Here is a 144,179-nt window from a genome sequence, read left to right on the forward strand (position 1 = left end):
TGGCCAGAGCGACCATAGAATCCTGAAATAAACACTTTATTTCTGGATCTGTAGTGGGAAGACATCACTAGATAGTCCAAGGAAAAAAATATTGATGTTTAATGTTGCCATTGAGAAAAGCAACATTTCTACTGGCATTGGGAACCTCTGGCCCTCATCTACTCAAAGTGAATGAGGAGTACCTAGCATGATATTTGAAACATCAAGGCCATGCATCAGCAGCATACCAAAGCCCTTCATAACCATCTCACAAACTACTCTGCCAACCTTCCTGTCAGCCTCTCTTTCCCCCATCTATGCAGGAATCTGATTTCATCTCCAGCCTCATTATCAACAGGGCCCACAACAGTGGAAGCAAGTAAATGTTTATCCCGAGGAACTGTTTAAGAAGAAGAAATGTATCGGATTAGAAATATTGATACAATCATTTTTTAGGATGCATTATTGTAATATAGAAGACAAAATATGTAATAAAGAAGACTTGTACTTTCCTGTAGTTATGATGGAACATATTAACTATCAGTAAGAATAGCATAAAGAATTAACATTGTCTTCAACTTTCATTACTGTTTGAGCTGTGATAGGGTGAGAGTTGTAACTCAGCAATTAACTGCAGTTTTCCAGGGTGAGGAAAGAAAAATAAACACCTATTGCTCCTATTCTAACTCATTATTTGTGTGTCTGTTAGAAACATGGTTGTAGAATAGAATTAGGCCCAGATAATATAACATCACTGCCTGCTCTTGCCCTATGATGGACATTATTTCCCCCACAATTATATTTGTGTATTTATTTTATTTTTTTCTGCACAGTCTACTTTCTTTTAGAAATTCTATATGTAATCTATATACAATTTGAGTACATGTGCCTGTGATGCTGCTGTAAGATATTCATTGTAAGTGTACCTCATTATACTTATTGACAATAAATTTGACATGGACTTGACTTTATTCGACAAAATGGTTTGTTTTTATGTTAAAATGTCATTTTTAATATTAAAACATCATAAATGCAATCATGCTTCATTTGTTTAAATTGAGAACATTTATAAAAAATACTCATGGTTTTGGTACTAGGTCCCAGAAATGGAACAAAAATTATTCAATTGACCACAGTTGTCATCCAATCTACAACCTTTGGTAATCCCTAAATTACTGACCTCTAATTTATGATTTAATTTACATCGCAGTGTTCGCTTCTTGGCACCCAGCGTTGTTGCGAAATTATCGCTCGGTTTGTGCTGAGGTAACTTCTACCCGGGCACAAACATGATGCACTGAATTTCATCCATCTCCTCAGGCAATTCTCATACGTATTCTATTATCTTGGACTGATCTTTATCGTGCTTGGAACCACCACCTTCACCTTTGTTACCTTTGCATTATCCGCTCACAGCTTCCTCATTCTCACCAAGAACCACGTACCGGGGCAGGACACCCGACCCACTCTTGCACCTATCTTTGATTTAAACGTAAGACAGACACAAAACAGCTGGAGTAACTCAGCGGGACAGGCAGCATCTCTGGAGAGAAGGAAAAGGTAGGTAGGTGACGATTTGGGTCGAGACCCTTCTTCAGATTTAAACTTGCCTGCTCCTTTAAAACCAGGAAGGCGCAGACACGAGAGTTGCAGGCGCTGGAATCGGGAGCAAAAGATAATTTAATTTTTTAATTTTTAAAGGGAGTAAAGTTTCCGGGAGCATGATAGAGATGCGACCATCCACTGAGGGAGGGCGGGTGAGTGAGTGGGAAAACCTGTTCGGGGGCGGGAGTGGATGGTGTGAGGCTCGGCGGGAGCGTGTGTGTGAGAGACAGAGGGGGGCTGGAGACTCCCGCTCCGTACTCCGGGCTGTGGGAGCGGCCGGCGGTGCTGGTGTTTACCTGAGCGGCGAGCGGTGTCTCTGCCTCGGAGGAGGAGGAGGAGGAGGGGGAGCGGCGGCGGCGGCGGCGATAACAACAGTGACAGCGGGCGGGCGGGGGTCAGCGGCGGAGGCCGGAGTCTCTGCTGGCGTCGCCGAGGGTCAAGCGGCGGCGGGCGTTAATGAAAATCAGCTCCGATTTGTGCCTCAGAGCCGGGTGAGTCTCGCCTTCCGGAGACGCGACGGTTGGCTGCTGCTGTTCTCGAACCTTCGCTGGCAGCACAGGGGCAGCAAACGACCCCCCCCCCCCCCCCCGGGCACCGCCAGCCACCACTCCCCGGCTCAGCCCCGGGCTGCTGCTCACCCCAGCAGCGCCACACGGAGGCAGCCTCTGCCAGCCCGCCATGTGCGGCCCAGCCGAGGGGAGGAGAGGGGTGGGGGAGGAAGGGGCCGCGGATGACTGGCACGGCGCTCATCTTGTTCACTTTCTTGTGCACCAGAGGCCCACGTTGTCCCCCTGACAACAGCTGGGCTCTTGCTGCAGGTTGTGGCCGTGGCCCTTGTGCAGCCCCTGTGGGGGGTGAAGTAAGGTCAATGACCCGAAAGATTAATCATTCATCCCTCCAAATGTGACAGACTTTCTGCAAATTCCCGTTTTTTTCTGTGTTGATTACCACCATCTCCTTTACAACCCATCCCGTGATTTACTGTAGTTGTTTGGTGAAATGATGTTGTCGCCAGGCCTAAGATTTTGTGAAATATTTTGATAAAAGAGGAAGTATTCTGGGTTTTTTTAAATGTGGGATGAATATTGATTGGCAAAACACTATTGTTTAGGTTAAATCTGACCCTCTCTTTGGTTACTTCAAAATGCATATAAATCGGAAAGGTAACCCAAATACGAGCACAGTTTTGAATTTGTGCAGGAATTGAGAGCATATTTTGAGTATTGTACAATTGGAACATGGCCATTAAGTGTAGGAAAAGATAAAGTGACGATTGATCAGAAGAGTATCAATGAAAATGGGTTTAAAATGTTTGAACATTTACATACAGTAGAGATTAAGGAGTTTAAAACTTATTCAAGGACTGTAATAAGTGGAACTGTTGAGATGATACTGAAAGATGGCTGCTTCATTGCAATAAATGTACGCCATGACCTTCTGGTGGCTAGGAGAGAGTGGAAAGCATGATCATGAGGGCTATTGGAATATAGCAGCATTTGTCTGTTAAGGCAGATGTTAAAAAAAATAAATTGGATAATTAGAATGGGAGACTGAATGGATAAGGGGCAGAAATCATTGGCTATATTTAAGAGGGAGTTAGATGTGGCCCTTGTGGCTAAAGGGATCAGGGGGTATGGAGAGAAGGCTGGTACAGGATACTGAGTTGGATGATCAGCCATGATCATGTTGAATGGCGGTGCAGGCTCGAAGGGCCCAATGGCCTACTCCTGCACCTATTTTCTATGTTTCTATGTTGTGTGACAGTTCCATAATCCACAATGAACTATTCCAGAGACAATGTTCTGGCCCTATCATTGATTTTAGGTCTAAACCCTCTGCTAGGACTTATCATGCAGGATGTTGACATGAAATATGAATCATCACTTAGCCTCCGCAGATCCTGCTTGACCTGCTCAATTCCTCCAGCAGTTTTTGTTTTTTTTGCTGCAGGAAGTGCAACTCTCACTCAATGCTATGCCTACAGTATGTATAAATGGAAAAGCAGCTGCCGGAAACTATCTTAATAGTTTTGAGCCAGTCTTCTGCCAGTCTTGCCCTTCTCTGTACATTAGTGTAAAAACAGATAATCAGAAGCTTAACCAGATTTATGTATTTGTTTCTCGGACTCAAGCATGGTAGTAATGGCAGTAATGATGTGTTGTATCATCACTCCTACATAGATATTAGAGGTTTTGTAAGTTGTTAATGAAATGCTGCAAGGAAATGTTTAAAATACATTAATAGTGGGATTATCTAAATAACCTGAGAGCCATTTAATTGTAGTCGGAAATTATTTGTTATAAGAACTATTTCAACAAGAGTTTAAGCATTTTTTTAAACTGTTTTGCCGTGTTTTCTTGCCAGTTACAACGTAGAACAATGATATAAATGAATATAAATGGGCATCGTGGTGGCACAGCTGTTGGAACCACTGCCTCACAGCGCCAGAGACTCGAGTTTGATCCTGACCACGGGTGCTATCTCTGTAGAGCTTGCATGTTCTCCCTGTGACCGCGGGGGCTTTCTCCACGTGCTCCAGTTTCCTCTCACGCTCCAAAGACATAAAGGTTTGTCGGTTAATTGGCCGCTGTAAAATTGCCCCTGGTGGATGAGAATATGGGATAACATCGAAACGGGTGATCAATGGTCGGCATAGATCCGATGAGCCAAAGGGCCTGTTGTCCAACTCTAAACTAAACTCTAAACTAAAATATTCAGTTTTTATGACGTCAAAAAAAAAAAATTATATTTGTTTTCATCATCAGATCCAGGTTATCTTAAAACAGCCAGTCAATTTTCATTGCATTAATGTTATCCAGTATGGGTGGTCTCCACGTTACAGCTGTTTGTATAATGTAAATTTGTTCTTGCAGCATTCACAGATCACTATGCAAAAATTAGAGATAAAGAATCATATTTGATCTGGTGCAATTTACGTAACAGAAAAATGTAAATGAATAAACACATTTATTTTTTCTTCTCCCTAAAAAATAATTGTCCTTTGTAAGCTTTCAATGCAAGGAAAATGAGAATTAAAACCGAATTGCAAATATTAAAAATTAATAAAATTTCATATATAAAATGTTCCTTTCGCAAATCTGCGTGCAGTGTGATTTTAATTGTACTCCCTCTTTTTGATGAGACACAAAAAGGGGGCACTTTCATGCTTACAGTTACAGTGTAAGCTCTTCAACAAGTATTCTAGTATAAAAGCGAAAATGCTTGCAAATGAAGTTAGGTATGCCTTTCTTTAATTGATGCTTTTTCCATTAGCCCCTCGATTTGCATCAATGGATTCCTGCCCTAGGTTTCCATTTCCCTTTGTCATTTTTAACATGATTTTAAACCAACAGCTTGTGTACTTGAGTACAGCACAGAAACAGGCCGATGATCCCTATTGGATCATGCTTCTATGGATGTTTTGCTCATATAATTATCACCCCACCTTTTTTCCTCTTATTTTCTCTGTCAGCTGTCCATCACTACTTAGCTTTGACATTTCAGATTTGTCATAATGTGGAAGAAGATTATATTTTTTGATTATTCTGAAACATAGATTCAAAATGTTTCTGAGGGATTGAAGTGCTATTTTTATTAGATACATTTAGCGAAGATGCGATTTGATCTGTTTTTGTTACTTTACTCATTATTTATGACATGGATTTGCATAGTCAGGTTTTATTGGGGGGGGGGGGCGGGGGTACAGTGTGATGCACATCAGTGTAGTCTGGCAATACACTGAAAGACTTGCTTATATGTTTTCCCATTAACATCCCTGGGACAATCTCGAAACCCCCTAATTTTTTTTTGAAGCATAGTACGTATTGATTGGGCAGACTTGCACTGGCAAAGGGTTTTGCGTTTGTAACTTGGAGTCATAAAGTAATCAACATCAGCCATCAGGCTATTAAACCTGGCTCGGACAAAACTCTGATTATTACCAACCACTTTCTGTTATTTGCACTATCAGTTTATTTATTCATGTGTGTATATATTATATCATGGTATATGGACACATTTATCTGTTTTGTAGTAAATGCCTACTATTTTCTGTGTGCTTAAGCAAAGCAAGAATTTCATTGTCCCTACACAGGGACACATGACAATAAAACTAACTTGAACCTTGAACAAGGAAACAGATCCTTCGGGCCCATCAACACTAATTATCCCACCTGCCCCGCATTTGGACCATATCCTCTAAGCCTTTCCTCCCCATGTACCGGTCCAGATGTCTTTTAAAATATTGTTATGTATCTGCCTCACTACCTATTGTAGCAGCTCGTTCCATAAACCCATCACACTCTGTGTGGAAAACGTTACCCCTTAGGTTCCAATTAAATCTTTCCCCTCTCACCTTAAACCGATGTCCTCTGGTTCTTGAATCTCCCGTTCTAGGTAAAAGATTGTGCGGTCACCTTATCTATTCCTCTCATGATCTTGTACTCCTCAATAAGATCACCTCTCATCCTCTAGAGCTCCAAGGAGTAAAGTCCTAGCCTGACCATCCTCTCCCTATCATTTCGTGGAGATGAACCCTCGGGTTTCTGGTTACATCCTCGTAAATCTTCTCTGCAACATCATCCTTCCTATAGCCGGGTGACCAAATCTGACAACTGTCCAAATCCAGGCACTCCAACATTTTGTTCAATGTTACGTTACATCCCAACTCCTATACTCAATACGGTGACCGATGAAGGCAATTGTACCACTAGCCTTGTTGATAACCACGCCGATCTGTGATGCCACTTTCAAGAAACTATGTATCTGCACTCCAACATCCCTCTGTGAGATATCATGAAAATAGACTACGGAGGTGGATTATTGTGAATATAGGATAGCGAGATTATGTGAAAAGTAAGATTAAGGGAGGGCAGAGTGAGCAGGGAGAATTAAGATGATCTCAGCATAGGAGCGCCGCAAGACTGCGTACTCTCTCTACTCTCTCTACAACAACGAATGCACCTCCACCGTCACCTCTGTCAAGCTTCTCAAGTTTGCGGACGACACAACCCTGATTGGACTCATCCAGGATGGGGAGGAATCTGCCTCCAAACAGGAAGTGTCACAGCTGGTTTCCTGGTGCCGTCGCAACAACCTAGAGCTCAATGCTCTTATGACAGTGGAATTGATTGTAGACTTTAGGAGAGCTCCCCCTCCCCTCACCCCACTCACCATCAACAACACCACAGTCACATCTGTGGAGTCTTTTAAGTTCCTGGGAACCATCATCTCCAAGGACCTTAAGTGGGGGGCTTACCGTCGACTCCACAGTCAAAGAGGCACAACAGAGGATGTACTTCCTACGGCAGCTGAGGAAGCACAATCTGCCAGGCAACGATGGTCTAATTCTACACGGACCATCGTAGAGACTGTTCTCACCTTCTCCATCATGGTCTGGTTTGGCTCAGCCATCAAGCACGACACCTGGAGGCTGCAGCGAATCGTCCGATCAGCAGAGAAGGTTATTGGCTGCAACCTTCCCTCCATTGATTAACTGCACACTGCAAGGGCCAGGAAGCGAGCGGGCAAGATTATCTCTGACCCCTCTCACCCTGGCCACAAACTCTTTGAATCACTTCCCTCTGGAAGGCGACTCCGGACTGTCAAAGCTGCCACAGCCAGACATAAACACAATTTTTATCCACGAATAGTTGCTTTACTCAACAGCCAAAAATCTGTAGCCTCCCTTTGATCTGGTACTTTGTTGGTTCACAATGCTTGATCAATGGTGTTTTATCATTAATGTTTTATTATTATTATTAATGTTTAGTGTTTCCCGAGTCATTTGTAACTGTCACTGTATGTCATGTTGTTACTTGTGGGCAGAGCACCAAGGCAAATTCCTTATTTGGCCATGTGAATACTTGGCCAATAAACGTACTTACTAATGTAGATAGCACGCAGCCAAAATTCTAAGTTTAAAACCTTTTTTAAGCATTATACTTCTTACGCAAATGGAGTAACCACTATCTCTGGGAGAATGCCAAGCTGCATCAAATCTCCAAAGAAATTGATTCGATAAATTATATTTGAAACAACCTTGATCTGGTTTCACAATGCAGAAAATAAATATTAAGCTTTCACTGAAATGAGTTTTCCAACCAGCATAAAGTTTTCAATAAGCAAACTAATATACCCATGAAGGACACATAATTCATCCACCATCTATCACTTTTTTCCCTAAAAATGTAGTGACGCCAACTATCAGCCAATTAGTTAAAAGTGATGACCATGATCTATGACTATGATATGGTGTGCCTAGACTCAAAGCAATGTGGATTTTACAGTAATAACAGTTTCAAATCAATCCCACTGTAGGATTGATAAGGAAAGTCGCCCAATTGTTTCATTTCTGGCCTTAAATGATGGTGTTACTGAAAGCCTGAAATAGTGGTGCCATTATATAGTTGAGAACTTCTTAACATGGAAGTGTCAGCATAAATACGTCTTGGGTCTTGCACTCTTTAATTGGACGATTGATCATTTCAGTTCAGTCTGCTATATTCAGAAATTCCAATCATCAATTAAACATTCCTTTTTTCTATTTTTTATCACTCCAACAAATAAAAGTCCCAACACTTTACCTTTAAACACGTGTGTGTGTGTGTGTGTGTATTCTATGCAGCTACTGTATGCACAGATTGAATTTGAAAACTTTCTCAACCTTTTACATGGATAAAGGAAGCTAACTCCCAAAGTGTGTAGCTTTCAAAAGCATATATATTTGTTCTATTTACAATGTCACTGTGGCAATTATACTCACCTTCAGCGGCTTGCAAATTAATTGACTTATGGTTTGGATCTTGCTTGCTTTATAAAAAAAACTTTGAATATTGCTTTAGGATAAAGGCTTTGATTTGAAAGACATTTGGATATAAAGATGGTGAGGATTTGGAAGGCTGATGGCCAAATGGAGGTGATGGGACTAGTCCATTGTGCAAACTTGGTTTGTATGGATAAAGTGGGCTGAAGGGCCTATTTCCATGCTGTACAGCTCTCTTTGATGAGTAGAGGAATGGCAAACATGTTACTTAACTTAATTGGTCAGCAAATCCAGAAATGTGTTGATGCAGTAGAGAGGTTAAAAACCCATGACAATTGTCCATCATGTACTGGGCTCTCACCCATTGGCTCCTTTTGTGTCAAAATATTAAAATTTAGCCCTCTGTTGGATATCTGTTTTCTGAAGTTCTAATGATTAAACATGTTTAGTTTTGGAAATAGTCTTTGTGTGGGCAAATGTAAATTAGATATGGTGTTCAAGTCTCTATTATGACAGCTCTTCACGCATAGGTGCACAACTGCTTCCTGTGTGCCAGTCCAGTTATCCTCTCTGACTTGGCCGAGTTTGAGTTTATTTTATTTCAAGGCATTTGCAAAGTATATTTATAACTTAATTTATAAAAGCATTGCTAATTAATGTTGCCAAATCAAGTTGGGCGCAGAACTGATTTCATCCCATTACTTGGCTCGGTGCATGCTAGTCTATCTATTAACCATCACCAATGCAAAACCCCCTATTAAAACCCTTTCCTAGCTCGTTGCATCGGATAAGAAGTGCAAATAACACTACAAATGGATTTTACGTACACTAATTGATGTTCTCTTGTATATTGCTGTGACTTGACCTCCAATTTGTCCACCAATCTTCAACATGTATTTGAAATGATCTCCACCACCAAGTCCCATAGATCTATTTAGTAATTAATAAATGTAACTGAAGTTATCAAACATCACATTTTCTCTATTTATAACATTTCACCTTTTTGTAATTTTAAGACATTGTGCATCCCAATTTTTAAATGGAAGGAGCAAGCACAATAGCTGAAACTGATAGCGAATAACAATGGTGATGCATGCACTTGCTATTAAGAGCAGAAATCCAGAACCTCATCTGAGTATTTCACCACTTTTCCAATGTAGCAGCCTTTATCGGTATAATTAGCCATGAGAAGTCAACTAACGATAACATGAAACTATTTACACTAATCTCAATGTATTTTGAAATGAAACACTGAAAATATTATGACTTGTTGAATGAGCTGTAATTTAGTTTGTCGTGAAATACTAACTATAATTAGTTCATAGTAATCTTGGTTTCGCTATATAGTCTAAATTTACCTGTATTGATTTTACACACAACACCCCAAATAAAAAAGCGAAAACAGGTGTATAGAAATGTTTGCAAAGTAATTAAAAAGAAATAACTGAGATATCACATTTACATAACTATTCAGACCCTTTACTCAGTAGTTTGTTGAGGCACCTTTGGCAGCGATTACAGCCTCAAGTCTTCTTGGGTATGATAGAAACATAGAAACATAGAAATTAGGTGCAGGAGTAGGCCATTCGGCCCTTCGAGCCTGCACCGCCATTCAATATGATCATGGCTGATCATCCAACTCAGTATCCCGTACCTGCCTTCTCTCCATACCCTCTGATCCCCTTAGCCACAAGGGCCACATCTAACTCCCTCTTAAATATAGCCAATGAACTGGCCTCGACTACCTTCTGTGGCTATTAATGACTATGATATAGTTGGGATCACGGAGACATGGCTCCAGGGTGACCAAGGCTGGGAGCTGAACATCCAGGGATATTCAATATTCAGGAGGGATAGAGAGAAAGGAAAAGGAGGTGGGGTAGCGTTGCTGATTAGAGAGGAGATTAACGCAATGGAAAGGAAGGACATTAGTTTGCAGGATGTGGAATCGGTATGGGTAGAGCTGCGAAACACTAAGGGGCAGAAAACGCTGGTGGGTGTTGTGTACAGGCCACCTAACAGTAGTAGTGAAGTTGGAGATGGTATCAAACAGGAAATTAGAAATGCGTGCGACAAAGGCAAAACCGTTATAATGGGTGACTTCAATCTACATATAGATTGGGTGAATCAAATTGGCAGGGGTGCTGAGGAAGAGGATTTTTTGGAATGTATGCGGGATAGTTATCGAAATCAACATGTAGAGGAACCAACGAGAGAGCAGGCTATTTTAGACTGGGTATTGAGTAATGAGGAAGGGTTAGTTAGCAGTCTTGTTGTACGTGCCCCCTTGGGCAAGAGTGACCATAATATGGTTGAGTTCTTCATTAGGATGGAGAGTGACATTGTTAATTCAGAAACAATGGTTCTGAACTTAAAGAAAGGTAACTTTGAGGGTGTGAGACGTGAATTGGCCAAGATTGACTGGCAATTAATTCTAAAAGGGTTGACGGTGGATATGCAATGGAAGACATTTAAAGACTGCATGGATGAACTACAAAAATTGTTCATCCCAGTTGGCAAAAGAATAAATCAGGGAAGGTAGTGCATCCGTGGATAACAAGGGAAATCAGGGATAGTATCAAAGCGAAGGATGATGCGTACAAATTAGCCAGAAAAAGCAGCATACCGGAGGACTGGGAGAAATTCAGAGACCAGCAGAGGAGGACAAAGGGCTTAATTAGGAAAGGAAAATAGATTATGAAAGAAAACTGGCAGGGAACATAAAAACTGACTGCAAAAGTTTTTATAGATATGTGAAAAGAAAGAGATTAGTTAAAACAAATGTAGGTCCCTTGCAGTCAGAAACGGGTGAGTTGATCATGGGGAACAAGGATATGGCGGACCAATTGAATAACTACTTTGGTTCTGTCTTCACTAAGGAAGACATAAATAATCTGCCGGAAATAGCAGGGGACCGCGGGTCAAAGGAGTTGGAGGAATTGAGTGAAATCCAGGTTAGCCGGGAAGTGGTGTTGGGTAAATTAAATGGATTAAAGGCCGATAAATCCCCAGGGCCAGATAGGCTGCATCCCAGAGTACTTAAGGAAGTAGCTCCAGAAATAGTGGATGCATTAGTAATAATCTTTCAAAACTCTTTAGATTCTGGAGTAGTTCCTGAGGATTGGTGGGTAGCAAACGTAACCCCACTTTTTAAGAAGGGAGGGAGAGAGAAAACGGGGAATTACAGACCAGTTAGTCTAACATCGGTAGTGGGGAAACTGCTAGAGTCAGTTATTAAAGATGGGATAGCAGCACATTTGGAAAGTGGTGAAATCATTGGACAAAGTCAGCATGGATTTACAAAAGGTAAATCATGTCTGACGAATCTTATAGAATTTTTCGAGGATGTAACTAGTAGCGTGGATAGGGGAGAACCAGTGGATGTGGTGTATCTGGACTTCCAGAAGGCTTTCGACAAGGTCCCACATAAGAGATTAGTTTACAAACTTAAAGCACACGGCATTGGGGGTTCAGTATTGATGTGGATAGAGAACTGGCTGGCAAACAGGAAGCAAAGAGTAGGAGTAAACGGGTCCTTTTTCACAATGGCAGGCAGTGACTAGTGGGGTACCGCAAGGCTCAGTGCTGGGACCCCAGCTATTTACAATATATATTAATGATCTGGATGAGGGAATTGAAGGCAATATCTCCAAGTTTGCGGATGACACTAAGCTGGGGGGCAGTGTTAGCTGTGAGGAGGATGCTAGGAGACTGCAAGGTGACTTGGATAGGCTGGGTGAGTGGGCAAATGTTTGGCAGATGCAGTATAATGTGGATAAATGTGAGGTTATCCATTTTGGTGGCAAAAACACGAAAGCAGACTATTATCTAAATGGTGGCCGACTAGGAAAAGGGGAGATGCAGCGAGACCTGGGTGTCATGGTACACCAGTCATTGAAAGTGGGCATGCAGGTGCAGCAGGCAGTGAAGAAAGCGAATGGTATGTTAGCTTTCATAGCAAAAGGATTTGAGTATAGGAGCAGGGAGGTTCTACTGCAGGGTCTTGGTGAGACCACACCTGGAGTATTGCGTACAGTTTTGGTCTCCAAATCTGAGGAAGGACATTATTGCCATAGAGGGAGTGCAGAGAAGGTTCACCAGACTGATTCCTGGGATGTCAGGACTGTCTTATGAAGAAAGACTGGATAGACTTGGTTTATACTCTCTAGAATTTAGGAGATTGAGAGGGGATCTTATAGAAACTTACAAAATTCTTAAGGGGTTGGACAGGCTAGATGCAGGAAGATTGCTCCCGATGTTGGGGAAGTCCAGGACAAGGGGTCACAGCTTAAGGATAAGGGGGAAATCCTTTAAAACCGAGATGAGAAGAACTTTTTTCACACAGAGAGTAGTGAATCTCTGGAACTCCCTGCCACAGTGATGCTTGGCACACCTGTATTTGGGTAATTTCTCCCATTCTTCTCTGAAGATCCTCTCAAGCTCTGTCAGGTTGGATGGCGAGCTTCAATGCACAGCTATTTTCAGGTCCCTCCAGAGATGTTCAAGTCCAGGCTCTGGCTGGGCCACTCAAGGACATTCACAGATTTGTCATGAAGCCACTCCTGCATTGCCTTGACTGTGTGCTTAGGGTCGTTGTCCTGTTCGAAGGTGAACCTCCGCCCCAGTCTGAGGTCCGGAACGCTCTGGAGCAGGTTTTCATCAAAGATCTCTCTGTACTTTGCTCCGTTCATCTTTCCCTCGATCCTGACTAGTCTCCCAATTCCTGTTGCTGACAAACATCCCCACAGCATGATGCTGCCACCACCATGCTTCACCGTAGGTATGGTATTGGCCAGGTGATAAGCGGTGCCTGGTTTCCTCCAGACGTGACACTTGGCATTCAGGCCAAATGTTCAATCTTGGTTTCATCAGACCAGAGAATCTTGTTTCTCATGGTCTGAGAGTCCTTTAGGTGCCTTTTCGCAAATTCCAAGCAGGCTGTCATGTGCCTTTTACAGAGGAGTAGCTTCCATCTGACCACTCTACCATAAAGGCCTGATTGGTAGAGTGCTGCAGATATAGTTGTCCTTCTGGAAAGTTCTCCCATCTCCACAGAGGAACTCTGGACCTCTGTCAGAGTAACCATCGAGTTCTTGGACACCTCCTTGACCAAGGCCATTCTCCCCCGATTGCTCAATTTGGCCGGAAGCCAGCTCTATAAAGAGTCCTGGTGGTTCCAAAGTTCTTCCATTTAAGAATGACGGAGGCCACTGTGCTCTTCGGGACCTGCAATGCTGCAGAAATTGTTTTATACCCTTCCCCAGATCTGTGTCTCGACACAATCCTGTCTACGGACAATTCCTTCCTCTTCCTCTTCCTCTTCCTCTTCCTGGCTTGGTGTTTGCTCTGACATGCACTGTCAACTGTGGGACCTTATATGGACAGGTGTGTGCCTTTCCAAATCATGACCAATCAATTTAATTTACCACTGGTGAACTCCAATCAAGTTGTAGAAACATTTCAAGGATAATTAATGGGAACAGGATGAACCTAAGCTCAATTTGGAGTATCATAGCAAAGAGTCTGAATACTTATGTAAATTTGATATTTTATTATTTCTTTTTAATTACGTTGCAAAAATTTCTAAACACCTGTTTTCACTTCTTCATTCTGGGGTATTGTGTGTAGATTGATGATAAATAAAAGATTTAATCAATTTTAAAATAAAGCTGTAACGTAACAAAATGTGGAAAAGTGAACGGGTCTGAATAATTTCTGAATGCACTGTACACACACCAAGCAATTTGGTAGGCAAATTTACATTGGCCTTATTAAAGGAAAATATGAAGATATGAATAAAGGTGTCTTGGTATATGTATACAGGTGCACAACCTTTTATCCGAAAGCCTTGGGACCAGACACTTTTCGTAATTCGGAATTTGTCGGCCTTCGGAATGGAAATTTTTTAGCGTAGATTTTAATAGCTGGCTCAGTGGTAGAGTGCTCGGCTCATATCCGCAAGGTCGCGAGTTTGCGCCTTGATCCCGGCAGTTCCTCGGTCGCGAGTTTGAGTCTTCAATGTATTTTTTCTTGCAGAATAAATGTCTGTATGAAATGCAGTGTGTTGAATGAATTCCTGAATTTGTAAATGTGACCGCAGCATTGAATCACCTCTCGCTACATGCCCTTAGGCGGCCAAAGGCGACATTTTCACACTCATATCCGTGTGCAGCAGAGGCGACGTGCGTTTGGCGCCAAACGTGAGCTTTGGTGTGCAGACGACATCCTGGAAAAAATGTCCGGTTTCTTCCAGGTAGGCGATATACCCTCCCGGGCAATATACCCACCACTTCTCTTTTATGAAGGGGATTTAGTTCCCCTTTCTTCCAGGACCGACCGGAGGTTCCGCTGTCACCTCTGCGGGCCACCCTCGGTGAACGTCCTGTCTCCCTGTCCCTGGGATAGTAGGGGGCGATCAAACAGCACAATACCCCCCTCCCCCTCCAATTCCAGAGGAATCCGCTCCCCGATGGGCCGCTACGGCGACAAGTGGCAGTTCGCCCACAGCCCGAGCTGCGCGACCCCAAGAACAAGACGTACCTTGCACACCATCAGCTTCTGACCATACGGGGAGCTTGTTCCTCTGGAGTTGGAGCGGGGCTGGGCTGGAGTTGCTGATCTGGGATCTCCGTGCTTGCAGTGGGCCTGGGGGTCGGTGTCCCGATGAGGGGGCACAGCTCGGGCTGTGGGCGAACTGCCACTTGTCGCCGTAGCGGCCCATCGGGGAGCGCCTTCTGGTGGTCCTGATGCCTCCGGCCAGTTTGCAGTTTTCCTCTGGAGTTGGAACGGGGCTGGGCTGCTGCTGGCTGTGGGTCTCTGGGATCTCCGTGCTTGCAGTGGGCCTGGGGTCGGTGTCTCGTTGGTCCTGACGTCTCCAGTGACTGGCATCGCCGACGTGAAGACAGTGCAAAGCCCCCGCGCCAGTGCAATGAGCAGGGAGCTGGAGGGGGGAGGGAAGGGGTCACACACATGGCCGGGAAGCAGAGGGGTGTAGGTGGGGTGAATTTGAAGGGAGCGACAATCTGCTGCTGCCTGCCCGCTGAGTTAAAAAGTTCCCACGCAAGACTCACGATACACTGTATATCGTGAGTCTACCGTGGGAACTTTTTAACTCAGCGGGCAGGCAGCAGCATATTGTCAATTATTAACCCTCCCGCGCAATATACCCTCACCTTCTCTTTTATGAATGGGGATTTAGTTCCCCTTTCTTCGAGGACCGACCGGAGGTTCCGCTGTCACCTCTGTGGGCCGCCCTTGGTGAACGTTTTCAAGGACCTTTCTTCAAGGACCGAAAAAATGGCCGCTATTCGGAGGTTTTCGTTATTTGGATCTTCGGATAAAAGGTTGTGCACCTGTATGTTCTTGTTGGGACTGCAAATGGGGTATTGTTAGAGTTTTTGTGCTTGCCTTGCCTAAGAAAGGATGAACTTGCCCTGCAGGAAATGTAATGAAGGTTGACCAGACTGGTCCGTGGGATGAAGGCTTCGCCATATATGGAGAGATTAATTATTCGCAGAGTTCAGGAAAATTAGAGATGAGAGACTATTTTGAAACTTACAGAATGTAACCGACCGGATGATGGGCAGATCTTTCTGACTGAAATATTAGGTACCAAGGTGTCTAAGACTTGCAGTTAAGCGCAGGTCATGTATGACTTGCATGAATGTGGTGAATCTTTGAAATCCTGGTGGGATCTGTCGCTGTGTTCACGCAAAAATGTAATTGATTAATTTGTAGGTTTTAAGAGTGTCAAGGGATGGATGTGCAGGAAAACAAAACTCTATGTTAGTAGATGAGTCATGATCATGAGGAATGCCAGAGCATGTTTACAGCACCAGATGACATTCCTCTGCGCATAATTCCAATGATAACTAAACTCAATTCATTCAAAATACAGATTAGAAATCAAGTTCTGCCCTACTCATTGCATCTATTCCTCTGGTATACTTGCTGTCCTTACACAAGATCTAATCAGACACAGATACAGAGGGTAGATTCACCAACACAATTGATGCAGAATTACAGGATGCTTGCTCTCTGTTACCCGAGTCCAAGATGAATGGAACATTGGAGGACAGTTGGCATTTAGGACTCGTGTTTGCTAGGAAATCTCAAACTTGTCCCTCGAGCCACATGCTACCATAGATGAAATGAAATCTGCTGAAACAGCAACACTTGAGTGGCGTTGAAATTCCTTTAAATATTGCTTTATTTTCTTTCTCGGAGAGTTGGTGTTATGTTGGATTGACGTGTAGCTACTGTGTAATTGCAATGTTTATCAATTTCATACAATTGAAAACAACTGACAACATTGCAATTTTGTGCAATGTTGCCAAGGGTAATTGTGTATAAACAGGATTATTTTCTTGAGTTAATCAATTGGGGAAACAGTGAAATAGTAAAGAGATCTGTACAATGAGTGCTTCTTTTTGCGTATGGCGTGCAACTTGTTCTGTGTTGATCTTCTGTTTGTGCACGGCAGGTTGATTGCATTCGTCGAAACAGGGTGGACCACGTGAAGGTTGCAATCTCCCACCCCAATGAGTGCTTAAGATGCTGGTTAACTGATCCAAAATGGCAAATTTTAAAAATATTTGAACTGGAATCATTTTGTTATGCTATATTTTTCAAATAGCAAATTAGTTCAAATATAATCTTCATTAAATGTCTCGTGTAAACTTTAGAGTTTTGTTATTTTATATTTGGATCTGAATGTTTTTAGCATTCAGATGGATAAAAGTAGCACTTGGATTTTCATGCCTATCCTTTGTTAAAATGCCAAAATTGACCATTAGCTCTGTCACATTTATCGCTGTTTGGTGCAGAAGCTTTAATAAACATCAACCCTTTGTTTTTATGCAGGGAGAGCAAATAATAAATGTGGGTTAAAGACGAATTACAAAAGGAAAGGTTGGGTAATGATAATTGAAGAGAAAAGTCAATGCCTCCAAGCACTTATATTTATGTTTTTATTTGTGGCTTTTTGCTAATTATACTTCTGACTGGATTTCTGGTAGTCATGTTTAAAAGGCCATAGGGGAGGTATGGGGGAGGGGTGTGTGTAGGGGAGTGGGTGTAGGGCAGGAGGAGGTATGTAGGAGGGTGGTGTGTGGGCTCAGCGGCTCCGGCTCCGACCGCACTCACCGGCTGCAGGTCCCAGCTCCGGGCTCACTCGTCGGCTCCAAGACCCGCGCCCGTCGCACTCAGTGGCTCCCAGCCCCAGCTGTACTCATCGACACCTGGCTCCTCGTGGTGGTCGCCGCCCCTGCCCGCGAACACAGCAGCCCCCGCCCGCGAACACAGCAGCCCGCAAACACGGGGAGGGGTGTGGGAAGGGGGGAGGGGGTCGCAGCAGACGTAGCTTACCCTGCACCTTCAGCTTTTGGCCTGATGTACAGCCGGCCCCACTCAGACTTCACTCAGAGGCTTCCGGTTCAACTTGGTCTCTGCCCGCATGCAGCTCATAGACTCATCCCCGCCTCCGAGACTTTATTCTCCGCGGGTGCTGGAAGAGTTGTTACCTTCATGGTGACTGTCAGGCGAGAAGACCAATCTGCTGATCTCACGATTTTTTAAACATTCATAACTTTTTTATTATTTCACCGATCGGAAAAAAACTTGGGGGGGGGGGGTGGAGGAGAGGAGGACAGTGAGTATAAGATGGTGAAAAAATCATAGCGATATAGGGTAGCGTTTTTGTATTTACAACGTAGTCAGGAAGTGGTCAAGATGAGACTTTTAGTAATAGTTTAGATGTTATTGCTGGTGTGATATGTGAAAAACAAAACCTGTTAAGATAATAAGGGTGTAAAAGTAGTTTGGGTTCAGGCTATAATGATTGGCTATAATGACTTATGTGGAATTATTACCCAACTGTGCTGTAGAGCAGAAGGCTCCCTTCCAAGGTGAGAAGGAGGGGTGAAACATTGGACTGTTGCAGGAGGTTCAGAGCGAGGTTGGATGGGCTGGATGAGGCAGGAAATGGTTGTAGGAGAGACAATAGACAATAGGTGCAGGAGTAGGCCATTTGGCCCTTCGAGCCAGCACCGCCATTCAATGTGATCATGGCTGATCATCCCAATCAGTACCCCATTCTGTTTATATCCCTTTATATAAAGGGATATACTTGCATTGGAGGCAAGAGAAAAATATTCAAGAGGCTAATTCCTGGGACAAGTGAGCTGGACTAATGTCAGTGGCTGAAGAACACATTTCTACATGCTTTGGCATTGAAAAGAATGAGAAGTGATTTTATTGAAACATGCAAGATCCTATCACTACAGTCAAGATGTTTCCATAGGTGGGGAGATTGAAATGAGGGGTTGAAGTTGCATGATTTGAGGATGATCGTTTAAAAGTGAGGTGCAGAGCAGCTTGCTGAGAGTTGTGAATCTCTGAATTATCTGTCCTGGAGGTCTATGGAAGCAAAATCATTGTGGGTATTTGAAGAAGAAGTAGACAAGCAAAGATTAGCGAATTGGGGGCAGTAGGAAACTGGCACAGGTGAGAAGAAGATACCTGGGCAGAGCAGCCTTGATTATATTGAATGGTGGGGCAGTCTTGAGGGCTGTGGGTTCCACTCTTTCTTAGTTTTTTCTGTACTACACTAGATGTACCAGAAATCAAGATGTCAACCTATTGAAACTACCCGTACTGGATCAGATGCTGTTGATACTTAAACAATACGGCCAATTAGCTGCACCTCTGGCTACGTTTTTAGACTGCAGCTATATTGCTTGGATCCAAACTGCTCAGATTTGTTATCATCACAAGAAGGTGGACAAATCCAGTTTGTTAACTTCTGTCACATTAGTCTATTTTGTCTTTTCAGAAAAGTGATAAAAGATATTGTCAATTGTGCTATCAAATGACAATTAATTTCTGCTCTTATGCTGAGTTTGGATCTTTTGGCTCCAGATCAATGGTCCGAATAAAGATGGCTGCCACGCCAACAGTCTGTCTGTCGGTTCCTTCTTTGTGTCTGTTTTGTATTTGTTAAATGTATGTTTTTTAGTGTTCTTTAGCTTGTTTTATGTGGGAGGGGGGGGGAAGTTAGGGGAAACTTTTTCTAATCTATCCTCAACGGAAATGTGGCCTAAAGTCGTGGAGATGGCGGCCTTTGCTGGAGATTGACCGGGAGCTCCATCGCGGGAGCCTGCGGGACTTTAACATCGCGGAGCCCGCGGTCTCTGGTTAGAGACCGACATCGGGGACTTTAAGCTGCAGGTTTGATTGCCCCGATGCGGGAGTTTCGATTGCCCCGACCGCGGGAGAATAAAGAGGAAGGAGATTGGACCTTATTGCCTTCCATCACAGTGAGGAACGTGGGGAATCCGCTGTGGTGGATGTTTATGTTAACTTTGATGTAGTTGTGTATCTTGTTGCTTTGTTTTTAGTTTGACTACGGTAATTCGAATTTCACTGTACCTTAATTGGTACATGTGACAATAAACTGACCTTGATGTTCAAACCCTTGAAATGAATTGAGTGCTTGTTCTTCGCACGCTAATAGATACTAAATGATAATGCATTGCGGAGCCCTCAGTGTAATAAGATAATGGGAATCGCAGGTAAAACTATCAGATCTTATTTGAGCAAAAAGGCTCAGAGGTTATATATCCCTTGACAAGTTTCTCGTATCCTGACTCATCAAAGTCCTTGCACTTTCAAGAAAGCTGAACTGCTTCCATGGGCAAGGAGCATTTAGGACCAAATAAATCTACTTGGTATGTCATGAATCCATCATCTTAAAGCTTCACTGCCACCATAGTGGATCATTTCCTGTGTGCACCATCAACAAAATGGCCTGTTTGGAAAAAATGCTCTGGCACCTACCACGCCAATGGAAGGGCGAGTGTGGCAGGAATTTGAGAACTACCGGTGAACTCGCTGAAGTCTGCTCAGCAGCTCACAGATGGTTGTCGTCATTAACAGTACAGGGAGGATTTCTTTGGCCCACGGTGGAGTTGGTTCAGGGAGGTGTTTGACATCACCTTCTCTAGGGCACATCTAGAAGGGCAGTGCATCCTGCTCTTGTCCGGTCGCACACAACCCTGACATTTTTTTTAATGCAAAAAATTGCAATGGACTGATAAGCACAGTGCACATAGGGGGTGCCTTTTTAAGAAAGGAGGTGGTTTTTGAAAATACTGAAAGGTATGTTTAAAAGATTCTCCATCAAAATCAAAACCCAATTGATAGTAATTAACTTTTTACATCTGAATATAAAACTATTCTTATTTTGGATTTTGCTAAGTTATTTCTCATTAGATTTTACAGTGGAGTATAAATGAGAAGTATTGGAACCCATTGTTAGCAACTGATAGGAGATTACGCATTCATAATGTGTGAATGTACATCCGGTTAATAAAACTGCATGTGGTTTTATCTCGAGCTACTGTATTTTGCATACCTTCTTAATTATTTGTCTTCTGAGTTGAAATCGTATTGGCGTTGTGATGCTTGTTTTGTTTCCACATGATTGACAATTTTCATTTGATTTTAGGATAAGGTGCAATTAGAGCAAATGAGTTATCTACTTTCTCTGTGAATTTCTTTGATAATAGGCAGTGCAGTGACAGCAAAACAAGTTCTGGGTAGCTCAGAATTATACACTGGTGGAGATGTGGTGATGTTGAGTGCCGTGTTTTGTAATAGACAATAAACCACAGGTTTCTCGGTAATCGACGAGTCATCAGTTTTGAATACTGTCAAGATTGCCTCTGCTTCACGTGCACATCTATTAATCTCTCAGATCTTCCTGCTTGTTCTTCATTGAATAGTGTGTGTGCTGATAACTGAACAGTGCTTGGGAATATTTTGTAAGTATGTTTTCCTTTTTATCAGGAACAACGTTCATCATGTTAAAGTGAAAGAAAAGAACTCTGTATTGAACATGCTAAAACGATTGGACAAAATAAGATTTAGAGGACAGAAGAGGGATGAAATACTCGATCTTGTAGAATCTCCCAATGCATCAGACAATGAATGTGGTGATGAAATTCCAACAAAGCCTGCTCGGTGTCCTCTAAAAGATTCAGAGGAACTAAAGGATTCTGTAAGTATCCATTTATTTTAAAGTGACCTAACTTATTCCCTTTGGTTATTATTTATTCATATACAGATAAGACAGTAACCCAAGTTAGAATGCATGGGCCTTTGTTGCCCGTTTTCCATTGCTTGTAGTCCTTGTCCAGCCTGATATTCTACAATTAATTCAGTCTACTTTACGTGAATGAAGTTGTGCTGATGCTTGAATACATGATCAGAAAAGAAACATAACTCTGAACTTTTAAGACTTGGAGCTTTTAAATAGAAATTCAGGATTGAATTATGGTTTTACTATTCTTATAAAGGTTATAAAGTTTTACAGCATGGAAACAGACCCTTTGGCCTAATTCATTCATGCCGACTGCGGTTCCTACCTGAGCTGATCCCATTTCTCTGCATTTGGCTCGTACTCCTCTATCCGATTCAGATTCAGATTCAACTTTAATTGTCATTGTGCAGTGTACAGTACAGAGACAACGAAATGCAGTTAGCATCTCCCTGGAAGAGCGACATAGAATATGAGCAATAAATAAATCTATTTACATGCATACAGTCATGTCATAGTGTTTTTCCTGATGGGAGGAGTGTCCGGGGGGGGGGGGGGGGGGGGGTGATTGGCAGTCACCGAGGTACAGTGTTGAGTAGTGTAACAGCCGCAGGGAAGAAGCTGTTCCTGGACCTGCTGGTCTGGCAACGGAGAGACCTGTAGCGCCTCCCGGTGGTAGGAGGGTAAACAGTCCATGGTTGGGGTGAGAGCAGTCCTTGGCAATGCTGAGCGCCCTTCGCAGACAACGCTTGCTTTGGACAGACTCAATGGGGGGGAGCGAGGAACCGGTGATGCGTTGGGCAATTTTCACCATCCTCTGCAATGCTTTCCGGTCGGAGACAGAGCAGTTGCTGTACAGTTGGTAAGGATGCTCTCGATGGTGCAGCGGTAGAAGTTCACCAGAATCTGAGGAGACAGATGGACCTTCTTCAGTCTCCTCAGGAAGAAGAGACGCTGGTGAGCCTTCTTGACCAGAGTTGAGGTATTGTGGGTCCAAGAGAGGTCATCGGAGATGTTGACCCCCAGGAATCTAATGCTGGAAACACGTTCCACCTCCGTCCCGTTAATGTGGATGGGGGTGAGCGTGCCGCCCCTAGACTTTCTGAAGTCTACAATGAGCTCCTTGGTCTTCTTGGAGTTAAGGGCCAGGTTGTTGTCAGCACACCATGCTGCTAGGAGCTGGACCTCCTCCCTATAGGCCGACTCATCGTTGTTGCTGATGAGGCCAATCACCGTTGTATCATCTGCATACTTGATGATGGTGTTAGTACCATGTACAGGTGTGCAGTCATAGTTGAAGAGGGAGTAGAGGAGGGGGCTCAGCACACAGCCCTGTGGAACGCCGGTGTTCAGGGTGAGGGTTGAAGAGGTGTCTAATCTAACAGACTGGGGTCTGTTGGTTAGAAAGTCCAGTATCCAGTTGCAGAGGGAGGGGTCGATGCCCAGGTCACCGAGCTTGGTGATCAGTTTAGAGGGTATAATGGTGTTGAATGCTGAGCTGTAATCGATGAACAGCATTCTTACGTAAGTGTCTCTGTTGTCGAGGTGGGAGAGGGCGGAGTGAAGTGCCGTTGAGATGGCATCCTCCTTACTCCTGTTCTTGCGGTAGACAAACTGATAGGGATCCAATGTCGGGGGTAGGCAGCCTTTGAGGTGTGCCAGGACCAGCCTCTCGAAGCACTTGGTGATGATGGGAGTAAGTGCAACTGGGCGGAAGTCGTTGAGGCTTGCCGCAGTGGAGTGTTTTGGCACCGGCACGATGGAGGTGGTTTTAAGGCACGTGGGGACAACTGCTTGGGCAAGTGACAGGTTGAAGATGTCAGTCCAGACGTCTGTCAGCTGCGCAGCACAGGCCCTGAGGACGCGCCCGGGGATGCCGTCAGGGCCAGCAGCCTTACGTGCATTAGTCCTACTCAGTGCCACGTACACGTAGTAGGGGGTGAGTGTGAGGGGTTGGTGATCGGCAGGGAGCACATCCTTGATGGCTATCTCTAGACTGTCCCTGTCGAAGCGGCCATAAAAGTGGTTAAGCTCCTCAAGGAAGGAGGCGTTGCTGGATGTGGGGGTGGTGTTGGTGGGTCTATAGTCCGTGATGGCCTGGATGCCTTGCCACATGCATCAGGGGTCGGAGTTGTTGTTGAAGTGCTCCTCAATCCTGAGCTTATGGCAGTGCTTGGCCTTCTTGATGCCCCTCTTCAGGTTAGCCCTGGATGAACTTTAGGTTCGGGCATCGCCTGACCTGAAAGCGGTGTCCCGTGCTTTCAGCAGTAGCCTGACCTCGCTGTTCATCCATGGCTTCTGATTCGGGAATATGGTCACCCGTTTGAGGGAGGTGACACTGTTGATGGCAGAGTTTATAAAGTCCAGAACATATAGGAATCAATGTCCGTGTGGGAGTCAAGGGTGGCCTGGGCTGCAAACGCCTTCCAGTCAGTGTTTCCAAAACACTGCTGAAATGTGGAGTCCGCCTCCTCTGACCAGACTTTAACTGTCCTCACAGTTGGTTCAACCCGTCTGATGAGTGGGGAGTACTTTGGGAACAGGAACAGTGAGAGGTGATCAGACTGACCAAGGTGGGGGAGGGGGACGGCTTTGTAAGCTTCAGCCATGTTAGTGTAGACTTTGTCCAGTGTCTTGTCTTCTCTAGTGGCGAAGGAGACATGTTGGTGGAATTTGGGGAGTACAGTCTTCAGGTTGGAGTGATTGAAGTCGCCCGCAACAATGAAGGCTGCCTCGGGGTTGTGAGTCTTGTTTGCTAATGGCAGTATGCAGCTCTTTCATTGCAAGCTTGGCATTAGCATCAGGAGGAATATAGGCTGCAGTCACAACAGTGGAGGTGAACTCTCTGGGCAGATAGAACGGTCTACATCTAACCAAGAGGAACTCTAGGTTAGCTGAGTAGTGACTCTCGATGATGGTGGTGTCCGTGCACCATGCTTTATTTACATATATGCATAGACCCCCACCTCTGGTCTTACCAGAGTCTGTTGTTCTGTTCGCTCGGAGTAAATGACGCCCCGTTAGCTGGATGGCACTATCAGGAACGTCGATGTTGAGCCAAGTTTCTGTGAAGATCAGGATCTTGCAGTCTTTGATCCAGTTGTGGGAGGTGATCCTTAGCCGGAGTTCGTCCATTTTGTTTGCCAGTGAGTGCACGTTAGCGAGGAAAAGGCTAGGAATCGCTAGCCTGTGTGGGGCTAGCTCTAACCTGGCCTTTAACCCACCTCTGCGTCCCCGGCGGTGCTTTCGTACGCGTCGCCGTCTGTTGGTGCTTCCGGTCGGCCGAGCTGGCTTGGTGTGCGCTGGTGTTCTGCCGCTCCGTTGCTCCGTGGCTCCGCTGGCGGTCTCCAGCCCCACGGCTCTGCTGGCGTTCTCCAGCCCCGCAGCTCCGGTGCTCCGCTGCTCTGACGAGCTCAGGAGCGAGACGGAGATCGCCCAGAAAGTTGTTGCAGCCGCAGGAACCGAAGTCCAGAAGTTCCTGTCGGCTGTACGAAAGGGATACAAGACTGCTCCGTGTGAGCAGCCTTGAGACAGGTAGGGGAATTGTCGCTATTTCTCGAATTCTTGGGAGACACGGGGCGTCGCGATGTGCCCGCGCCGCCGCCATTTTCAACCTTACCTCTAAACCAACTCTAAACCTTACCTCTCCATGTACCTGTCTAAAAGTCTTCTAAATGTTCTAATTGTATGCCCCTCTCCAACTTCCTCTGCAGAACTTTCCATATACCCAGCACCTTCTCTGTTCAAAAATTACCCCTCAGGTCCCCTTTAAATCTCATCTTATATCTATACGTGAATATCTAAGTGCTGGAGAAACTCAATGGGTCAGGTAGGGAAATGGAGGGAAATGGGCAGATGGCGTTTCGGGTCAGGCCCCTTCTTCAGACTGGTGGAGTAGAGGGGAGGAAGCTGGTAAAAAGAGGTTGGCCAAAACTGTTAAGTAATATGTGGATACAGATGAGGATGGGTGATTGGTAGGTGGGTGGAAATAAAGACTAGAGGTGAAATTGAGACAAAAGGGTGCAAAAATAAATCAATCTAATCTTGCTGAAACAATTGGATAGAAGAGAGATGAGATATTCAATCTAGTAGAAATTGCCAATGCATATAATGTGGTGACGAAGGCATAATGTTGCCCTAGAAAGGGTATGCACTGAGCATGAAGGTATCCAGGTTTGGAGTAAGGACAAAATGTTAAAGTTGGATACTGGAAATCTGGAAATGCTTAGCAGGTCAGGCCGCATCTGTTTAATAGGTTTACATGTCTGATATGCAGATATTTAAAAACGTATTCAGGTTTTATAATTAAAAGAGACATTAAAATTTAAAAACATTAATTTCAGTAATACAAGTGTACAAGTTAAAAAGTACTGAACTTGACTTTTTCCATCTAATTTACTGGATGTGTAATTCCATTCCATTGCTACTGCTGTTACCAGTTCTGTGTAGTGTAATATTGGAGAGGCGAATTCCCCATTGTAATACAGTGCTATTTCAAATTGATTAGGCTGCCCTGCACTCTACAGGACTCCATTTCCAATCTAGCAATGGAATGGAGTGACATATGTATTTTTCATTAGGCAAGTCTTGGACATGCAGCAAGACTGCGTAATTCCGTGACTTGCTGACCTCGGAATGGCTGAATGCCAGCGGTTCTCTTTGAAGCGACAGTTTAATTTGCCACATTTCTAATCTCTCCAGTTTGTAACCCCAGGGAGAGCAAGAATTTCAATATCTCTAATTGTCATTTATATATTGGGAGGCTTCAGGATAGATGAAAAATAATACAAATGCAATATACTCTGGAAGCTGGAAATCTGAAATTGCCACAGAAAATACTGAAGAAACAAAGAACTGCAGATGGTGGTTAATACAAAAAAGAACACAAACTGCTGGAGTAACTCAGCGGGTCAGGCAGCATCTCTAAAGAACATGGTGACGTTTCGGATAGAGACCCTTCTTCAGATACTGGAGTCTCATGAGGCAGCACTTTTAGAAAGGGCAAATCATTTCCAGTTTGGATTTTTTTTTAAACCTGCGTTAATTCAAGAAAATATCAACATTTAGTGCCCTTCAAAGGCACTTGGGCCTGGGGTGTGTTAATTTTTGTGTCAAACCTTGTCAAACCATGTATTTCTGAAATACAAATTAAAATTGATTCTCCCATACAAAAATCTCCTGACTGTTCAATATAAAAATCACACAAGAAATCTACGCAAAAGCATTATTGCCTGAATGAGTGTGATCAAGGTGAACTGGTCAGTCAGAATAAAGCTAGGCTTCGTTTTTGATAGTGTAAAAGATGATTTGGTTTGTTTCCTGTTTTTAAGAGTATGTTGATCTTTACCAATTGGTTAGCTTTAATTTGAAGAATTTTTTCCTTCTGGTAAAATAGTGTGGGTGAAAGTGCTACTGGCTGCTGGATAAGATCCATAATGATCCTTGAACGGAAGATTTTGGTGTTGATTTTATCAAGATGAAAAGTATAAATACCTTCTGTGCTCTGTGGTTGCTTATGATGAATACTAATGACTCGTTTTGAAAATAGTACAATGACAGAAATATTTGAAAATGAATCTTTGGCCTGTGTGCCAAATTTGGCACCTTAGTAGATTTCTTAGGAACTGCAGCATTCCTTAACTGTAATGGCGAGTTCTCACGGTGCGACCTGAAGCAAGATGTCACCCGAGTGAAGTGGTCGTGGTCCAGCACGAGTTCCGCACGATAAAGTGTTCCCACGATAAAGAGTTCCCACGGTACTCGGCAATTCTGTCATTTGTGCGACTGACTTGTCCGTCTCCCGATCTTTCCCGTTAATCGTGAATGAACATCGTGGACTGTAGTGTAGTTAATCACGTGGCACAAATGATGTCACTTTTTTTTCACACGCTATATAAATATCCTCCGTTCGTAGAATTGTCTCATTTGCAGACATGCCTATACAAAGTTGGTTCGAGTACAGGCTGGTTGTTATTTTCATTGACGTGCTGTATGCATTAGCGCAACATGAGCATCGAAAACGCTTGCGTGAAGGCAGAAGGGTGAGATTAATTAAAAAGATAATTAAGAGGAAGTCTCACTGGGTTAAGCCCATGTTTCAACGGAGACCTCAATTAGGACAATATGAGCAACTGCTTAATGTGCTGTGCGAAGAGGATAAAAGTGCATTCAAAAACTTTGTCAGAATTTCACCCGAGCTCTTTAATGAGTTAAAGAATAATTTGGGACCTCTGCTGAAGAAGACTGACACTGTAATGAGAAAGGCACTGGAACCAGGGTTGCGCATAGCAATCACCCTCCGCTACTTGGCCTCAGGCGATTCTTATAAAAGTCTGTCTTACAACTTTCTTGTCGCCACCAACAGCATCTGTGGTATTGTCAGAGAAACCTGTGAGGCGATCATCCAATTTTATTCAGCTGAAGTGATGGAATGCCCCAGTACACCAGATGCGTGGAAGAAAGTTGCACTGGGGTTTGAAAACAGGTGGAACTTTGCTCACACATGTGGGGCTTTGGATGGCAAGCATGTGGCAATTCGTAAACCACCCGGAGGTGGCTCAAATTATTTCAATTACAAGAAATTCCACTCAATTGTACTCATGGCGGTGGTTGATTATAACTACAACTTCCTGTATGTGGATGTGGGCACACCTGGAAGTGTTGGTGATGGCCGGATTTGGAAAGAAACCTGGCTTGGAAATAAAATGGAAGGTGGAACAGCAGGCATGCCTGATCCAGAACCACTGTCAGGAGAAGACAGCCCGGACATCCCATATGCGATGGTTGCTGACGAAGCCTTTGCATTACGGCCCTGGATTATGAAGCCATATCCACAGAGGAATCTAACTAGGGAACAGAGGATCTTCAATTACAGGCTGTCAAGGGCCAGGAGGGTAGTAGAAAATTCTTTTGGCATCTTGGCAAACAGATTTAGATGCTTGCTCAAGACAATGGAGCAGAAGCCCAAGAATGTGGAGAGTATAGTATATGCAGCATGTGTTCTGCACAACCTGATCCGAATGAGAGGTGCAGCTGCTGGATCAGCAACATCCATCCAGGACGGTGACCTAGTGGACAGTGACACGGGAAGTAACACTAGGTGCTTGGAGAAGTGGTGCGAACAAGTTGAAAATGGTCTCACTGCAGCGTTTGAAAGGTAACTCGGGCATATCCTGTGTGAAAGAGCAAAGAAACCATCTCTGCGCTTACTACAATTCACAATTGGGGAGTGTGCCGTGGCAGGACAGCATTATTGATGGGTAGCCGACCATGGGAACACTACTGCATGTTATAAGCTGACTTCCTAGTGTTGTCCTCTGAAAAGTGCTTCCTCTAAGATGTCCGTCCGCAAAACCTGCCGTTTAGAACATTGCATTGTCCCTTTAAATGCCTGAGTTGACGCTTGTTGCGGAGGTTGATGGATATAATGTGTTTTAAATCATCTGGCGTGCCTCATTTGTTGTATTTCGTGTTTGCGAGGCCCTTTTACAGACAAATGTTTTGTGTGATGCATCTCCTCTCAATATGTGACAGAAGTCGTCTTCTTATATTTTCAAATAGGAATAAAGACTTTGTATCACATTTACCGTGCTGATTGTCTTATTTTATTTTCTACCAAGAGGTGAAGAACACGTTTAAAAAGCTGGACATTTCAGTGTCCTGCACACTCAGAAATGTTAATGAGTCAAAATGTGAGAATATCACCTCCATTAAGGTCTTTTGTGTTTCAGCATGAGAGGGATTATAACATTAGAGACATTCGTCTTGTAGTGATGTATTAATGACGATTTGCAGACATCAAGCTGATAGTAAAAGATAAGTTTATTTTAAACAAGCAATGGCAATGACAATCAAAATGCAGAGGTAAAAGCTTTATCACACTTCAGGATATAATAAAATGTGTAGCCACCAACAAAAAGAAAATGCACAAGAGTAAAGGGCACATATATTAACATACAGACATTTACAAAGGACTACAGATGTAACACCAAATGGTGAGTGGCCAACAAATTAAATAAACGAAAACTCAAACTGTCATTTGAAACACCACAAAAAAAATCTACACACACAGATTTTTCACAGCTTCCGAGGGTTAACTGGAGTAGTTGACGTCAGCGCAGCCTGCTGCACTTTCTTGAAAAGGACTTTTTGCACGGACCTCTCCGTAAACAACAGGCAAAGGTGTATTTCGAGCAGGCTGCAGCTCTGCAAACATCAGAGGTGATGTTGAGTGTCTCTAGAAGGAAATTAAGAGGTTACATGTCAAAAATTTCTCACGGACCTTACAATTGCGGGACCTTTCATTAAAGTACCCTTTGAAGATCAGAGTTCTTATTTTGAATCTCATTAACACAACTCATGAATAAGTTGTTGTCCATATGCGCATGGTAATGTTTATTTTTAAATTTATATTGCACAAAACACAATAGTTTACCTGTTCAGCACGGAATGGTGGATGTCCCCCCATTGCACGGGGCAGTCCATAGGGCCTGTCTGTGTACTTTAGAATCACAGAGTTATGTATTAGTCAATGTAAAAAAAAAACACACATTATGAATCAAGTTAGGGAAGCGCACATTTCTTTGTTAATACCTGGTCATAGAAGTGAGGCTGGCGAGGTTGAGGAACCAGTGGACGCTGCGCCTCAGGTGCACGTGCTTCCATTAACTGCACAGACAACACCAGACATTAAAACTATGTTGCTTTATGATGTGAGCAGAGACGCTGAATTAAGGGAATAAATTTAGGAATTTATCTATACCTTGTTATTTCTATAAGTCATCGCCCCATTTATCATAAGCCATGCTAAATCCCATTGACCATCACTTATTTCATCTTCGATCATTGAGTGACAGAAGTCGAATGTCCTGTGCATGAAGCCCATTGGTGTCATGCGTCCTTCCTGCAACAATCTCGAGCAGTCTCGAATACTTTTATGGAGCTGGAAATTCAGAGCGCAAATATAATAATCAGCAAAATGCTGGGTGGGTGCATTGTCCAATAAGCATCAAGTTTATATACTCACACTACTAATGCTGTCTACACCTGTCCCTTCTTCAGCACCTCTGGGTGTGGTGAGGTCGATGCTAGCACTGTGCCTACTGCGGTGCTGTTGGCTGGTGGATGGGCTCGGTGTGGAAGTCCCTTCCAGAGGATCATCCAACGCCTGTTCAATTATGTGTTTTTCCTGTAGGAATTACATGAAGTCATTTACACATGGTGTCCAGAGCCTCAAGACCTCAAATATCTTTTGTAATAAAATTACCTTGGGTGCGCTAGTCCTGGTCACTGCACGCACAATATGCCCTGATAGGAAACGCCACCTCTCCTCTATCCACCTATTCCTCTCTGTCTGTCTGTTTCCAGCTGACCCTGATCTTGTCCCAAGTGCGGTGATTTTCCCGTACATGGTCCTCTGGGTAGCGAACCATTGCAAAAGTTGGTCATCTGCAGATGGTGGAGTAGAGTGGAGGAAGCTGGTAAAAAGAGGTTGGAACTGTTAAGTAATATGTGGATCAGATGAATGGGTGATTGGTAGGTGGGTGGAAATAAAGACTAGAGGTGAAATTGAGACAAAAGGGTGCAAAAATAAATCAATCTAATCTTCTGCAATTGGATAGAAGAGAGATGAGATATTTCTAGTAGAAATTGCCTTATTGTGGTGACGAAGCATAATGTTGCCCTAGAAAGGGTGCACTGAGCATGAAGGCCTTTTAAGGACAAGAAGTTGGATACTGAAAAATGCTTAGCAGGTCAGGCCGCATCTGTTTAATAGTTTATGTCTGATATGCAGATATTGTATTCAGGTTTTAAATAAAAGAGACATTAAAATTTAAAAACATTAATTTCAGTAATACAAGTGTACAAGTTAAAAAGTACTGAACTTGACTTTTTCCATCTAATTTACTGGATGTGTAATTCCATTCCATTGCTACTGCTGTTACCAGTTCTGTGTAGTGTAATATTGGAGAGGCGAATTCCCCATTGTAATACAGTGCTATTTCAAATTGATTAGGCTGCCCTGCACTCTACAGGACTCCATTTCCAATCTAGCAATGGAATGGAGTGACATATGTATTTTTCATTAGGCAAGTCTTGGACATGCAGCAAGACTGCGTAATTCCGTGACTTGCTGACCTCGGAATGGCTGAATGCCAGCGGTTCTCTTTGAAGCGACAGTTTAATTTGCCACATTTCTAATCTCTCCAGTTTGTAACCCCAGGGAGAGCAAGAATTTCAATATCTCTAATTGTCATTTATATATTGGGAGGCTTCAGGATAGATGAAAAATAATACAAATGCAATATACTCTGGAAGCTGGAAATCTGAAATTGCCACAGAAAATACTGAAGAAACAAAGAACTGCAGATGGTGGTTAATACAAAAAAGAACACAAACTGCTGGAGTAACTCAGCGGGTCAGGCAGCATCTCTAAAGAACATGGTGACGTTTCGGATAGAGACCCTTCTTCAGATACTGGAGTCTCATGAGGCAGCACTTTTAGAAAGGGCAAATCATTTCCAGTTTGGATTTTTTTTTAAACCTGCGTTAATTCAAGAAAATATCAACATTTAGTGCCCTTCAAAGGCACTTGGGCCTGGGGTGTGTTAATTTTTGTGTCAAACCTTGTCAAACCATGTATTTCTGAAATACAAATTAAAATTGATTCTCCCATACAAAAATCTCCCGACTGTTCAATATAAAAATCACACAAGAAATCTACGCAAAAGCATTATTGCCTGAATGAGTGTGATCAAGGTGAACTGGTCAGTCAGAATAAAGCTAGGCTTCGTTTTTGATAGTGTAAAAGATGATTTGGTTTGTTTCCTGTTTTTAAGAGTATGTTGATCTTTACCAATTGGTTAGCTTTAATTTGAAGAATTTTTTCCTTCTGGTAAAATAGTGTGGGTGAAAGTGCTACTGGCTGCTGGATAAGATCCATAATGATCCTTGAACGGAAGATTTTGGTGTTGATTTTATCAAGATGAAAAGTATAAATACCTTCTGTGCTCTGTGGTTGCTTATGATGAATACTAATGACTCGTTTTGAAAATAGTACAATGACAGAAATATTGAAAATGAATCTTTGGCCTGAGTGCCAAATTTGGCACCTTAGTAGATTTCTTAGGAACTGCAGCATTCCTTAACTGTAAAGGAACCCCGTGAAGTAACTCTTGTAACATATGCTGCCTCATTCAAACATAATGTTGCCATTAAGGAAGAGATTGAGGAATGACAGGAGGCTGATATTTTAAATTGAATAATCAGTCCTGATGCAGGGTCTCGACCAGAAACTTCGACTATTCCTTTCTTCTTTCTGCCTCCACAAAGATGATGCTAACCTGCAGAGTTTAGCCGGCTTAGCCTCCTAGCAGTTTCATTTTCTATTAAATGTAATTGATATATCTACAACTGTTTACAGATTAAGGGCCTTGAAATGTTCAACCCAATCAACATTTTTTCCTAAATGTACATTTAACTCAGCAGGTCAGGCAGCATATCTGGAGAAAAGGAATAGGTGATGTTTTTGGTCGGAACCCAGCAGTTTTATTTTCGATTAAATGGAATTGATATATCTACAACTATTCACGCATTAAGGGCCTTGAAATGTTCAACCCAATCAACATTTTTTCCTAAATGTACATTAGTAAGTTGACCAACATTTTGTTTGTATTACTTGATTTAAGATTCAGTTCTGAAATACGTCATCAGACCATCGGGCAGCATTTATTTTCCCATGTAAGAGTGAAAAAATGTGATTTTATCGATAAGAAACATGTATTACATTATTGATACATTATAATGAGACTATATATCGTGATACATTAGTATCAGTATATATAAATATATATATGAAATACTGATACATTATAAAGAGACTTAATACAAAAATAGAATGTAAATCGACAAAAATGAACTCTCAAACACATCAGCGGAGCTGTAGGAGTGAGAGACAAAGTGTGAGAGAATGCAGATGAGCCAAGTATTAGCTCATCTTGCTGGCAGGATGTGTCAGGTGTCAATTTCTCTTTGAGGAGATCCAAGGCCTGCCTGCCTCTTTCCATTGAGTAATTATCTGCAGCAGAAGATCGTTTTGAGTGCATTCTCTTCATTGAGGAGCTGTACTTCTCTGTACCGTGTATGGGTCATTCATAATAAACGGCTCTATTCCCTTCTCAATCTCTGATGTCATTCATCAAAATAGGTGCACACGGGTTTCCTTCATCTGGAAGTTCTACTATTTTGGTACTGTAAACATCGTCATGACCATCTGAAGATGGGCCTTGACCTGAAACGTCACCCATTTCTTCTCTTCAGAGATGCTGCCTGTCCTGCTGAGTTACTCCAGCTTTTTGTGTCTATCTCATGAGCATAATGTTATTCCAGCTCTTGTAATTTCTTATTCATTAGATTGCATCTATGAGACGGCATTAACTCTGACCCAATGGCAGTATCAATGTGATCCGTCTTGCTTCTATGGTAAGGTGGATGATATCACCGCTGATCACTTTGTGGGCAGGTGCTATTGACCTGCACGAGTAGGTAGATGCTCCTGCCCCCACGAGTCAGGCCGAGACCCTTCTTCAGACTGGTTAGGGATAAAGGAAACGAGAGATATAGGCAGTGATATGGAGAGATAAAGTACAATGAATGAAAGATATGCAAAAAAGTTACAATGATAAAGGAAAGAGGCCATTGTCAGCTGTTTGTAGGGTGAAAATGAGAAGGTAGTGTGACTTGGGTGGGGGTGGGATAGCGAGAGGGAATGCGACTTGGGTGGGGGAGGGATAGAGAGAGAGAGAGAGAGAGAGAGAGAGAGGGAATGCCGGGGCTACCTGAAGTGAGATAAATCAATATTCATACCACTGGGCTGTAAGCTGCCCAAGCGAAATATGAAATGCTGTTCCTCCAATTTGTGTTTAGCCTCACTCTGACAATTAAGGAGACCGAGGGCAGAAAGGTCTGTGTATGAATGGGAGGGAGATTTAAAGTGTCCAGCAACCGGGATATCAGGTAGGTTCAGGCGGGCTGAATCCAATTCTCCTTCCCATGTCTTTGAATGTGTTGGGATATTCCTGAGCACTCTGCTTATCTGCACTTCACCACTGATACAAATGTGGTGCATGTTACTGCAGTATTTAAATCTGAAGAACAATCCCTGAATGATTGTGAAGAAAATTGTCATTGATCCCTAGTCCTCCATTTGCTGCAGGAAGATAACACTGGTCCTGGCTTTGTCTGTGATTGTAAACTAGCTTAAAGACATGTGGAGGTGTGTTAGATCTGTATAATTGTTTTTACCAAACTCTTTGAAGGAGCTAACTTGTTTGTCAACTTGCATTAATTGCCATCTAACCTCCACCTGGTGCTTACCCCGTTGATTAAGTTATTTTTTGGTTTTGTTTCTCCCATGGGTGGCAGTCTGCATTATTTTTCTGTTTCATAGAACATAGCTGTGTGACTGCGGCTTAGGATCTGCTCAGTGACATTTACAGGTCAACTAAAGTTTCACGGGTCAGCTGTGAACCACTTGTAAATACGACTAAATAACAAATTGGCCAAGCAGCAACGGTGTAATATACTTTCATTGGCCGAGCAAATCTATCCCTGTGAAAGGTTTGGTAAGCTGCTGAACTGTCAAGCTAGTACATTTTGATTTTTGTTTGTTCTTTATAATAAAATCTGCATAAGAACATACCCCAGTCAAATTCATAAATCTACTTTCAGGAACAGAACAACACAAAGTTCTAGGTTTCTCACTGAGATTGGAAAGACTCGAAACAACCCGTCTCTATTTTCCGTGGAATAACTAGCAATTGAAAATGGCCATTGTTTCACTTGATCAAAATATATATTCAAGAGTTTAAGAAGGAACATCGAAGGTAGACAAAAATGCTGGAGAAATTCAGTGGGTGAGGCAGCATCTATGAAGCGAAGGAAATAGGCGACGTTTCGGGTCGAGACCCTTCTGAAGGGTCTCGATCCGAAACGTCACCTATTTCCTTCGCTTCAAAATTATATTCAGTTCTCTTTCAGTCTCATTGGAAATTACTGTCAAATCTATACCAGTTAGCCTGAGGATTTATGCATTTGCGTTCTAACATAGTTTGATAGCTGTACTTTGGTCCCAGTGCTTTCATGAAGTTTAGTTTAGTTTACAGATACAGGCTCTTCGACCCACCGAGTCTGCACCAACCAGCGATCCCTGCACACTAACGCTATCCTTCACACACTAGGGACAATTTACATTTATACCAAGCCAATTAACGTACAAACCTGTACGTTTGTGGAGTGTGGGAGGAAACCGAAGATCTCGGACAAAAGCCACGGGGAGAACGAACAAACTCCGTTCAGACAGCACCCGAAGTCAGGATCGAACACGGGTCTCTCATGCTGTAAGGCAGCAACTCTACCGTTACGCCACCATGCTGCCAAGTTTCTGTGAGAGAAAAACCGTGAGTTGCACAGAATTTGCTTCAAGGGGAAATATCTTTCCATATATACTTGTGGGATTCTTCACACAACTATGTATTTTCAATGACACGCATTTCTCATCCATCAATGCATGTGTGGTGGCACGCTCTCCTGACATTTGGCATCTGTAGTACATTTTCTCGTCGTGAGATACATGGCACAGCACAGAAGCTGGTCCTTTGGCCCACGATGTCCATGCCGAACATGATGCCAAGTTAAACTAAACTCCTCTGCCTACATGTGATCCATATCCCTCCATTCCCATCATATTCAATCCCACTGTCATCCTCGTCTGCTACCATTCCTAGCAGCACGTTCCAGGCATCCACTACTCTTTGTGTTTAAAACAAAACATGCCCCATACATGTCCTTTAAACATTGCCCTTCTCACCAAATAGCCGTGCCCTCTAGTCTTTGACATTTTATCGTGGGGGGAAAAGGGTTCTGACTGTCTACCCAATCTGTGTCTCATAATTTTATACTTCTATCAGGTCTCCTTTATGCTTCCAAGCACCAAAGAAAATAAGATCTTCCTCTTTTTACAAAGTTACCATAACTTGTTGACTATTGGCACAACCTGTGGGTTCAGGTCATGGGGTTGCTTGGTAATATTGAAGAATATTTAAGTAAGTTCAGCGCCACTATAATCCTTTGAGCCATCTGCACGTTCACTATCATTGCTTACATAAAATCATCATTCAGTAAGAGAGCCTGATGGTAGCAGGCTGCCTCTGGCAGCATTGATTGCTGGTTGATGTCAGACTCCATAAAGTAGGTTGAGTAACTTTATTTGACCTCATGATGTGACATCTGGATTGTCCTCGAACATCTGGGCTCACTGACCCATCCTGTGAACATTCAAGTGAATGTTATTTGAATAATGGACAAATATCATGCAAGGAAAGAACTTCATATTCTTGAAACACATCATAAAGTGAAAATGGCCTATGTCCTTTTTTCCTTTAAAGTGACATCTTCACTAACACCTCCGATTCATATTGGTTAAGCTAGGTTAGGGACAGATGAATGAAATGTATGAGCGGACTAGACTAAGTCAAAGTCAATGGGTTTCACTTAGCATGAATTTCCCTGTGGCAGCTAAACAGCTGACTCTGTTCTTGTCTCTGTGGTACAGATGTTGTTTAGGATGCCTGTGATGAGCTTGTATCCTTGATTAGCATTTTTAAATAACAAGGCGCCAACTTGTGTTCATGTAGTCTGGAGGTGCAGACTTGGGTGTAATACTGTGGAAAGTAGTTGGATGACTAAAGGCCACAAGACAGGTCCAGACCTCTTGCAAGTGGACAGTAGTTCAATTACCCCAATGTCAACTGTATACTCTACTAATAGGGCAAATTATGGTGTGTGCATTGGTTGCACAATTGGCGTCTGATCTTCAAGCAGTTAGTCTAGACAGACAAATTAATCTTAACCTTATCGTTGGCTCTCTAATGGCAGCTGTTGTCAGACTCTGCCTGCTGCTGGTTCAGAATTAGCAGAACTTGGGAGGTTTCAGATGGGATGTAGTGACCGGATGTGGCCAAGGACTAAGTGCTGGGAAATGGAATTAGTACCTGATGGTTGGCATGGACTTGATGGGTCAAGGGGCTGTTTCTGTGCTGCATGATGCATTGAATTGATTCTGTGCGAAACATGCTTCTTCAGCTTTGTGTTACTTCGACATTGCTGATGCCTAGCAAGAACAAACTATGTCCAAGGTGGGAGTGAGGTTATCGTGCATCTGCACCCATTCTGGAAAGAATGTGGATGTGCATTTCACCATGCTTCTGGTCATCTCAATGAGCTGGTCTGAACCCTCCTCAGAGTTCCTATCCAAGAGTCATACTTTCTCTCGCTCCCACTGGGGGTTTAACCGACCTCTGAGTCAGCCGTACTAACTGGACTTAACCTCTTTAGATCCATGACCGAAGTCGTCTTCCTATGTTACCTGATCATGACCCCACTGAGTCCCAGTAATTTAATCCATTCCCTTCTGGTGCCAGTATCTGATATGGTGCCTCTGAGGGATGGATACACCGGTGTAATGGTGTGCTGCTTGTTTGCAGATGCTACTACCATCTCTTCTCATGGTTAAGCTGACTGTAGGCACAAGCTACAGCTCAGGGCTTTTCCCTGCACTTTATTAAAACCTCAAAGGAATATATGTTTGGTAGTGCTTGCACCAATGTTGACATGCAAATATTATATCTCATCACAAGCTTACTCAATAAGTGCAATGAGAACAGTTGCAGTGTACTTGCAATAACTGCATATTTGTACATTATTGACCTGGTTATGTTTGAAACCATTTGTTCATTGCCATCATCTCGATGTTGATGATCCTGCATTAAATATTAATATGTTTGCTGGAATTTTGTTTTTCCAACAAAGTCATTGGTCACCTCTGATTATCCAAGGTTCTGAAAGTGTGGCTGATTGCTAACATTAACTACATATTGTGAAGAAACCATGGTGAACTGACGCTCCCCTTTTCAAAGACATTAACTCAGTGTGCCGAGATGGACTCACCTCCAGGTGAGACCCCATATACCCTTTCCTGACAGTTTGTGCCTGCAATTGATAACAGTTATTAGGTGATACTGTGACCTTGTTGGTTAAAGGGCCTGTCCCACTTAGGTGACTTTTTAGGCGAGTGCAGGAGACTCTACGCTTGCCTCATGATCATCACATGTTCGCTGGTGGTCTCTGGTGAGTCTCCTTCATGGTCACGAGGAGTTCCCGCATTCTGGGAACTAGTCTCGGCCTCAGTATGGTGGCCGCACATTTTTCAACATGTTGAAAATTTTTCTGTGACCAAAAATTGGTCCCCATGGAGAAAATCAATAATCCTGTAGTCGTAGGTATAGTTGTAGTGGGGTCGCCATGTCGTTGTAGGTAGTCGAGGTACTTGTAGGTAGTTTTAGTTAATCGCCTTTGCTGACCAGGCATTTTCATTGGCTCATTGGGGAAATAAAACGTAAGCACAGGTTTTCAGAACCAAGGATAACCGACCGGTAATGTTAAATGCCCGCCAAACTTCATAGCTGTGTATCTCTAGCTTATTAAAAGATGTCTGGCTTCTTAAAAGTATCTCCACTCTTTCTCTCCCCCCCCCACCCTCCTTTAAAGGACTTACCGTACACTGTGCTAGCCGTCTTAACCTTCCTGTTCATCGCGGTGTGTGCCTGTATCACCTTGGCTTTGCACTCTGTGAATTTCAGACAGGGCTTCCCCCACTTTCCCTGGCCCCCGCCTTTTGTGTGTGTGTGTGTGCCGCGAAGAGAAAGTAATCACACCCCTTCACTTTTTCCACATTTCGTTATTTTACAGCCTTATTCTTTTTTTTTGATCATCAATCTACACACAATACCCCATAATAAAAAAGTGAAAAGAGGTCTTTACAAATTTTTGCAAAGTAATTAAAAATAAATAACATAAATATCACATAAGTATTCAGACCCTTTACTCAGTACTTTGTTGAGGCACCTTTGGCTGCGATTACAGCTCAAGTCTTCTCGGGCAGACCTGTATTTGGGTAATTTCTCCCATTCTTCTCTGCAGAGCCTCAAGCTCTGTCAGGTTGGATGGGGAGCGCCGATGCACAGTTATTTTCAGGTCCCTCCAGAGATATTTGATCGGGTTCAAGTCCGGGCTCTGGCTGGGCCACTCAAGGACATTCACAGACTTGTCACGAAGCTACTCCTGCATTGTCTTGGCTGTGTGCTTTGGCTCGTTGTCCTGTTGGAAAGTGAACCTCCGCCCCAGTCTGAGGTCCGGAATGCTCTGGAGCAGGTTTTAATCAAGGATCTCTCTGTAGTTTGCTCCGTTCATCTTTCCCTCGATCCTGACTAGTCTCCCAGTTCCTGCCGCTGAAAAACATCCCCACAGCATAATGCTGCCACCACTGTTAAACTGAGTTCTTTTGTCAATCTAAAGTCAACTTGACTCAAACGCTTGTAGCTGTTGAAAACGGTTCTTTATTCAGCTGAGACTAGTCTCTGTACCTTCCAACACATCTGGGGCAGGTCCAGACAATTAGTGACTTTGATACAAACTCATGGCATTTATGTAGGTATTAGACGTTTCTGATACAGAGAGTATGACAAACTAGTAACCAATCATCTGAGTCCTTCTGGTGATTTACAACAGCAGTCACATGATCCCCCCTTCTCTGGCCTCATTTTACAACCTTCGTTTGCCTGTGGTTTAACTTTGTTTAGAATTATTTTATTTCAACAAAGCAAAACCCCAGTCGGCTCAATTATCAAAGACCACTCCTCAAAATATAAGATACACACATATAATACAATGATCACACAAGTCATACAAACAAACACATTTTCCATACCAAGAAAGATATTTCTATAAATCTAAACAAAGTCTAATGTTTACAATCCTACTTAGACACAATACATTTCATAAATGGTTTCACTACAATTTTACACAATTTAAAATACTATTACCTATGTATTAAAAACATTAATTATATGAGTTTGCCGAATTAAAGGGGGTCACAGTTTAAGGATACGGGGGGAAATCTTTTAGGACCGAGATGAGGAAAACATTTTTCACACAGAGAGTGGTGAATCTCTGGAACTCTCTGCCACAGAAGGTAGTTGAGGCCAGTTCATTGGCTATATTTAAGAGGGAGTTAGATGTGGCCCTTGTGGCTAAAGGGATCAGGGGGTATGGAGAGAAGGCAGGTACAGGATACTGAGTTGGATGATCAGCCATGATCATATTGAATGGCGGTGCAGGCTCGAAGGGCCGAATGGCCTACTCCTGCACCTATTTTCTATGTTTCTATGTTACACAGTTTCTAAGTTAATTTCAAAACCCACACACACCTCCCAACTCCAAGCATACATGGGTTTTAAATCTGTCAACTTAATTGATAAGTGTTTGGTGCCAGGATACAGCTTCATTCTTAACTTACAGCCTCCCCTTTTCCTGCTATCTCTGGGAGATCGATTTTCAATCTCTCTGCAAGGCCTTTAACAATATTACAGAACACAGGATAAATTTACAACTTCAGACCATTACCTCAAAAGTACAGCTTCTCGATCCCTTATCTCAACCTCATTATAATTTAACATAGCCAAACCTAACCACATAATCTATTATCTCTCAGCCTTGAATTCTGTCTCGAACTCAGCATAAACAGCCATCATTTCATCTTTATGTCACATTCAGAGCTCAGTAATGTGCCATAGAGAAAAGAGCAGATGACCTCTGGCCTAAGAAGAGGCCTTATTCAGTAATCCATTCTTCAACACAAAATTATATAAAATATAATTTCCTCCAGCGTCATAATTGCCTCAAATCAATAAACTAAGCTATGCAGATTCAGATTAGCGTTTCTATGTTTTGATTCATCTGTTGCTTGTGTGTGTTTATTTCAGATTCAGATTCAATTTTAATTTAATTGTCATTGTCAGTGTACAGTACAGAGACAACGAAATGCATTATTTCTTTAGGAGACATGTGTTTCTGAAAAGCTTAAGCTTTTCTCTAGCAAATTACCTAGCTTATATAAAAGTCACCATCCGAACGGTTTTATTATATACTATTTCCTCACCACCATGCTTCAGCCTGGTATTGTCAGGCAATGAGCGGTGCCTGGTTTCCTCCAGACATGATGCTTGACATTCAGGCATCAGACCAGGGAATCTTGTTTCTCATGGTCTGAGAGTCCTTTAGGTGCCTTTTGGCAAACTCCAAGCGGGCTGTCATGTGCCTTTTACTGAGGAGTGGCTTCTGTCTGGCCATTCTACCATAAAGGCCAGATTGGTGGAGTGCTGCAGATACAGTTCTTCTGGAAGGTTCTCCCATCTCTACAGAGGAACTCTGGACCTCTGTCATAGAGCCCTGACCAAGGCCCTTCTCCCCCAATTGCTCAGTTTGGCCAGGCGGCCATTTCTATGAAGAGTCTTGGTGGTCGAAGAATGTCGGAGGCCACTGTGCTCTTCGGGACTTGCATGCTGCAGAGATTGTTTTGTACCCTACCCCAGAGCTGTGTCTCGACACATTCCTGTCTCTGACGTCTACGGACAATTCCTTCGTCTTCATGGCTTGGTTTTTGCACTGTCATGCAACTGTGGGACCTTATATAGACAGGTGTGTGCCTTTCCAAATCATGTCCATTCAATTGTATTTACTACTGGTGGACTCCAATCAAGTTGTAGAAACATCTCAAGGATAAGCAATGAAAACAGGATGAACCTAAGCTCAATTTTGAGTGTCAAAGCAAAGGGTCTGAATACTTGTGTAAATGTGATGTTTCAGTTATTTCTTTAATTACTTTGCAAAAAATTCTAAACACCTGTTTTCTCTTCTTCATTCTGGGTATTGTGTGTAGATTTATTATATAAAGCAAGAATTTAATCCATTTTAAAATAAGGCTGTAACGTAATAAAGTGTGGAAAAAGTGAAGGGATCTGAATACTTTCTGAATGCAATGTAAGCCTTTGGCCCACCGAGTCCATGCCAACCATATTTACGCTATGTTTACAAGCAGTGTTGTTTACACTATTCACACCATTTTATACCCTTCTAACTCTTATTATTCATCAACACATTAGAACAAATTACAAATGTCAATTAACAATGATTATACTTATTTTTGGGTGTGGCAGCAAACAGCAACACTTGGAGGAAACCCACATAGTTATAGGTGAGGCTCAAACTCCACACAGATAACATCGGAGGTCAGGCTTAAAGCAGGGTGCTGGACCAATGAGGCAGTGGCTTGGTAAAAGGCAATTAAACTTGACCAATTTGTATGGTTAAGGAGATAAAAGCTTGCACAGGGATGATAGCCATTTGGTATTTCTAATTCAAGTAGCATCGTCAAACAATTTAAAAAATATATATTTAAAGACGTGATTACTGAGGAGAAGGTGCTTGGGAAGCTGAAAGACCTGAAGGTGGATAAAATCACCTGGCCCAGATGGACTACACCCTAGGGTTCAGAACGAAATAGCTGTTGAGATTGTGGAGGCATTAGTAGTGATCTTTGAAGAATCACTAGAGCCAGGAATGGTCCCAGAGGACCGGAAGATCATAAATGTATCTTAATTGTTTAAAGGGGGTGTCCCACTTGGGCGACCTAATTGGCGAGTTTAGAAGAGTTTGAAAAAATGACATGTTGAAGGCCTCCTTCGACTATGTAGAAGACCTCCTTCGACTATGTTGAAGACCAGCTTTGACGAGTGACGACTAGCTATGACTAACTTCGGGAAAATAGGACACCGAATAGTGGAGAGTGGAGAGTGAAGACGACCTCCTTCGACCTCCCTTCGACTATGATGAAGACTATCTTCGACCTTTGACTGCCCTCAATTACCTACGACTAACACGCCGACCTACTACAACCTACGACGGCTAAACCTACGAGTAAAAAAAGTATTGATTTTTTCCATGGCGACCTTTTTTTACTCGCGTGCATTTTTTAACATATTGAAAAAACACCACGACCTAGCTGAGGCTTTGAGTACGCGGAGACCACTCTCGCGCATGAAGGAGAGTTACGAAGACCACCTACGACCTCGTGTCGACCATACTGCGAGTATGAGTCGAGGGCAAACTCGCCAGAACTCGTGCATTAGGTCGCCCAAGTGGGACAGACCCTTAAGAAGGGAGCAAGGAAAATAAATGATAGGCCCACTGGTCTTACTTCTATGGTTGGTAACATTTTAGTGTCCATTATTCAGGATGAGGTTTTGGAGTACTTGGAAGCACGTGATAGTATAGGCTGAAATCAGCATGGTTTTGTGAAAGGGTAATCTTGCCCGACAAATCTGTTGGAATTCTTTGTGAAAGTAAATAGCAGGATAGACAAGGGACAGTTAGTGGATGTTGTTTACTTGGATTTTCAGAAGGCCTTTGATAAGGTGCCACATGTGTGGCTTCTAAACGAGATAGGAGCCCATGGTATTAGAGGCAAGGTATTAGCATGGATAGAAGATTGGTGGACTGGCAGAAGGCGAACAGTTGGAATAAAGGGTGCCTTTTCTGATTGCCTGCTGGTGACATCTCATGTTCACGGGGTTGGTGTTAGCCTCGCTACTTTTCACGTCGTATGTTAATGGCCTGGATGATGGAATTCATGGCTTTGTGGCCATGTTTGCAGGTGACACGAAGATAGGTGCAGGGGAAGGTAGTGTTGAGGAAGCAGGGAGTCTACAGAAGGACCTGGACAGGTTGGGAGAGTGGGCAAAGATGTGGAAAAAGGTATACAGCGTAGCACAGTACGGTCATGCACTTTGGTAGAAGGAATAAAAGCATAGACTACTTTCTAAATAGGGAGAGGATTCTGAAATCGGAGGTGCAAAAGGACTTAGGAGTGCTGATGCAGGATTCCCAAAAGGTTAATTTGCAGGTTGAAGAAGGCAAGGGGACTAGAATATAAAAACAAGGATGTAATACTGAGGCTTTATTGTGAGTAGATTTGGACCCCATATTTGTGGAAGCATGTGGTGGCATTGGAGATGGTCCAGAGAAGGTTTAGGAGAATGATCCTGGTGATGTTTGGGTGAACGTACGAAGAGCATTTGATGGCTCTGGGCCTATACTCGCTGGAGTTCAGAAAGATGATGGGGGAATCCCACTGAAACCTACCGGATAATGAAAAGCTTAAATAGAATGGATGTTTCCAGTAATGGGAGAGTCTATGATCAGAGGGCACAACCTCCATAAAAGGACATACTTTTAGAATGGAGATGAGGAGGAATTTCTTTAGCCAAAGGCTGGTGTATCTGTGGAATTCATTACCACAGACCGTTGTGGTGGCAAAGGTATTGGGTATTTTTAGAGCAGGGTTTGATAGGTTTTTGATTAGTAAGTGCGTCAAAGATGATGGGGAGAAGGGATATGGACTAAACGCAGGCTGGTGGGACTAGTGTAGCTGGGACATGTTGGCCAGTGTGGGAAAGCTGAGCCAAATGGCCCGTTTCCACGCTGTATCACCCTATTACTCTAGGACTTTAAGGCAGGAGAATGGGATTGGGTGGGTAAAATATGTCATGATTGAATAGATGCCATGACAGACTCAATGGGTTGAATGGTTTAATTCTGCTCTTTTGACTTATGGTAACAATTCAGTAGAAAAGTATTTGATTTTATAAACTGTAATGATGTAAATTAAAGTTCTAATTCTTGTGTTTTGAACCCTTCCATACTTCATCCTCTCGGGATTTCTATGGGCTGCTGCTTACATGTGATTCACTAGCAAATGGCTTGGTTTCACTTTCTTTTACGCGCAACTCAAACTTTTTAAGTTAAATGCTGCAAGGTGATTAAAATCTCTGGAATTGTATCCAGGCAGAAAATTGAGGGGCAAAGCTACTGAAAAGTATAGGTCTACAGGTAACGCCAGGGTTCCATTCTGGATAATTATTTGTAACCCAAACATGTCAGAAATGTGGCCATGAACAGAGTTTCCACACAGCAGGAGGTGCCAGCAGAGGTGGGTTGTCCCATAGCAAAGGGTAGTCTCAAGGAGCATTTTAAGTCTCGTTTTGTCATTCTGCTGATATTAACAAATTTAGCGTGAGCTTATCTTGGGCTAATAATGAGACCACACCTGAAGTATTGTGTACAGTTTTGGTCTCCAAATCTGAGGAAAGACATTCTTACCATAGAGGGAGTACAGAGAAGGTTCACCAGACTGATTCCTGGGATGTCAGGCCTTTCATATGAAGAAAGACTGGATAGACTCGGCTGTACTCGCTAGAATTTAGAAGATTGAGGGGGGATCTTATAGAAACTTACAAAATTCTTAAGCTGGTTGGACAGGCTAGATGCAGGAAGATTGTTCCCGATGTTGGGGAAGTCCAGGACAAGGGGTCACAGTTTAAGGATAAAGGGGAAATCCTTTAGGACCGAGATGAGAAAAACATTTTTCACACAGAGAGTGGTAAATCGCTGGAACTCTCTGCCACAGAAGGTAGTTGAGGCCAGTTCATTGGCTATATTTAAGAGGGAGTTAGATGTGGCCCTTGTGGCTAAAGGGATCGGGGGTATGGAGAGAAGGCAGGTACAGGATACTGAGTTGGATGATCAGCCATGATCATATTGAATGGCGGTGCAGGCTCGAAGGGCCGAATGGCCTACTCCTGCACCTATTTTCTATGTTTCTATGACTCTTTTAAAACATTTTACTGCAGCCAAAATTTTAGATCCTGTAGATGATTTTAAGAATGGCCTGGATGGATTGTCTGTGGATAGGATTCGTAAAATGGACATCCATGTGTTAACTAGGGTTCGAAGTGGCAAAGTTCCAGTTAGTGTCAAGAACAATTGTTTGCAGCTGCTTGCTAATCCATCTCGCTTGTCTTGCAAATGCTCCTTCGTATGTATGGGTTGCATTTAAATCGGGATTTTAGTAGGCTGGGGAGGATCTGTACAAATGATCTAGACAGGGCCACCTGCCTGAAACTTGATTGCAGTTATGTGGCTTTAAAGTTGAATGGTAAACTGTAGGGCAGCTTCCAGTGTGTACAGCAAGGGAAATCCTATGACTCACAACAAGTATGACTTGTTATCGATGATGCCAAGAATTCTTTTGTATAAACCCAGCTCTGACAAATATTTATTTATTGAATAAACATTTTTGTGGAGAATACAATTACAAAGTATTTTGATATTCTTCAATGTTAACAAACCTTTGTGGCAAAACTCTGTACCTTTCATTTCTGTACCATTGTGACCTTTCATTTCAGAGCAAACATGTTATTTTATGTGCAAATTTTTCATCATTTCATACAAACCTTTAATGATGCCAGTCTCTTTTGCCTACTATTTAACGAATGTATAAATATTATTTTTCAAAAAAGGGGATTTTTGGATTTTGTATCGTGTCAGGGAAATTGAGTGGGAAACTATGATAGTTTCAAATTTTTCTGGTGAGATATTTCTGTTATCTTTTACATTTTATATAAAACAGAATTTTAAAATTTTAGAGTGGTAAAAATAAAATAGTATTTTATAAAATAGTAATAAAAATGGAGCTGCTTCATTCCTAATGTGTTTGGAGCAATGGAGCAAAGAACTGTCAGCCAAGCAGTGATGGTGGTGCATTCACACAAATGGTGGTGGTTAACTGCCATGATTGCGTAATAATAATTGCTCCCAATCGTGAATATCATTTTTCCAGGCGAGTGTTTAATTACTGATCTTGGCCTAAAAGCAGACTTGATTAGGTTACTGCCATTATAACATCAGTTTTCTGTTTTACTGTTCACAGTTTCTCAATTTTGCTTCTTGAACTCTATTATTTTTACATAAAATGAGAAAACACAATTAGGTTAGTTTAGTTTAGAACTTTTACTCTATTACTCCATAGAACCTTCATAGAACCGTTTTATTTTATATTAATAAATTCAAAGATATTCCTAAACCTGTAGATTACCACATTAAATATTTTATATTCATATTTCATTAGGGCAAAGAAGGGAGACCACTTGGCCCTTTCAATTTTATGTTATCCCTCCGAACTATCCCACTAGTCCCAATCCCTACTTTCCTGTGGTCTGACCCCCCTCACACGCAAACTAATTTCTACTCCTCCTACCATGGACCTCTAACCATGTAATTTGCAGTCTATACATACCCACCATTACAACTTTGGGATATGATAAGAAACCAAAGCACATGGGGAAATTCATTTGGTTAAAGGAAAAATATTTTAAAAACTCACAGACAACACTAAGGATTAGGATGGAGAATAAGTGGCTAGAGCACTACCTGTTGTGCCATTGTACTGTTTGTCAAGCATATTTTATGCAAACCCATTTTTTGAGAGTAAATACTCCATATGTAATACAATGGTTGAGTCAGCAGCTTTCTGTTTTCTGATGCCATCATCCTTGTTTTTGAGTCCATCCAATGGTTCACTTCTCTGTATTTCAGTATCCCAATTCTAGACAGTTCAGACCAATCCATGTCTTCTAGTTCTGACCTTCTGAATTCCATATTTATTTACTCCACTCCTATAGCTGTGCTTTCAGTTGCCAAGGCCCCATGCAATGGGCAACCTTGGTTTTAAATCCTTTTCCCACTCTCTTCATATCTCTGTTGGCTGCAAACTTTGAAATAGTACCTTTCGACACTTCTTCCAGACTATTACGATATATTGTGAATAGCCCTGGCCTAAGCACCTCTTCACCTGTTATGTGGAACATAGTTAATAGCCTCTGAAAATCTAATCACCGCATTGACTGGTTTTCCTTGTCCATACCACTAGTTAAATCTTCAGAGGAGTCCAGTTTGTTTGTTAAATATCTCCTTTTCATAAATCTATATTGACTTTGATTTATTTTTTTAATGTCTTGTATTAACAGCCTGCAGCATTTTTGTACAACTGATGTTAGGCTAACTATTCTTCAGTTCCCCGTTTTCTCTTTCCCATTTCTTTAAATCGAAGGATTACATTTTTCATCTTAAAATCTTCAGGAATCTATAATGCAATCATGAGTATGACACCCTATTGTGAGTCTGGATTAAGTCACTTCCTGTCTTTTTTTGAAGGAGTCTACAGTTTATTCAATAATTCCTTGCATTTTATTGATTCACAGCGGAAATGGGTAGGTTGAAGGAGTCTCTGCATTGAACCGTATCAGCAACATTCTGTTGGTTGCAGCATTCAGCTGGTTGAATCACACTCGAGGATATCTTGTGTGCATTTTACCAACCTTGCAGTTTGCTGTGGATTATTTATTTTCAGTAAGTCTTTCCATTTTCATTTCAGACAGCCACGGGGTCATCGATTATGGCTTTGGGAATTCAAGATTTCAACAGAACAGAATCTGAACGACTGAATGAGATCAAAGGACATCTTGAAATTGCTCTGTTGGAAAAGCATTTTCTGCGTAAGTGATTTGTAAGGGATGACTCTACTGCTGATGAGCTTATTTTATTTTGCATATTTTCAGTAAATCAAATTAATTATATGTCTGGTAAAATATATTGTAATATCTGAAAATCTTTTATATTATTGGCTCTTTCAACTTCATCATGAGTGTTGGTGTGTTATTGGCTGCTGCATCAGATCATTACTTTTGTATATTTACCAATGCTCCTGTGCGGATTTGGGATCTACATGTTGCTGGCAAAGGCCAGAATTTGTTGCCCACCCCGTTATGTTCTTGAGATGATTGTGGTGAGACACCTTGCACTGATCTAGTCTTCCTGGTAAAAGTACTTCCACTGTATTGTCGGGTAGGGAGTTCTAGGATGTAGACCCATTGACAAAGAAGAAATGTTGGTTTATTAACAAGTCTGGATGATGCACAGTTTGGAGGGGAACCTGCAGATGTTGGTGTTACATTCCATTGAGGCCCTAGTCCTGCTTGTTGGTGGAGGTTGTGAGATTAGGAGATTTGTCAAAGTAACGGATGTGAGTAACTGATTTTTTTAGGTGATACATACTGCAGCAATGGTGCACCAGTGGTTCAGGGAATAAAAGTAGTTATTACAGTAAAGCAGTACAGTACTCGAACAGACGCTTCAGCCTACCATGTCTGTGCTGACCATGCTGACAATCTAAACTAATCCCATCTGCCTGCACATGCTCTGTATCCCTCTTCCCTGCCTGTTCATTTGTCTATCTAAATGCCTCTTTTAAAAAAAAAAAACATTATTTTATCTACATCCACCACCTCACGTGGCAGCATGTTCAAAGCATTCTCTATGTAATAATAAAAACATCTTGCCATGCACATCTCCAGGGTTTAGACCAGTAACAATGAAGGATGGTAACTTCCTTGCTTGAAGGATTTAACTTCCTTGTCTACATTTATTTTTGATATCCTCCTTGACCTTTCCTGCCCAAGGACCCATCCAAATGTATTTTAAACATGCCACTAGATCTGTCTTTACAGCTTCATCTGGCAGCTCATTTCATATACCCACCACCATCGGTGTGAGAAAGTTTAAATTTTTCCCCTCTCACCTTAAAACTCTGCCCCCTCGTGCTCGGCCCTTCAAGCCAGCAGCACCATTCAATGTGATCATGGCTGATCATCCACAATCAGTACCCCATTCCTGCCTTCTCCCCATATCCCCTGATTCTGCTATCTTTAAGAGCTCTATCTAACTCTCCCTTGAAAGCATCCAGAGAACTGGCCTCCACTGCCTTCTGAGGCAGAGAATTCCACAAACTCACAACACTCTGTGTGAAAAAGTTTTTCCTCATCTCCGTTCTAAATGGCCTACCGCTTATTTTTAAACTGTGGCCCCTGGTTCTGGACTCCCCCAACATCGGGAACGTGTTTCCTGCCACTAGCATATCCAAACCCTTATATGTATCAATAAGATAGCCTCTCATCCTTCTAAATTCCAGAGTATACAAGCCCAGCCGCTCCATTCTATCAACATATGACAGTCCTGCCATCCCCGGAATTAATCTGGTAAACCTACACTGCACTCCCTCAATAGCAAGAATGTCCTTCCTTAAATTTGGAGACCAAAACGGCACACTATACTCCAGGTGTGGTCTCACTAGGGCCCTGTTCAACTGCAGAAGGACCTCTTTGCTCCAATACTCAACTCTTCTTGCTATGAAGGCTAACATGCCATTCGCTTTCATCACTGCCTGGTGTACCTGCATGCTTACTTTCAGTGACTGATGAACAAGGACCCCCCAGATCCCAGTTGTACTTCCCCTTTCCCCAACTTGACACCATTTAGATAATCCTGGAGTAGAAAGTGATTAAGCGTATCAATCATTCCAACAATTTGGCTGTGCCAAGTTTGCTTTCTCCTGTTCTCCTGGATTCTTTAGAGTAACTAATCATTATAGAATACTGGACAAAAACAAAGCAGTGAAGAGGATTTGGAAACATCAATGTCCAATCCTGTACTTGGGTAGCTCCACGGAGAACAGCTAAAAGATGGCAGTGAGTAAAGTACAGAATCGCAGTTGGGGCATTTCAGTTGTATAGAACGAGTGTCACAGCTGTTTGTTGCATAGCAGCACCTCGTATTCCCTTGCTGTCTCCTCCCCTTCTCAGCTCTCCCTCAGCCCTCTGGCTCCTCCTCTTCCTTTCTTCTTCCCGCCCCCCCCCCCCACCCCGCATCAGTCTGAAGAAGGGTTTTGGCCCGAAACGTTGCCTATTTCCTTCACTCCATAGATGCTGCCGCACCCGCTGAGTTTCTCCAGCAATTTTGTCTACCTTTGATTTTCCAGCATCTGCAGTTCCTTCTTGAACACTGCATAGTTTGTCTTTTGTACTCGCCCATACATTTTTTGGAATCAATTGGGTTCGTTTTGAGTGATTTATTTTCCTTTAAAAAAAATTTAAAAAAGTTATTTTCATTGGCTTAAAGGACTGCAGTAATGTGTATTAGGCATTGAGGGTTCTGGTAATCAGTGTGAAGCATTTGTCACTTGTAGGTGACGTTTGTCAGGTGGCTAGCTAATCATTTGTAACTGTTACAGCAAACATCAGGATTAAATCTTTATATTATCATATGCCAAACAACAATCTTTCTGATTTTGATGTTTGAAACCAGGTACATACAGGGGTATGAATTCAAGTTACAGAATTTGCTTATATTTTGGAATCACCTTAAAGCTTGCATAAATGTTTTTCAGTCTTTGCTGCAATGCAGTATTTTATTTGTAATGACTTAAACAAAAAAATTCTGTTTCCCAAAAGAGACTTCCACATACATTTCCAAACTGTAGCTTTCAAACATTCACAGAGAAGGATACGACTTCATGAGGCAAGGGAGATATATGAGGCTAGATGCATTCTGAAACATAAATGATACTTGCAAATAGCTACATTCATTTTTTTTTTAGTGTGGCGGCATGGGTTCAAAGCAGTAGTAACATATAATAGCCAGAGATGCTTTCGCTTGGGCAGCTGACAGCCCAGTGGTATGAATCTTGATCTCTAACTTCGAATAACCCCGGCATTCCCTCTCTCCCCATGCCTCCCCCACCAAAGTCGCACCAGCTTCTCGTTTTCACACAACAAACAGTGAAACAATGGCCTGTTTCCTTTATCATTGTTACTTTTTGCATCTTTCATTCATTGTTCTACATCATCGTCGATATCTCTCGTTTCCCTTTCCCGTGACTTTCAGTCTGAAGAAGGGTCTCGACCCTGAAACGTCACCCATTCCTTCTCTCCGGAGATGCTGCCTGTGCCGCTGAATTACTCCAGCTTTTTGTGTCTATCTTTGGTTAGATTGATCAGCTTTAAAATATAATGAGCTAATTTCACAGTATCTCTTCGAGAGTGTTTAATTGTCATAAGCATCAGGAACGGAACAATTACATTTTTGCTTGCTGCGGCTTTATAGGCACACTAATGCAGCAACATAACAAATAAATCAATAATATAATTATCAGTAATGCCAGCTAACCAGGCCGTAATAGTACAAACCAAGGTATTTAATGTAATATAAACAGAGTCCACAGTAGATCGTTGTTGAGGTAGGATTGTGATCAGGGTTGTGATCAGAATGTAGGTCAAGAGCGTGATAGTTTATGGGGGGAAAATGCTGTTCTTGAACCTAATCGGGGACCAGGTGTGGTTCTTTGATGATATTAGCTGCTTTTTTTGAGGCAGCGCTTGTAGAGTTTTGAGGACTGGCCAATGTCTACCACTTCCTGCACCCTTCTTTGTTCTTCGGAATTTGAACTACTGAACCAGGTCATGATAGAACAAGTCAGTATGCTCTCTACCATTCACCTATAGAGGTTTGATAGCCTATTCGGCCACATGCTTAGTTTTGTTTTAATTTTGTGACATATCCTTTGTTACTAATTTCTCCATTCCATTACTACACTGTTGTAGCATCCTCTTTTGAGCCAGAAATTTTTGAACTATCATCCTGCACTATTCAAAGATGTGCCAGTGAAGTCGTGGTTAATACTTGCACATAAATCAAAACAATGTATCTGTGAATTTCTCTGTTGGTCCTTGTTTGTAACATGGTTTTGTTACAGGAAAGTCTGTTCCTGAAATGATCCAAATCCCCAAACCATCAGAAAGGAATTGTGCTTTGAGCTGTGAAATCAGAAAGGATAAAAGAAAAGCTCAGATGCCTGGAAGCCAAGTGATTCAAGATTTATGAATTATGTTTTGTACTTTGGCATGGAATCGAAACACACTTAGCCGCAAAAAAATTGAGGTGATGAGGCATTGGACAAGCAACATTCGGCTCCTGCTTTGTACAGAATAGTTTTTTGAAATTATTGAGTGCTTTTTCTTGAAACACCTTTTGGTTTGATATACATTAATAATTAATACATTAATAATTGACATTAATAATTGACATTGATATGATATCTCTGCTATCAGTCAATCTCGTTGAACTGATTCCAAGAGCACTATTTTGGAGGCAGCATTCAGCAAAATGGAAGACAGTTTTCCGCCTGTCTTTCTTGGATTCAAAATGTGCAGTCGGGCAGGGAAGTCAGAAGGAGCATAAATAGACATCACTAAGCATATTAATGATAATGTCTTATCACAGCTCAGTTGGTAGCTTTCTTATTTATGAGTCAGAAAGTTATGGGTTCATGCTGCAGAGATTTGAGTGCAAAATTCTTCACTGAAATGGCAGTGGCGAATGAAGGGAGTTGGTTGCTGTCAGTTGTCTTTGGAGTGTAATGTTAAACTTCCATCGTTAACTTCCATCGTTAAATGAAGTCAGTTATTGTTGTAGTTCTGATTTTAAAAAATGTCAATCAATGACTGTAAAATATTTATGCAGCCTTGTATGGCAGGTGTGCATTGCTGATGAGTAGAGCCAGGATATTGCCATAAATGCCATGAGTGCCTTTTCATTCCTTTTTTTGATGACTTCACTAGGATAATGCCTTTTTCACGATTGAGTGCCTATATCAGCCTTTTTTTGCCGTTTTGCTAATAGGTTGTGCTATTTTCTCTAATTGTACCGTGATTACAATGACGTTTTCTATGTTAACATGTTAATATTAATGTTATTATTAACGTGTTAACATAGTATAAATAACAAGAACATTTCCACCACCGGGGCAAAAACCGGGGGCGCCACCGTTGGTCGTTCGTGCCGCTGCCTGCTGGTTTAGCCTTCTCCAAGATCTATTTAAGAAAGAACTGCAGATACTGGAAAAATCAAAGGTAGACAAAAAATGCTGGAGAAACTCAGCGGGTGAGGCAGCATCTATGGAGAGAAGGAATAGGCGACGTTTCGGGTCGAGACCCTTCTTCAGACTGATGTGGGGGGGTGGGAAAAAGAAAGGAAGAGGTGGAGACAGTAGGACTAGAAGTAGAGCTGGGAAGGGGGAGGAGAGCGAAGACACGGGGTATCTAAAATTAGAGAAGTTGATACCGCTGGGGTGTAGACTACCCAAGCAAAATGCCCAAGCTTGTCTCCTCAATACATTTTCTGCCGGCTCCAGTCGCTGGGTTTTTGAGTGTTCTATGCAAGGTATTGATGCTGGAATTCCACTGTGGAAATTGGAAAACAAACCTCTCAGAGGTTTTTTTAGAGAAATACACAGAGGAACATATACCTAGCGAGTCATCATTAAGGACAAATTATGTTGACAGCAACTTCAACATCGTTGTGCAGAAAATTAGAGATGAAGTTGCATGCAACAAAATATGGATCTCAATGGAGGAGCCAACCAATGCTGTGGGGAGATATGTTGTCAATGTGGTCATCGGTACACTGGATGCAGGTCACCCATCAAAGGAGTATTTGTTGACATCGGAAGTATTGGAGAAGTCAAACAGCTCAACTATTACTCAGTTGTTTACAACTTCACTTGCTGTACTTTGGCCAGAAGATATAAAACACGAGAATGTTCTTCTGTTTGTGACTGATGCAGCTCCGTACATGAAAAAAGCTGCTTGTGCTCTTAAAGTTTTATTTCCCAAAATGTTGCATTTGACATGCTTAGCTCAAGGACTTCATAGAATTGTCAAGCACATATGTAGCTTGTTTCCAATTGTTGATTGCCTAGTTTCCAATGTCAAGAAAATCTTCCTCAAAGTTGTTCAAGGAAATGGCACCCGAGATTCCGCTAGCTCCTCAGCCCGTTTTGACTAGGTGGGGTACATGGGTCTACGCTGTGCTCTACTATGCTGTAAATTTTGAAAAGATAAAAGAAATCGTCAACTGTTTTGAAGAAGAAGAATCTGCTGCAGTCAGGATCGTCAGTGAAATCATGTAGAAAAAGTCCCTCCACCACGATCTTGTGTTTATTGCTTCCAATTTTGCAAACTTCCCACAAGCTATCACTTCCCTTGAGAAACGAGGCAAAACATTAGTGAATAACTTGCAGGTTTTGAACAAAGTAACTGACAATATCCATAAAATTCCTGGCGATGTAGGTAAAGATATACAAGGAAAATGTGAGAGTGATTTTAGCTAACAAAGATCTTGAAGAAATACAAAACATAGCTAAAGTTCTCAAAGGTAGTTGTAATGCACAAGATATCGACATGAATATAGAATTGGTAGCTTGTTTGCATGCACCAGTGACCTCAGCTGAGGTAGAAAGATGTTTTTCACAATTGAAGCATACATATTTGTACTAATTTTGATGTGCCAGGTACTTTTGTAAATATTTTGTAAGTTTGTAAATATTTGTATTTGCCACAAAGTTTAATCTACCACAATTTACTATTAATGTAGTATTTTCTGAGATTCACTACAAGTAGTGTTATGTTCATTTCCAAGTGAGCCCCGTAAGTTGTGCAAACACTCGTCACAGATCTGTACAAACATGATGTTTTGTATAATTTATGTTCAATAAAATATTTATTTATTCCGCCAACACTGTTGTTATTTGCAATGGCTAGCAGTCTAGTTTTTAACTCTTCAAAATTCTATCACGATGTATTCACTTTTCCTAAGAGGATCTCTTCTTATGGGATTATTTTAATGATTAATTAGCAAATTTCATAATCTTCCATGTTCATTGCTCTGGGAAATTCCCCTATTATGAGGGATTCTCTTCCAAACTACTTATTTACCTGTTAGATTTTGTTAGGAACACTGACAGAAGGCATCTTTGAAAAATGCTTTTTGAAAAGGCTTTGAAAATGGGAGAGATGCAGCAAAGCAGAATTGATTATTAGAGAAAGTAACCAAATGTGTAGGCTAAATCGTTTGAAAATTGTCACATAAGCGAAGGGGTGAAAACTGTCCTGGTCAAAGTGTGAGGACATAATATTAAAAAAGCCAATTGAAGGATTTCTAAATGAAGTTAAAAAGGTTGAATTCAATTTCAAGAGGAGACATCAACATCAGACAGGACAGAATGATAGATAAATGACGATAGACACAAAGCTGGATGATGGTGTAAGTAGTTGAATTTCAATAATATGTTCAAGTCTATTTAAAAAGAAGACTGTTACATTGCTTGGAGTGAAGCTAAGTCTGTGGTGCTGTTGACAGCTGGTTTGGGGGTTTTGCTGCAATGACAATAAAATTATGATATATTAATGGCAGAATACAGATAGGATCTAAAATCATGAGGTTTAGATTATGTAAAGTGAAATGTTTCAGGGAATGAAAACATGGTGCTCAGAGCTTGAAATGTTAAAGAAGTAGAATGATTTTAGCTAAGGTGAGCATATCTTAAGCACGAAAAATGAAAATGCATTTCATTGGTGTATTTTCAATATGTGTTTAGAAGTTGAGCAAAACGTGCCATTATATTCTTCTTGACTAAGCAGGTTAAACCTGAATTTAGTACCTGGGTTTATTGTAGATTTCCTGAATTTGTAATTCTTCTGGTATGGAGTCACGGTGCATATGATTGCTGTAGAATTAAAGTAATTTAAATAAAGCTGCATGCCATTTTTCATTTTGCTACTGATCTCATGTTGATGGTTGTTGAATGCCTAAGTACACATGAGGTTAAACAAGGATGCCAGAGACGGAGCTGGAATCCATCTGAGAGGAGCAGTGTAATGATTACGTTTCTAATGGGATATACAAAAATATATTTGTTGTTTTGCCAAATGATCACTATGAAATGTTTTCAAAGGATGATGGTGTAAGTAGTTGAATTTCAATAATATGTTCAAGTCTATTTAAAAAGAAGACTGTTACATTGCTTGGAGTGAAGCTCCAAGAGCATTCTAGAGCTCCAAGAGCATACCTAGAGCATTCTAGGGGTTGAAATTGGCTCTTGAAAAGATGGTAGATACCTCTCCGTGTTTAAAAAAAAAAAATGTGCTGTAAGATATAGGTAGACAAAAATGCTGGGGAAACTCAGCGGGTGAGGCAGCATCTATGGAGCGAAGGAAATGGGCAACGTTTCGGGTCGAAAAACTTTTAAAACATTTTTGGTGAAGATGAGGGAATGGGGGCCTAGAAAACTGAAGTCCTGGAGTAAATGAAGAGCGTGTGAGGCGTCTTGAACATAGGTAGGGAGGAATTTACCAGGGGGGATAGGATGGAGTCGAGGTATGTGGAAATAAGTTCGGTAGGACACGAACAGGCAGAAACAATGGGTCTGCCAGGACAGTCAGTTTTGTGGATTTTGGGGAGAAGGTAAAATCGGACCCGAATCGTTGCCTATTTCCTTCGCTCCATAGATGCTGCATCACCCGCTGAGTTTCTCCAGCATTTTTGTCTACCTTCCATTTTGCAGTATCTGCAGTTCCTTCTTAAACATGCTGTAAGATATAGTTGGGTAATAAGCTGTAGGGCTATGATCAATTGCTGGTTGATATGATTAAGTCGGGAAGCATTCAGTGCAAGAATATAGACATTCTAACCTGCTAATAAAGTTCTTGATGATGAATGGTCATTGACCTTTTTAATGTTTCTCCATATATGCTGCTCAACCTGCTGATTTTGTTTTTCAGGAAATTGTTGGCTTTTATGTTAATGTTGGCAATATTTTGCTGTTTTATTAATGGTCTTGAACATAAGTTTTCAGGATCATGGAAATAAATAAATAAGAGAACATTGTTAACGTTTATTATTCACTATGAGATATGAATGACTGATGTCACCTTATATTAGCACTATGGCTGCAGTTATAAGTAGAAAGACACAAAAAGCTAAGTAGAAAGACAAAAAAAGCTGGAGAAGAACGGTCTCGGCCTGAAAGGTCACCCATTCCTCCTCTCCGGAGATGCTGCCTGTCCAGCTGAGTTACTCCAGCTTTTTGTGTCTTTCTTTGGTTGAAACCAACATCTGCAGTTCCTTCCTACACTTGCAGTATAAGAAGTCAAGAGAGTTTGTCGCATTTTCACCAAAACTAGGTTATTCTATAGTGGCACAGTTTTATCGTTTTCTGGTATTATGGAACGGTCCGAGTCAGAACTACAAACATTGGTGTGGGTAATCAGACAGGATGTCAGGTTTTGTAATGCTGCTCAATTTCTCATTACAATGCAATGGTATATGGACACACTGATCTGTTCTGTATTCGTGCCTACTATGTTCTGGTGTGCTAAAGCAAAGCAAGAATTTCATTGTCCTATTAGGGACACATGACAATAAACTCTTGAACTTGAGTAATCTTCCTCCAACGTGCCATTAATTTTACTGACTTTTCTTAGTTTTTTTGTATTAACATGCTGTGTTGCAGTTACATTTCAGGAACACACTGTCCAATGCTTCACTAAACTTGCCATTATCCATGTTTAATCAAATGGCCAATGGTATTCCAGTTTGATCCTGTCCACATATGTGAACTTTTAGCAGAATCTGTGCACAGTCATCAAGTGCTGGAAGGGGTCTAAATACTCATTGCTTCTTAATGTGACCGCCATTTTACTTATTTACAATGTTTTTGACATTTTATTTGCAGTGACCATTCTAAAATTAAAGGTCGATGAAGTATTCCTGTGCCACAGATAACTGATTTCCTGCGGAAGTTTCTTAGTAAATGAATTAGAATGAGGTAACTCTTCTAACGACAGAAGCTCTCGTGGGCTGAATCCAGCTCTTGCACCGACCTGGTCAGATATAGAGAGCTGACGGCTACTTCCTCTTGCATAGGCATAGTGAGGCATCAATGATGAGTTGGCTGTGGGCAGCTCATCTCCGAGGCACTATCTCAAATGCACTGGCAGCTCTTGACGGGGATTAAAGCTGGAGACATTTACATGGCCTTGTGTTAAAGCTGTCATGGACTGCTGAATTCAGTTCATAAATATTTGTATTGCAGTTACTTTGAATTGAGTTGACTTGATTTTTTTTTTAATTGGTTGGTTTCATGGTGAGGGGCGGGGAGAGAGTCTGATCAAATGCTATTCTGTTGTTTCTCCCGAGCGGCTGACAAAGCGTCTAGATTCCTCACCGGCACTCATGTTGGATGCCTGATATGTTTGTTTATCCAGCTTGTTGACTAGCGAATGAACCATAGCAAAGCTGCATGTCAGGATTTTAATGCATGGAAATAGAAATTCAGCACTCTCTGTCTTTGCATCAAGGGGGAATTATCTAAGGAACAAGCTATCTTACGTTAGAAAGTGATGTAGCTCCATTTGAAACCGAAGAAAATTATGAAGGTACTAGACCAAGTGGGGGGAGGCCATGTCCCCCAATGCAATATTCCACCACTCACCCATAGCCCCCACGGGAGTCCTGGACCCCAACGCAACCTTTTCCCCAACGCATTATTCCACCACTCACCTGTTTCTCCAATGCAATATTCCACCACTCACCCATAGCCCCCAACTGCGCAGGCGCGACTCATTTTTCCCTCATCCCCCAGCACTCCCTGTCCCTTCTCTTCACCCTTTTCTGCTCCTGGACGCTCAGGTTGCCGTACCAAGCCACGATGCAACCGGTCAGCATGCTCTCTACTGTGCACCTGTAGAAGTTCGAGAGAGTCCTCCTTGACATACCGACTCCGTAATCTTCTCAGGAAGTAGAGGAGCTGATGTGCTTTCTTTATGATTGCATCAGTGTTCTGCGACCAGAAGAGATCTTCGGAAATATGCACGCCCAGGAATTTGATGTTCGTGACCTTTTCCACCATCATTGATATAAATGGGATTGTGGGTCCCCATCCTACCCCTTCTGAAGTCCACAATCAGTTCCTTGGTTTTGCTGGTGTTGAGAGCCAGGTTATTGCGCTGGCACCGTTTGGTCAATCGGTCAATCTCACTTCTATGCTCTTGTCTTTTTGTGGTTATGTAATGCTGAGTTCAAACAGCAGCCTGCTTGAGAGAAATGTCACTGTTGGTGGAGTGTGTTGTGGCCAAGAAAGAAAAAGATTTTCACATGAGTCTCTCTTCCACTGATATATAGTGACGTTTACTGACTAGTTTCTTAAATACAACATAAATTGCAATAAATAGAAAATCAAGCAGCATCAGTTGAGATGTAAACAGAGTTTACATTTCAGGGAGTTGAAAATGCCCAGTATTTTCTGTTTTATTTCAAATTATCATTGTCTCTGAATTTTTTTTTGCCTCTGCTCTTTCTTTGCCTAGGAAATGGTGTCTGGCCTGCAAAGATCAGAAGTGAAAAGAAGCATCTCCTCTCAATTTCTGAAACAATTTCAATATTTAGGAATTATGATTTTGTTGTACAAATTTCAATAAAATCTAATTGTGGCTCACACTAAGCAGGCTGTAATCTAATTTTCACTCGAATGTGAGTGACGTTAAGCAGGAAGCTAATGTGCAAACATATCTGATTCAAATAATAATTGTGTGAAGGAGACAAGGCATTTCATAATGAAAGAAAAAATATATATTTGCAAATCTTTGTTACTGGTATGCACTTTCCTAATGACCCTATGATTGATTGATTAATGCTAATTTGAAATTCCACTGCTACGGAATTGGGATGTGTTTATCATATTACAAAAACAAATTCTTCCCAGTTCTGTGGGAATTTTTGAAATTTAGTGGTAGCAGAGTACTGATGTTGAAGGAACTATTTGCAATTTTTAAATTCTCCATATTGTACTTGATGGAGTATAAAGCTGCATGGTCCTGTTGATATAATCCTATTCGACAGTGTCACTAAGATTTAATGATTATACAGGTCAGTTCAATATCAATTAGGCAACTGCAGACACTGTTTGCAGTACAATGCTGTGATGGGGTCATCAGAGGATTTGCAATGTTTAAATCTAGACTCGCCATTTTGTTTATTGAACCTTACAACAGCATTATTGCCATGATATTCCTCTATCCTTTTTAATTATTTTTTTGTTGGAAAGTGTAAGCGTTTACTGTTTGTAGGGTTCTCAATTTTTGTAGCCCTGTATTCTGTCGGCATTGCTACCATCTCAAGTATTTTAAGTGCATATTGCTTATTTTTTTTGTTTGGAGTACATTAACACTCAAACTTGAATTTTGACTTGAAACGCTGCAAAGAGAAAATGTTTTTTGAAAGGAAATGGATCTCCTTTGCATGATCCTGTATACAAATAGAGCAATCTCCCAGGAACAATAATTAACACAATCTCAATTAAAACTGGGGGAGGCAATTTGATCTGTTTGTCTGTGTACTAATCAAAGTGCAGTGCTACCACTCTTTGCTGCCACACCCCCTACCCCATCAATCTTGATTCCCAAGCGTGCTAGTCACCACCCAAGTTCACATTCAGTCACATAAAAGTACTTAAGATTTCTGCATGAACGATCCTTGCAGGCAATGAGCTCCAGATATCATCTTCCCATCTCCCCACTGATCTTTCGACTCAATTACTTTACATGTCCTATGCCTGTTCCTAGTAGCTATTGAAACTCCCAGTAATTAGCTTTGATGAGACTGTTACAATGTTGAAATTGTCTTAAACAATTTTCTAAACAAAAACAAAGACAGTTGTTCTCAGTGAATTGGATGTTCTAGAGGGGATAGTGTCTTGTCTTCAAGTTTCACTTTCTGCTTTTTATTGAATCACCTGAGGAGGTTTAACCTGAAGTTAGTTTGTGTTTTGTGCAGGCACTCTGGGCTGAATTGCCTCCCATGCTGTACATTTCTACAACTTGATGCTTCACCATCTTTTTTGGAAAGCAGCTCTGTGAACCTCATTGGCACTCAGCTCCCAAAGAATATCAAATCCAAGGTAGACACAAAATGCTGCAGTAACTCAGCAGGACAGGCAGCATCACTGGAGAGAAGGAATGGGTGATGTTTTGGGTTGAGACCCTTCTTCAGACTATCAAATCCAGGTGGCTTGTAAAGATAGTTGCTTTAGTTTACATGGATTGCTGTTTCCCTCAGAGAACAGTGCACTTCTGTTGGTGATCTTTCTAGTGTCTTAAAATTAAATTTGGTTGAGTCTTACTATAATTAATGCTAAACCGAAGAAACTAACAAAGTTGGTCCACTGGAGATTTTCCACTGGTTTTATTTTTGGTAGAATTTATAAATGTAATACACATACGTTTTGATCTGGTGGCTAACCTTGCTGATGGACCAATGCTTGTGAATGCTGGAAATTTGAAATAAAAACAGAAGATGCTGAAAATGTTCAACAGATTTGGAAATATAGACCCCTTTGGCTGATGGGTGATCCCCAGGTACTCTAGTTTCAGTTGCTTCAAAAGCAAAGCACAGAACACTTAATTTGTCATTATTACAATAAAAAAAATAAAGACTACAGATTGAAAATAGGATTTTACTTCGGAGTCACGTGAGTGACTACGTGAAGAAGGGCCGTCCGTCTGCGTGCACGTCATTACATCTGAACGCAAACGCGCGACGGACTGGCAGAGGCACTGCGTCCTCCCAGGCCGTTAGGATGGGCAGGTAAGGAAAGTTGAATCACTTACCTGCATTCCTTCGGGCTTGAAACTTTTTGTAGTTTCAGGGCCCAGATGTCGAGGAGACGGTCCGCGGGGAAGTCGGCTGCCGAAGACCGCAGCATTTCCCAGTAGCGGGCAACGGTGTTTCCCGACATTTAGCGCCGGCAGCTGAACCGGCAGGAGACTTGTTGCAGGAGGAGAGCTCCATTGGTGGTCCTGCAGTACGGGAAAATCCACCCGCAAGTCAAACAACCCGTTGACTCAGAAGAGTCCGGGGAGGGAAAGGGATACCCTCCCTCAACGGAGAGCGTCTGAGGACGACTCTCCCACATAGGAGCAACTTTTTGGAGAAGTTGCTCCAACAATGACCTGCTCTAAGGAGAGAGCTGTGTCAGCCCGGGGCTACAGCAGCAGACAGTACCGGGAGCCTCGCATAATGGGGCAACCCAATGTCTTCCCCATTGGAGGGGGAAGTACATATGGAAGAAACCACTCTGAATCAGAGTACAAAAACAGGGGGGGGGGGGAAACCTTCCCAGGGACAAGCAGAAGAAAGGAAGTAAGTAAGTAACTTTTACTTATATAGCACTGTTTAAGTTAACTTGCACCAAAGAGCTTTACATAAAATAAATAATAAGCACAAAAGAAAAGAAATACTTCTGCAATCATCCAGGTTCCACTGGGTGCTTCCCTGGATAGAGATCTAGAAAATGTCTCCTGCTCTGAGGAGAGGAGCATTCACGGTCAGTTTCAGTCTGACCCAAAGCAAGAATCTCATTTAGGCCCGCTGGAGGGGCCATGTCAGCGCAGGTATCCTCAGGGGCCTGCGGCAGCACCTGTTTTCAGGGCTACCTACAAATCTCACTCTCAATGGAGGGGAGTGTGAGTGATCAGTAGGTAACTGATCTCGAATTAAAGTATGAACATACTGAAGCACATGCATATGGCCTCAAGAGACAGCAGTTGGCAGAATATCCGCACAAATGCCGGCAGGGGAACAGCGCTATCAGGGTGACTGGAGAAACCAGCCGCCGAATCCTCTCTTCAGGTAAGAACAGAAGAAGGAAGCAAAAGCTGTCGGACCAATCAAGGTACCAACGACAAGCAAACTTCATCAGTAGGCGACAACACACCCCACACCTCCATAGGGGGTAAGCAGTTCACTGAAGCCGGTGGTAGCTTGAAAGCTGGGCACGGAAATATGATCAGAGTCGTCTTTCAAGGCAGACACAGAATTATGGCCAGAATTGTCCGACAAGGCAGGCTCAGTATGATAAGGTTTTCAGACCAAGACCCAAGCAGAGGTCAGGAGAAACATGGAATCCACACTTCCTACCAGTCCAACTCCCAATCAAGGAGAGAAAAGGAACCCGCATCAGGGGCCTTTGGGCTTACCACAAGACCACCGGTAGCCATGGAGGTAGGTGGGTCTGGGTTTACTGAAACAAGGGATTGTGGACCAGTTACATGTTGGTAATTTTACTCTTGTGTTTTTGTTCAAAATGACAATAACATGAATTTCAGATCTGGTTTTAAAAAACAGATAACAACATGTGATTATTTTTTACTGCACAACATACATAGGTTCCAAGCAGACTTGGAACTCGGACCGGAATTGTCTTCAAGGCAGGCCCAGTATTTTGGGCAGGATTGCCTTCCAGGACAGGTGACAGATGGAGGATGTCACTTCATCCAGGTTTAACTCATTTGTGCAGTACAGACTTTTAGAAACAGCAATTTTTTGTTACGGCCTAACTACTGTTTTATAGGAGCTTCCTATAAAATGGTCACATGGCATGCATCAACCTCAAAGATGCATACTATTCGGTGTCTATTCATTAAGAACAGGAGATATTTGAAGTTTAACTGGATGGCATGGCTCTGCCAAATGGGTTGACATCAGCTCCTAGACTTGACTAAACTACGGAAACCAATTCTGGGACTACAAAGGTCTCAAAACCACATAGTAATGGCATATTTGGAGGATATTTTCATTTTGGAGTCAACAAGAATTGGCAGAATCATCAGTCAAGCAAACCAAAACTCTGTTTGAAAGAATTGGTTACCTCATCCATCCAGTTAAATCAAAATTGACACCTACAAGGGTAATTGATTATCTAGAATTTACTATCAAAAACAGTAAATATGTTGGTGACTTTGCCTAGGGGCAAACGACAATATTAATTAAGCCTGCAATGACCTGATAGTCAAATTCTAGCCATCTATCAGGCAAACAGCGAGTGTAATTGGCAAATAGTAGCTGCATTCCCAGCAGTACGGGCTTTTGCATTACCAGAACTTACAGCAAGCAAAGGAACAAACACTCAAATTACATGCAGGCCGAATTGGCAAACTATGGATTGCCAGCAGAGGCCATTGTTGAATAACTATGGTGGATAACGAATGGGAGACAGCGCAGGGAAATTTTGCTCGAAAGCCATCGAGGGTTCTTCAGACCTATGCAAGCGGCTAAGGATGGGGAGACACCAACACAGTCTAAAGCTGTGGGGGCAGATGGAATGAGCAGGAGTCTGTAATTCCCCAACACATGGAATCAATTACCCAGAATTGTTGGAGGCACAATATGGACTCAAGGTTCTCAGTAGCGATATGCTTGTTCAAATTCAGATTGATAACACCACTGTAGTGGCATATATCCATTAACAAGGGTGGTGTAAAATCTGTATTTTACGACAGATTGTCGAATCTCATTTGGCACTGGTGTATCGAGAGGAATATTTGGGAAATCTACGAGGTAGATATAACACGGTGACAGATGCTGGATCACGAATGTTTAATAACAACACAGAATGGATGTTGAATCAGACAGTATTTAACAAAATAACTACACGATTTGGCATACCAGATGTTGATCCGTTTGCATCTAGACTAACCATTAGTTACCCAGATATGTGTCCTGCGAGCTGGATCCAGGAGCAAGGCAGTGGATGCTTTCTCCCTCAATTGGGGAGGAATGTTTATGTATGCTTTCCGCCAATTTGTCTCACAAACCGATGCTTGACAAAAATCAAGCAAGACTAAGCCACAGGCATATTGGTAGTGCCAGATTGGCCTACTCAAGCCTGGTCCCCAAAAATTTTGGGCATTATAGTCCAGCCAGTAATGGCTGTACCCAAGATCAGGGACCTCCTAGTGAACCCAGTTACAGGGAGCAATCATCCACCACATGAACGTATAACTTGTTGGTCTGCAGATTCTGAGGAGGCCATTTCAAGGCGTAGGACTGTCCGAACAAATACAACACAGTTCGGATAACGGATGTCTTGGAGTTCCTATCAACTGTACTATAACTATAAACTAAGTTATAGTGCGTCTATAGTGCCAGAGGCGCACTCTCCTCCAATCGAAAGGAACGCACCCCTTTACAACAAAATTCATGAAAGGAATTTACAATTTAAGACCTCCAAGGCCAAGGTACACTGACATATGGGATGTGAGCGTGGTACAAACCCTACTTTGACAGTGGGGACCGCCTATAACTAACCCTGAAGGTGGTATGCTGACAAAGAGTCCAGACACTGCAAAAGCTACGGTTGGACTACATGACCACCAATATGAACAACATAACATTCCTAATCAGGAACCCGATAAAACAGAGCAGGCCAGGAATGCCAGGGATGGAGATCCAGTTCTTGGCATATCCAGAGGACCAACGGTTGGGTGGGTGGTAACATACTAACACCACTATCTGAGAGTTACGGAGAACCTCAGAGGCTCAGAACAATCGGTCCTCATCAGCCATAAAAAAAAAAAAACACACCCAAAGGTGTCAACTCAAACCATCTCCAGATGGCCAAAAGAGATAATGGCGGTAGCAGGAGTAAACATTTATATGGGTAAATCTCTCTCCACCAGGGTTGCATCTACGTCGGCAGCAAGAGCTATGGACGTGCCCCTTGACGACATCCTAGTGGCTGCAGGATGGACGAATGAAATAACGGTCCACTGGTTTTATAACAAACCCATAACCGGACTGGGGGTGTTTGCACGTACCATTTTAAGTTCTGTCCCTTAGTTTCCCCCCCCAAGGTTGGGAGGGGTAACTTTTTAAAAAACTTTTCTTTCATTTAAAGCATCAGTTTTCTTTACTTAACTACGTAATGTCTGAATGCTTTAATGATTACACGCATCCATGGTCAATCCATTCAGTGTGTGACGCCTGGATTCGTAACCGGCGTAAAATCACAGAGCTTTGAAATCTTCACGTAGTCACTCACGTGACTCCGAAGTAAAATAGTAAGATTAAACGAGAACTTACCAGTTTGAAGTTTGATCTTGATTTTATGAGGAGTTACGATGAGCGATTACGTGCCCACCGCTCCCACCCTCATACTATCAAGGTCATATGGAAGTTCTAGTTTCTTCACAATCTTACTATTCTCAGGTCTTCTGTTTATCTGTGATTTAACACCGCTGCTTTGAAGATTGACGCGCACGCAGACGGACGGCCCTTCTTCACGTAATCGCTCATCGTAACTCCTCATAAAATCAAGATCAAACTTCAAGTTCTCGTTTAATCTTACTATTAATTTAGATAGGTACTCGGTCATTGTCATGGACATGGTGGGCCGAATGGCCTCTCTTTATTGTATGTGAATCAATGTAATGTTTGTAACTCTCCAAAGATATAATTTGCAGTGATATTATTCATGTGAAAGTGACAGTATTAATCACTCAATCAAAGGAAGAAATAACGTGTTAAAATAGCTGCATTTATTTGAATGCAGGGTTGCTCAAAATGCAATACAGTCAACGAAGCTCTTTTGATACACACAAACTATGACAGCACAGGAAAGTTTTCTACCAGTTTGTGCACATTAGGTTATCTCAAACAGCAGGTTAATGGGGAAATGAACGTCTTTCAACCGACTCCAACTGGTCCAGAACGCAGCCGCCCGACTCATCACCCACACCAAATCCTGGCATCACATCACTCCAATCCTCAAAAAACTTCACTGGCTCCCCATCTCCCACCGGATCACCTACAAAATCCTGGTCCTCACCTACAAAGCCCTCCACCATCTGGCCCCCCATATCTCACTGACCTCTTCTCCCCCTACCAACCCTCACGGTCCCTCAGATCCACATCAGCCGGTCTCCTCTCCATCCACAAGTCCAACCTCCGCAGTTTTGGGGACAGGGCCTTCTCCAGGGCAGTTCCCAGGCTCTGGAACTCCCTCCCCCAACTGATCTGCAATTCCGTGTCCCTCACCATCTTCCAGTCCCGCCTCAAGACCCATCTCTTCACCTCTGCCTATCCTTAGCCCCACGTCCCCGTCCCTTTTCATCTGTGCATTAATTGCCTCATACTGTGTTTTGTATTGAATTCTGTCTTTACTTTGTGTACTAGTCATGTCTCTACTATTTATTTCATTCCCCTTACATGTTTTTCCTCTACATGCTCAATTTTTGTAAGGTGTCCTTGAGACTCTTGAAAGGCGCCCATAAATAAAATGTATTATTATTATTATTATTTGGCGGTTGAAAGAAAAATAAAAGATGCCTTTTGATGGTTGATGACATTTCCTTCTGTTCTTTAATACAGACCTATGGGTGCCAGAAAGAACGGAACTGGCATCAATTTATTGTCTCAACAACCCTGCAATACCACTAAAATTTTGTGCCATCACTTAAGTTTGTACATTGAGCTTTTGATTCAGAGCCTTTTGATTTGGAATTGGCTGAGGGTAGCATCAATCAGAACAGAATTCTATTATTTTCCCAAACTAATTTAATCGTGCAGTTATTTTTATTGTTTGTATTTGATTTGATTTAATTTCAATATATTGGGGCCACCAGTGTTAACTCCTTATTTGCAGTTTTAAAACTAAATTGCCTAGAGGTTCATCCTGATAATATTGGAATAGAATGTCAGAAGAGGAATACTGTGTATATGTGCAGCAACCTGACATGCTTTGTGCTATCCATCGTGGACAGCTTTCACTACCCTGTGCTGTGTTTATTTGCTCGAGCATTGGCACATTGCCAGGCTGCTGATTCCCTTTCATTGGCCATTGATAAACTTGTCAGATAGCTTGCAATATGTTACTGATGTCGTGTAGTGTCCTTACCAGAATTACAAAACGTGAACATGATCTGATGAGAGTAATACATTTGCACTGCAACACTGCGTACCTCTCAAAACCATGACTTAACATTTCAGGTTGATTACAGTTAATTGGAAATGTTAACTATTTATTTCTCCAAAGGTTCTGCATGACCTTGTGTGCAGTATCTTGAGAACAACAAAAAAAATGGATGTCTATGAGCTGCTGTACAGTTTTCCCTTTTAATTGGAATGGGGGCATTTCTATTAAGTAATGCAGTAATGTCATGATGAGAGAGGAAAAAGAGAGATATTGATAATGTGCTTTGTGATTATACTGATGCAGATCCAATAGAAGGTCATGTGGGAAACAGCAGCTCGGAGAATACTCAAAATGTATGGTGGGTGAGGAAGTGAGTTCAGCAGCACGAATCTTGTGCACCATCTTGTGGTCAATCTTTCTCACTGATTACCCAGTGATTTGTCTGCCCACATGATTAGAACATAATATTGAAATAAAGGTTGTTTTCTTTGTTTAATCCAAATAGTAGTCATTTTTTTTTAATACTAAAAGGGGCAGCTGAAAAAAGGAATTGAATGCTTACATTTAATTTTTTTGATGTAGGTTAATATTTTATTCTGTCAGCTAATATAAAGTTCCCCCAGTTCAAGCATGTAATGGGAATTGGCCCATTAAGGTCACATGAGGGTTGTAAACTATCGTAGATATTTATTATACAATGACTATGATTTGCTACTTCCTAGAGCTGAATTTATTGTAAAACCAGTCATTCCTCATAAAGTCTAATTCTATTTATTTTCCTCCATAGAGGAGGAACTACGGAAACTTAGAGAAGAGACAAATGCTGAAACTCTAAAGCAAGAACTTGAAAAAGAAAAATTAAAACGAATAGATTTGGAACAGAAAATTTCTGATGTGCTTAAAGTCAGGTACAACTGATATAAAATGATAATCCAGATTGTGTTTCTGTACTGATAAAATTGTTAACACTTCAAGGGCTAAGAATTGCCATGTGGAAAGGATGAACTTTCACCTTTACTTTTGAGTTGGTTTTAAAATGTTTTTTGTTTAACTAAATTGGGAATGCAGATTAGTAAAAAAAAAACGTAAGAGGCGCATCAGGTTTCATAGAATTTACATTGATTACTAATTCTTACAAACCTGGTTCCATAGCAGTAGTCTCTTCAAGTGGGCATCAGTCACAGCAGTCAGGATTAATTCTATATTAATCCTCCAATTCACACATAGTGACATTCATATATTTTTTTAAAAAGCTAATTTAATCTGAAAGTTGTTAACATTTTCAGTGGTCTCAGTAGAAGTTTTAAATTTGCCGACAACACCATCGTCGTTGGGTGAATAATGACGGAGGAAAGCAGAGTGGTGGTAAAGAATATTGGTCTGATGAGAGGAAAGAAGTGCTCCACAGTGATAGGAATACAAATGATAACTTGGTTTAATAATCTGCACTATACACCACACAGAAACAGCAGATGAAACCCGAATGGGGATCGCAGGTGGGTAAAGACATTGTTGATGGTAGTCTGTACTGTTTAGCTAATACTGAGGAGGAATACAATGTAGCATGAGATAATATGAAGTCATCTCTACTCTCGTAATTCCCATGAATATGTGGCCAGACTCTGCTCCAATGACATCTTTAAATTCACCGACAATACTTCACAGGAATAGATCGAGTAGATGAATAGCGTCTCTTGCCCAGAGTAGGGGAATCGAGGGCCAGAGGACAGTTTAAGGTGAAGGGGAAAAGATTTAATAGGAATCTGGAAGGTAACTTTTTCACACAAAGGGTGGTGGATGTATGGAACGAACTGCCAGAGGAGGTGATTGAGGCACGGACTATCGCAATGTTTAAGAAACAGACAGGTACATGAATTGGACAGGTTTGGAGGGATATGGACCAAATGCAGGCAGGTGGTACTAGTGTAGCTGGTGCGTGCAAGTTGGGCGGGAGAGTCTATTTCCACGCTGTATGACGATGATTCTATACCATGACATCTTGATCTTGAAGTGTCCTTGAGTATAGAGTCCATCTTTTTAAGATTTTAGCTTTCAGCTCCTTATTTAGTTTACTTAATATTAGATACACAATTAGAATTGACTAGACTTCATGGAAGGTTCTCATAGTGTTACTGAAGTTTGGTTCTCAGTGCTGTCTCAGCTAAGAGTGCATCTCTGTGAAGCACTGGACAAAGAAGAGAATAGTAATTATTGTGTCCATTTTTTATCCGTCCTGCAAATCCCATCAATAGAAATGTTTTTTTTTTTTACAATAAAATTCTTCTGGAGAAATAAAGAATCACTATATGGGCTGTGTTGGCAGTGTAAAATTTTCATTCCTCCTGGAAGTCCCATCAATAAAATTGGTTTCATTTTACCATAAAATCCTTCTGGAGAAATAAAGAATCATTGTATGGTGTTTATGTGGCAGTGAGTTATATGGCAAGTACTGGGTAATGGGAAGTTCAGCATTTCAAAAAACAATTTTGTTGAAAGTTTGCAAGAGCTTGAGGTTATATGTGAAAGTTATTTATATTAATTTTATTATATTACATTATTATATTATTATTTTACTATATTATAGTTAATAACTGGTCATCTAATTAATTGAGACATTGTTGCAAATTCTTTAGTATATGTTTCCTCTTTCAGAGGTGAGGATACATCAAGTCAGCAGTCTGTAAAAGTGCAAACTTCTGTGAATGGAACAGGTAATTTATATTTGATTTTGGCAAGATCAATGCAGTGCTAGTAAAAGTATATTAGTTATAGATGACAATATTAAAGAATTTACTTTGACAATTTAAAAACTTACAAATGTAAATCTATAATTCATGATGGATCTTTCCAGAGTATTAATGGTGTGGGTTGAAAGGAGAGTGAGCAGTCTCTTATAATCCTGACTGTAATTTGCAGCTCTATTGTGCCTTGATGCTGAGAGATTGGCTTTATATGGTAATGGAAAATGGATCAGGTGGGAATTATTTTCTGAGGTCCTGTCTGGTCTTTGAGTGCATTTTAGAGGCAGGGGATACTATTTTGCATCAATCTTAGCATTATCTAGGGATGCTTGATTATTGGAAGTGCCTCCAAAATGATAAATTAAAAATCAACTTGAGGCTGCAACCATGTTGAAAAATATTTGATAAATTCAATGTAAAAGAAAAATTGTTTAAGACTTGTGTAGAAAATACCTACTCGTTTGCATAAATTCTTAAATTCAACTTATTTGTCATTCATTCATTCATGTCAAATTAAAATTGTTTTTGATAAAGATGAATTCATGTCCCATCAAATGTAAATATGGAATTCTATCATGTAATTAATAATCCAAACTTAGCTTAAAATCTACATAAAATTGCAACTGTCTGTCACTTTCTCATCAAACTCTGGCTTCATCAACTTTTAAAGTAAATCAAACTATGATTGGAAAGATGTGGAATAAACAAATCAGAAGCTGAAAAGTTACGATAGTGAAAACTATCATGGATTTATAAAGCTGATCGATCTTGAATGGATTTGGCTATAGTTTGCCATTTCCTTTTTTAAAGAATTCAGTGAAATTGGCAAATTTATTGTTGAATTTGTTTTGAGAAATAAAACTGTGCCTAGATAAGCTAATTGACAGCATTCAAGTTAGAGATAGAAGTCTAATAACCGATCGCTCAAAATTATTTTTTAATCTGTCATTTTTCTTGTTCAGCCTGCTGACTTAAGTGTTTAAAGTAAGGTTTGTATCTTATCTAAAAAAATGCATACTTCAAAAAAAACATAACACAAATTTAATCTAAAGCTGCCATGTCTTATCGTCAATATATTGCAAATTTGAAGGCCCAACAGAAATTCTCTGAAAAGCTTGAATTTTCCATTGATGCTTTTCCAAGACCTTTCACTCTGCATGTAATTCACTTGATGCCCAAATCTAAGCATGTGAAACGTTTCTCAGCATGCAACTGCATTACTCACTGTGACTCACTAATTATGAAAATGTGTGAATTTATCCTTCAGGATATCTAAAATTATTTGCAAGCTCTTTGCTGATTTAATTTTAGTTACCTTATTTGATCAATGTTTCATGTTTAAATAAATGTAAGATATTTATTTTTACTTTTGAGAGAGTAAGATGAGTAAGATGAGAGAGTGTTCTTAACTTTTGCTGATTGCTTTGGATTCTAAATATAGAACATTGCATACTGAAAATATCTCTCACTCTAAGATCACCTATTATGTTCCTGGCGGGATTTAACATTATCGTTGTTGCTTATAAACACAGATGTTTATATTTTATTCTTGGTTAAAAACCTGGAAAACCAAATGCAGTGCTGAAGTTTCTGCCTCTTTGATAATTTGAAACCTTAATTTCTTGTAAAAATCTTTACTAATACTTATTGATAACCACTGACTATTTACTTTCTAATTCTGTGTATTAAAGCACACAGTTCCTGTATCTTTCAAATAGTGGTTCACAATGAGTGCGTTCATCAAAAATATTAGCAAATCTATGAAATATTTTGAGGTGAATTTAATTTCCATTTTTGAGAAACTATTTTATGAGTACTTGTTCATGATGGAGACATTTACCTGCTGGCTATGAATATATGCAGCCACAAGTTATGGTATGAAATGAAGAACGGATAATTTTAGCAGCAAAGTTTCACCAACCTACCATCATTGTACCATGCTGTCTTCATTTTACATTGATTAATGCTCAGGTACAGTGGCGTAGTGGTAGATACAGCGCCAGAGATCCTGACTTTGGGCGCTGTCTGTATGGAGTTTGTACCTTTTTGTGACTGCGTGAATTTTCTCCGGGTGCTCCGGTTTCCTCCCACACTTCAAAGACATACAGGGTAAAGGTTTGTCAGTTACCGACAGCTGGAATCAAGCAAGTGCCTTGAAGAGTATAAAGGATGTAAAAGTACACTTAAGAGGAAATTAGGAGGAGGAAAAGACGCCATCCCTGGCAGTTGATATTGATGAAAACCCTAAATGATTTTATAAAGATATTAAGAGTAAATGGGTAACTTGGGAGGGAGTAGGTCCTGTTAAAGATCAGTGTGGTTATCTATCTGAGGAGACACTGAAAATGGGTCATCTATTTACAATGGAGGACATGGAAACCAGTGCGTTCAAGTGAGGGAATATTCTAGAACATATCAACCTCTCGAAGGGGGAGGTGTTGGAAGACATGGAGTGCATTAGGACCTGACCACATGTATCCTAGGATGTTTATGGGAAACAAGGTAGGAGAATGCTGTGATTGTGGCAGAGATGTCTATATCTTTGCTGACCATGGGTGAGGTATCAGAAGACTGTAGGATAGCTAATGCAGTTCCTTTATTTAGGAAGAGCAGCAGAGATAAGCCAGGAAATAACAGGCTGATGAGCTTCGTAGCAGTGGTGGGAAAGTTATAGGAAGGGATTCTATGAAACAGGATATATTTGCATTTGAGAAGGCAAGGATTGATTCAGGATAGTTAGCATGGCTTTGTGCACGGGAAATCAAGTTTCAAGAATTTGATTGTGTTTTTTAAGGTATTTTTGCACATTCAAATAATGCAAACTAAAGAATCTCATTTTGCTGCTAAATGTTTAGGCTGGTAGCAAATTGTGTTTCCACATTGATAAAGCAATTTCTTCAGAATTGAAATGTGAAGGCTATTCTCATTAGATCATTAGAATTTCCGGTTGTGGTTTCATATATAAGCTTGTCAGAAGGGTTAGACTTAGACAACAAGTTATGGTTTTGCATGTAACGCTGTAGCTGAAATATGATACATTTTTTGTGATGTTATCATTTGGTTATCTAATATAATACATTTGTACGGTGCTGATCTATAAACTATTTTTACCCCATTATCATGACACTAACTTCATACTGCAATCTTTGTAAACCTACAGATTAACTTTGTGTCCTGATAATAAGGGGAACGTTTTTTTAACCTTTGCATGATAGCAAAGTTGGCATCCGTTGCCGCAGGGCCGGATGTCTTAAGTTCAACTCTTCTCTCAAACAACTTGTACATATATTAAGATTCAAGAGATTCATGTGTCCCTGATAGGACAATGAAATTCTTGCTTTGCTTCAGCACAACAGAACATAGTAGGGCATGACGACAGAACAGGTCAGTGTGTCCATCTACCATTATATAAATATATACACACATGAATAAATAAACTGATAAAGTGCAAATAAACAGATAATGGGCTATTAATGTTCAGAGTTTTGTCCGAGCCAAGTTTAATAGCCTGATGGCTGTGGGGAAGTAGGTATTCCTGAACCTGGACGTTGCAGTCTTCAGGCTCCTGTACCTTCTACCTGAAGGTAGCGGGGAGATGAGTGTGTGGCCAGGATCGTGTGGGTCTTTGATGATGCTGCCAGCCTTTTTGAGGCAGCGACTTCGATAAATCCCCTCGATGGAAGGGAGGTCAGAGCCGATGATGGACTGGGCAGTGTTTCCTACTTTTGTAGTCTTTTCCGCTACAGGGCGCTCAAGTTGCCGAACCAGGCCACGATGCAACCGGTCAGCATGCTCTCTACTGTGTACCTGTAGAAGTTAGAGAGAGTCTTCCTTGACAAACCGACTCTCCGTAATCTTCTCAGGAAGTAGAGGCGCTGATGTGCTTTCTTAATAATTGCATCAGTGTTCTCGGACCAGGAAAGATCTTCGGAGATGCGCAAGCCCAGGAATTTGAAGCCCTTGACCCTTTCAACCATTGACCCATTGATATAAACGGGACTGTGGGTCCCCATCCTACTCCTTCCAAAGTCCACAATCAGTTCCTTGGTTTTGCTGTTGTTGAGGGCCAGGTTATTGTGCTGACACCATATGGACAGTTAGAGAGAAAATATATAGGTGATTTTTGTTTTGGATGAAACATTAATCAAGCGACTACCTGCTTTTCCATGTGAATTTAAACAACCTTATGGCACTATTTAAAGAAGAAAATGTTATGATAGCATTTATTTATTTTTATCTCTCAAAACCACTAAAACAAATTAACATGTATCCTGGATATACATTTACTGCTGTTTTTATCATCACATTGATTTAAATCAAAAGTATTTCATTGGCTTTGCAGCATCGAGTGTTTGAAAAATATTATATAAATACATTTTAAAAATACAACTTTAAAATGATTAGATAGCTATTGATGAGACCTCCGAAGTGTTGGCACACCATGACCACGGTTGGGTGTTGGTGAGACACTCAGTGACAGGAAATTCAGGAATCGGAAGAGCCATGAACAAAAGGGGACGACAGATAGCACAATGGGCTAAGTGTTCGGCTGGCGACCGGAAGGTGGTCGGTTCGAATCCCGCTTGGAGTGCATACTGTCGTTGTGTCCTTGGGCAAGACACTTCACCTACCTTTGCCTGTGTGTGAATGTGTGTGAGTGATTGGTGGTGGTCGGAGGGGCCGTAGGCGCAGAATGGCAGCCACGCTTCCGTCAGTCTGCCCCAGGGCAGCTGTGGCTACAGAAGTAGCTTACCACCACCGAGTGTGACTGAGGAGTGAATGAATAATGCGATGTAAAGCGCCTTGAGTATTAGAAAGGCGCTATATAAATCCCATCCATTATTATTCATTAAAAGGGGTAAAGGTGTCCATGTGCATGGAGGTGGCAGTGGAAAAATGACACACAGTGCTGGTGTAATTCAGCGTGTCAGGCAGCATCTCGGGGAACTCGGCGAATAAACATTGATTGAAGTCATTGGACTGGATTAGGCAGTGGGCAAGAGTATTTGTGCCTCAGCCCACCCGAATGTGGGTGTGTACATACCTACAGGTGCCCATACGGTGGAACGTACTGTCACTGACCAATACCTGCTCCCTTTACTTCACTGATGGTCACATGTTTAAAAATGCACAGACTGGCACCTTTATGTCCTCTATGTAAAGGACAGCACATAAAATATGGGGAACCACATCGATACCCCAAGTATGACAGAGCTGAATATTGCTTCACTGTCATTATTGGATACATTGCCATTGATGTTGTTGCTCTTTGTAAGGCATGGTGGGCAGAAAATGGGCAGCTCGGAAAACATGGTGGGTATAAATCCTGCTGGAATGACAAACCAGTCGAGGAATGCTGTCTCTGTGGGGTTTATTAAGAATGAGCTTCTGTGGAGTCTTAGCAACTCCCTGATGAGATACATGAACATCTCATGAACCCATCTGCTCGTTGTAATGTAAACCTCCACTCTGACCTTGAAGAAACCCTGTCCTACATCACAGAGGCAACTGCAGATGGTCTCTCGGTTGTCACCTCCAGGAATGTCATTGCTAGGTCATTGCTCAGTCATCTTCTCAAATCGCAGCATTCATCATCCAACTAGAGGCTGATTGGACCTTCGCCGGTTTCCACTCCAAGAGAAATATGACGGGCATCATTGACCACCATGTTGTGTCTTATGTCACAAAATTCTTTGACCCCATTCAGTTAAGTTGTTCGACAGAACATACTTCTCTAATTTGACTGCTTTTAGAAATGTGTCTCCATCTTGTGAATACTACGTGGCGGTATAAGCTTTGATCTTAACCTGCAAATCTGTAACAGCCTGGCACCAAGCAAGGCTACATCATCACTTTGACACTTTTATCATTATTTCTTGTTGCAATGCTGCACCACTATTCTTACTAGCTTTTGGTGAAATGGAGAATGGAGCTGATCTACTGGATAAATGCAAAGTGCTTTAATCCACATTGCCTCTGTTCCAAGCCAAAGTTATTTCAATCTCTGTCATTGAGTTGCAGTTGGCAAATGGTTGGAGACCGAACACTGTGTCATCAACTCATTCCATGAAGTGTACAAAAGGATGCTTCTTTCCCTTAACATGTGCAAAGAAAAAGGTCCTCAATCAGTCTGCCCCAGCTGCATTTCACTGGCCTCTGACAACAAACCCCCCTTGGCAGGATAAGCATATCAATGTCAGCGTGTCCCTTAGGACAACATCCCCAGTGTTAAGGAACTAATAACAAGCGGGCTCCCATGGGCAGGTGATGTCACTCGCATGTCTGACATCAGTCTCCTGAAATAGGTACTCTAGCCCCAGCCTTTAATGGCAAGAGATTTTGAGATGAAACAATTCATGTATATAAAAATCCATATTTGAATATTTGTCACGTCCAAAATTACTCGTGTGAATCCCTGCCCCGAGATCACTCATAATAAGGGGTTGATATTGAAAACCTACAGTTACTTCATCGGGAGCATTAAAAACCCAGAGTAAATGGTATAAGAGGTGCACCAAACTCTCCACCTGTTCCTTGATCTACCTGAAGTAGGGCCATGTTGGCTTTTTCTGTCTTCATTGACTTCATAGAAGTGGAGTGGAAGGAAGTCATACCCAAGCTCGATGGGCTTCCAAAGAAAGAGGTAAATGTAGTCATCAATAAACTATATTAATTCTGATCTAATAGAAGCTCCCTCTTCTTTGAAGTATTACAGTTATAGCCTTGCAAGTTAAATTATAATATCTCCAATTAAATTAGGTCATTCATCTATCAGCAGGGGAAAAAATTGGCTCTGCGCACAATGGAACATGACATAAAAGCAATAATCTCTTTATTTTCCTTCTATAAAAATCTTTTATAGAAGATATAATATAAAATTGGATGTTGCAAAAGTAATCGGAAAAGCTAGATTTGCCATGCATGATGCAACATTCGAATTTCAGTACAAAGTATTTATGTGATAAACTGAAATACACTGAGGATGAGAAATGCTCCAACAGAAAGTAGAAAACTATAATTAATCTGTTTCAAGAATTGACCTACGAAAGAAGTTAATACTGCAGCAAGACTTTTGTTGCATTTGAAAGAAATGTTAGTCCTTTCTAATTATCTCTTGTTTTGAAATTTTCCAGAAAAACGTGGTAGGACATTCTACTCCAAGATTCAAAAATGGTTCTTTGAAAAGTTTTCAGAGTATATTGAAGATTTTCAATTCCAACAAGAAGAGATCCCTGTAGAAATGGAAGAGCCACTTAGCGCTAAACGGTAGGAGGAACCATTTGGTAGTTGTGGTCTAACTGCTTTCCACTGGGTTATGTGGGGTCCACAACACTTTTCTCCAACTGAAATTAAACTGCAGTTTTAGTAGCCTGAACCTGGCCCCAACTATTCTCACAATAGCTGCCAAGATTGATTGTCATTTCTATTGTCCTACTGGATGGAAACCTGTTAGTGTCATTTAGTGGTCCAGGTACATTGAAAAATCTCATGTTGGTAGAGGTCTCTGTATTTAGTCAGCATGTTCCATTATAGGCATTTGAAGTGATAAAAGCTACTTCCTAGTTTTCTAAGTAAAGAATGGATCATCAATTTGTCTCGGTACTAAATTCTGAGGTTTCTTACTTCTTCACAGCATTTACCTTCTGTAAATGTCATTACAAATCCAGACACCCCAATCAATAATATTCTTAAATTATGACGCTCATCTACCTTTTTTTTTTAAACTGATTGTTATAGGAACAGATAATGCAATGAGAACTCCCTGAAGAAGATGGCTCTGACCAAAAATCATACATGGTTTTGATCATGAATCCTATAGATTACTCTGAAAACATGTGAAGCTGTGGCTGAGGTGGCTGTCAACACTGTTCAGAGGCTTGAATTAAAAAAACCTTAAAATTAAGTTTTCTACTGGATTAAAAAAAACCCATATATATATTTGTTTAAGTTTTCAATCTCCAGAATTCAATCTCCTGAAAGATAAATGTTGAAATACCATTGCACCCAAATATTGTACAGTTATCCAAATATTAATATTGGTTAAATATGACATATACACTTGTATAGAATGCAGTTGCAATTTAATATGGCGAGTTTTGCTTAAGATAATTATTGCACAGATGAGCACGAGAGTGATCTATTCAGCCATCATTTGTGGTTTAAGATTTTTATTTGTCCTATTGAGTTTAAAGCAACAAATCTTTGGACATTTAGCATATGTTTTTCTATGCTTCCCACGAGATCTTGGTGTTTGTTACCTGTTAAGTACTTGTTGATTTTGAATATTAAAAATAATGGAACTATGATTTTCTAATTAGATTTAAATTTTTTTTTAGAAGATTCATAAAATTCTAAAAGAGACGATGCCCACAGGAATATATAAATTAAGCAATTTGTAATCAATCTAAGTTATTGCAGAATAGTTTTTTTTTGTTACTGCTTCTTACAGTGTATTGTAACTTGGTATTGTAAGAGATCTGCAATTACCCACAGCTGGTGTCTCCATGCCATGCTACTGGCAGTACTTGTTTGTTTTGTGGAACAGTAGGACCATTAATTAAATAGTGAAATTGCTGTTTTAATAATTCATGTTTGTTACTTTGTTCGGTCCTCATGGATGGAATTAAATTGTGTAGAAAGATTCAGAAAGTAAAGGTTGTGACTAACTTAGAAAAACAGACCTGTGTTTGTTAGTCATGGAGCATTCTTTCACATATCCCAAAGCATTACATGGAATTAGTTCAATAGTGAAGATATCAATGCATAGATTAGAATGAACAGTTGATTCACAGGAGGTGAAAATATCAGCACTATCAAAGCCATAACTTTTAAGTTTGTATCTGAAGCTGTGTTTATAAAATATTTTTTAAATGACCAAATGTAATAATTATGATTTTTATCTCATCAATTTGTATTTCCTGAGATTATGTATTGCGTCTCACCAATTTGTATTTCCCTAGATTAACTGAAAATATGAGAAGATTAAGTAAGTACATTTGTTTTCTTTGGGGATTCGACATAAGCTTTTTGTATGCTGAAATTATTGGAATTATGATATGAGCCGTGATTTCAACTTGTATTGTAAATTTATCTTGTACAGTTTTGCAGGGTCTCCTCTCATGAAATGACTTTCATTATAAGTAATATCCTTCTACCATATTAACTTTGTTAAAATCAAAATTAAACATAGAGGAGCAGATTTATTTTTCGAAAGAATGATATAATATTGCATGTATCAGATGTGTTCTTAGTTAAACTATTGATGAACAGAGAGTTGACATTTTCTGCACACATCTGCATTAATCAGGTGGGACAAGAAGAGTATTAATAGTTTTGTTGCACTTCAATAAAGCCCTAATTTGTAAAGCAATTTTGATGTTATGATGTGATGGGGTGCCATACAATGCACTATGTTGCATTCTAAGAACAGAACAGCAATTAAATGCAATTTCAGAAGTATATTCGCAATTGGTAAACCGGAACACAGAACACACGTCGCAAATTTTTAGAGTTTAGAAATACGGTGCTGAGACAGGCCCTTCGGCCCACTGAGTCCGCGCTGACCAAACGATCACCCGTACACCAGTTCTATCTTATCCACTCGGGACAATTTTACTGAAGCCAATTAACCTACAGACCTGGATGTCTTTGGAATGTGGAAGGAAAGCAGAGCACCTGAGAAAACCCTTGCACTCACGGGGTGAATGTACAAACTCCGTACAGATAGCATCCAGATAGCACCGTACAGATGGCACCAACTCTATCACTGTGCCACTGTGCAATGTGCAGCTCACAAAGTATTGTGCTGTGGGTTAGTTACAACTCAGCTATTCATTCCTTTGTATGTTGCAGGATGTCATTGTATTCAATTATACATGTGGTTATCATTAACTTTATTAAAATTAATATTCTAATTTAAACCAGATTATTCTAGATTCTGAGCAATGAGTCATTTTTTATTTCAATAAATGTTCACAAAGGAAATGGAAAAATTTATTGATCTAATTATTTTAAAGAAAAAGTTACTGGATCACTTTTTTATTTACTTTCAGAACGAGGTGCCAAACCAGTTACCAGTTTCTTAAAGAACCTTTCAGCCTTATCAAATTGGCACTCTGTATACACGTCAGTAATTGCCTTTATTGTAAGTAGTTAATGGTGCGGATTTGTTTAGTAATAATGCATTTGCTTTGAGATACAATAATGCAGAGATTCCAGGGGAATTCCTGACCTGGCATAACTTCTGTGGAACCTCTGAAGATTCCAGGGGTGTCTATTGTAGTTACAACAGGCAGTTTGAGATCTGTAGAAATTGCATACAACTGTTTCTGTCAGTGTCAATTATATAATTTAGGTTGATGAATACTTTTACCTTGAAACTGTCTTATTTTCACTGCTGAGATTTGTTTTTGCTGAGTAACATAGTTGTTCGCTGTTGAGGTACATCAGAATAAATATAGCCTATTCAATTCCTTGAGCTTGTTCTCCCATTAATTTAGATTGTGATCTAACACTGTACACAGACTTTGCTCTATATTCCTAAACTTTTCTTGCATTGCAAAATTAATAAGTGATTTAGAATTATCAGTTTTCATCAATCAGTTTTTTTGTCAGAGAGAGTTATGTACAGTTTTTGAATTTTTTTAGTAAATTGAAGTATCTTTTCCTGAATTCCCTCCTAAATGTTCTGGGTCCTGGGTGTAATCTTTTGTTTTGGACATCCCACCTGAGATTGCTGTTTTATTTTAAATCTGCTCTAAACATTGCATGTTCTCGGGTATTCAAGGCTAATTCATATAGTACCTTCTCATAATTTGACCCTTGGTACCCCAGTTACATGCTGTGATCATGTGTTGGTTTCCATGTACAGCAGTTCTTTTTATGGAACTCTGCTTTTCGCAATATTGTCAAACCAGTGCATCGGGGATTATTGTAGCACCCCCTTCCTTTCTAAAGACTAACGTCCCATTAGTGATTATTTTCCATGCATCTGTCCTATGCATGTTGAAGTTTCACTAATCCTACTTTTTTTACTATTTAAAGTTTTGATATTTTTTGTTGTCTAAAATGGGTGACCATCACTTAACTCTCTAATGAACTTCATTCATTCTTGTATGGTTAATCTGCAAAGGTTTTATAAATGTATGTGTGGGAAGAACTGCAGATGCTGGTTTAAACCAAAGATAGCCACAAAATGCTGGAGTAACTCAGCGGGCCAGGCAGCATCTCTGGAGAGAAGGAATGGGTGATGTCAATAGACAATAGGTGCAGGAGCAGGCCATTTGGCCCTTCGAGCCAGCACCGCCATTCAATGTGATCATGTCTGATCATCCCCAATCAGTACCCCGTTCCTGCCTTCTCCCCATATCCCCTGACCGCTATTTTTAAGAGCCCTATCTAGCTCTATCTTGAAAGCATCCAGAGAACCTGCCTCCACCGCCCTCTGGGGCAGAGAATTCCACAGACTCACCACTCTCTGTGAGAAAAAGTGTTTCCTCGTCTCTGTTCTAAATGGCTTACTCCTTATTCTTAAACTGTGGCCCCTGGTTCTGGACTCCCCCAACATTGGGAACATGTTTTCTGCGTGTCCAAGCCCTTATATTGATTTATCTCAAGGTCGAGACTCTGAAGGAGGGCCTCGACCCGAAACGTCATCCATTCCTTCTCTCCAGAGATGCTGCTTGTCCCGCTGAGTCACGACAACATTTTGTGTCAAGGTTCTTATAATTTTATGCTTGCTTCTACATCACATATAGTGCTTGTGTTGTTAGCATATGATATACAGCTTTTTATCCATGACCTAACTTATTAATAACCACTGAATAATTGAGGCTCAAACAGAAGTTCTCATGGGGCACCACTCCCTTCCTTCCAATTTAGATTATCCTCTAATTCAGTAAATGTTAATTTCAGTTTACAGTTCTTTCCAAGGAATTGTATTGAATGCCTTCTGAAAATCCATTTGAATTACATCAGTTAACATTCTCCTAACTACAACTGGAGTGGTATTTGCCAAAAATGTCTATTAATTTTGTTTGATGTCTGAGCTTTTAATCGGCTCAAGTTTCTAATTCATGCTCACTTCACTGCACCAGATGTTAGGGGAGCTGGCCTATACTTTCCTAGTTTCAAATGCACACATTTCTTGAATATTGAGAGTACAGTTGCTGTTTTCCATTTAGAAGGGGCAACTTATCAATATGTTAATTTCCGAAAGTGTTTGTCTAAAGCAGTTGCATTGTCTTCATCTATTTTTTGAATTGGAATTTGAGATGGGGTTTGTGAGTCATTATAGTGTTGTTATTTTTAATGTTATGAACTATAACAGTAGCACTTGGTTGAATTTAACTTTGAATTGATCAGCCTTTCGGCAGCATTTGCACTTCAATGTCTGAAGGTTTTGGTTTTAAGCCCCATTTCGAAGCCTTTGCAGAAAACTTTCACAAACTGAAATATTGTTTTTTTGAGGAAGACATTGCAGTCCCTTGGATGGATGATCCTATTTTGAAGAGGAAGAGTTTCTAGTGGTGAATAGCGCAGTCTCTTGGCCAACGTGACAAGATAGTACATGTTACATCATGTTACTGTTTGTGGAAGATTCCTATTTCCTATTTGAAAATTAGCTGCCATGTTTCCTGCATTACAAAAGTCAAGGATTTAATTGAATACAAGGCACTTTGAGATTTGATGGAAAGAATATGAAAGGCTTCAAGTCAAGTCAAGTTTATTTGTCACATACACATACAAGATGTGCAGTGAAATGAAAGTGGCAATGCCTGTGCATTGTGCAAAACATTACAGAACAGAATAGAACAGTGTCAGTATTTACATATTAGAAAAAACCCCAGCAATTTAAAAAAGACACAACACAACAGTAAATTGGTACAGTATATTAGTTCCTGGTGAGATCAGAGTTTACAGTCCTAATGGCCTGTGGGAAGAAACTCTGTCTCATCCTCTCTGTTTTCACAGCATGACAGCGGAGGCGTTTGCATTTCTGTAGCAGCTGGAACAGTCCGTTGCTGGGATGGTAGGGGTCCCCATAATATTGCTGGTTCTGGATCTGCACCTTCTGATGTATAGTTCCTGCAGGGGGGCGAGTGTAGTTCCCATAGTGCATTCGGCCGAACGCACTACTCTTGTAGTGGCAGAGCCTTCTTGTCCTGGGCAGAGCAGTTCCCAAACCAGATTGTGATGTTGCCGGACAAGATGCTTTCTCCAGCCCCTGAGTAGAAGCACTGAAGGATCCTGAGGTGGTAAAGGCACTGCCTTGCCTTACTCACCAGTGCGGCAGCGTGTGATGTTCATGTCAGATCCTCTGTGATGTGGACTCCCAGATATTTAAAGCAGCTCACCCTGTCCACAGTAGCCCCATTTATCTCCAGTGGCGTATATGGCCTCGGATGTTGTGCCTTTCTAAAGTCCACAATCGGCTCCTTCGTTTTTATGACATTCAAGAGGAGGCTGTTGTCCTCAAACCAGAGTGCCAGATCAGCCACTTCTCATTCTTACTTGAAGGCTTCCCATTCAAGTAAGTGGTTTGAGGTTATTGCCGCAAACCCCTGTGAGAAAGCTGTATTATCTGCACCCCAAGCAGCCTGTGGAAACAAATAGAAAGCATTAATTTCTTTTGAAGTTCACTGGGAATGCAATCCATCTCAGTGTGATGACTTTGGGGATGTGGTTACGTTTTTGAACTCTATTGTCCCAATTCCTGCATTTAAATGATTATAGGTAGACAAAATTGCTGGAGAAACTCAGTGGGTACGGCAGCATCTATGGAGCGAAGGAAATAGGCAACGTTTCGGGACAAAACCCTTCTTCAGCTTATATTTATGATTATCATCACTTACATAAATATGGTTTAGGATGCGCAGAATGAGTGAGGGAATGGGAGAGTGTGGAGAGAGGGGGAAGTGGTGGTGTTGGTAAAATATATTGTACTATAATATGCATGCCTGCTTGATTACTGCTGTGAAAAGGAGATATGGATTTCCAAATAGGGAATTTCCTTTATTATGTAATGAATAACAGGGGTTATGTTCAAGGGATTAATTCGAAGATAGTTCATGTGAGGTCTTAGAATGAAGTATATTTGTTAATGCAGGCAATCCCTCGATAGAATTCTTAAAGCAAAAGTTTTGTGTGCGGCATTTTTATCCTCCAAATTTGACAAAGTTATACAGCATGAAAGCTGCCCGTTGACTATTGACTATTGAATACCCATCTAAACTAATCCCATTTTCCAGCACTTGGATGAATAGCATTTCAAGTACCTTTCTTGATACTAAAATGTTATGAGGGTCTGTAGTTCCATAACCCACTTGTATAATGTGTTGCAGATTCCATGTACTCTAAGTAAAAACACTCTTCAGATTCCCTCTAAGCCACCCCTCTCCTCTTAAACTAAGGTGCTTAGACACTTCTGCTATGAGAAGCTGTTTTACTAATACTCTATCTATGCCCCACATAGATATGTGGCCCACTGAGCATCTTAATCAGTACTCCCTTAAGTCTCTTCTTGATCTTATTACTTTGTACTGATGTGAATTCCAATGTTGCTTCTGAGACCAGAGGAACAAATATGACCCATCAGTTTTCCTGAAGCAAGGTTCTCACAGGCTTTCAGTTGGTGACTGGCTCCAATACAATGTTGGCCAATTTTCCCACTGGTTAAGCTGCCTCTGACCACTGAGTGGCCATGGCTCACTCTAGTGGTCACCGAGTGGCCATGGCTCACTCGAGTGAAAGGCAAGCTATGACATTGATGATAATGCAATTGATCTTGTAGAAATGTTAAGGTATAAAAATACCAAGAGAACGACTCCTTAAGAAGCACCCTTTACACTGATATGTTGAGAATTTAATCACTAAAAATAGTTTATTAAAGTATTCACTTTGAATGTAATATTTTTGGGTGAGCTCAGTAAATTGATATTTGTGAGCTTTATTGCAGATATTAACTTAGTTTATGAATGCTTAACATTCTGCTACTTCTTCTTGCGTATGGCCTGCACAGCCTAAAGTTGTAGGACAACTTGTTCTATTTGATCTTATTTGTTTGTGCAAGCCAGGTTGATTGCATTCGTCGAAACAGTGAAGGTTGCAATCTCCCACCCCAACATTCTGCTAATATGGGAGGGAGAGGGATCTAACTGTTTGGTACAAAACTCTTGTTTTTCAGATCTACATGAATGCTGTGTGGCATGGCTGGGCCATTCCAATGTTCTTGTTTCTAGCCATTTTGAGGTTGTCTCTTAATTATCTCATTGCAAGGTATTAACTTTTCCATTCCTTTCTTTCCACTGTTGTCTAAAATTAATGAAATTTAATGGTACTTCAGTATTTTCTTCCATTGGAAAATGTTGTTAAAATTCGTGACCAGCCCCACAGTAATCTAAACGCAACAACTGGCTAGAAAAAGCCAAGTGCATCTGAGGAAGCTGGGGAAAGATAAACAGTTTTGATAATACTGTTCTCAATACTGGTGAGAAAAGCCAGAGTTAATAAACATTTCATCTCACTGAACAATTAAACTGTCAACCTTTTGCAAAGATATCCTTCTAAACCAATGCCCCCCCCCCCCTCCCCCTCCACTTAATTATGTTCCATAAGATTTAATAACTTTTACAAGAGCAATTTTTGATAACGCAGGCAACCAAATGAAGTGCAAACAGTCTATAACATGAGTAAAGATAATAAAACTTCTGTCATCATCCTTGGCTTATCCTGATATTCCATATTTCAATATGTCAGTCCTGTAGATTTTGGTTCCATATCCTTGGTAACTGTGTACTTTTTTGGAACATTTGCAGGGGTTGGAGGATTCAATGGAGCATCGTGCCCGAAGTGTCAGATCCTGTGGTAGTATTGTTATTTATTACAATTATAAACTAATATATGACTGTTGTAGCCTCTAGTATATATGTGGATCAATTAAGGTCTAATTTGATTATTTTTTTTACTGTTTTCAAACAATTTCTTTGCAATTTGTTATATATGGGGCAATCTAAATCCTTAGTGTCTAAAGTGATTTGTTTCTTGGAAGGAATGTTGAAAATCCATGAAATAAATTATTTTGATTCACTTTTACAAATGTAGTTTTGGCTTCGGCAAAATCTGGCAAGATTATTCATAATCACAAGATTGTACATTCACAGTTCACAGAATGAGTGAATTAAAATAAATTAAATGAACTTTCATGAACACAACATTTCACATGAACATCCCTAACACCACATTTGTAATAGGTGAAACTTTTAATCTTGTCCATTACCCTTCATTGTTCATTCAAAATGTTTTTTAAAAGACATTCTAATTTTTGATTATAATCAGCATTCTTATGAATGTCCTTTTAAAGAATAAGAGAGTGTGGGGGGAGAGGACTTTAGATTGTTTTTGTCTTCATTTTTGAGCAAATACAGTGCATTCAAAAAGTAGACAAAAATGCTGGAGAAACTCAGCGGGTGAGGCAGCACCTATGGAGCGAAGGAAATGGGCTATAGATGCTGCCTCACCCGCTGAGTTTCTCCAGCATTTTTGTCTACTTTAGATTTTCCAGCATCTGCAGTTCCTTCTTAAACATTCAGAAAGTATTCAGACACCTTCACTTTTTCCACATTTTGTTATGTTACAGCCTTATTCTAAAATGGATTGAATTCATTTTTGTTATCATCAATCTAGACACAATACTCCATAATAAAAAAGTGAAAACAGGTGTTTAGAAACTTTTGCAAAGTAATTAAAAATAAATAACTGAAATATCGCATTTACATAAGTATTCAGACCCTTTACTCAGTACTTTGTTGAGGCAGGTAGACAAAAGTGCTAGAGAAACTAAGCGGGTGCAGCAGCATCTATGGAGCGAAGGAAATAGGCAACGTTTCGGGCCAAAACCCTTCTTTAGACCACTGAGTTTCACCAGCACTTTTGTCTACCTTCGATTTTCCAGCATCTGCAGTTCCTTCTTAAACACTTTGTTGAGGCACCTTTGGCAGCGATTACAGCCTCAAGCTTTCTTGGGTATGACGCTACAAACTTGGCGCACCTGTATTTGGGTAATTTCTCCCATTCTTCTCTGCAGATCCTCTCATGCTCTGTCAGGTTGGATGGGGAGTGTTGATGCACAACTATTTTCAGGTCCCTCCAGAGATGTTCGATCGGGTTCAAGGCTTTGGCTGGGTCACTCAAGGACATTCACAGACTTGTCACGAAGCCACTCCTGCGTTGTCTTGGCTATGTGCTTAGGGTCGTTGTCCTGTTGGAAGGTGAACCTCCGCCCCAGTCTGAGGTCCAGAATGCTCTGGAGCAGGTTTTCATCAAGGATCTCTCTGTACTTTGCTCCGTTAATCTTTTCCTCAATGCTGACTAGTCTCCCAGTTCCTGCTGATTAAAAACAACCCCACAGCATAATGCTGCCACCACATAATGCTGCTTCACTGTAGGTATGGTATTGGTCATGTGATGAACGGTACCTGGTATCCTCCAGACGTGACATTTGGCATTCAGGCCAAAGAGTTCAATCTTGGTTTCATCAGACCAGAGAATCTTGTTTCTCATGGTCTGAGAGTCCTTTAGGTGCCTTTTGGCAAACTCCAAGCGGCTGCCACTCTACCATAAAGGCCTGATTGGTGGAGTGCTGCAGATATAATTGTCCTTCTGGAAGGTTCTCACATCTCCACCAATGAAGAAACTCTGGAGCTCTGTCAGAGTGACCATCGGGTTCTTGATCATCTCCTTGACCAAGGCCCTTCTCCCCCGATTGCTCAGTTTGGCCAGGCGGGTAGCTCTATGAAGAATCCTGGTGGTTCCAAAGTTCTCCCATTTAAGAATGACGAAGGCCACTGTGCTCTTCGGGACCTGCAATGCTGCAGAAATTGTTTTATACCCTACCCCAGATATGTGTCTCGACACAATCCTGTCTCGGAGGTCTGGGGACAATTTTGCTGTCATAGCAAAGGGTCTGAATACTTATGTAATTGTGATACTTCTATTATTTATTTTTAATAACCATGCAAACATTTCTAATCACCTGTTTTCACTTCATTCTGGGGTATTGTGTGTAGATTGATGATAAAATAAGGCTGTAAAGTAACAAATGTGGAAAAATTGAAGGGGTCTGAATAATTTCTGAATGCACTGTAAGCACTGAATTACTCTGTCATACTCGGCAGTGTTCATTACTCAGTGTTCTGCTGTGGTAATTATTTGAGAATTCTAGTAACTGAATAAAGTATTTGTTCTTTGCAGGAGCCTACCAAAGAAGATCTCACTGTATCTGAAAAATTCCAACTGGTGCTCGATGTAGCACAAAAAGCACAGGTAGCTTAAAGGCATTTGTACATAATATCCAACAAAAAAAAAACTGTAATGTGGCAGATGAGCTATTAAAATAAATGTTATTTTCTGATTTTAATTTATCATTTTAATTGTTTTGAGAATTTATAGAGTGTCTGCTTGATTATCTGTACTTTTGCTCTGGTCCAAAGGCCATCAGTTCGTGCGATGTGGAAGGAATCATGTGGCAATTGCAGAATTTGTTGATTTTAACACGATTTAACCTAGTTGATGCAAGAGATCTAACTGTATTTCAAGAAGAACCAAGCATTGCCATCTTTGCTAGTGTAGTAGCCATTTAGCTTAACCCAGTATATTATACTTTTATCCAGTTACCTTTGATTTTATCTGCTTGTAATTATGTGGGTGGGATTTATACGTAGTCTGGGGCGTGTTCGTGGCTAAGATTCTGGCGCAGACTCCTAGATAGTTTTTAGTTTAGTTCGGTGAAGACTAGGGGGGAAGATATAGTTTTCGAGCATGATCACGAGTATGATTGAAACGTATATAAGCTGGAAGACGATGTACTTATATAGAAAGAGGTTTTCAGAGGGACTTTACTGTTTTGTATACTACAATAAAGAAACTATTAATCAAGAGTGTTTTTGGAATATTCATCTTCCAACGGATTTGAATGTCTCGTGGCGAGCTCGTGGAATGCGTAAGATTACCGTCTGAACCCCAGTCAGCATATTAGTGACTATCGAGGACTAAAACCGTAAGACGTCGTAAAGATTGTCACTACAGCCAGTATTTACTATTTCATTTAGCATCCCATAAACAAGTAACTGATAATTCACCTCAATGCTTTTTTTTTAATGGGATCCTGCTGTAGGCAAATTGGATTGTTTTTTTGGCTACATAACAGCAGTAACTATATCTGAAAGTAGAATTGGAATTTTGAAGCTTTCCCTCTCCTGAAGTCAACAATCAGATCTTGATCTTGCTAATGTAACCATCTCCCAGGTTATCGGTCTCCCAGATTATCAATTGAATTTGTTTTGACGAATCAATCACATTACTCTAGGCCTTGTCGCATTTTACCATTCATTCGGATTGTGAGCTTCACAGGCTGAGCTAGTATTTAATTGTCCTTGTGGAGGTGGCAGTGAGCTGCTGTCTTGAACCATTTGAGGTGTGGATATATCCACAAGGAAGGAAGTTTCAGGATTTTGACTTGGCAAGGTTGAAGGAGCGGGGATGCATTTCCAAGTCAGGATGGTTTAAGTCTTGGAGGATAATCTTCAGGTTACCCTTGCAGGTTCATCCAATAAAGGAAGGCAGATTTCCTCTCCTGAAGCACATTAGTTTGTTTTAAAATCCCATACCTAAAACACCCGTCTCTAGGTTGCTAGTTCAGTAACTTAATCAGCGCACAGCCACCATGTTGTTGTGTATCATCCAGATCTGCGTAATTGTGCAATTTATGTATATGTTATATCTTTGTGTATTTTTCTGAGTTAATGTGCCTGTGATGATGTTGCAAGCAAGATTTTCATTGTACCTGTAATCCACTGTACTTGTGCATATGACAAAAGACTCGACTTGGCATAATTCACTCCCTCTTATGTTCTACAGAATTATCGGATTAACAATCACTCTTCCCATTCTGGTACCTATGCTTTCTTCTGGGTCTCTTTACACAGAATCATCAGAAATCAATCATTTCTGTTCCTTACTATGCCAATGTTTCGAGCTCAGATTTCAGATCAATGAAGCCGTCATTGTGCCCTAAGAAAATGTTGCCAATGTAGGCAGTCAGGACATTATCATTTCCCACAAATTTTAAGATACAATGGAGATGAACTTTGATTGAGATCACTGTTATTCAACTGAGCTAAAAATTCTCAAAGCTAGTTTATGCTATTTTACTTAAATGAGATTAGCTTTGTTGGCAATACCAAAGATTGTTACATGAATTTTGAGGGGAGTATCCCAAGATACAACAATAGGTTTAATGTTAAATTTAAGCGAGCTGACATTATGGCTTGGGGGGGGGGGGGGGATTGTTGAACTGTATTGAGTCATTCCAAAGCATGTTAGAAGCAAGATATAGTTCCTTGCAAATATAAAATAAGTAATAAGTAAATTAAGGAATAAATGACACGATTAAGTCTGGCTTGCTCTGACACAAATCTGCTGATCTTTTGACAATTGGGAAGAAAACAAGTCTTTTTTAATGTTATTGCAGTTATGAGGTGGTATTGAAATTATTTGTTTTGCTTTTATAAGTTAAAGAAAAAATAAGTTTTGTTGTGATTGTATGGAAGACCAAAATAAGTTTCATAATTCTAAAGTTGAACCTAAGGTGATTTTCTGGTAATTATTTTAGAATTCCAAATGTATGTCCTACTTTGAAGTGAATATAATAAAATTACATGTTATTTAATAAGGTAATATTCTGTTAACTATACAAAAAAATAATGTTGAACTCTTGAATCCTAAGTAAATATGTACATTTATAAAGATCATGTTCCAATGTATAGTCGTCAGATTTGTATCTTTAAACCAAGTGGATTCAGCTTTTGAAATTTAAATTACAGAATCTTTTTGGCAAGATGGCAGATGTACTAGAAAAAATTAAGAAGTAAGTTTTTCAATTGCTCTCTGTACTAACCAGAAAAATTTGATAAGAGTTTGTGCTGCCTATTGTAATCTCTTTTCTTATTCTTACAGCTTATTTATGTGGGTACATCCAGAAATTACACGGAAGTTGTACATGGGCTTGTGGCTTCTCTTTGTTGCATCTTGCTTCTTTCCATACAGAATTCTCGGTCTCATTATAGGTAAATAAATGTCATATGATTTTCATTTGCTACAGCTTTTATTTAATTTCAGTTGTGTTGTATAAGAGCTGGGCACCTTGATTATGATTGATGTCTTTGTCCCCTGTGAGAAAAGTTACAAAAAAGGGTTTTCAGAAACTAGCTTCAGGTTTCTGGGCACAGACATTTCAGAGGATCTCACGTGGTCCAGTAACACCACTGCACTGGTCAAGAAAGCACAGTTCTGCATCGCACGCTGCCTCAGAAAAGTCATCAGCATCTGTAAGGACTCCACACACTACTGCCATCGTCTGTTTGAACTTCTTGCATCTGGCAGACGTTATAAGGCCTTTTACGCCCGCGCCTCCAGACTGAGAAATAGCTTTTTCCCTAGATCTACAACTGCATTGAATCATTCTGCTAAGCATCCCCCATAATCTCTCTTTGTCCCCATAATCAACTGGCACAACTGACTTATCTCAACACAGTGACAGCTGCTGTAATTTTTAACCTCAGTGTACATGGACCTATTTGTACTTTTACCTTATTTATTTATGATATAGCATCGATACGGAGGTTGCAATCTTAATCTCGTTGTTCTTCTACAATGACAATAAAGATATATTATTAAGCTGGCTCCCAACTTCTTCTGGCACTATGATGGAGGATATTTTTTGAGTTCCATATTCATAAGTGAACTGGCATTGGCATCCTCTCTCTGACCAGCTTTGTGTGCACTGAACCCTGTTTACTCTCAGTTAGCTGGTCATGTTATTCACACGTCCGACACCAGACTCCTGATGCAGTCATTGTTCTGAATTCTGTCGTGGAAGAAAATTTCCAAGTGGACGAAGGATTCGAGGAGGTGTTGAATTGTCATATCCCCACAGACTCCTGGCAACCTCAGGCCCATGACCATTCAAAGTGGCAAAGAAGCCCTTGTGCTGGGTTTAGGACAATTGAGGTCATGCTTTGGGAGATTGCAGTGACCCTGTGTAGGTGTCATAAAGATGACCACCACCTCAAACTTCCTACCCTTTGTCCGCTCCCTGCCCCAAGAGTCTTTGTTCTCGCGTTAGCCTCGTTAATTACCTCAATCCCCCAAAATGGAGCAAAAGCGAGTTATCTTTGATCCCAAGGCACAGAGTTCTTGATAAGAAGAAATGTTCTCCAAATAATTTTTTTAGACTAAAACCAGTATTTTCTGTCTTTGGCATAAATTGCAGTATTGGTGTTGATTGTAAGGACTTCCCACTTCCATCTCCATAACTGTGTCTGTGTCTGACCTTCTCTTGGCTCATCTGTTACTTTTATAACTTTTAAACATGTGAATTAATTGAACCCTGGACTAACCTGAACTCTCCAGCAAGAGCAGAATTTGGCCGCACAGTCATGAGTGTATAGGGAGTAAAGGACTGAGAACACGTCCATGCAGGCACCGGTATGATAACAATCATGGGGGATGTTTTGTCACCTATCCTCAACTCAGTGCAGAAAGGCAGTAGTATTGTTAGTATTCAGAGTATGCCAGGGAATATGTATAAATATATATTTGCTGTGCCAAGTAATAGACACAGAGGTGCATTTGGTTGTTATTTCTTCGGTTAAGTGAACTATAAGTTAGTCTAACCACCACTTATTTAAATTTGAGAGATTTGGTTGATCACATATTTCCTTTTGTTAATTCACAATTATGTGTTTACTGTTGTTACTATTTTCAATTTGGAAGATCATAAACCCAAACTTCAAACGCTGAGGCCTGGTATAGTTCCCTCAGATTGAGGATGGCATGCATGACTCTGCTCATTAAGAAAGGAGAGTGAGAGAAAACAAGAAACTACTGACCTGTTAACCTAGTGTTGGGACATGTTGAGAGTCTATAATAAAATATGTGATGTCAAAACACTTAGATAATATGATCGAGCAAAATCTTGATTGATTAATTTTTTGGTGATTTTTTGGGAGAGGAGGGTGAAATCCATATGAATAATAAGAACGCTTTCAACAATGTCCCACAGAGCAAGGTTGGAGAGCAAGGTTTGAACACATGGAAATGGCGGTAATAATAGTTGCATGGATTGAATATGATTGTGTTGAATAATTGGAATTCTGTATCCTGGAGAGATGTGGAAACACAATCATTGATGGCATTCAGATCGATAGATTTCTAGAAATTAAAGAAATCGCAGGATATGGGCAAAAAAATGTCTTGAGGTAGAAGATCAGCCATGTACCTGTTGAATGGCTAAGCAGGCTCAACGGGCTTAATAGCCTGCACCTGCTCCTGATTATTTTGAAATTGCTGTTAAATGTCATTTTAATCTTTAATCTGTTTCCTTGGAAGGAATTGACAGCAAAGATTTTTTTTTCACACATTCAGCATTTGAGTTACTGGGGCTATGGTTTAATCTGTTTAGTGGATCAATTTCAAGTCCACAACTAATTGAAACAGTGTTTTCTTTCAAGAACGACTTCTACCTGGCAAGGGAACCTGAGCAACTGAGATCTGAGATGATATCAATAAAATAGAGTGGGTCAAAACCATGTATAGATTGTTAGATTATTTTTTCCATTTAAGTTTATTTGTTATATTCATCTGAAGGAAGCTGGGTGGCAGCTTGGTGGAAGACTGCTGAATTCAGATTGTCTTTGGTATACCGATTCTTAAATTGTAATTCATACAGTTCAATTTTATTGTAAAAATCTACACTAATAGAACTTCACTCTAGATGTTCATTTGTATGGTATGACTAAATACAGCAAATAAGCAAGTGAACCATGATAAGCATTGAGAATTATTGCAATTTGACATTAGTGAACCCAAGTTGAGTGCAGTGATTTTGATTGAATAAATATTGAAGGTTGTGTAGAAATCTGTGTAGAAGCTGTGAATATGATAAGAGCTGTGAATATGAATTATTGTGAAAGGGATGGGATAGATTTCTGTACACGTTGGCTTTACAAAAATACATAGTTGGGTGTCCGATTTACAAGATTATAACTCTTAAAACTCTTAAAAATTGATTGCTTCATTCTGCTCCAGGACTTTATGGAGGAGTCAAGTTTTTTCTCATTGACTTTATCTTCAAACGATGTCCAAGGTTTCGAGAAAAATATGACACTCCCTATATTGTGTGGAAGAATTTACCTACGGATCCTCAGCTAAAAGAAAGGTCAAATGCTATTCTCACAAGAAGGGTAGGTGCTTTTGATTAAATTATCTAATGTTTTAAAAAAAAACTAACCCAAAGTCCTGGTTAATGGCTAAATACAGTTGATAATATATTTGAATTTTTTTTAATGTTACTGGAGTGATCATATTTGGGATTTGAACTGATAATATAGTTGTTAACACTGCAGAAGTAGAATTTGATTATTAATTTTCTTTCAACTCTCATTGCAATCTCTGCAGAACTGATGACACCAAAGCAATTTCTAATCTGTACTTGCTATCTGTTGATAAAATCAATAAAGTACGATGCAATAAAAATCGAATTATATTTTCCTTAATTGAATGATATAATCTGTTGTTCCAGCCATTGATCAGTGTACTTAACATGTTTGCAATTTAGTATGTGTGTGTGTTATGTGTGAGAGAGAGATTGAGACAGTGCTGGGTTAGATATAATTTAAAAAATCTAATTATTTAAGTTTAGCTCCAATTAGATTATGTGTAATATAATTTGTTGTCTGTTACATGTTTTGTTGTTTCTTTTTTCTGCTAGCTGTCAGGGTTTGAAAAGGTAGGGTTTAAGTCTATTTTTTAAAATATGTGTATTTTTGCAATTGTTTGTAATCATAAAATAGATATTACTTTTTGAGTGAAGTGTGATCTAGTTGTCATGTTACTGTCTTGTTTTCTGTAGTGCTATTAAATTGTTTAATAATTTTCTGTTCACAGTGATCGAACCATAAACATTTTCCTAAAAATGTGATTATGAAAATTATTAAGCAAAACTCTTAGGTATAATGTAGCAAGTAGATTCTGTTATTTTAAAGAGATTTTAATTTTTAAGTTTATTTCTTTAAAGAATTTACCATTTGGTCGGTGAAGGCATTTAAATTAATTAAATGATATAACGCATTGCTTAAAATAAATAATGTTCCTTTAATTTTGTTATAATATCAATATTTTGTGATGGCAAATAAAAAATGCTAAATTGTTGCCACTGCTGATGTGTACACTGGAGATATCGCTTCTTTGTTCGACATTCAGATACAACATCTTCTTCCAGAGCTTTATATATTTAAAAAAATAGGTATACAATTGCTGAAAAAGTCCTTTAAACATAATGATTTATTTGGATCAAAAACCAAATAAGAAACATAAATAGAAATGTCGATGTGCCTAGAGGATTAATAAGAATCTTTGGAAATAACCTGCTTTATTAATAGGTAATTTGAAAAACTACATTTATATGAACTTGAATCTGAAGCAAGCAACTAATTTTCTATAATTTCCTAATCCAATATATATTGTTATAGTCCCTTGCTAGTTTTTGCAGTGATATACTTAGCAATATTGATCTTCTGCACCTCCCTTTCCTGCCAGACAGAAGAACTGGCAATGACAGTACACGTTGGGAACCTCCAGATGCAAATTGAGAACATCAAACATAGACAGCCCCTTCATGCCTGTGCTGAACATGTTGCCAAATTAAACTAATCCCTTCTGCCCTCCATTTCCGAAATATATACCCGGCCTATCGAAAAACTTCTTTAATGCCACTATCGTGTCTGTTTCCCCACCACCCCTGGCACTGTATTCCAGGCATCTGCTAATCTCTTTTAGAAAACAAATGGCCATGCGCATCTCTTTTAAGCTTATCCCTTCTGACCTTAAAGCTAAGCTGATTAGTCTTTCACATTTCCACTTGGGAAATATATTCTGACTATCTATTTTGTCTATGCCTCTCATACTTTCATGGACTTCTCTCGTCTCCCCTCAACCTCTGACGGACATGGAAAATGTTTGTCCAACCTCTCCTTATAGATAATACCCTCTAATGCAGGCAACATCCTGGTAAACCTCTTCTGCACCCTCTCCAAGGCCTGCACATACGTCCTGTAATTGGGTGACCAGAACTGTATACAATACTTAAAAAGCAGTCTAACCATGGTTTTGTTAAGCTGCAACATGATTTCATGGCTCTTTGCAGAAATAAGGACATTTGCAAATTAACTAAATATGATTTAAATTTTTTTTTTACCTTGATCCATCTGTAAAACAGTTGGCAAGAAAGAGACACAATCCTCGACAGTTCAGGATAATTGGAGGGAGAGGGTGATGGACTTTTGGCAAGTTAATAAGCAGAGAGCTCGAGGAATCTAGAGTTCTGAGGTTTTCAGAACTGGGGAAGTTTGCAGGAAAAGCGAAGGGGCCATGAGGGCACTTGAACATCAGGTTAAGAAATAGCAGGTGTTGGGGAACTAGGGACAAATGTAGGTCAATGGAGTTTGGACAACAGAGTTTTAGATGAGATTCAGGTTACGAAGAGTGATGGATGAGTAGCTTTTCTGGTGAGTAATCAATTATTTGGGTCTAGAGCAGATAGGCATGGATGTGGGCTTTGGAAAGTAGAACCACAGGGAGAGATTAACAATGCTCCAGTGATTGTAATGTTGATTGTAGAGCGTATAGAGAGTTGAAACTCAAAATGGGAGTGGGGATACTTTGTTGTCTCATGTGACTAGGCACAGTGAGATTCTTTGCTTGCAGGCACAATGTATACAAATAGCAGCCACCGACAGCGCTGACAAAGTTACAAAGCACACCAGCTCTCCCTTTTGTTCTCTTTCCCCCCCCCCCCACCCCCCCCCCCCCCCAACAGTGGTTCCCAACGCTGGGTCCCCATTGACCTTTGTTCTCCGCCCCACCCCACCCCACCTCCCTCACGGCGGTCCAAATTGGGAGTGAAGGTGACGCCCATGTTATGGAAAGTATGGTTCATCCTGAGGTGATGGTCAGAGAGATGGATGGAATCTGAGACAAGAATAGTGTTTATTATGTGTGAAAACTTTTAAGTGGACAAAACGGTGATTAATTCACAATTGGATAATAAGCCACAAATCAGAACATTGGCTCTTATTGGTCTGTTCAGCTAAGAGCTTCATTTCTGAGTCATTAGAAGAATATCATAACACAGTTAAAGTGACTAATGGACATTGAAAATAGTATTCAAATTGTCTTATTCTGCAGTGAGGTAATTCTGTAAATGCAGATGAGAAATAGAAGGTTTAGAGAGGGAATCTAACTCTTCATTTAATGCATATAATTTTGTTTTCTGGGCTCGGAGGCCAAAACAAAACATGCATTTCTGCTTTTCAAGTACAGTGATACCAGCAAATATTTTGATTTTTCTGGTGCTGAAAAAGTGTGAAATGCGCCCTCCTGTGGCACATCTCCTTAGATGCTTTTGGTATTGCATTGACGTGACTGTTCTGTCCCACTGATCGCCACTCCTCTCCCAAACAAACCATTTATTTTATATCTTCAATAAATACAACTTTCAGTTATTGTATGCTGGTAGGTGGAATTCCATGTTTTTGTTTTAATGTTCTGGTTGAAATTTAGACTTGGAATTAATCAATCAAGCAGAGCTAATTAAGTCAAGTCAAGAGAGTTTATTGTGCAAATTCTCATTGTGCAAATTGTTTAAGCTGTTTTTTCCGGTGTGTAAAATGTTATATAATAGCAGAATCTGTAACAAATACTGAAATTATCCCGAGTAATTAATGTTGTTTGGGGGAAATTTATTTAATCTGTTAGTAATTCACTCCAGTGAATTTTCCTGGATTAATGAATCCTAAGAAGTAATTCAGTTCCTTGTCCATATCTTGTGAATGCAATGTTAGAATATAATCTTAACAGTTTTGGAAAAGCAGTGAAAACAGAATTAGTTATACGATGCTAACAATTATTTTCTGGCCTTTAGAGTAAACATGATAATATCCTGAAACTAATGTCCTGCTAGCATGATGAAGCAGATGGTAAAAGGTTCAAAGGATTTTGAGAGGCACGGAGTAAAATAATAGAAATAATCTAATTTAAAGTGACTATGAATCTTGTTATTTTGCAAAGTCTTCTTTCCACCAATTAAATGCAGTAAAGTAAATGTAAGGAGCCAGATGTTGCCGGATCCACTCTGAAGCATGAAGTCATTATGTCAGTCCCTGTCTGGAAGAGGCTCAGTCACTTGTTCTCTGCATCGTGGAGTTCAAATGAACTTTATTTTTCCATTAGGAACTTTGGTTTCTGCAGCCATACAACAAAAAGAAACAATTTTACAACTCAATTCACGCAGACATCCATCACAGTGAATCTCCTCCTCACTGTGATGGAAGGCAAAGTCTTGTCTCTCCCCTGCTCTCCATCCTCTCCCGATGTTAAAGCCCCCGGCGGGCGATGGGAAGTCCGTGGCCGTTAAGTCCATGCCGGGCGATGTCAGGCCCTGCCCCGGGTCGCCTTCAGCCCCGCAACTCGGGCGGGAGAAGCTGGCGCCACTGGAGCCCCGAAAAGCGGTCTCCCACCAGGGACCCGCAAGCTCCCAATGTCACCGTCCACAGGCCTGCAACTGGAGCCTCCGAAGCACCGAAGTCCGGTTGCAGCCGCTCACCACCACAGCTCCCCACGCTCCGAGGCCAGCCAGCCCCGCGACGGTAAGTCCGCAGGCTCCGCGACTGGAGCCCCCAGGCCGTTCCGGCTGGAGGCTGCTCCATGGTGCTAGGCCCTAACGACAACAGAGACCCGACAGGGAAAAGGTCGGGTCTCCCGTGCAGGGAAGAGATTTAAAAGTTTCCCCCACCCCACCGCCCCCCACATATACAGTCAAAAACAATATAAAATATTAAAACAATATAAAAACGCATTAAACGAGACAAACAAAAAAATATATATAGACGGACTGCAGGGGCCGCTGCCGCGAAGCGCCGCCATTTTACAGTTGGGCAGTGACCAGGCCTCAGGCAGCACTGTGCACAGCCCTAACTCCAGAATAAAGTGTATTTGAATATCCCTGGCAGTTGAAGGGATATAAAACATATTAAAATTAAAGACATTTTGAATTGAGAATGATGAAAAGCTGCCAATGGAAAGCCTAATTTGTTAAAATCATTTAAAAAAGAAAAACTGTCTAACTTTCTACTTTGTCTACTAATGTCCAGGCCAAGAATCCCATTGAAATTATTGGAATTTGACTTGCCTCTTTCTATCAGCTATCGCCTCTCCCATCAGTCCGAAGAAGGGTCCTGAACTGAAACAACATCTGTCCATTTTCCTGCACAGATGTTGCGTGGCCTGCTCTTCAGCAGTCTGATTTTTACTCTGGATTTGACTAGCCATTGGATCATAGAGACAGTTTGCCAGTACCGTAGTGAGGAATCTCTGTGGTGGTGTGTAGTGTCAGAAACAGCAAGCATCTGCCCAAGAATGGTGACCTCCATGCAGTGCCTGCATCGAAGTCCAAGACACACTGATGTTTCAACTGCTGAAAGCCAGTGTTCTCAATGGTAACCACTAATGCCAACCCTGCAAGATTTCTCCCAACAGTTTCTTTACTTCTCTGAAAGTTTGTAGGTATCTTTGCAATGGAAGGATGTCCATTACTCATTTACTTGCCAATTAGAGGCATGTGATTTTATGTACGTTTTGTACGCATACCTACCAGCTAATTGTGATGTTTTCACAGATTCCTACGGTTGTGTCAAGGTCCAATGTAACTGCCAATGCCATGTCTGTTTATAGTCGGGAGGATGATGGTGCACGGTCACACAGCAAAAAAACCAGCTTCAGTGAGATTTTCAGCTTGGCAGAGAATGAGCGTCCTTTACCCGGTAGGTACGACGACGTTCGCCATCTATTGAAGGCAGTGATTCATTTAAAATACATTTCTGGGTATGTCAAAAGTAAAGCATTGTGATGTATATATGTTTGGTTGGAATGCAGATTTTATTTTGAATACCTAATTGTGTGAAACAATAACTACAATAGCATATCTTGAGGGGTAGAACAAAAGTTGTGGGCTTTTAAATCCAGGTCAGTTGGTCAATTTATTGCTTGGCTATAAATTGCTGGGATTCAATTAAGTAACAATACAGACCAACCACGACCTGTTTGAAGGGCAGAACAGATTCATGCGGTAGAAAGGCATTGTCATGTTTCCATGCATCTAATTTGAAAAGTCATTCGTTTTTAAGAAAAGCGCAAGAAACTGCAGATGCTGAAATCTTATGAAGAGCACAAAGTGCTGGAGTCAACAGGTCAGGCAGTATCTCTGGAGGACATGGAAAGGTTAAATTGGGATCCTACTTCAGTGATTGTAGTAGTGGAGGGAAGCTGGAAAAGCTTTTGAGAATACTTGTTTTTATTAGCAGAGGTAAACATTTGATCACCGTGTATGACATGAGTTTTGTCCATGAATTTCTTCATTCAAATACAAAGAAAGACTAATTTTGGAAAATGTTATTGTTGGCAGACTGTATGTAACATGTCACCAAATTGGAAATTCATAATTAAAAATATGCTCTTTTACAGTATGTGAAAATGGATGGCGCTGCTGTCTAATTAACAGGGACAAGAAGATACCCACTGACTATATTCGGCATGGTTTTCTCTATGTAACGGAAAAGTAGGTGATATTAAAAATATTCTGTCTAGACTATATTTTGTGCAAGAGGTAATATGACAAAAGAGGAACTGTTCAATATTAATGCAATTTAATATTTGACCACAATTACAAAACATTTAATATTTTATTACAATAAGACAAGTAGGTTTGCAAAGACCACGACGCCACGATAAAAGCCTCCGCACACGCTCCCAGTCCACAGCCGCGGCCCGTCGGAAAGACTTCTGGCCGCGCGGCCCGTCTGGAATCCTTCGGAAAGTTGATGCTGTTTACATTTTAGAAGCTTTGGTGAGGGTATGAAAACCCAAAAACAATTTAAAAAAAAAGAAAAAAAGATTTTGGAACCATTTTCTGTTGCCTATCAACAATCTGCTGGTCAATGCGAATGAAGGATATATAAAAGAAATCAAAGCATTATTCCATTGTTCAACACGGAATCTAAAAATAGCATCTTCTATCCTTATTTAATTATAAAACTCTGATCTTGGATGTGTATTTATTTGTGATGTTCGTGTGCGTTTCACATCTCCTCGAAAATACGACACGTTAACAGTGAAATGTTTACATATTCCGATAGAGATTTATGTCGTGAAGTCAAAAAACGCATTGTCTCAAAATTTCATGCATTATTTCTCGAGTTATTTATGAAAACTTTCAAAAATCTCTAAAAAATGGGGGGGGGGGGGGGGAACAACTGTCTTTCGCTTATTCCCTGAGTTCTGCTAGCTAGCAAGTGCAAATGCATTTTTTTTAAGTTTAAAAATGAGGGAGGCTGAATAAGGCAAAATGAGCAGCCCCTGCGCAGTTGTTGGCTATGGGTGATTGCTGGAATACTGCGTTGGGGGAACGAGTTGTGTTGGAGAAAGGGGAACGGTTTGCGTTGGGCGACCAGGCTTCCCATATGGCACCAAGGAAGACCAGCTGGTCCATGGGCATGAAGGGGAAAACACATCTATAGTTGGAATCTTTCTTCATATGAAGGAAGGCGATTGTGTTTATTAGAATTCAATTATTTTATCTCAAATTTGCATGTAGGAGAGCATTGTCTAAGAACCAACTGTTTTATCAATCATGACATTTCATCCCTATTTTTGACATTATGAATGTTGGCCCCAAATCTTTTGATCTGTCCAAGTGGCACAAGTCAGAAACTTGATAGAATTGTCTCGACTTGTCTTCTGGATAGGTTCAACATTCATCTACCTGACATCATCCAGTAATAAACGTCCTGCATTATTAACGTTACTCTGCACTATTGCTCATTCCATCACGCCCAGTACAGTATGTACCATCTCCAAAGTACATGCCAATTTTGCTTCAATTACGCAAAAAAAAAAAAAAAACACCTCACAACCCCATGACCTGAATCACCAGAAATGTAAGAACACCATCCACTTCAGATTCCTCTCCAAGCCTCAGGCCATCATGACATTTCTGAATCTTTTGGCCTTAAATTTGAAATTTGCTCCGCAACAATATGGGAATACTAGCAAATGTTTCGGAATAGCCAAGTAACACAGGTACAAACGTCCGGTTTTTGTGCAGTCCGTATATACCAATGGGTTTGGGAAACTGGTAGGATGGGTATGGATGGATTTGGTATGGAAAATCAATGTTGTTCTTAGCGGTTAATTTTATGCGTGAGTGTTTGTGCATGTGTGCACATGCATGCATGTGAAATGCTGTCTTTAGTTCCCGGTGAAGACAGCACAATCGAGGTACAGTTACAGGTCATCTATACATTTTCTTACCTTGCAAATTCATGGAATTAGTTCTGGCTGCTTCATCAGTATCACTGTTAGGGAATAGCTCAATGGCATTTTTCTATCTTCTCTCTATTTTGGCCCCTCAACATAAAAGACTTCCCTCTTCCATTCCTCTGCTCACCTCAGCAGGTCATAATCTGGGAAACATGTCATGTTCTCACTCTTCCATTGCCTCTTTGTCTCCAATTTTAATGTTGGAATAGCTGAGATAGCAGCTTCAGCAGTGTTATGGCATACTGAAGATTACCTATAGGGAATGGAGCTTTGATGTACATTCAGTTAATTTTATTATGCATATGAGATCATTAGCCAGAAGAAAACGTGGCTTAACTTTTAAGTCCACATTACAACCTGAAACCAAAACTTGTTGCACTGACCCGAGTTAATGTTTGTGATCTATAACTGGTTGGTTTAGCATTCTAAATCAGGAGTGAAAAATGCCGAGGCAAATACTGATGTTACTGAAGCAAGCTTGAAATTTCCTGGCCATACAAATTCTAGGCGAATAAGTGCTTGAACATGCAAGAAAAAAATAAACAATTTATGGTGTGGCATATTATGGGAAAATTACCAATGATTTTATGATGATATGGTTATCTTTAAGTCAAAATTTGCAACACCTTACTTTGTAGTATAACATGATCAATGTCCTAATGTAATCAACACCAATAATATTTGGATTTGACTGACATGAAAGGAACTTTAGATTAGTGAGTGTGAATTTATCAGATAAAAAATTGAATATTTAGCAGTTAGTAAAATTGCAACAAATGGCTCTCACACATTCAGCTACATCTTGTGTCCATTTCTGGGTACCACATGTAGGAATGTTGTAAAGACATTTGTGAAGGCACAGAAGAGAATTAACAAAATAATTTTCAGAAGGGACTTTAGTTACGTTGAAGGACTGGCGAAATTGTGTGGTTCTCCTCGGAATAGAGGAGGTTAGAGGGAAATTTGATAGTGGTAATTAAACTAATTAAAAATATACAAACAGAATAAATAGTGATTGATATCAGTTGCAAAAAGGGTTGGACTGGAATGCACTGTGCTTGGGTAGTAGTGGAGGCAGGTTCAATTGTAGTGTTCAGAAAGGAACTAGAAAGATATCTAAAGGGCTTTGGGCAGACGAATGAGACAGTGGATTGATCTTACATGGAATTGTATGATTTGATAGTCTGACTCGCCTACTGTCTTGTTACCTTCTGTGATTCTGAATCATTTATTTTAATTTTAAAATAAACTCTAGATGAATGTAAAATCATATCTTAAAGTTTCACTTTTGTGATTGACAGATTCTTCCTATGTACTTTTCTGTTTTATTTGTCATCAAGTACATATTTGATGTGTTGGTTGTTGAATGCAGAATAAACCAGGTGTGAAAGCCATGGTTATGCAAAATCACCAATGAAGTTTGTCATTTTCTTCATCATATTAGTTTCCTTATTAAAACTGTATGGGTTGTTTCTTTTTCTCCAGTTATTTATGCTTTGAAAGCTCCAGGTCTGGGTCATCCAAGAAAAATAAGATAATAAAACTAAAAGAAATTACAGAAATTCAAAAGGTATGCCTGACCAGATTTTTGAATATGGAATTTTGTTTTAGCTTTTTGTTAAATATGAGTATACTTCTACTTGAATGTTTATGTATAACTCACCATTGCATGTAATGTTTCCAGATATTTTATATTGCAGCTTTTATATTAATGTTTAAAATCCCGTAATTTTTCCCCGTAAATATGAATGATAATTTTAGCAACTTTTTTATTTACAAGTTTTCTGTTATTGGAGAACAATGGTGATAGAAAAATTGCTTAAAGATTTGAATAATAATATTTCTTGAAATGATCCGAGTTCAATGTTAATTGACGAGTTCAGTTTGTTCAGCCTTGAATCTACACATGAAAATTACTTATTGATCATCTTGCCAAGACCTTAATGTATTTCTATAATGTGATCTTCTGTACCAACGATACACCATAATGAAGAATAAGATCAGACTTGAGGGCTCCATGTGAAGTTGAGGGATGTAATTCCAGGGTTTGAAAATTACACAACCGCCCTAAGTGAAAAGACAGTGTGCTCTTTTGCTATTGCTATATTACAAATTTTACACAATCTATAAGAAGCACGATTATTTTAAGTACTTTATTGATTTAACTTTTGTAGTTTTAGAGATGGAACAGAGAACAGAACAGCGCAGGAACAGGGCTTCATCAAGGGTCCTACAATCTTCCCTCTCACCTCCCTTAATAACCTGGGATAGATCCCATCAGGCCCTGATGATTTATCCACCTTAATGCTGTTCAGGAGCCCCCAAAACCCCACCTTCTTCATCTCAAGCTGCGTCGTATATTATTATTCTCCACACTGATCTCACGGACCTCCATGTCCTTCTTGGTGAATACAAATGCAAAGTACTTGTTCAGTGTCTTGCCTTATCTCCAGACTCCAAGCACAATTTCCCTCCTTTATCCTAGAGTGATCATACCTTCTCCCTGATTTCAATATAGGCATAAAAATCCTTGGGATTTTCTTTAATCTGACTCGCCGATGACATTTCATGGCACTTTTGCACCTTCCAATCGCCTGCTTGAATTCTTTCCTCCTTGCTCTATATTCCTCAAAGGCGATTTCTGATTTCATCTTCCTGAACCTTACATACATTTCCTTTTTCTTTTTGGCCAAATTTATCACCTCTGGTCATCCAACATTCCCTTGCCTTGCCATCCTTATCCCTTCTCCTTATTGGAATATGCCAATCTCTGAACTTTGGTCAACTGGCCTTTAAACAACTGGCAAATGAGGACTTACCCAATAACAACTGTTCCCAATTCACTCTTCTTAGCTCCTGTATAATTTACCTGCCTTGCTCCAATTTACAGTGCCCTCCATAATGTTTGTGACAAAGACCCATCATGTATTGTATTGCATCTCCTTTTTATTTTTTCCCCCCCTCAGTTTTACCTTCCACGTTGAAATCAATAGTTCACAAATCCAGCGGTGAAACTGAGACCAGAATCCACTGCAGCGGAATCTAAATAAAATCCTGTTCCACTCGGGGGCGGAAATCCAGGGGGGCCAGGTGGGACACGTCCCCCCCTATTTTGAGAGGTGGGGGACAGTCCTTCCCCCCCCCCCCCCCCCCCCCCATTTTTTGTAATCCGGATTTAAAAAAACGATGAAATCTCTGCTTTCCGCGAGACAGTAGGGGTGGGACTGCTGATCGAGGGCGCTGATTGGACGAGAGAGACATCAGACAGCAGGCAATGGGGGCGGGACATGATAATTCAGCGCGATGATTGTATGAGGGAGACGTGCCAAAACATTATCGGCACAGGTGCGCCTCATCCGCAGCCAGGATCGATCCAGGCTCTCCGGCGCTGTCCCGTCCCCACCCGAGTGCCCCCCACGCCCGAAGGTGGCCAAAGACATCGGGAGTCAGACGGGCGCGATGCCCCCAGGCCTACAGCCAGCGCAGACAAGCAGCGCTAAACCCAGCTCAACTCTGCCTGTCCCGCCAGGTTAGCCTACAGCCCTGCCTGGACTTGCGGGAAATATGGCCCAGAGGCAAATAAATAAATGATGGGTCTTTGTCCCAAACATTATGGAGGGCACTGTTGTACCTTCCCTAAGGCCCAGAATTAACCGCATTCAAACAATCTTAAAACTTGTGACCACTGTTCTCAACATGCTCTTTCACTGAAACAGTCACCCGGACAGGCTTGTGGTCTAATACCAAGTCCTGTATGGTATCTCCTTGAGTTGCATCATCCACCTACTGCATCAGGAAACCCTCTTGGATGCACCTTACAAAATCTGCCGCACTACATTAGTCTGAATCAATATTGAGGAAATTAATGTCCCCCACTGTGACAACCCGGTTGTTTTTGCATCTTTCCACAATCTGTCTACATTTCTGTTCCTCTATTTCCTCTGGCTATGGTGGGGCCGATAGTATAATTCCATTAGAGTGGTTGCATCTTCTCTTCCCATATCGCCTCAGTGGATGAACCCTCCAGTATGTCCTCTCTGAGTGATTCTTCTTAATTATTAGAGCAACAACGTTTTTCTCCTCCCTCTCTATTGCCTTGAAACCCTGGAATGTTGAGATACCAGTTCTGTCCTTTCTCGCAACCATCTCTGTACACATCTGGCCACAACATCACATTCCCAAGCACTGATTCAGGTTCTTTAAGTTCAACTGCTTTACCCATGATGCTCCTCGCATTGAAATAAATACACTTCAGCCCATCAGTTTCACCGTATTCCTTAACCTCTTCCTGTCTGTTTATCATGACAACAAAAAAATCTCTCCTTCAGGAGCAATTTACGAATTACAGTGTGCCTGGGCATTCCTGTCCCCATTCAGAACTGGAGTCTAGATTCTTTGGCAATCAAAATCACCTCCTCACATTATTTGGGTGTGGAGCATCTGGGGGTGTCAGGCCCACACTTGTAAGTTCTGGCCCAAAGAGCAAAAACAATATATTACAATACGATACAATACAATTTATTTGTTATCATTTGAACCTCTTGAGGTTCAAATTATGTTTGAATTATGTTTTAAAAAATTGGCTAAAAATCCTTAATCAAAGATGTTAAACAATACCCTGGTAATATTTCATTAGCATCTATTTTGCCATCAGTAGCATCTCCTTTTTATTTTTTTTCCCCCCTCAGTTTTACCTTCCACGTTGAAATCAATAGTACACAAATCCAGCGGTGAAACTGAGACCAGAATCCACTGCAGCGGAATCTAAATAAAATCCTGTTCCACTCGGGGGCGGAAATCCAGGGGGGCCAGGTGGGACACGTCCCCCCCTATTTTGAGAGGTGGGGGACAGTCCTTCCCCCCCCCCCCCCCCCCATTTTTTGTAATCCGGATTTAAAAAACCGATGAAATCTCCGCTTTCCGCGAGACAGTAGGGGTGGGACTGCTGATCGAGGGCGCTGATTGGACGAGAGAGACATCAGACAGCAGGCAATGGGGGCGGGACATGATAATTCAGCGCGATGATTGTATGAGGGAGACGTGCCAAAACATTCTCGGCACAGGTGCGCCTCATCCGCAGCCAGGATCGATCCCGGCTCTCCGGCGCTGTCCCGTCCCCACCTGAGTGCCCCCCACGCCCGAGGGTGGCCAGAGACATCGTGAGTCAGACGGGCGCGATGCCCCCAGGCCCACAGCCAGCGCAGACAAGCAGCGCTAAACCCAGCTCAACTCTGCCTGTCCCGCCAGGTTAGCCTACAGCCCTGCCTGGACTTGCGGGAAATATGGCCCAGGCTTACAGTCAGCGTGGAGAAGCAGTGCAGCTGTCCCGTCAGTCCAGGCAGGGCTGTAGGCTAACCCGGCGAGACAGGCAGAGTTGAGCTGCATTTAGCGCTGGATTGAGCCTCCGAAGCCTTGCGCGTGTGTGTGTGAGTGCCCATGTGCGCGCGGCCGCCAAGAAATTGTGTCCCTCCATATTTTGATAGCGATTTCCGTGCCTGGTTCCACTGCAGGTGGGATGTGGGACTCTGAATTATTTTTTTTAGTATCCAGGCCACTTTTATTGATCTGGGAATAACTTAAAATGCAATCTCATCGCTAAAAAAGTATTTGCTTTTATTTTAAACCTCTCCCATTGTTCTGTTTGTCCCACAGTATAAAGTCCTGTCCGTTTTACCCGGATCAGGAATGGGAATTTCAATAACTACTCCATTTACACAAAAAGTAAGTAATTTCCCTACTTTGATATTGTAATTTGATATTTCACAATTCTGCTTATCAATGATAAATAAGCAGTCATTCCATCTGAGAATTCTTCAGTCCCTAACAATAAAGTTTAAATTCTTTAGAGATGCTGTCAACCAGTAATTTGTTGAAAGCACAATCCTTCTGCATAGTGTCATTAGTCTTGCAAGGAAAAAGCAAATCTTAACAACGTAGCTGAATAATGTTGTGCATTGCAGTACTCAGGGTAATCTTGCACAGATTAATATCTTTACGTATTTTTCATTTATATGTCTTGGGATCATTTTTAGCAGTTTAATTGCAGTATGACATTTGTTTGGCAGAGTGCACTTGCTTCTCAGCAGTTATATAATTCATATACTCTCAAAAAGTTGGCCATGAGGTTAAGTATGTGGAGGAAAGCTTTAGATTGAAGAGTGATGTAGATGATCTGGTCATTAGTTCAGCAAATGTGAGGTATTTCATTTGAGGGGGATGTGTCCAGCCAAGGAAATGTGCAGTAAATGGGAGGGTACTGACTGCAGTGGGAAAATGGAGGGAGTTTAGAATGCATGTTCACCGATCCTTCAAAGGATAGGCTGATAAGATGATCAAGATGGCATTATTAGCAAAGGTTATGTTTCGTCAACACTCATCAGATAGCAGTACATTGCATATTCCTGGTCACTGCACTGCAGGAAGCGTGTGATTACATTAGAGAGAGTGCAGCAAGGATTTATGAGGATTTGCCAGTACTGAGAGGTGTTAGTAATTGGTTAGACTTTACTTTAGGCTTTCGAGATGCAGCTTAGAAACAGGCCCTTTGTCCCACCGGGCGTGCCAACCAGCGATAGCCCTATACACTAGCATTAGTCCTACACACTAGGGACAATTTACAATTAACAGAGGCCAATTATCCTACAAACCTATACATCTTTGGAGTGTGGGAGGAAACCTGGGCTGCCAGAGAAAACCCACAGGGAGAACATATAAACTCTGTACAGCCAGAACCTGTAATCATGATCGAATCTGGATCTGTGGCACTGTAAGGCAGCAACTCTACCACTGTGCCACCCTAAATGGGCTGATAAGCTAAATAGATTAGATAGACCTAAATGGATAGGCTCCATTTGTTATCTCTGGAAAAGAGAAGGCTGGGAAGAGACTTGTCTGAGATATCTAAAATTATGTGCCGGGCCTTGACTGGGTAACTAGTAAGGGCCTATTTCCCACTGCTGCAAGGATAAAGACCATTGATCATAGGTTTAAAGTAGTTGCTCACATAATGAGAACAAACTTTTCACACAAATGGTGATCTGGTTCTGCAATTCACTGCCAGAAAGGGTGGTGAGGGCAGAAACACTCATCACATTTAAACAGCACTTGCTTGTGCTCTTGAAGAGCAGAGATATCCCGCAGAGTTTACGGAATCAGTGATAGAAAATGGGATTAGATTGCGTAATTCCTTCATTTTCATGGACAAAATGGATCAAACGACCCCCCCTGTGTCATAAATGTTCTGTGATTCTATGTAATGGTGTTACAGAGAGCTTTTTGGTTAGCGTGCTTGTTACATTTGTAATGGATTTTTCTTTGATATGTTTTTATTTGTTTGCTTTTCTTCAGCCGCTGGTATTTGGTGCTATGTTACACAGAGATGAAGCCTTTGAAGCAATAAACTGTCAATATACCAAAATAGCATCCAGCATATCCAGTAATGAAACCTAACCACATGGTGTCAATAAGGAATTCTTCACGTGTACAATAATGTTGAAATGAGCAATTAGACCTCTTATTATCTGTTTGATGATATTTGCGATGGATTTTGTACCCAATTGGAATAGATGGTTTACTATCTAAACATTTTTTAACTTGCTGTTTAGTTATTTTTCATTTTGGTGAGAGTTTTGCACAGAAGTGCTGTTACTATCATAGTAATCCCGGCACAGTAAGCACTTTTGGCATTTGTTTACAGACATTCTAAATGTTAGATTACATCGAAGTAGTGTATAATTAAGTGTTTTTTTAACAAAAAGAAAAAACAATGTAAGATAAATTTTGAAGTAAAACGTGCAAAATCTGAATGCCAAGATTGTATACTTTTCAGTGTCCATTTCAGATGACTAGTATTGTTTGAAGTAATATTTTCAAAAGGAATTAGGAAGTTAAGGTTGAGCAGAAATGCAGCAAATGTTGGACAGAAATTCTGAGGAGGGAAACAAAATTATCTGTTCAATGTCTTTTTATTAGAATAAAAGAAATACCTAAGTGATTAAATTACACCCTGAACCTCAAGTATGGACCTAAAATAATAATTATTAAGTAATTGTTCAGAGGCTTCTGTAGGTCGGTTAAATATTTGCATGCTATGTCACAAACCACTGCAGAAGAAATCTCAGCCAGTGTTTCCACTGGTGCAAAAATGTAATTACTGACCAATTCTATTTTTTTTTTTTTAATAATTCTTTTGTTGTAACAACCTATTCAGATCATTTTATGTGCTTTGATTTTTTTTCACACCCACTCCTTCAGTCTTTATTGCGATGTGGCCATACAGCTACATGAACTATGTGTGTTGAACAAATCTTCCAACTGGTAGATATTGAATGCTACATCCACGTACTTATCCGGACACTTACTGCCGGCTGGCTCCTTCCAGAAAGTTCGCCCTTGACAGTTTTTCCAGACTTGGCAAAGGGTCTCGACCCAAAATGTGACCTATCCTTGTTCTCCGGAGATGCTGCCTGACCCGCTAAGTTACTCCAGCACTTTGTGTCCTTTTTTGACCATTTTCTGTGTGTGAACGAGCATCTTTTTAAATAGCAATTATATTTATTGATATTTTGGCTTGACCTCTTTCTTAAAAATGGCTGAATCAATCTTCAATGCACACTCTTTGGGACTTGCGTGGAAGGTGTGTCCATTAATATCATCTGATATTCCCTCTCTCCACGTGCAAATTTGTTCAATGTCCAGCTGGAGAATAGTTTGGAAAATTGTTGATAGTTGTCGCAGATATGGACCCACATTCCAGCTCCAATTATGAATTCAAAGATAATGTACATCTGCTTTGAGGATTTATTTTCTCATTCATTTCTTGCTTCAGTTCAGGATAGGGGTTACCTGCATCAAAGTTTGATTTTTTTTTCACACACCTTCTACATAAAATGCAATGAATTTGATGACAGATGCCCATATGCACCATCCTGCAGGGGAAAAAATTCCCATTCCTTTCTGACGTGGCGCACGTTCTTCCTGTCACTTGAGTGATCGGATGCAGCAGCTGCCCCTGGCCATTGCTCACACTCTCCAAATTCACCATCAAAATCATTGGAATGTAACTTAAATATGATGGGCAACAAACCCCTAATGGATATAACCTTCAATAAACTGCAGAGCTACCAGTTATCAATACTTAAGATTTTACGGCTCATTTTATTTTTACATGTGCGCATAGAATTTATATTGACTTCATAAAAATACCTGACCATGTGTAATATTTTTCACTTTACCTTGGGTTTGCTCAAGGTTTAATTCATTGGAACTTTTAATTGAACATTATTATTGCTGCAAACACTGGTATATAAATAGTAGCTCGTTTATGATATAGAGTTTCCTGGTACGAACATTTGCCAAGCTTCCTTTGTGTACTCTTAATGTGGGAATGTTTATTGAGGGCTAATTTTTCAGCTTCTGTGTAAGAAGTGAATTTGCTAGTTTGCATTCCTTGAAGGATACTCACTAGCAACTAACTTAAGTTTAAAATATTATAAACAACTTTGTAAAAAATGAAACATCAACTAGTAGTTTTCAACTAATGCGATTTATTTTCTTAATACTCCCAATCACAAAAAACAGCAGTTGCCATTCTTGTTGATGTACATTAGATATGTTGACTGTTTACATATTGAAAGTTGTGCATAATTGTTTTTGGTATCATGTAAAACTTGTGTAAATGCAGAAAATATAAATGGATCCAAATGTAACTTAAGCCTATAAGATCTGCAAGCTTTGGATCATGTTTATTCTAAAATGAGAAATAGTCTTGTAAAAAGTCATGCAGATTTTTATTTGAAATAAATGGTTCTGTAAGAATTCCTTGTTTATGGTTTTATAATATATGCTTTTCAGCTGCCATCTGTTGGAAAGTTTACTAAAGTTGTTTTTGCTGCCAAACCTTCCTGTACAAATTGAAGTTGCAGTTATGCTCTAGGCACTAGGTGAGTAGTAATGAGATCACCTTGTAATTGTGCCATCGATGAAACATTCCTTCATTTGTTTCATTGCAAATAACAGATGTTGTCAAAACAAGCCGCTGAAGAGTTTTCCTCCCCATTGTATTAAACAGCTGTGATGCATTTGTTTTATTGAAATTGAACACTTTGAGACAGTTTCACTTTGGAATTGACGCTTACTCCATAAAAGGCAATGAAATCGTCAAGAATGGATTTGGAAAAAAAACTCAGATTCATTAGGCTATATGCTGAAAATGTGTCCAATCTATAGAGAACAGGGCGGGTGGCATAGTGGCACAGCAGTTGCTGCTTTATAGTGCCAGAGACCCGGGTCCTGACTACAGCTGCTATCCGTACAGAGTTTGTATCTTCTCCCTGTGACCGTATGGATTTTTTCCGGGAGCTCTAGTTTTCTCCCACATTCCAAAGTTTTGTAGGTTAATTGACTTCTGTAAATTGTCCCTAGTGTGTAGGATAGAACTAGTATGTACAAGTGATCGGTAGTTGCGTAGCGGACTCGGTATGCCAAAGTACCCGCTTCCATGCAACATCCCTAAAACAGCAATTAACAAAAGCAGGGGGGCATAATCTACATAGATAGAGCAGTTTAATTTTGGGCGCAGGAAGACAGGTTTAAAATGTACCGTGTTCTGGTTGGAACATCTCTGAAGTACCATGTCCACTTTATATTATTGAAATAGACATATGCAAAGTAATAAAAGGGGTGAGAAGGTCATCCCAGAACTATGAAAAAGATCCGGGGCATGCTGGTCCAAGTACAGGAAGATGTTATTCATTTAGACTATAAGCAACACAAGAAAATGTCAGGTCTGAATAATGTGGACAAAAGACCTGGGTAAATATAATGCACAATTAGGTGCTGCAGCAAGGTGACTCTTCCCAGTTGTCTGAACAAATGTATGCTGACTCAATTATCTAATTACAGGTGAATGAGTGTGCTTGGCTTCTAATCATTGTGATATAAATGGATTTGTGAAGGTGTTTTATATAAATTGCTAGAAAGGCAAACCATATAATATAAATGCAAAGAAAATGTCCTTAAATGTAGGAACCTTGGGCAGTCTTCCTCATCCCACCCATGTCTGTCAGTCGCTGCCTTCGTATCAGCTCACATTTATCCACCGTGCATGAATAGAAACCAGTTCCTTAAGAATGCAGCTAATGGCCACAGGGTCCTATTAATCTAAGCAATTACTCAGTGCAGCTAAAATGCATTGAACTAGTTCACCTCTTAAATTACATTTTCCACAGTGACCAAGTCTGGCACTCAATTATCGGATTCCTCAGCATGAATCTTATAAAGCTGTGTCCTTACTTCTGAGTTTTCTAAGCGAGGACCTTAATGAAATATGCATATCGTGACCTTCACACTGCTTTGCTTTTTGCTGCTAGGTTTTTCATATAGATTTTCCTTCCTACCTTCACTCTTGCTGTATCTCACTGGTTAATGATGGCAGCCAGACTTGCTCAAGGCTCCCTTGTGAAAATTAGAAGAAACATTCTACCCAACATGACCCACAAATAATCCTCTAAAATAAATATAAATTAACCACCTGTGTATGTGCTTCATGTATAAGCTTCCATAGTGACCTTGTTTATTTTTCATTTTCTCCCAAACTCGATGCATTCATGCACTGTCTTCATTTACCCTTCAAGGTGGCTTTCCAGCTACTGCATCTCATCTATTTCTCACACCTCAGCTTTCACGCTGCTGCCAGGTGCGGCGGCAGGCAGTCGATAGGACTATTAGGTACTTTTGTAACTTTGTCAGCGCTAACCCGGCGACACTTGTGTACTGCCTCGGTTGGATGCAAAACAAAGCATTGCACTGTACCTAGATACACGTGACAATAAATAATCATTCATTCATTACCCCCTCCCATAGCTGGAGCAAGAATAGACTTCCCTTGGTCTTCACTTTCTATCCAACCGTCCTCCAAACTCATTATCCTGTGCAATTTCTGTGAGTTTAATGTGATTCAACCTGCTGACTTGCAGTCGACTCCCCTCCAAGGTCCTCAGCGATTCCCAGATCTCTTCCATATCCACCAATCACACCCATTTCCATGTAAATGCAGGAGCTTCCCATTGTGCCTGGACACTAATAGCAGGTGAAGCAGCAACGCTATTGTGTCCCCCACCCCCATCTAATGTTTTGCATTCAATGCTCAGAATGTGGTTTCCTCTGCATTGGAGAAACTAAACACAGATTGGAGACAGTTTTGCACAGAGTTGTCTCTGTGCTTCCAGTTGTTTGTCATTTTAAGTCTCCATATCATTCTCACACTAACCTAAAACAAAAAATGTTGTTCTAGTAAATGAGTGCCTCAAGTAAGCTTGGGGCATAAGGCCTGTTTTTGTGCTGCATCATTGAATGACTCAACAACCCATTCAAATCCACCCAAAAAGAAGCACTGGTTCTTTATTCACAAGCCGCCTTTATACTTAATAAAATGCTACCAAAGCAATCATGTAATATCTTCATAAATGCAAGGAAAATTTCCTTAAATGTAGGAACCTTGGACATTCTCCTCCTCATGTTGCCCGTCTGTCAGTCGCTGCCTCAGTATCATCACTTATCCACCCTATGTGGATAGAAACCAGTTTTTTAAGAATGCATCTAATGGCCACAGGGTTACTAGATAATTGCAGAGTTGAGGTAGTCACTGATCAGACATTATTTATGGAGTCCAGGAGACCATACTGTGGGAACAGCAGTAAGTACCAGATGTGTAGGAAAGAACTGCAGATGCTGGTTTAAATCGAAGATAGACGCAAAATGCTGGAATAACTCAGCGGGACAGGCATCATCTCTGGAGAGAAGGAATGGGTAACGTTTTGGGTCGAGATCCTTCGTAAGTACCAGTTACCAGCCACAATTTGACTGGGAAAAAAGTTTTCTCCTCTCCCTGAAATTTTCTACCATATTACTTTAAATCTATGACTCAGACCATCAGGGGCGCCGGGGAGATGGCTGCCCTGCCGGAAGTCTGTTCGTCTTTTCACTCTTTTTGGTATTTTTTAGTTTGTTAAAAGTTTTAGTTTTAATGTTCTTCGGTTTGTTTTATGTGGGGGGGAGGGGGGAGGGGATCGGGGGAAACATTTTTTCAGGTTCTTACTTTCCCGGAGATGTGATCAATTTTCGGATCACATTCTCCAGGCTCTGCGGCCTTCCATCGATGGAGCTGGAAGCTTCCTCGGACTGTCGTGAGCCCCACCGCGGGGCGCGGACTTAACATCGGAGCTGAACCCTTGTCTGGGATCGCGACCACCGCAGAAATCACCATCAAGGGCTCGCAGTCTCGGGTGAGTTCGAGTCGGGAGCTCCAACGACCCAGAAGGTACGGCCAGCCCCGACGCGAGGTTCAATTGCCTGGAGGGCCTGAACGCCGCCGGCTACGGGAGTAAAGATCATCCCGTCAACGGGGGCTCGAGGCCCACGACCGGGGAAGGACTTGAACTTTATTTTGCCTTCCATCACAGTGAGGAATGTAGGAGTCACTGTGGTGGATGTTCATGTTAAAATGTGTTTTTTAGTGATCTGTTACTTTAATTGTATGACTGACCTGGCAAATGAAATTCCTCATATGTTGCAAAACATACGTGGCAAATAAAGTGTGATCCAAAGTACCTGTTCAACTCATCTGCCATTTCCTTGTTCCCTATAATAAATTCACCTTTTTTGGTCTTCAAGGGTCCAACTTTGGTCTTAACTAATTTTTCCTCTTCAAATACCTAAAGAAGCTTTTACTATCCTGCTTTATATTCTTGACTAGCTTACCTTCATACCTCATCTTTTCTCCCCGTATTGTCTTTTTGGTTATCTTCTGTTGTTCTTTAAACATTACCCAATCCTCTTGCTTCCCTCTCATCTTTGCTATGTTGTACTTCTTCGCTTTAATTTTTATACTGTCCCTGACGTCCCTTGTCAGCCATGGTCGTCCCTTTCTCCCCTTGGAATCTTTCTTCCTCTTAGGAATGAACTGATCCTGCACCTTCTGTATTATTCCTAGAAACACCTGCCATTTTTGTTCCACTGTCATCTCCGCTAGTGTATCCTTCCAGTCAACTTTGGCCAGCTCCTCCCTCATGGCCCCATAGTCCCCTTTATTCAACTGCAAAACTGACGCCTCCGATCTACTCTTCTCCCTCTCCAATTGTAAATTAAACCTGACCATGTTATGGTCACTGCCTCCTAATGGCTCAGTAACCGCGAGGTCCTTTATCAAATCCGGTTCATTACATAACACTAAATCCAGTATTGCCTTCTACCTGGTAGGCTCCAATACAAGCTGTTCAAAGAATCCATCACGAAGGCACTCTACAAAGTCCCTTTCTAGGGGTCCAGTACCAACCTGATTTTCCCAGTCTACCTGCATGTTGAAATCTCCCATAACATCCACAGCATTACTTTTACTACATGCCAATTTTAACTCCTGATTCAACTTGCGCCCTATGTCCAGACTACTGTTTGGGGGCCTGTAGATTAGTCCCATTAGGGTATTTTTACCCTTACAATTCCTTAGTTCTTTAGGTCGAGATCGGTGGACTCATCTGGCCTAGGTTCCACATTTTTGAGGGGGATTTCAAATCGGTGGTGGACCTGTATATAAGAAACAATCCCTACACTTTGAAAAGAGCTCAAATGTCATTTGCCTTGCTTGGTTAATGTATTATTTATATACGGTACCCTAGTGAATTAGAGGATATCGAATATTAGAAATTGGGCCTGTCATGACAATGGAAGAATTTAATTTTCCACTTTTATATATTTTTTAAATGCCCTGAAACCAACCCCATCTGGATAGCCCTGTAAATTACGGCTCACTTAAGGGATGCTTGATGTGTCATTGAAATCCTCATACGAGGATTGTCAGTCAGACGAAGATAGAAGTTACTTGGGAAAAAAATAGCTTAAAAGCCTTACTACAGGTCGCAGTCAGTAAGTTGAAATAGTTTCCCATGCAATTCCCACACTGCCAAACTCCAATATCTCTAGTTTCTTTAATACATAAAAAGCCTTGTCTTTATTCCATGTTATCTGAGTAGTCGCCCTGCTCCACTCCTGCACTGAATCATCGTTGTTCTTGTACTCACCCATCATTGGCAGTCACTCCCTCCTTCAAAATGTCCCTTGACTTTAGAACTCAAACAGAAACTACTTCAGCCCGATACCGTTTCCCCTTCTTTTAGTTTAGAGATACAGCGCGGAAACAGGCCATTTGGCCCACTGAGTCCGCACTGACCAGTGATCCCCGCACATTAACACTCACTAGGGACAATTTACATATACACCAGGCCCATTTACCTACACACCTTTACGTGTTTGGAGTGGGAGGAAACCGAAGATCTCGGAGAAAACCCACGGAGCCACGGGGAGAATGTACAAACTCCATCCAGACAGCACCCGTAGTCGGGATCGAACCCGGGTCTCTGTTGCTGCAAGCCACCGTGGCCCCACTTATTCCCATTCTTACCCAGCTTTGACGTATGTATTTTGGCTGTGAAATCTGTAATGTGCTGCCTTTTTTTCCCTAAGTTCTCTAAACTTAGCGACATTACCTTTGTGTCTTTGGTACCTGGAGACTTAGATAGTATTTTTATGGTAATATAGAGTAATAAAGTAGTTTAATGTTGCAAAACAGCTGGCAGCCTAATATTCCTTTATATTCCTTTGTTAAAATTCAATACTTATTTATGCACCGTACATCAATCTATTTGCATGAAATTGCTAATTCAAGCTATATCTGTACCTAGAAAAATAATGAAAGAAGTAAGTTTGCATGTATTGTAATTTTGATGACAATCTAATGATGTGCAACTGTATGGCAATCCACCAAAACAGTCAGTCATTGCAGGAATTTTGCAATTCTCTTGCTGTTTGAAAACAAAAATCAAGGCAATGAATTTGGGGCTGAATGCTTTTAAATGAAGCAATTTTGTAGCTTCTGAGAACGTAAAGGTTTTATATGCAACTAAAAGCCAGGATCTCAGTTACAACTAAACCTAGTAATCGACTCAGTAAAATGCAATACTAAATGAGCTCCTTACAGAAACTGGCATTTTTTGGGGATTTAAAAATAAATAAATTGATAATTAGGACACGCAAATAGTGTATTTTCAAGAGATGGTGGAATCTGAGGGCATGAACCTACATCACAGGAAACATCATTTGCCGAGTTTGTCGCAGAGATGTCTACCTTGGCCCCATTGTTCAGGCAGCCACAAGGTCCCCCTTTAATATTCCCTCTGATCCCTCACCATAATGCCACTAACTCTGTCTTCAATTATATTCTATCCACTCCATAGGATGGCAATAGTGTTCTCATTGTTACAACTTCCATTTCTCCAAGTTCAAAGAGTATGGATTTTTAAAATGTCTTTTGCAGAAGAACCTCTCAGAGGAATTTACAAAAGGACTGGAAGGATAACAAGCAAGCGAGAAGAATGGGAATAAGTGAGGCCTTTAAAAGGAAGGGCCAAGTTATCAGGCTGTAGTACCGGTAGTTTCTGTTTGAGTTCCAAAGTCAGGGGACAGGTTGAAGGAGGGAGTGACTGCCAATGATGGGTAAGGGAGTCGAAGAACAACTTTGATTCAGTGCAGGAGTGGAGCGGGATGACTGCTCGGATAATGTGGAATAAAGGTGATGCTTTTAATGTAAGGACTAGGATTAGAAAACTAGAGATATTGGAGTGTGGCAAGACAGTGTGGGAATTGCATGGGAATCTATTTCCCCAGATTGTGAATTGCTGACCCAGTTGTTATCGTTGTCTCTGTCTTGCTACAATTTCAGAGCTGAGGAAGAATATTGGAAGGCAGGTAGGTTGTTCAAGGCAGGTGGGTGAATGGGAGTAGAACAAAATATTTTTGGAGTAGAGTTCAAGAAGGAGAGTAGAGATAAGAAGAACGTGGTGTTGGATCAATTGAAGAGCATTATGGCGGGTGGGATCTGTCCCAGCTTACTGGGAAAGGCAAGAGTGGAGATTGCAGGGGCCTTGATGAAGATCTTTGTATCTTCTCTAGCCATAGAGGAGGTCTCGGAGGAGTGGATACCCAAAGTTTTTTCATTGTTTATGAATGGAAATAGAGATAATCCACGCAATTATAAATTGCTGATCACATTGGTGATGGAGAAGCTATTGGAGAGATCCTTGGCTACAGGATTTACTCGCAACTGGAAGAGAACGGGATAATCAGGCACAGTCAGCGTGGCTTTGCCTGCAGCAAATTATATAACCATATAACAATTACAGCACGGAAACAGGCCATCTCGGCCCTACAAGTCCGAGCCGAACAGCTTTTTTCCCTTAGTCCCACCTGCCTGCACTCATACCATAACCCTCCATTACCTTCTCATCCATATGCCTATCCAATTTATTTTTAAATGATACCAACGAACCTGCTGCCACCACTTCCACTGGAAGCTCATTCCACACCGCTACCACTCTCAGAGTAAAGAAGTTCCCCCTCATGTTACCCCTAAACTTCTGTCCCTTAATATCTTACTAACTTGATTGAGTTTTTGCTTGAGGGGGTGACCATCACACTGATAATCCCTTGCTTTGGGAGGGAATTATCTGTTGCTCCAGAGTCCAGTTGCCCTGGCATGGATCAGAAACGGACTCTAAGTCCTTACACAGTCAACATTGTTACAGTTGGTCACATGAAACAGTCTTTAATGTGGGACAACCTTATAACAGCAATTATTGTTCTCAATCAATATTACAAAGAAAAGTGTCAGAATAACATTTGAAAGTTTGAGGAATGGGAAATTCCTGGGCCTGGATTTCCTCAGCAATCGATTAAACCAACCGATCGGACCATATTTACCACAGGTCAAAACTCTGGGTGGCTGAAGATCACAAGGTGAGTGCTAACAGAAGACAGAGAAGCATCTCATAAGGCAATCCCAATGGTAAGGTACATGAGAAAGAATAAGAAGGAAAGACTGACTAATGTGATACGATAGTCTGAAGACTGATGCCTTGGCAACAATCTCCTGTAACGTTGAAACAAAGACAAGGCAGGAAACAGAATGAATTTAACTTCAAAAGGAAATAGATATGAGGGCAATCTGAGCAAGGCTGTCGTCTGAATCAAATGTGTTCTGTGGAAGTGTATGAAATGAAGATCAAGTGTCAGAATGTATATCCCAACTTGCTTCACCATCTTGTGAAGTTGTGCTCTGATACTTCAGTGTTAAAACTAACAAAAATGGAAAGCTGGAAAGAGTGCAGAGGAAATTGCCAGGCGAGGGCCTGAGCTGTAGGCAGAGAGATTGGCTAAGCTAGGACTTTGCTTGGAGCACATGATTTTATAGAGGTGTGTAAAATCATAAGGGGAATTGATAAGGTGAATGTATGGATACTTTTACCCGTGGTAGGGGAATCGAGAACCAGAGGACATTGGTCTAAAACGAGAGGGGAATGATTTAATAGGAACATGAAAGGCAGAGGGTTGTGTATATATGGAACGAGCTGTCAGAGGAGGTAGTTGTTGCAGGGACAATAACAACATTTAAAAGACACTTGGACAGATATATGGATAGGAAAGGTTTAGAGGGATATGGACCAAATGCAGGCAAATGGGACAAGCTTAGATGGGGCTTCTTGGTTTGCATGGAAGAGTTGGGTCAAAGGGCCTGTTTCCATGTTGTTGACTCTGAATCTAAAAATATGAAGAAGAATATATTTTGTCTTTGGTCATGGTGCAAGTTAAAAAATAGTTTTTAAGACTATTTGTGAATGTCAATGTGAGTAATATTTAATTTTAATCTAAGTATATAAACTGAAAGATGCAGCTGCCCCAAATGCCAGCCTTCCATTTGCCCCTGCCTAGCCTAGTGCACTGATGAGGTCGAACCCAATGCTTGCACTGAGGAGAGATGGTGACCATCAGTGGAGAGAGCCTGGGAGACAGTCGTCAGCCCGTTGATAATAATTGGATTGAAATGAATCAATCATTAGATATACAAGTGTGCAAATTGGAAGTGCAGAGAAAGGGCTGAAGCAGACCAGTGCAACAAAATTAGAATAAGGTTATGGATTTTGAGCAGGTGAAAAAAATCGACTTGGCGGTAATGACCGAGTTGGTGAAGTGGTGGAACTGTGAGGCAAAGAAGGTGGCACAGAAATGAATTACAGATGCTGAAAAGTGGAGGGAAGGAAGCCAGCCAGCTAAATATCACTGAAATGCAGCTGATTTGTGATCAAGGAATATATTTGGTTTGCAATGGAGAAGGTTAGAGTGGGGGCAAGTAACATAATGAAGAAAATCATACAGCAGAAATTAAGAATCACTACACTGACATTTCCTCACAGGGGGTGGTTCACTGAATCAGGGGCAGAGCAAGGACGAGGCACATTTGACTTAAACTTAGGTAAAGGAATTGATGTCAATGCATTTTGATTTAACATTTAATATCAGGAATTTGGATATCACCAAGATACATTAGAAAAAGATAATGAGAAGATGAAAATAAATTTATTGCAGAACATCTAAATACTTTCAACCGCTCAGTTAAAGCATTGTCTTGAACAGCAGCTACATAAACAAAATTGCTCACATGATATATTTCAACCCAGTTGGAAGCTGTTTTACGTTGGATCAATATTTGAAGGAAGCTTTTAAAATCTGCCAAACGAAACATTGTTTAAATCTCTTGGAATAAATATTGTATTTAAGCCAATGCTTTAATTGAAATTCAGTAAAAATTGTTTAAAAAAGGTGACTGGAAAAAAACTGGACCTTGATTATGAGGTTGATGGAGAGAAGGCAGGGATGGGATACTGTTGGATGATCAGCCATGATCATATCGAATGGCGGTGCAGGCTCGAAGGGCTGAATGGCCTACTCTTGCACCTATTTTCTATGTTGATCTATGAATTCTGATGAGAAAGATGAGATAATAAACAATTTGTTTCCAGAGATTCTTTGTTTTATAGTTGTGTCTGAAAATAAGAGATAATTATTGGGATCTGGGTTTTGAAGGCCTTAAGATTGCTCCCAACAACTAGCAGCAAGCAGCAATTTTTCAAGAAGGAACTGCAGATGCTGGAAAATCGAAGGTACACAAAAATGCTGGAGAAACTCAGCGGCTGCAGCAGCATCTATGGAGCGAAGGAAATAGGTGACGTTTCGGGCCGAAACCCTTCTTCAGACAGCAATTTTATCTGTTGGTTTCGGAAGCAATTGACTCCCATAGTAAGTGACAGCATGCAACCTATTAGTTTGCCTAAAATTGTAATAATGGATGCACTTAGAGTCATAGAGTGATACAGCATGGAAAAAGGCTCTTCGGCCCAACTTGCCCACATTAGCCGACATGTCCTAGCTACACTAGCCCCACCTGCCCGTGTTTGGCCGATATCGCTCCAAACCTGTCTATTGCTTAAATGTTGCGATAGTCTCTGCCTCAACTACCTCCTCTGGCAGCTTGTTTCATGCACCTACCACCCTTTGTGTGAAAAAGTTACCCCTCAGATTCCTATTGTATTTTTCCCTGCACCTTAAACCTATTCCCCTCAATTATATAAAATGGTGTTCAGGGCTGCTAAAGTTAGATGAAGAAAGTGGAGGGATGGACAAGATTCAGCTGCTGAGGAGTGTGGAGTTGTAAGAAAATTAGCATCAGATCCTTAAGATATTAATATTCTGAGAACATCCTTAGTTGTTTCTCATATTTCTTACATATAGAGGGTCTGTCTATGCCAACTCTCAGAAAAATCCCATCAGTTCCACTCTTGGTAACATATTCATTCTCACATACCCTTCACTTAAACACAACTGCAACAGGGATAGTTTAGTATAGTTAATTAACCTACAATCCAACACAACATTGGGACTTGTGAGGAAAACAGAACATCCAGGGCAAACCCATATGGCCATAGGGAGAGTGTGTAAATTCCACACAGACAGCACCAAAGGTCAGCCTTGAGCTCAGATGACTGGAATGTGGAGGATGCCACTGCCAACCCATTCTGCAACACTCTTCCCTGTAAGGTTGTCATTAAAACAAGAAATTATACTGATTTTGAGAAATAAAACTGAAAATGAAGAGAAAAAAATTTCAAAAAATATTTTTTACCATATAATCTCAATTTAAAATTTGCATTTGGGCTTTTGAAGAAGCATCATCATAAATTTTTGCAATCCACACATAAATTAACTGTAATTCTAACAGTGCCCTCTTGATGGCAGTAATCACCCACCATGTACCTGATTCCCTTCCTCCCTATACTTTGAGAAACCTGCTGTAATCCAATAATTGAGGGTACATGACTTATGCATTTTCAAATAAAGCAACTATATCTAGTTTGTTTTGCGATGTTGTGATATTTGTTCATTTCTGTTCACTCATGGTGGTGATGGAATAAACATGAAGGGTTAACCAGACTGAAGGAATTACTGTAACAAGTTTAAAAGCTGCTGAACTGATTTTGCATTTCATCGTTTCAGAATTCATTACCATTGTGCTGTTTGTGTTTTACAGTTTCACATTTAGTCTGAGCATCAGCTGTTTACAGCATCTGTTTTAACACATCTGCCACTTATTGATCATGAACAAATTATTTTGTTCAGCAAGCATGTCTAATTTGTTGCAGCACACTTTGTAAATCACATCCGGCGACAATAGCCAACGCAACATGTTAACATTCAGCGGCAAAATGAATTACCTTTTAAATCCATTGAATTATGGAAGGTGTTGGTTTTTGTGGTGTTTGTACTCGGAAATCTGTTGAGAATATTTTAACGTGATTTTGTTCATGTGCAATATATGAATTGTAAAATTCAGATATAATGACACAGCATGTCGAGGAATAATCTAGTCTGCTCTGCACAGGAGAGAAAAACTGAGTACGACTAGGAGCAGGATCGGGCTGATGGGGTTAGGATGTTGTGAAATAATTAATAGATGTATTGAGGTGGAGTCAGGCAATAGTTGCATAACTGATAACATTCCGTTTTGTGTTAAGCTTTTATGAAACTATTGAGGGAATGGCAATGGGCAGGTTGTGCAAGATATGTACGTCAAGGGTAAAATGCTGTGAAAGAGATTTGACTTCACTGAGAGCGAGGTGTTGGGGAATTTGAACTATAGACTGTTACCAAGGACAGGACAGTTTCTCCAGGGAGAATAGGTCAAAGCAATGAAATAATTTATCTTATCTAACAAAGTAGACTGTTTACTTCTGGCCTGTCTAAGTGTGTTTGAGGTTTGGATATATGGCTGGGAGTTCATGCTTAATATGGAAGTGTGTGTATTTTCCTTAGAGCAAATACTCAACGTATTTACACTCTTCAGGGAATAGTCTTAAAGATGATGGAGAAATTCTAGAATCAATCGGTCTAATAGTTTATCATCGATACCATGAAGTAAAAGTCTGTATAAATGAAATGTTTTGCTACATTTGTAGGACAAAAGGCAGTAAGACAAGGCACTCTTTGGAGGGGAAGGAGGAGGTACAGGGTGATGATAGAATCCTAGCAATGTACTGCACAGAAAGCTGTTCATCAGTCCATCAAGTCTATGCTGCCGACACTAAATTCATCCCATTTCCCTCTCAGTCTTTAGACTTTAGAGAGAGACGTTAGAGATGCAGCATGGAAACAGGCCCTTCTGCCCACCAAGTCCGTGCCAACCAGCAATCAACCCGTACATTAGTACTATCTTACACACTAGGAACATTTACAATTCCCAGAAGCCAATTAACCTACAAACTTGTACATCTTTGGAGTGTGGGAGGAAACTGGAGCACCCGGAGAAAACCCACGCGGTCAGGGGGAGAATGTACAAACGCAGTACAGAAAGCACCCGTAGTCAGGATCGAACCCGGGTGATTTATTTGATGAAATGCCATCACACGTTGCTCCAATTTCTAGCCATGGTTCTCGTGTCTCTAGCATCTGATCTGGACGACACTGTCTCTGACAGAGGTATAGTCCTTCAGCAGCACACTCAAATGTCAGCTTTGTTCTTTGTGCTCATATCTGGAACGTGAACATATAACCTTGAGACTCCGATGTAAAAGTGCGAGCTGCTGAGGTACTGCTGACACCAATGAGCATGTAATTGTGCAGTGGTTGTACTAAGTCCTCTTGATAACATTACATTATTCGGTCTAATAGGATGCACATTGACCTTTTCATCTATTTAATGAAATTGGGATTCTATTACAGATATGCGCCTTGCTCTACTCTATCCATATTGATGCTTTCCCTGTCAATCAACAGGGGTTTAAAATCATAATGGATAACTTTTTTTCTTTGTAGTTAGAACGGTGTTAAAATAGGTTCCAACATATTTTTCAATGTTTCTGACTCGAATCACTGAAGAGAAAAATATTATTTAATAGCCTTCCTGTTTTCTAGCTGTCAAACAATGTAATTTTCTGGCAAATCTTCCAGGACAGATGAGCTTTCCTTTACATCTCCAAAAATTTGTAAAGAATAAATGTTCTAAGGGGGGAAAAAAAGCAATGAAAAAAATACATTTTAGCTACAACACAAAACAATTAGAGTAAATTACTTTTAATGCTCTCACGGGCAACGATTCATGACTTACAGCAGCAGTTATCACTAAACTACACGCTGCGGGCAGCTTGCCAGTGAGATCTGAGTTGTCCTCCTGCCAAACAGCTTTGTACGATCTCAGTGTGCGTTCACACGATAACTGCGGTGTTGTTACAAAGCAGTTTTGTTTCATACCAACACTGTGGCTCCAGTGTAAATGCAGCACAAATTCAGTGAGAGAAGAAGAACAAAGGAGGTGAGCACTCCCTGGAGGAAGTACATTCATTCTGTTCTCTTTCTGTTCGAGGGCCTACTCACTTAATCTGTTTGAACCTTGAAGCTTTATTCACGTTCAAGTTTAATGGGAGCTTGCGATGGTCTCAACTTTTCAATTTGATAAACTGTGATGTGTATTTGCACCACGGAACATGCAGACGAAGTTCTGTCCATTGCTTTTGGTAGTGTTCCACAAAATATAGAGAATGGCCAACAAATTTAAGTTAGGGAAAAGCGACATTTACTATTTTGTAATCTGCCATTTGGACCTGAAATCTGGAAGTGGTAAATGGAATAGCCACGTACTTACAAATTATTATGCGATTGAATGTGAAAGGTTTGCTGAAGCTGTTCAGAGTGTCAAAATCGTCTGCTTTTGGACATCCTGTTTACTGAGGAGGCCTCTGCTTGGGCTCATAGTTGCCACCTTTTCCGAGTGAAAAGCCAATATTGACAAGCTCAGCACTTGGGAAGCTCCCCAGTCTTCAGCCCCAGTTAAATTACCCACAATTTTAGTTTTCCCTTTTCTCTCATCTTGCACGGCAGAGATAAGCTGCAAGGGAGGGAAGGCTGAATTGTGGGATGGTTTTGCACATGAGTGTGGAGAAGGAAATGTAATCTTCAAATCCTAGCCTTGTGGAATGGAGCTAAGTGGCAATGTCCAGCAATTCCCAGGGAACATAAAATAGGTCTCATTCCCTTCTTTAATGTAAGTTTAATGGACTCGCCCAACAATACTGGTCCTAATACACAACTGTCTGCGCAGTTATGACAGAGTTACCATTAAAAGGCAGATGCCAAATACAACTACAGTAAAACACATTCTGCAACTAGAAAGTTATCAAACCTACCATACAGTCTTTGATGCAAAAGTGCATGTACTGACTGATGACTGGACTTGGCTATAGTGTAAGCATAAGGGTCTCATTAGTGCCTGTTGTCTGTGGCTTGCACAATAACGTCACCCTGTAGTAAGCAGAGTGCGGTATTGTTGCAAATAGTGGCCTTGCTCTCCCAGGTATCATCCATTCACTTTTCTTTACCTTTGAAATAGCTTTTGTCACGGATGATAGCCTTAAATTGTTGGTAGTGTGAAACAGCCAGACAAAAGTGGATGCTCATCACACAACATTGGGCTGTAGAACACCAGCTCATGGGATAATAAAAGGTTCAAACTTCTCTGAATGCACAAAATGTTCACTTACTGACCAAAATTGTAATCCTTTATCTCTTTTAAAAGGGCTATTGCTAAATAGTTGAAATTCTACAAATAGCAATGAAGAGGGTAGGGATCAATGTTTGGGACACGGATTTGGATGAGAAGACCAAGTGTGACACAGTGCCCTCCATAATGTTTGGGACAAAGACCCATCATTTAAATATTTGCCTCTGTACTCCACAATTTGAGATTTGTAATAGAAAAAACCACTTGTGGTTAAAGTGCACATTGTCAGATTTTATTAATGGTCATTTTTATACATTTTGGTAGAAATTACAGCTGTGTTTATACATAGTCCCCCCATTTCAGGGCACCATAATGTTTGGGACCTAGCATACCCCCTGATCCCTTTAGCCACTCTATGAATCTTTGAATAAAAAGGTGCAGGGCAGGGACTATTCCTTAAAGAATTAATTATTATCCAAATAAATGCCTAGCCCCTCAGCATACCTTTTGTATTACACTTGTTTTATCAGTTTGCTTGCGAACCTCTGACAACACAGCTGCTAGATTTTCTACACAGCAGTTTCTATGACAACACACCTTGATTTACTTCATGATTTTTAAATTATCTTCAATTATGTCCAGCAGAAGGATAAACGTGCTGCCTTTCCCTATTTTCGCTTCCCTAACAATAGGCTCCATATAAAGTACAACCTGGATGATATTTGTCATGTGTCTGAAGAAGGGTTTCGGCCTGAAACGTTGCCTATTTCCATAGATGCTGCTGCACCCGCTGAGTTTCTCCAGCTTTTTTGTGTACCTTTGATATTTGTCATGGCTGTTTATACAAATATTTCTAAATTAATTTTGTTTTAATTGAAGGATGGTGATAGCAGGAATTGAAACAATTTTCAAATATACACCCAGCATGAATTTACATGTTCAGGAACTGATTACATGGCATGTTGTTACATTCAACATGAATATCCCTCCATTCATAAATGACTATTGCATGAGTTTATTATTTGTATTTCCTATGATAGCTTTGCATCTTCATATTCTGGGTATACCTTCTCCTATAAACACCTTTCAGTTTCCTTTCCTTTGCAGGGCAGGTATGCTCAGGATATAGCTACATCGTGACATAGCTTCACAGTTTATCTGACAACATATCCTTCGATCACTCCAATGCAGGAGCCAACTGCGGGAGATTCGATCGCCCCGACTGAGGAAGTTTCGATTGCCCCGACCACGGGAGAAAAGGAGGAAAGAAGGTATCAGTTATTTTCCTTCCATCACAGTGGGGAATGTGAGAGCGCCGAAAAAACAAGATGGACGTCACGTGCTGCCTGCACTGGTGGGGACTCGGAAGGAGGGCCGTGAGTGGAGTGATCTCAGTGTTTGGCGGGGACATGGCTCCATGAGAACATCCCAGAGTCTTGTGCGAGTGTGGACGGCTTTCTGCCTGTTCGGGCGGACAGGGACTGCAGAGAGAGCGACAGCAGTCAGTGCAACTCTGGTCACATCACAGTGGAGGAGCGTGTGTATGACCCGGACATTGAACTGATGGCTGTGGGTCTCCGCTTATGCTGTGAGCCCTGGGGATTCTCACACGCCACAGTGGTAGCTGTTTAAGTCTATGCTTAATTTTTATATGGTTATGTATGTTGTTGCTTTTTTGTATGGCTGTTGGCAAATCAAATTCCTTCTATGTTTACATACTTGGCTAATAAATTAATTACGATTACAATTAATGAAGCGATGTTTTGAAATGGCTGAGCTGTTGGCAATGTCATTGTAACAGATTCCTCAGGCTCCACATGGCTTTGCGTGAACATAGCCTCTTTAAACTATATATTTTTTAGATACAGCATGGAAACAGGCTATTCGGCCCATCGAGTACTCACTAACCATTGATCACGCTACTAGTTCTATGTTACCCCACTGTTGCATTCACTCCCTACACATTACAAGCAATTTACAGAGGTCAATTAATTTACCAATCCTCACGTCTTTTATCTGTAACTACCCTTCCTCTGGTTTTATCATTGAAGGTCATCCCCTATAGAAATTAAAAGCACACATTTGAAAAACAATGGATAAATACACAAAATGCTGGAGTAACTCAGCGGGACAGGCAGCATCTCTGAATAGAAGGAATGGGTGACGCTTCAGGTCGAGCCCCTTCTTCAGTCTGAGAGTCAGGGGAGAGGGAGACAGAGATTTGGAAGGGTAAGATGTGAAAAGGAGAAGGTAATAGATTGAGACAATTTAATCACCAGGCTCCAGGTGGTAATAAATAAAGAAAGAACCATGGGAACAAAATCTTAATGTCCCGTGGGGTTCCAATGAACACCAGCCTATGGTGCACTTGTTTATTGAAACTCACTCCTTTTTTCCAATGTTTAGGAGCTGCCTAACTACAGGGGACAGAATGTGAAAAAAACAATAAAAGTAAAGCGAAAACATTAACAAAACAAATATTTTATGGTGAATATTGACAGACGAATAGAAGTCAGGGCAGGGCAGTAAAAAGAAGAAATTTCCTCTGAATAATATAGTGGGATCATTTATGACTATCAGCAGGAAGGACTGCAATTTAGGTGAGAGAGTCAGGTGTGGGGTCTCCTGCACTCCACGATTGTGCCAATATTTCCATGATTTACTGAATCTGATCTCGTGTTGAGTCTGGATTTGAGTGCAAGCTTTTAGTATCACATCGTTTGGATAGAAGCCATGTGAAGATGCTTTGAATCGATTTCCAATTTTCTGGGAAGAATTATACCTGAGGACGGATGAAAAATGTCAAATGTACAATTTGATGAGATTAGATAGTGGATTAGAAGTATAATCAGAGTCTTTAATCTTTAATGTCAAACTGATTGTTGATGAATTAAATAGCAAATAATATCTGAAAGAGGCTGATCCCATATTTGCCGTTGGTTTGTGTTCACTGAACAATGATATCCCACAATACACAATCCAATTGGATAGAACTTTGACCTTGCTATTAATGATTAATTTGGAACTTTCAGGCTTTAAAGTTTTAATTCAACAACCTCACCTGTTTTCCACGCTTCTACTCTAAAAATAGGCCTCTTTTTCCCAAGCGTGATGTCCTCTGGGAATGCTGGCAGCTGTTTTTGGTGACTCCACCCCTCCCTCCAGTTGCACCCTGGGAGTCATCTAACAGAGCCACTCTTGCACATTAGTGTATGCAGCGTTGAAATTAAAACAGGATTTTCTGGAACACTCAGCAGGTCAGCTAGCATCTGGGGAAACGGAAACTGGTTTGAGGTCGAAGATATTCCATTCGAGAAAACAAGTTAGTTTGTACTTGCGGAGAGGATTGCAAGGACAAAGAGGTTGGACAAGGCCAAACTTACAAGGCGGTTCCACTCTTTGAAGTGCCATGTGGTTAATAACTTCAAGTGGGCAATTATAGAGAGAATCCAAATAAAGTGCTCTACTCAATAACCAAAAGTCTGTAGCCTCCTTTTGCTCTGGTATTTTATTTCATTGACATGTTAAAACTATAATATTTTATGTGTCATTCTTAATTGTTACTGTATGTCGTGTTGTTACTTGCGAGCAGAGCACCAAGGCAAATTCCTGCTTACTTGGTCAATAAACTTATTCATTCATTCATTCAAGTGTAAAGCTGTAAAATGTAGGTCAGAGTAGGTTGGGCGGCATGGTGGCATTGGGGTAGAGTTGCTGCTTTACAGCGCCAGAGACCAGAGTTCGATCCTAACTACGGGTGCTTACCTGTACGGAGTTTGTATGTTCTCCCTGTGACTGCGTGGGTTTTCTTTGGGTGCTCCGGTTTCCTCTCGCACCAAAGACGTACAGGTTTGTAGGTTAATTTGCTTGTTATAATTATAAATTGTCCCTACTGTGTGTAGGATAGTGTTGATGTGCGGAGATCACTGGTCAGCGTGGACTTAGTGGGCCGAAGGGTCTGTTTCCGCGTGGTATCTCTAAACTAAACTAAAGCTTTGCTGAGACTTGAACCCAAGAGGTAATTTATGATAATGGGCAGCAGGCTGTGGAGAAAAGACAACAACAATCTGCTGGAGGTAGTCGGCAGCTCGAGCAACATCTGTGGAGGGAAATGGACAGTGGACGTTTCTGGGCCTACCATTCATCTGCACAAGATGAAGATCCCCACATGGAAACATTGACTGTTCATTTCCCTCCACAGTTGCTGCCTGACCTGTTGAGTTCCTCTTATGCGGAACCCGTTGTCACTAATCCACGTTCTCCAGTGATGCTGCCCGACACGCTGAGTTACTCCAGCACCTTGAGTATTAACCCTTATCTGCAGTGCTTTATTTCAACTACATACAATGATAATACCTTAATCGGTTGCAGTGGACAATCGGCACCAACGGGCATCACTCCCCTCCCTATGGTCCATTATAATGAAGGTTTACTGTATATCTTATCCCTTAGAATCTTTTCTGGTAACTTGCTTACAACAGAATTTAGGCTCACTCGTCTCCAGTTCTCAGGCTTTTCCTCGCATCCCTTTTTAAATGGAGGCACTACATTAGCCAACGTCCAGTCATCCGTCACCTCATTTGTGTCTAACAATGATTCAATTATCTCAGCTAGGGCTCCTAGTATTACTTCTCTTGCTTCCCACAGGGTCTTTGGATATATTCTGATCATGTCCAGGAAATTTGTCTACCTTTATATGCCCCAGGGAGTCCAGCACCTCCTCGACCAGAATACCGACTATCCTCAAGACATCTCCATTGCCTGTCCCAAGTTCCCCAATCTTTATGTCTTTATCCACAGTTAAAACAGTGGAGAAACACTCATTGAAGACCTTGCTCATGTCCTGTGGCTCCACACATAGATGACCAGTTAGGTTTCTGTGGGGGTGTTTTCTCTCTCCAGTATTGCTCTTTCCCTTAATGTGCTTATAAAATACCTTTGGATTCTCATTTATCTTATCTGCCAGAGCTGTCTCTTGCCCCATTTTTTGCCCTCGTCATTTATTTCTTAAGTATGTAGGTGATTGCGGGAACACACCCAGCCTGGTCCTGCCTTAGTGGCTTACTGTGCATGCAAAGAGAAAAGCAGCTGGGACGATCTTCATAAGTTCATAAGTTGCAGTAGCAGAATTAGGACATTCAGCCCATCAAGTCTACCCCACCCTTCAATCATGGCTGATCTATCTTTCCCTCTCAACCGCATAGTCCTGCCTTCTCCCCATAACCCCTGACACCCACACTAATCAAGAATCTATCAATCTTCACCTTAAAAATATCCATCGACTTGGCCTCCACAACCGTTTGTGGTAATGTGGGAACATTGGAGATGATTTGTTATGTACAAAAGACTTGACTGAAAGTAATGGAATGTCTTTATTAAAGGAAGTGTTAAAGGAACGACGGAAGTATTATGCCTAAACTACTCACCCACCTGCCAACCTGCCCACCTCCTGCCTGCTCCCCCCAAGCCCCCACCCTGGGGCAAAGTCTGCAGCTCTGACATTAGCCTCATCACCCACCTCCACCCATAGAGCTGCAGTGAAATCCATCAACCTCAGCTTCAAGGGACCACTTAGAAGAAGAGTTACAGCTCTTTCTCTTGAGGCCAATGTGCAACATATTAAGTATTATAGAACGCCTTATTCACAGGTGAATAAAATCAAAGGTAAATTTAATTTAACGTTTTACATCACACTGCTGCCATGTAAACACCATTTTTCCCCCTTGTTATTAAATTCTAATGATTGCAGTCATTCAGTTTTATTATTTAGGGATACATTTTAATATCCATTTCTCCAGTCATATTTATGCCTCTCTCTACTTTGGCCGTAAGCATCGAATGGTTGCCCTACTAGGAGGTGCTTTCCAGTCACCATCATTTTATTTCAATGCAAATCTTGTAGTAATTTATTTTAATCATAGTTCTGAAGTGGGATATTTCCTGGAATGTCTCATGAGATCAGAATGTGGTCCACAATTCCTCTGGGGAGATTCTTACATCTGAACGAAATCTGCCTTGATGTATGAGCTTTTCACTTCCTCCTCTCTAGATTGTTTCTCTCGGCTACTGCCATTCCCTGCATTTAACATGTACAAGAATGGTAATGACATTCAATTACTGCCTGTCAGTGTCACTTACGTTGCTTTGAAACCAAGTGAACAGAATCAGTTCATTTGATTTTATTAATGCAGCTTTAATTTCCTGATAGTTCTATTTACACGTAAAACTTTTAAATCCATTTTATAACAGTCATCTGTTCGCAGAAGAATGGGTGGCACAATGGCGCAGGGGTAGAGTTGCTGCCTTACTGCACCAGAGACCTGGGTTTGATCCTGACTACAGGTGCTGTTTGTGCGGAGTTTGTACGTTCTCCCTGTGACTGTGTAGGTTTTCTCTGGCTGCTCTGGTTTCCTCCCACATTTCCAAAAATGTGCAGGAGTGTCGGTCTTCTGTAAATTGCCCCTGGTGTATAGGATAGAACTAATGTATTGTAGGTCGGCACATACTTGATGGGCCGATGGGACTGTTTCCACACCTAAACTAAACTAAACATGAGAGGAATAGATCGGGTGGACGCACAGATTCTCTTCCCTGGAGTGAATGAATTGAGAACCAGAGGGCAAAGGTTTAAGGTGAAGGGAGAACGACTTTATAGGAATCCAAGGGGTAACTTTCTCACGCAAAGGATGGTGGGTGTATGGAACGAGCTGCCGGAGGAGGTAGTTGAAGTGGACACTATTGTAACTTTTAAGAAGTAATTAGCCAGGTACATGGATAGGACAGGTTTAGAGGGATATGGGCCAAACACAGGCAAGTGGGACTAGTGGAGATGAGATATGTTGGTTGATGTGGACAAGTTGTGTCGAAGGGCCTGGTTCCAGCTAGGTGTCCAGCAATCTCTAGGCTGGGACCATTACATGATGCATGAACCAGAACTGTATGACACTCCGACTATGACTCTAAATTAAACTAAACTAAACAGCACTGTAGATTTACATATTGCTGCTAAAAGCTTCGCTGCGGGATGATGAGATGGCAACACCGGTGGAAGGTAGCGACACGCGGCTCCCCACACAATGAGACTCTCACAGAGAGTGTGGAGTAAGAGAAGGCCAGGTCACCTCTACTGAGGGACGGGGGGTAGATTAGGATCCCCGCGCCAGCTCCCACCTACCTCCAGGCACTCCATTTGAATGCAGCGTTGGCAACGAGCAGTGAGGAAACCATCTGGCCTGTCTCCTGAGATGGAATTAGATCAGGAATTGAGGAGACAAGGAAAGGGAACTCCCCATACAATAGTAAGAACAAAACTCCAAAGACACCATCTCAAAGATGTCAGTTTTGCCTAATTTGTCATTGTTCGTTGATGCCTGACCTAAAATTTCAATTAAACTGTTAATGTAAAGAGTTTGAAAAGATTTTCAATTGTAAGATGATGCTTTCATCCATCCGTGCCTGCTAATTAATACAGAAATTTCTGATGCTGCACGTGGTTAGGAGGAAGAAAGTGTCATTTGGTCTCTTGCTTTCAGCTGCAATAAGGATGGCTATCAGGAGCATGGCAGGTATTTAAATCTGACTGCTTTGAAATGCGCATTAAGTTCATTTATATTATATACGAACAGCTTCATATTTCCTCAGTGTATTTAATGATATTTGTGGTGGACGGGCAGAGCCTACATGTCTGATTCACAGACAAACCATGGAACAATTGCAAGGGTGGAGTACAGTGGACATGACTATACAGTGTGATTCCGTCTTACTGACCAGCGACATCTTCTTGGCAAAGATTCAGTGATAAGCAAGGTCTAGGTTGGTTGAGATTGCCCTGCGATGCACAAACATATTCACACCAATGGATTAAACAATAGATCTAAAGGGGACCAGAAGGGCAACTTTTTTTCATACAGAGGGTGGTATGTCTATGGAACAAGTATGTGGTGGAGCAGGTATAGTTATGACATTTAAAAGACACTTGGACAGGTACATGGCAAGGAAAGGTTTGGAGAGGCATGGACCAATAAGGGGCAAGTGTCACTAGTTTGGTTAGTCAAGTTGGTCGGCATGGAGGAGTTGGGCCGAAGGGGCTGTTCCCTTGTTGTCTTGGTCTAAGATTTTATGACACTATGACTCTTTGGCTATGACACTATGACTATGAGTATGACTCTATGACTCTACAACTCTCTGACATGATGGCATGATGACACTATGATTCTATGAGTCTACAACTTTATGACTATGACACAATGACTCCATGACTCTATGGCTGATACCAATCTGCTGAAACCTCAGAGATAATAAAGATGACATATTGCAGTAATACAAGAATAGTTTTTAACATCACAGGTGATTGGTTTTCCATCTTGAAGCAATTCTGTTGGTTAATGTGAGGATGGCAATTATTATACTCAGAATGAGGTATTCAGGGTTATTGGGGCAGAAGGTGCCTTTTCAATTGGACAAAAATAGACCTCATTGCTGCTGGCCACACATTAATATGAATTATACATTGATTTTATTGCAAACTCTCTCAACCATAAATTAGTGCAAATATGTTGGTGCTGGCTGAATTTACTATTAAAACTGATGATTTGTTCAGCATTATCAGTCACTTGTAACAAAATTAACTATCCTTCTATATTTGTTCCGCAAGATTTGTTGAACAGAATATTGCTAGGCATACTTTGGGAAAAAAAGCTAATAAATTTCAGCACTTTAGTCTACAGATCTCCAGTTAGTTGTGGAATCTATATAAAGACAAAATTGCTCAGACTATTTGAAGCCCAGTCTGAACCTTAACTCAGATCATGCACACACACGTTTGCATTCAAATAGTTTCTTAAATTGTGGAAATGATTTGCAGCATTTGTGAACTGGTCTCTAGAGCTGAATATCCCTGTCATTCTCACTCACTCGGATATAAAGTGAACACAACTGTTTATTGTAGCAGACAGTCTTCAACTGAACTGCATGGTGCAAACAATGAACACACCCCAATCTCATCGGGGATTAACAACACGTCAACCTCAAGGTAAAACTTTCCCCTTACAGCTAACTGGTGTAAACTATAGAAGCAAGGAACTGCAGATGCTGAGACAGGGCCTGAAGAGTCTTGACCCATAACGTCACCCATTCCTTCTCTCCAGAGATGCTGCCTGTCCTGCTGAGTTACTCCAGCATTTTGTGTCTATAGAAACATAGAAACATAGAAAATAGGTGCAGGAGTAGGCCATTCGGCCCTTCGAGCCTGCACCGCCATTCAACATGATCATGGCTGATCATCCAACTCAGTATCCTGTACCTGCCTTCTCTCCATACCCCCTGATCCCTTTAGCCACAAGGGCCACATCTAACTCCCTCTTAAATATAGCCAATGAACTGGCCTCAACTACCTTCTGTGGCAGAGAATTCCAGAGATTCACCACTCTCTGTGAAAAATGTTTTTCTCATCTTGGTCCTAAAAGATTTCCCCCTTATCCTTAAACTGTGACCCCTTGTTCTGGACTTCTCCAACATCGGGAACAATCTTCCTGCATCTAGCCTGTCCAACCCCTTAAGAATTTTGTAAGTTTCTATCAGATCCCCCCTCAATCTTCTAAATTCTAGCGAGTACAAGCCGAGTCTATCCAGTCTTTCTTCATATGAAAGTCCTGACATCCCAGGAATCAGTCTGGTAAACCTTCTCTGTACTCCTTCTATGGCAAGAATGTCTTTCCTCAGATTAGGAGGCCAAAACTGTATGCAATACTCCAGGTGTGGTCTCACCAAGACCCTGTACAACTGCAGTAGAACCTCCCTGCTCCCTGCTATCTTCAGTTTAAACCAGCATCTGCCATTCCTTCCTACAACTGCATCTTTGTAGCCAGGTTTCCTTGAGTCAGTGACATGTGCATCACTTTGATATGAACCACAAATCTGGTGCTATTTTTTAACCATCCATGTGTCTAAAAAAAATTGAGATATTATTATCCATTTGAATGATAAATTCTGCATTATATCTCAACCACACCTTTATAAATCTTGTATGAATTAAAAGTGTCCTTGTGAATTTATTTTCAAATTAAACCCCCGAAACATTCATTATCTTGAATAACCAGACGGAATATTCCTTGCTACAACTCTCAGTAACGTGCTGTGAACTTGAACCATAGATAGTCACTCTGTTTATGGTCACGGACAGCAGCCAGTTAGATTAATCAAATGACTTGCTCCCAGGAAAATCTGATAGAGAAATGAAAAAGAGAGTCAATTAAAACTGGCTGCAATATCATAGTGGCTTTTAATCGAACAGCGATGACATTAAATCATTAAATCTGACACTTAAAAAATCTACATTTTTAGACAATTTCACATTATCACAATGTCTCAAAATACTTTGTAGCCTCATGAATAACCCTTTGTTGTTTTGGAGGCAAATTCAGCAGCTCATTTGCTTACGACACAGGTTTTGAATGAAATGTGGTCATATAACCATATAAACCATATAACAATTACAGCACGGAAACAGGCCAACTTGGCTCTTCTAGTCCGTGCCGAACACTTATTCTCCCCTAGTCCCATCTACCTGCACTCAGACCATAACCCTCCATTCCTTTCCCATCCATATACCTATCCAATTTATTTTGGGGAAAAAAAACAGTTTTTAATGCCCTTTACTAATTTCTGAAACCAGATGGCATTCTCAGATGCCTGCTGCTCTTTGTCACCTGGAAGATGTTTGGAGATGTTGTCAAACAAGCTGTGGCAATTTATAGATGAGACGCACTGTTCCTGCAGTATTCAAATCGTGGATGGAGTGAATATTTAAGGTGCGGAATGGAAGGCTAGACAAGTCTGAAGAAGGGTCTCGACCCGAAATGTCACCCATTCCTTCTCTCCAGAGTTGCTGCCTCTCCCACTGAGTTACTCCAGCTTTTTGTGTCTACCTTTAGTTTAAACCAGCATCTGCAGTTCCTTCTTACACATGCCGGCTACCATGTCTGATTGGTGTTGAGATGCTTGGGTGCTGTTGGAACTGTACTTATTTGAACAAGTGAAGAGTAACACATTACAGACCTATCTTGAGATCCTGAAATGGTGGAAAGTATTGAGAGGGGGAGGGGGGAGGGTTGGGGGTGGTGTTGTGGGAGGTTAGAATTCAGTCACTTTCCTCAGGCTGCCCACTCTCTAACTCACTCTTATTTGTTTTAACGTCATAATTAAACTATTGATGGCCATTCAGCCCATTTTGGTTCCATGCTAGCACCCCCCCCCCCCCCCCCCCCCCTCCTAGAGCAAGCCAGATAATTACATTTCCTCCACTGCCAACGGATGACTACGTTTCTTTTCTTTGTCCCAATATAATTTCACTTTCATTTCACTGATTGGCCGGTCCCAGCACCCAGGTATGCTCTGGGTCATAAACAGTTGCTGTGTGTGAAGAACTCATCCCCATCTCTCTCCCATATATCTACACAAGACTATAGGAAAGTAAAAACAAGGAGTAGGATGGGCAACCCGGCCTTCAAGCTCCAACATTCATCATGAACATCACTCCTACATCACCACCATTTTCTAGTACGATTCCTTCATACCTTTAGCATTCCCTTAACAATCTCTGCTTGGATTGTCTGAACATGCTCAGCCATCCAGAATGGAGAATTCCAAAGGTTCAGTACACTCGGAGTGAAGAGATTTATCTTCCCCTCAGTTCTAAATCACACACTGCTTATTCTAAAACAATAACATGGCCCTTGACTTCTCAGCTTTTCTCTCAGCATCTAGCCTGTCGAGCCTTTAAGAATATTTTATGAATTGATAAGACATCTACTCATTTTTTAAAGTTCTTGAGGAAATACCCCAAACTCCTTATTCTCCCATCATATGGCAAATTCACCATGCCAGAAACCAATGTGGTGAAAGTACTATACCATATGTGACAAGTACATCGCTTGTTAGGCAAGAAGAGCAAACTACACGCAGGGCAATTGTACAGCAATTCTCACCTAATCTTCATCTCCACTGCTACTGATGTGCTTATCCACACTTTTCGACATTTACATTTAATTCCTCCAAAGTTCCTCCCAATCAGTCTCTTGGCTTTATCATCTCTTCTTACACCTCTTTAAAGTTTACTTTATTCCAATTTGTTCCATTGAATCCCTAGTGAAACACAACGTGGAATATCCATTGGAATAAATCATCCTTATTTATGCCAGGTGAGGTAGCATCTTCTCTCTTCACCAGTAGAAACCCAGAGGGTGGGAGTGACATTCTATTGTTGATTAACTGGATTAATGTCATTCTTGGGCAATTATTATGTTCAATGGTTTTCAAACTGCCCTGTTGGTACAAGCATCTTCATAAAGCATATTGGTTAATACAAAAAAGTGTTAATAATCCTGTGTTGGATGTAATGTCCTGTGTAAAAGTGCTAATAAAAAACCCTAATAATCCAACATTTCTAAAGTCGTCAGCTGCTTCCTCCCTTGCTCTGTGCTTTGCATTCATCAGTTTCCTCTCATCGTTGGTCGAGGCATTTGCCAGCAGTTCTGATGATGCATGGAGCCATTTCCCCCATTGGGTTCCTAGCTGAGTTTTTTTTAGAGATTATTTAATGCTTGAACAGCTTGTCTATTCTGCAATTGCCTTTGATGAGTACTTGTTTGTCAGCAGCAATGAACTGCGGAACAGATTGAGACACTTACTGTGAGAGGGATCAAACGCTGTTTCTGGGCCATTCTTGTTGTAAAGAGTAAAATGAAATGCTGGGCTGATAGTGGTAATTTTTTCAAGGTGACACATGAAATAATTCAGACAAAAAAACAGTTCAAGAAATAAAACAGAGTCAATACAAACATATATTATGTGATGTTTATATTAAAGAGCAGTAAAACATGATTGAGGTTATCATGTGTAGAAAGGAACTACAGATGTGGGTTTAAACCAAAGATAGACACAAAAGCTGGAGTAACTCAGCGGGCCAGACAGCATCTCTGGAGAAAAGAAATAGGTGACGTTTCGAGTTGAGAAGAAGGGGCTCGACCTGGAATGTCACCTATTCCTTTTCTCCAGCGATGCTGTCTGTCTTGCTGAGTTACTCCAGCTAATTGTGTTACTTCCAATCCTTCATCGCTATTACTGAAATTAACAACTTCTTACCAAAGATTCTGAACATCTGAACACTTTGAAAACCACGTGAATATTCCCCTGTAAGTTGGCCCTTCTGTGTAAATACGCAGTTGCATCAGAAGGGTGATGGGGGTGTTGATGGGAATGTGAGAAATATCAAATGATTTGGGGAAGGAATAGTTTAAAAATCAGTGCATGATGGCCAGTGCAGATCGGGTGACCTGATTCCATGCTGTTGCTTCATAAGTTCACAAGTTCATAAGTTATAGGAGCAGAATTAGGCCATTTGGCCCATCAAGTCTACACTGCCATTCATTCATGGCTGATCTAACTCTCCCCCGCAGCCCGTTTCTCCTGCCTTCTCCCCATAGCCCCTTGTCAGCTCTCTGTGACTGACAAAACGAGTCCAGCTACTCTATGCAATTCTACTTCATTGTTTCAAAAATAAAATGTTCAACTATAAGCTGTGAACATTAGTCTCTTGATAGGAAACCTCAATTTGGAGTGTGAATCAGACAAGCTGGTTCAGACCTAAATGTGTCTGATACTTGAGCTTTACAGTGCTCTCATAATCGTTTTTAATAACTGGAACATCGGGAGGTGATTGTGAGACTGATTCTGTTAACTACGCTCCCAGCTGGTGAAGCTTTGCACTACGTCCATCTGCACACAAAATGTTCCTGACCCACTTCTTTGACTCGTGGTTTTCATTACAGATTTTGAATGCATTACCTGTGCTCAGCTTCAGTCCAGTGCAAAGGAAGAGACAGATTCCAAATGCATCATTGAATGGATGTTTATGCATGACCCACCCATCTGTTTGGTCATATAACGTTATTTGTGGTGGACTCAGAGAGATCTTTCATTCTTTCATCAACTAGTGCTACTTAAAACTAAATGAATTGGGCATTTATAACTGCTCGTGTGATATTCTTGTGCACAAATGGAAGCTGGAGTAGCTGAGATAACAACAATGACCAAACCAGAAGTATTCAATTAGGATGACACTGTGCCACAGCAGTGGAGTTGCTGCATTACAGCGCCAGTGACCCAGGTTTGATCCTGACTATAGGTGCTATTGACAAAGATCATACGTTCACCATGTGACCGCGTGGGTTTTCTCCAGGGGCTCCGGTTTCCTCCCACATTCCAAAGACGTGCAGGTTTGCAGGTTTATTGCCTTCTGTGAATTGTCCCGAGTGTGTTGGATAGAACAAGTGTACGGGGTGATCATTGGTTGGCATGGACTTCATGGGCCAAAGGGCCTGTCTAAACTAAACTAAATTAAACTAAACAATTGGTAATTAAAAGCTGGAAATGCTGGGAATCTACAAATAAAAGCAAATAATTATGGAAATGTTTTGCAAGAAAGATCATCACCATAAATTGTAAAGTCTACTTCTCTCCCCACAGATGCTGCCCGACCTGCTGAATATTTCCAGCTTTCTTGATTCAGCCATCACTTACTGCCAGTTTGGAGGCTGCATAAATGTAAATGATTTTATTAGCATTTGAGTTAGTGCCGAATGTATTTGCCGGGGGCTACACAACAAATAGAAGGGATGACACAAAAGGTTGGAGTAACTCAGCGGGTCAGACAGCATCTCCGGAGAAAAGGAATTGGTGACGTTTCGGGTCGAGACCCTTCATGAAATTGATAAAGGGTCTCGACCCAAAACGTCACCTATTCCTTTTCTCCTGAGATGCTGTCTGACCCGCTGAGTTACTCCAGCATTTTGTGTCTGTCTTTGGTGTAAACCAGCATCTGCATTCCTTCCTACACAAATAGCAGGGGTGATCTCTGCTTCACAATTCTCTCTATTCATTTGGTCAATTGAGGCCATTTGTAAAAAAAGGTGTAGAAAGGAACTGCAGATGCTGGTTTACGCCGAAGATAGATATAAAAAGCTGGATTAACAGCGGGACAGGCAGCATCTCTGGAGAGAAGGAAGGTCCTGCTGCCTGATTCCTATCCAAAACACGGGTGAATTCAAATACTGTGGGGAAATAAGAAGATTAAGCATCGTTTGGCACGAGGAACATGTGGTTATATTGTTCCAGGTCCATTACCTTTATAGATGCTCTCAACAATGGGAGAGGCTCAACTTTCTGCAAATGTGAAATTTTTGACAGAGAAAGCATCCAAACAACCTATTCTCAAAGCTGAAACATAATTGACAGTCACTCAGTAAACCAACCTC

The 144,179-nt window shown here is 40.9% G+C and overlaps 1 protein-coding gene across 5 annotated transcripts; it reads left to right on the forward strand.

The window, feature by feature from the left end:
* Positions 1 to 1,400: 1,400 nt before the first annotated feature.
* Positions 1,401 to 113,753, forward strand: gramd4 (GRAM domain containing 4). Of its 5 annotated transcripts, none has more exons than XM_033039755.1 (20): positions 1,401 to 1,539; positions 21,194 to 21,404; positions 48,667 to 48,787; positions 69,497 to 69,617; positions 71,362 to 71,420; positions 78,584 to 78,716; positions 80,411 to 80,436; positions 81,503 to 81,594; positions 86,635 to 86,726; positions 87,266 to 87,314; positions 89,700 to 89,771; positions 92,330 to 92,373; positions 92,463 to 92,572; positions 95,595 to 95,749; positions 96,277 to 96,294; positions 101,239 to 101,383; positions 102,084 to 102,177; positions 105,423 to 105,507; positions 109,590 to 109,658; positions 111,285 to 113,753. In XM_033039755.1, exons 2-20 carry the CDS (start codon positions 21,243 to 21,245, stop codon positions 111,384 to 111,386), a joined length of 1,749 nt encoding a protein of 582 aa, XP_032895646.1. In that variant the 5' UTR covers positions 1,401 to 1,539; positions 21,194 to 21,242; the 3' UTR covers positions 111,387 to 113,753. The 5 variants fall into 5 exon arrangements, with proteins under 5 accessions (XP_032895646.1, XP_032895642.1, XP_032895641.1 ...); XM_033039750.1 differs by lacking the exon at positions 1,401 to 1,539 and adding an exon at positions 1,950 to 2,075; XM_033039753.1 differs by lacking the exon at positions 1,401 to 1,539 and adding an exon at positions 4,132 to 4,151.
* The last annotated feature ends 30,426 nt before the right edge of the window (positions 113,754 to 144,179 follow it).

The sequence above is a fragment of the Amblyraja radiata genome, chromosome 21 (assembly GCF_010909765.2).
Source record: "Amblyraja radiata isolate CabotCenter1 chromosome 21, sAmbRad1.1.pri, whole genome shotgun sequence".
NCBI lineage: Eukaryota > Metazoa > Chordata > Chondrichthyes > Rajiformes > Rajidae > Amblyraja > Amblyraja radiata.

Coding starts and splice junctions, on each gene's coding strand:
- gramd4 (XM_033039750.1), top strand. CDS start 2,041: ATGAAAATCAGCTCCGATTTGTGCCTCAGAGCCGG. Junction 21,405..48,666: donor CAGAGGAACTAAAGGATTCT/GTAAGTATCCAT, acceptor TTTTCATTTCAG/ACAGCCACGGGGTCATCGAT. Junction 86,727..87,265: donor CTTAATTATCTCATTGCAAG/GTATTAACTTTT, acceptor GAACATTTGCAG/GGGTTGGAGGATTCAATGGA.